Consider the following 109,262-nt stretch of genomic DNA (forward strand, 5'->3'; position numbering starts at 1 on the left):
TCACAGCATCCTTTGGGACATCCCACCCTCATGTGCTCTGGGTGATGCCACCCCATCCTGGCTGCCCTGCCCTGTCCGGCCACGACTTCCTCCTCAAACCACGCTCTTGATGGGAAACCTCTCTGCTCCTCTTCCCTCCCCAGATGGATCTGTCCCACCGCTTCTCCAAGGAAGAGGTACGAGTGTGGCCTCACCGTGGTCTCCCTTGGTGGCACTGGAGGGGATGGCACTGCTGCTCCTGGAGCTGCTCCCCAGGGACAGCCGGCGGTGGGCGGGCAGGGCTGGAGGCAGGGGGTGGCAGCGCCTGGCAGGGAGCCCGGGGAGCGGTGGGGAGGAAATCCTGCTGGTCCTGGGGGATGGACGGAGCACGTCCCTGCCGGCTGTGCCCGGTGAGGTGTCAGCACTGTCCCCCACAGCTGGCCCTGCTCTACGAGGAGGTTCTCTACACCATCCGGCACCGCCTGGGCAAGCCCGAGCAGCAGCACGTCGGGGATTCCCAGGAGCTCTACTCCTACGTGCAGAAGGTGCGTCCCCTCCTGACAGGGTCCCCAAAACCCGTCCCCTGGCACGTCCATCCCCCAGCTACACGGGATTGTAGGGGTCTGTTATGCCTCAAGCTCGCTCTGGGAGTTTTTAAAGGGGCTTTGATTTACTCTGGTGGTTCACAGGAGACCGCAAAATCCTCAGGAGGCTGAATAACAAACTTTTACTTGCAAACTTGAGAATATCAGTGTTGAATAAAGTTGGGCTTTCTGTGTGCCAGGGGCTTAGCCTGGACCAGAGGCTCCAGGGGTCAGGATGTGGAAGTGCCCCATCCCTCCCCTGCAGAACTTGCTCCCAGCGCACACAATTTCTCTCTGGCTGTTTGGAGCCAGTTGTCATTCCTCTGCCCCCGCACAGGAACACTCAGAGGGAGATTTTAACAAGCACCATGAAAGATGTAGCAGCAGCACCCAGCTAGAGGGCTGGGAGCATCCTGTGGCTGGGAAATATTAACCCTGGGGAGAAGTGGTTATTTTAGACTGGGGATGGTGGGAGGAAGGCTCTCCCTGAAGACCTTCCAGCTGGTCCCCAGCCTTCCTGCTGGGCTCTGCCACCCTCCTTTCCCTATGGGCTGCAGCTGGCTCCCAGGGAGCAGAGGGAAGCCCCTGGCTGCTCTCCAGCCCCTGTTAACAGGGCAGCATCTAGCACCAGCCCCAATATCCACACAGGCTTTTGGCATGGACGCGGAGGAGCACAGAGTCATCATGCAGCAGGTCATGCAGCTGGAGGTACGGTGTCCCCAGTATGCAGCTGGGGTGCTGTGGGGGGGCTGCAGGGCCTCTGAGCCCCTGTGACTGGGATTTGGGGTGCCCCGGGGTTGTCACTGCTTGGGTGGGAGCTGATGGCAGGGTCTGGGTCCAGCCCCATCGTTCCTTGCGGGGTTGATCCTTCCTCACGGGGTTGGTGACCCCTCACATAAGCAGCTGTTTTTTCATTTTTCCAGAGCCCCATTTATTGCCTGAAAGCCACTGTGAAGGAAGCCAAGGGAATTTTGGGTAAAGATGTCAGCGGTAAGTGAAGATGGGTGAGTGTTCCGTGGGAGGAGGGGCAGCTGCTGCTCCCGAGCGGAATTCCACATCTCCACCCTCGCAGGGCTCAGTGACCCGTACTGCCTGCTGGGCATCGATGCCAGGAGCCAGGAACCAGCCCACCCCGACCACAAGAAGAGGATGAAGGCTGTGGTCAAAGACCTCATCCCCGAAGACCAAATCCATCGCACCCAAGTCCTAAACCAGACCCTGAGCCCAGTGTGGAACGAGACGTTCATCCTGTAATCCACCCCCGCCCTCGGCTCTGCTCCCTGGGGGATGCGGGGTGCGCCCGGGGCTCTCGCTGCGGGTGGGTGCTCACCGCTCCTGTGTCACTCCAGTAACAACATCCCCTGGTGCCTTGCAGGGAGTTTAAGGACGTGGAGACGGCCAGCTTCCACCTGGACATGTGGTGAGTGGCAGCGCCCCAGAGACCCAGCACCCTGCCCGCAGGGGGTTCTGCCTCCTGCGATTCATCACGAAACTTTACAAAGGCCCAGACGCCAGCTGGGAACCCCTTTCCCCGTCACTTTCTGTGGAGCACTGACATGACCCGTGCCAGCAGAGAATGCCCAGGCTGGCTGTGCCCAGGCAGGGCTGGTCCTAAGCCCTGGTTGTATTTATGGACAGAAGCCGCGTGCTCGCAGATTTGGGCTGGGGTTGGGGGGGGCCTCAGTCCTGACACTTCCCCTGCTCCCGTACTTTCCCTTCTCCACCGCCGTTGCAACCCCCTGCTCTGGTTTTCCATCACCGGGATTTCCCCCTTTCCCCCCGTGGGTTTTGCCTCCCGCCCTCGCAGGGACTCGGACGTGGTGGAGTCGATGCGGCACAAGCTGGGGGAGCTGACGGATCTCCACGGCCTCAAAAGGTTGGTGCTGGTGAAGTCCCAAAGCTGCTGAGGAAAGAGGGGGTGGAAAACGCTTGTTTGTGTGGTGGATTTTAAAAATCGCCCTTGGACGGAGGGAGAGAGGGGGCAGGTCTGTGTCACCCTTCTCCGCCCCGAACACGGCCGGGTCACAGCTGCAGGTCACCTTCCCACCCCTCCGTCCTTCGTGCCTTTCAGGATCTTCAAAGACGCTCGCAAAGACAAAGGGCAGGACGATTTCCTGGGGAACGTGGTCGTTCGCCTGAAGGTGAGTCCCCTCCTCCAAGGGATTCCCCCGGTGCCAGTTAAACCTCCCGGGATCCGGGCAAGATCCCAGCCCTGGGGCAGCACCCGGCACACCCAGGATCCCGTCTCAGAGGCACAAACTGACGTCGGGTCCCTCGCTGTGCCACAGTCATTCCAACTCGGTCACTGCACATCCTGTGTTTTTGATGCAATACAAACCTTCCTGCCCCGTGAACGCAGGGGGATGAAGATCCCTGGTCTCTGAATGAGATCCTTCTCCCGGGAAGGCTGCCCAGGGTTTCCCCCTTGTCCCCCTGTGCCTGCAGGACCTGCACTGCTGGGATGACCAGTGGTACCAGCTGGAGCCACGGACAGAGACGTACCCGGAGCGGGGACACTGTCACCTGCAGTTCCTACTGACTCACAAGAAGGTGGGACGGGAGGTGGGATTGGGGTCCTTTCCCATTGCCTTGGCAGGATGGGACAGCTGCCTGTCCCTTGGGGCTCGTCTGGGGGTCCCAGGGGCAGAGGTGCCAGCAATCCAGGGTCTGCAGGTGCTGGACCCTCCCCTGAGCTCTGTGCCAGCGCCAGGACCCTGCTCGTGGTGCACCTGTACCCCTTGGCTCTTCAGCCCCGCTTTTTGTGTCCTGTGTCCCCACTGTGACAGCGTCCTGCGTGTCCAGGCGGGTGATGGTTCTCTCTGCCTCGTCTCTTTCCAGAGAGCCACCACGAGCAGCCGGACACAGCCGAGCTACACCGTCCACCGCCACCTCCTGCAGCAGCTGGTGTCCCATGAGATCCTCCAGCACCAGGTGCCATCAGGGCTGCCACCAGCACCAGGAGCAGCCCTCCAGCAGCTGGGCTGGGGGAAGGCTTCCTGTGCAGCCCACACCCCAGCACATTGTGAGATGGGAATGAGGGTCAGGATGATGCCTGGCATCGTCCCAGGGCTCCCACTCCTGCAAATACAGCCCCCCTGTGGTGCCTGTCCCCCTCCTCGCTCATCCTGTCTTGCTCCAGGACTCATTCCCCCCCTTTCCCTCCCGGCAGGCCGGCAGCACCTCCTGGGACGGGGAGCTGAGCAGCCACGCCAGCACCGTGCTGTACCTGCACGCCACGCAGAAGGACCTCTCTGACTTCCACCAGGACATGGCGTGAGTGCCCCACACCCAGGGCGCCCCAGAGCAGCCCTTGGGGGCCTTCCTGGGACCCTCTGACCACAGCTGGTGTGTCCCATGAGCTCAGGGGTTGCCCCCAGGACACCTGGGGGGCACCCCTGTGACCCCCGCTGTGGCTGTGGCTGGCTCCTGGGTGCCCCGCAGCCCCCGGGGGCTCAGCCCGGCCCTCCCTCCTCCCCAGGCAGTGGCTGGCCTACAGCAAGCTCTACCAGAGCCTGGAGTTCAACAGCAGCTGCCTCCTCCACCAGATCACCAGCATCGAGTACCGCTGGGTGCAGGAGCGCCTGAGGCCGGAGCAGGTGAGGGGGCTCCAGCGCCGTGCGTGGGGCAGGGATCGGGGAGAGGCACCCAGCCTGAGCCTTCCTCCCTGGAGGCCCTGGGGCTGTTTCACCCCCTCCGTGTTCCAGGAACTGCAGGAGATTGTGGGGTAGAGGGTGCCAGGGTGCCTGGAGGGCATTTCCCAGCGGTTTGTTCTCCCTCTCTGCGCAGACCCCCTTACCCTCTGCACTGACATCCCCCATCCCTGCCATCAGGTCAATCACAACCCCCTGCAAAACTTAAACGTGACCCAATTTCTGCTTCTCCCAGCCTGTTTTCCCAGAGCATCCCTGCACCCTGCTGAGATTTTCCATGCATAGCAATGAGGTTTAAGCAAAAAGCTCAGTTCAGTCCCTCCAGGGAGAAGTTACCAGAGACATCAGAGGGTTTTTTCCCATCCCTGGAGCAGGCTGGAAAGGAATGGGAGCACCAGCTCCCTCCGCTGTGGTGCTGTGGTCCTGCCAGCACCTGCCTGGCACTGAGGACAGTGCATGTTTCCTTTTTCTCCCCAGAAAGCAGAGCTGGCCGAGTCCTTCCAGTCCTTGCTGACCTACGGGCTCTCCCTCATCCGTAGGTTCCGCATCATTTTCCCCCTCTCTGTCCCGAGGTCCACGGAGAGGCTCCAGTCCCTGCTGCGGTGAGTTGCTCACCGGTGCCAGCTGCGTCTGGGCTCCTGTGCCTTGGCCAAAATGTCACTGTGAGCCCTTCCTCCCCGGTCTAGGCTGCTGTGACACTTGTCCTGTCTCATCCCTCATCCTGGGCTCCCTGTGGGGAATCTTCCTGGGAGGGGAAGGTTGTTTGGGCAGGGTCTCTGAGGGGAGGGATGTTTGTTTCTGATAGAAGGTGCTGGCTTTCACTCGAGGTCCTCACTTTGCAGGGTCCTCGTCCAGATGTGCAAAACCAAAGCTTTCCATGAGCTGTGCACGCCCAACCCTGACCTCCCCCAGATGGTCTCCACAGCTCTGAAGGTACTGGGGCTCTCACCCACCACCAGCCCCTGCAGAGTGGGACCCTGTGGGTCTCCCTTTCCTTCCATCCCCTGCCCAATGCCCACACCTCAGCAAATCCACACGGACCACCATGGCATGGGAAATACCCACCCCTCTTCAACCTGCTGGTACCAGCCCGTGTTTCCCACCACCCATCCCCTCACCCAGGGGACAGGGAGAGTGAAGGGGTGACAGAGCTGGCTTGGCTCCTCCTGCTTCCCTGCCATCCCACCAGGACTCCTCTCTTGCAGTCAGGCACAACGGAGTGGTTTCACATGCAGAAGCAGCACCTCAAGCCCATGGTGAAGGTCAGTTCCCATCTCTGTCCCTCCAGCATGATAAAGTCACCTCAAAATGTCTGAGCACCCAAAATAAACTGTTCTTTCCTTGGCAGAGCATAGAAGAGAATAGCAAAGCTTTGTCCAAGCTCCTCCTGGAGGTGATAGAAGATCTCAAGCAGTGCCAAAAGATCTGGAATAAATTGTTCAGCACGTAGGTTTCAGTGCTTGATCTCATCCCCGTCCACCTTCCCTGGGACCAAGAGTGACAGGGCACTTGGGCTCCACAGGTGGGATCTTTGGTCCCATCTGTGCCCTTCAGAGCAGCGCTGTCATCACCCAGGACATGGCCTGGCAGGGTTTGGCTTTGCTGGGCTGGAGTTGGCAGGTTCCTGATTCCATGTTTCTCTCTTGCAGCAACCTGAAGCTGAATATCTTCTCCATTGCCTACCTGGAGCTGGAGAGCCTGGTGAGCAAGCCTGGGCTGCTCTGCCCTCGGGGAACTAAGGTCTAAAGCCAGGCTGAGGATTTTGGCCACCCTGAGGTGCCAACGGCTTGCTGCAGGCCTGGGAGGGGAGCAAGAGAAACTCCCCCTTTCTCCCTGTGTGACTGTGGGGACTATTTGACCCAGCAAATCTCCTGAAATGCCACCCAAAAGGAAGAGGAGCCCCCTGAGCTGACCCTCCCTCCAGAAGGAGCCCTCCTGGCCGGACCTCACTGTGTCCCCCCTGCCCTTGCTGCCATCCAGGTCGCAGAGCATGTCCAGGAGCAGCTGCACAAGGTTGACAGCAGCATGTCCAAACCCACGGCCGAGAGCCTCTTTGATCTCTACAGGAAACTGCAGGAGCTCTATCAGATGAAGGAGTCCCTCCCAAGCAGGTATCCAGCCCTGAGAGGTGCCAAAGGGAGGGATTGAGCAGTTAACTGAGAGGATCTCTGCATCCTTCCCACTCGCCTACATCACTAACTGCACTCCAGGCAGAGCAGGCTGCGGGCGTCTGGTGTCAATGGGAGCATCCCCAGGAGGGTTTTGGGCTCATCTCTGGGTGGGTTTGGTGTGAGAGCAGGGGGTCATGGTCCCGTGCTGCTGCTGTGCTGTTGGAGAAGCTGCTGCCTTCATCCATAGGGATGGACCTCTGGCTCTGAGCAATTTCCACCAGTGGTTCGAGGAAGCGTTGCCCCTGTGGCTGCAGAAGGCCTACACCACCACGCTGGAGAGGGCTCAGAGAGCCGTCCAGATGGACCAGGTAACGTGGGGAGGAGAAAGCTCCCTCCTCCCCGTGGGGACACTCCAGCTGTCCTCCATGCCTTGCTGCTGTGCCTGGCTCACAGCACTGAGACCACCACACGGGTGCCTCTGGCAGTCCAGGAGCAGCCTGGTTCCTCTCCCAAACGAAGTACTTGGTCCCCTGGGCCGGTTGATCCCACCCACCCTGGCTTCACACAATGTCCCTGTGTCCCTTCCCTCACCTCCCTGGCAGCCCACGTGATCTGAGGACGCAGCATTTGGGCCGTGCTGTGAGAATCCCCTTTGCTTCCAGCCTCTCTGAAGAGGGGAGGGCAGGCAGCCATGGGGCCACAGGCTGCTCTTCAGTGGGGTCCAGCAACACTGGATGGGTGCATGGAGTGAAACAGGGAGCTCGTGCTGCTCCATCCACCCTCATCTCCTCCACTCCCCGAATGTGCGATGACATTGGGATATAGGCAGTCGATGGTGGGCCAGAGAGCCCCAAAGTGAAGGAGCAGCTCTGCTCTCGGGAATGGCATCTCTCTGTACAAGCTCTGTTTGCCTTCTCTGCCCCTCAGCTGAAGCCTTGCGGGTATCACAAGCACAGCACATCCAGTGTTGACCTGTCCACCTGCTACGCCCAGATCGTGACGACCTGGCAGCAGCTCAACTGGCCAGACCCTGAGAAAGCCTTCATGATCATGGTCAATCTCCTGGAGGTTTGTACACCTGGGCATCAGCACCTGGAGTTTCCTCCTCCTGCTTTTGGGGATGTGTCTCCATGAAGGAGCCAGTACCCCCAGGGATGTGGCTCCCTGAGCCCACGGTGGTCCGCGTGTTGCCTGGTTCAGTCCCGTTGGTTTCATCTCTGTCCTGCAGGACATGTGCAAGATCTCCCTGATGTACTGCAAGCTTATCAAGGACAGGGCTGAGGCTCTGTCCCTGAGCGAGCAGAACGAGGGCGAGGCGGCCAACAAGGTTGGTATTGGAAGCTGTCCTGCTTGCTCCAGGAAAGGCAGGATTTGGCCCTGGTTTATGGACAAAGAGGGAGCTGAGCTGCTGAGAACCCAGCTGACATCCCCAGCTTGGGTTCCACAGGGAGCAATTGGCCATCACAAGCCATAATCCTGGAATATCAGCAGGAAAATGATGTGAGCAGGGGGAACAGGATGGGGATGGGGACACAGGTGAGGATGAAAATGAGAATTGAGATGGGTATGGAGATGGGATTGGGAATAATGATGGAGATTGCATTGGGGAGGGGAATATGGGGTGCTCCAGGGTGTATGGACTCTGAAGCAGACCCACCTCCCCCAGCTCTGCGTCGTGGTGAACAACATCAAGCAGCTCCGGCTGCTGATGCTGAAGCTGCCGTCCCAGCTGGACTGGGCCCAGCTGGAGCAGCGCATGAGGGGCATCATTGACCCACAGCAGATCCAGAACGCGCTGCACAACCAGCTCGACAGCACCGTGGCCTGCCTGGACCACGAGGTCCGAGATGTGGTGAAAGCCCTGGCTACCAAGGTGACCACCTGCCACTGATGCCCCCTTGGCCCTCACCTGGCCCAGAGCAGCTTCACACGAGGTGTCCTGAAGCCCATAATGCTCCTGGGATGGAGACAAGGTGGAGCTGGGCATGGGGAGGCTGGTGCAGAGGGCGGAGTCCAAGTCTCTTCCTGCGTTTCTCCCTGGCAGCTGGAAAAGGGCATTGCCAGACACATCCAGGAGCTGTCATCTTCCAGTGACACCCAGAAGCCTGAGGATGTAAGTATCTGATCCAGCCCCTTCTGGACCATCTTCTTTGGGCAGCCACGGATAGCCTTTGCTTGCTTGGTGGGTGCCTCTGTCACCCTCCATCACTGCTCCCTGCCCACGCCTGGGGCACAGGACACATCAGTGATGGGGCCCAGACATCCACAGGCTTCACTTGATGCCCATGTCAGCAGCAGGACCACAGCAGGCACAGCGTGCCTGTGTTCTGTGGGAAGGAGCCCCCCTGGGATCCTCCCCATCCTGCTCTGCCCTGCTGGATACGCCCCCCTGCCCTCCCCACTGCCCCCCTCCTCTCTCTGCAGTCCATCATCCCGCTCATGAAGTTCCTGGAGTCGGAGCTGCAGTACCTCAACGAGCATCTGGTCCAGGAGAACTTCAAAAGGTGACCAGGGCACTTGGGATGCGCTGTGGCAGAGGCCACCAGCGTCACCATCCCTTGGGCAGGAGCAACCCCTCGGCTCCATGGGGCTTTGGGGCCATCACACTTCAGGGCTGGCAGGATGAGGCACTTCCTTCTGGGGCTTTGCAAAGCCCTTCAGCTGAAGACCATCCCCGGCCCAGCCCCTGGATCCTGCTCACAGCCTCCCTTTCCCCTGCAGCCTCCTGTCTCTCCTGTGGCACCACACCCTGTCCGTGCTCGCAGCAGCACGGGGGCCGCAGGTGCCCTCGGTCCAGCACTGCCAGAGGCTGTTCTGTGCCCTGAAGGTACCAAGGGGAAGCAGGGGGTCCCTGGCAAGGACAGGGGTTTGGCTGGTGGCTGACAGCATCCTTGTCCCCAGAGCCTGGAGCTGTGCTTCCACGCCGAGGGCTGCGGGCTGCCTCTGGACACCCTGCACTGTGCAGCCTTCCAGGTATGGAGATGGGGAGTCCCCGTGGGTTCCTTTGGGAGGAAGGGATGCCAGGGAGGACATCCCTGGGCTGTAGACCTGTCCATGTGCTTGACCATCACCTCTTACCCTCCCCACAGACGCTGGAGTCTCACCTGGCTCTCTGCTCCGCCACCAGCCGCAAACTCATCCAGAAGTACTTCAGCAACAGGATCCAGCAGCAGGTAGGAGTCCCGATGGTGCCCCCAGCCCCTTCCCACATCCCACCCTTGCTCACAGGCCCTGCCTGTGGGAATGTGGAATTTCCCCACCACCCTCCCAGTCCTGGGGCCGATGGGGCAGGTTTTGCCACAGCGTTGAGCAGGAAGGGGCTCAATGCGTCGCAGACGATTCCAGCACACCCTGGTACCCCAAAATTCCTGCTGAGCCTCTGCCGCAGCCTGTGCATCCCCTCCATGATGGGGATGAAGGACAGCATCCTTATCCTTGTACCCCACTGCTCAGCTGGACACCAGCTCAGAGAAGTACGGGGCCGTGACCATCAAAGCTCTGTACCGGCCCTCGGAGCAGAAACTCCGCGTGGAAGTGCTCAACGCCACCAACCTCATCCCGCTGGACTCCAACGGTGGGTATGGGTGGGCAGGGCAGCCACACCGCCCCAGGGTGCCCTGTCCTTGGTCCCGGCGTGCCCCGGTCAGGAGAGATGCTGGCAATGCTCGGACTCGCTCTTGATTTGCGTTTTTATCCAAGGAGGTGGATTTGGGGGAAAAGGGGGGTTACCGCTCTGGTTCTGGGGGTTTCCATGGGATGTGGCAGGCAGGACCGCGCGGGACACAGTGCCCACATCCCGCTGTTTGTGGCACAAGCCGGTGGGCAGGGCGGGTGGCTTTTCTCCATCATGCAAAGCAGTCGCAGATAAAAAAATACGCCGGGGTGAGCAGTGACCTCCTCCCGTTCCGGCTGTCGTTTGGGGAGCTCTCCAGGAGAGGTCACTCCTCCTTGCAGCCACCCCCGGCCGATCGCTGTGCGGGCAGGGTTTGGGGTGTTCCCGCACCCTCCAGGAGCCCGGCCTGGGCTGGGGGTTGTGGTGAGGCCGCCCTGACCCATCCCTGCAGCCGCCCCAGCGTGTCCAAGCCCCTCGGTTGGGTTCATTGCGGGGCAGAGGGGCCGGGGGAGGGGGCTGATGTCTGCACCCCACCAGGCTCCAGCGACCCCTTCGTGCAGCTCACCCTGGAGCCCCGGCACGAGTTCCCCGAGGTGGTGGCCCGGACCACCCAGTGCAAGAGGAACGAGCTGCACCCCCTCTTCGACGAAGCCTTCGACTTGTACGTAGGGGCTGACACCCACCGGGCCCCCCCCAGTCCCCGCAGCCCCTCGGGCTTCAACAGAGCCTCTGCCAGGGGGCTGCTGCTCCGGGAACTGGCTGTGTGCAGGGGTTTCGCCCCCTGCACCCCAGTGGGGTCCCCCAAACACCCGGGAGGGTGCTGGGCTGTGTTGGGGCCTGAGCTTTGAGGGGTTTGGGTCAGCGTGGGGCTGAGGCTTCCCGTGGAGCAGGGACCGAGGGGTGGGTGCGATGATCCCCTGCCTCCCGTGCCCCTGCAGCTTGATCCCCTCGGAGAAGTGCCGGCAGGAGGGGGCCTGTCTGCTGCTCACCGTGTTTGACTACGACGTGCTGGGGGCCAACGACTTGGAGGGCGAAGCTTTCTTCCCCCTGTGCCACCTGCCCGGCCTCGACACCGAGGAGGACGAGGCTGACATGGGACGGGTGCCCCAGACCCGGCTCCCCCTCACCCACCCCAAGCCCACGGGTACGTGGTGCCAGCTGAGCCCCTGCAGAGCGGGGAGGGGGCTGTGGGGAGCATCTCCCACCATCACTCCCCTCTTCTCTGGCAGACGACATCCTGCAGCTGCTGGAGTCCAGGAAAAGGGACAAAGAAGCTCAGGCCTTCGTTAAGCTCCGCAAGCAACGAGCCAAGCAGTCCAAGGAGACAGAGTGAGGGAGGGGCAGGAAGATGGCCCTGAAAGGAGGGGTCCGGCCAGCAGGAGCCCAGGACTTTCGCGGTGTTGGAGCCAGAACCATCTGCAGGGAGTGTGGGGACAGAGGGGTCCCTGTGCCTGCCCCACCACAGCACCCAGCTCACCCCCACCTTCGGGCAGCGGCGCTCCCATGGGGCAGGGAGGGTGGGCAGGTGGATTTGAGGGGATTTCTTTGCCTGCCTGGACTAGTAACACTACACGAGAGATGTGAAAGTGTGGCTGTCCCTGTCCATCCCTCTGGAGCTTGATCACTGCCAGTGCTGCATCTCCTGGCCGTGTCCCCAACCCTCCTGTCTGCAACATGATCCAGGCTGGGGACAGCCACGGCCCAAACCTGCCTTCATTTTATTTTTCTTTTTAATTTTTAAATTTCTTTTCCCCCTGATTTTCTTGTGATAAGCCTCTTATTTTAAATGAAAAGCCACAAAGCTGATGCGTGGGCTGTGTGCTTTGGGGCAGTGGCCCTGAGCTGGGAGCAGCAGCACAGTGGGGTGGGACAAGGCATTTGAGGTCTGGTGGGAGCTGCTGAATTTCTCTTTTTAAAATGTGCATAGCTCCTGTGTCTGGTGGGGTGTTTTTGTTTGTTTGTTTTAAATTTAACCACCAATTCTACCGACCTCCTGGAAGCCTGGGATCTTCCTGGAGCCTGGGCAGCAATCAGGAGCTGCCAAACCAGGAGGAATTTTGGCATGGAGTGCCAGTCCCTGGCATCACCCCCAGCCTGTGCCAGGGACCTGGGTCCCTCTGGGAGTGGTGGGAAGCTCTGCAGGGTGCATCCACATGGGGTAACCCAGTATGACAGCAAAAATGCCTGACAAGGCAGGTGGTTGTAACAATTTGTTGGGTTTTTTTGAGCTTGTTTTTGCTGCAATTAGCGCTAATTATACACCTGGAGCTCCCTCTACCCCCACCCTGCACGGGGGTGGCCGTGTTTGAGCTGCAGCAGGTCCCCTGGGAGCTGCCATGGACCAGGGAATTAAAAGCATCTCCCTCCCTGCTGCCTGAGCACCAGCTGCTCCCTCGGTGGGCAGAGCAGCCGCTGGGTCAGCTCAGGTCAAATCCTGGATGCGGGGGTGGGAAAAGAAAAAAGCTCCTTTGGTATCTGTGTGACAGAGCCCACAGCAGGAGGGATTAAAGCACTGCGGGCTCTCAAGGAAGCCATTTGCTGGCTCAGGTTTCAGTGCAGGGAAATAATATTCCAGAGCTGGGTGTGGGATTGTGGGGATGCTGTCCCGGGGTGTCACTTCAGGCAGCTCCAGCACCTTGTGCCTGCACCCTGCAGCTCAGCTGGAGCTGGCACCTGCTGGCAGCCGCCTCACACTTTTATTACAAAGTTCACTACACAAAGCTGGAGGTTTGAATATGGTCTCAGCTCATTTTTAGATTTTTTTTTGGTTTTTAATTACTGCGTCCCACTTTGCCCTGGGCTGCCACCAGCCAGGAGTGTCCCAGGGAGCAGGTGGCACAGGCTGACTTCTCTTTTGAGGTTGTTTGCACTCTATTATTCAAGGAGTTTTAGCTTAATTTTTGCTCAGCTCCAGGCAGTTGTGTGGGTCTTCTCCCACCCTAAAAGAAATCCCACCTTTTACAGAGAAAGACTAATAAACCTTAATCAATGAGAGCACAACTCACCCCATGGAGCAGGAGAACGACACAAGCATTAAAAAACAAGGCTTGAAGCACACAAAAGCAGCTCCTAGCAAATGCAAGAGTGATGAGGAGGAAGAAATCTCCATCATCACCCTCCTAATCCTGGGGAAGAACCCAACACTTAGATCCACTGATTTTATTATGTCACCAACAGTCTGCAATACAAATGGGCCCATTCAGATTATTGTTGTGATTGGGCTAATGCGAAGTGGTTGATGCATCTTTGAAGCATTAATTAGACCAAAAGTAACACTAATTCTTGGATCCACAGGCCAGATGTGTTCTTTTGGGTGCCAACACACAAAACACTCTTCGTATCCACTGTGGGCACTGCTCACCTCTGCCCAGCCTAGCTCTTCCAGGACATGAATCCACGTCCAGACCAAGAATCTGAGTGAGAATTTTTTGAATTTGCCGCTTCCAAAGGGGTTTCTGCCCCACCTTAACCACATTGCATTGATGTTCCCCCTCTTTCACCACGCCCCCATCAGGAAAGTGAATTGCAACACCCTGAAAAGGGAGGGGAGCTCAGAGAGAAATTATTCTTGGTTGTGTGAAAATTGGCCGCAGATCTGTTGTTTTGAGGGCTCCAAAGCCCAGATTTCTCCACCCTCCCAAGGCCCACAGCAGGGCCTGGGGCTGCACATCCACCCGGGCACGCACACACACACGCACACACCACTTCAGTTTGTATTTTTTTTTCTTAGCAAAAAAATAAAAATTTATTGTCCTCTAAAAAAAAAAAAAAAAAATCCATCCTGCCCTTGGAAACTGTGACACAGATTGAGTTCTTTCCAGCCCCACATGCAAATTCACTCTGCCAAGAAAAGAGTCTAAACCAGGTTTCCGACAGCCAAAACACATATTTACAGAGTACGAGAGAACGACAGCTGAAATCACAGTTCTATACATGGAATCAACAACACGTTTTACACCACTGATCACCATTCTGCCAACTTCTACACGGACTAGGGGCGCCTCTGCCCAGTGCCCTTCCTCCTGGGGAAAGCAGGGAAGGGACTGGGCAAGAATTGCCACCAGAAATACTGCAGTGTGTATTATTATTATTTTTTTAAAACGTATACTGTATTTATTTTGTTTTAACATTGGAAGCTACGGAGTGGGGAAGCCCCAGAAATCTCTCCAATGCAGTCACTACTTTGCAGGAATACTTCACCTTTAAAATACTAGGTTTTACATCAGTAACATCTATTTTGCTGTTGGCCATCACTCCAAGGATTATAATAACCCTGGAGGAAAACACTGGTAATATTCTTCCTTCTCAGACAGGGGAAAAGGAGGAAGAGAGGAGGTTCAGAGGCTGGTGGAACAGCAAGGGATGACTGAGTCCATTCAGTGTTAAGGGCTTCCTCCCAGGATAAGGAGTTCTCTTCATTGTCTCAGCTGCACAAGCCTTGCCAGTGGCTCAGGTTCAGCTTCAGAGATGTACAAAAGTGTAAAACCCTTCGGCAGGGGATCGGCTGCAGGGACCCCCAGGGGTGGGGTCTGCTTTAAGAAATGTGCTCCAGCTCCGAGACCTTTCCTGGGTCCCTCCCGTGCCACAGCAGGCACGTGGCTACAGCACCTAGGGCTGGAGAGGAGCTCAAAGTGGTCCTGTTAGCCCAAAATGCTAAAATCCTTCAGCTCCAGGCTCTCACCTACAGCTCTGACCCTGCTTGCTGCCCTGGCTCTACCCAGGCTGGTGTTGTCCCAAGCCACCTGCTTCTAGGTTGGTTTTCTGTAATAATGTAAAAGTTTATTGACCTTTAGGACGCCGTGGTTTCACAACACAACCACAACTCCCTTCCCCCAGCTCTCAGCTCAGAAGTGTCTGACCTGCCCAATTTGTCACCAAGGTCAGCTCTTCTGAAGCTCCCAAAAACTTTGGGGAGGAAAATGTCATTCTCCACGAAGGAGTCTGCGTGAGGAGGCAGGACCCAGACGCGGTCGGGGCTGTTCAGCTGGGCTGCGCCCCAGGGAACCCTGCGGATCCCACTTTTGTTTTGAAGCCCCCTCAGCTCTGCTGTGTTACTGTGTGTCCTCTAAAGGGAGTTCCTGCTTCGGAAGGAAGCCTGACAGTACGTGACAGGGGCTGCACTTATTAGCACCAGGTTTATTTCAGCTCTTTTTACACCATACAAAAGCTGATCACAGACTCTTAAGCCTCAACTGCAGTGCTGTGATTATGGTTTGTCCTTCCTGCACGGAGCAAGCAGCAACAACTGCTGGAGTGGGTCAGGAATGCTGCTCCTTCCCCCTGCTCCCACCTCATTTGGTTCAGAAATTGTCTTTAAATAGCCCACCAGAACATTCACAAAATATGCAAAGATGAAGTTCTCTTTTCCATCTGACGCTTAAGAAAAGAAATTCACATTTCACTAGTCCTCTCCTTTTTTTTTTTTTTTTTTTTTTTAAAGCAGCAAACAAACTGATAGAAACCTAAATTTAGGAAGTGTTTCTTCAAGAACCAGAGGAAAAGTGAGAAAGTCTGTGCTTGTGCAAAGAGAGTGCTGAGAGAGGTTGGGGTGGGGGCAAGGGAAGGGTCTAGTGCTTATTCCTTCAGGCTGCTCTGCCATAAGTGCAGTGTGGCAATGGAAAGTTAAAATTTAAGGGCCACAAACAGGTGAAATTCTGAATTCTTTGGTCCTTCAGTATAAGTTTTAAAACAGAGAAACTGTTTTACTCAAAAGGGAAAAACACATTTTCTCTGGCCTGGAATTTTTCCTTGCACCCCAGAGAAACTGGGGGCAAACAGCTCTTTCCCCTTAACCCCCCCCCAAGTCCTGCATCACCCCGTGACTGAAATTCCCCTGGAGACAGCCCAGGCTGCCCTCAGGGAACAAGTTCCACGTGGAGGGATTCCCTGTTGGAATCACAGAGCTGGTGCTGGACAGATGCGGAAAAAGAGGGTTGGCAAAAGGCAGCATCACCCCTGAGCAGCCCCTGGGAAGGCAGAGGAGCAGAGAAACCCCCACGCTCATAAAAAGTGTTACAAACCATAGCCAAAAACGGGCTGATCAGCTCTGCTGCTTATAAATATTAAAGACCCGATTCAAGAGTTTATTTCCTATGATTTAAGTTAGTTACAAAAAAAAAAAAAAATTTTTAGTAAATTTTTTTTTCTTAATTGGGCTTTTTCCTCCTCCTCCCCACCCACTTTTAAATTTTTTTTTTTATTATTTTTTATTTTTCCTAAAAAAAAGAGAAATGTTCACGTATTTTAATAAAAGGTCTTTCCTTAAGATCAGACCAAGGCAGATGTGCTGCCCCATGGCACAGACATTCAAAGGCTATAACCAAACAACATAGCCACAATAGTCACTCAACAGTGTCTCTCCATTAAAAAAAAATTAAAAAACCTGATGCTAGTTACAATAAAATACACATGGAAAAAAAGCATTTTTACCAAAAAACCCAAAAACAAGTTAATGGGAAAACATAAAAAAGAACTACACAGAGCTGCACTTAAGAGATCATCTGGGAATGCATATTAACCCCTTCCATGGAGAGGAAAGGTGGAATTATGAAAGCAAACCTAATTATGTGTTTGTATTAAATATGAAGCTTTCTGAGAGGCTCTGGTAAAAATTCAGTTTTCCTACAATAGTGGGCAGCTGGAGGTTCCAGTGCTTTTCCAGGTCATGGAGGGGCAGCACAGGAGAGGCCCTGTGCAAAATAAAAATGTTTAGTCAACTGAGTGGGCTTTTGGTTGAGATCCCAGCAGGTTACTGCAATCCACCTGATGTAAAAATCCAATGGACACGCTGGTAAGGAAAGTCACAGGAAAGCTCAGCTGCTGGGCAGGTCTGAGCTGGTGGCATTTCTCTGTCCTGCTGGACAATTTCTGTCACCACACATCTCCAGCACAAGGGTTTCTGGAGCCAGCAATCCACAAACCACCCTTGAGCTGCTGACACAGGCAACAAAAATGTCCTCAGCCTACCTGGAATTGGTTCACTTCAGCAGTGACTACGAATCAGGTCCCCGTGGCTAAAACAAAACTCATCTGGTCTGAAACAGTAAAAAGTCTCTAGACAGCTACCAGACAAAGGGGTGCCTGGAGAGAACTAACCTCTGCATCCAAATTTCCTTCATAAAGGGCTCTGGCTCACCCAAGGGCAATACTTCTAAGGCTGTTCAGACCTGGAACATGTTGGCTGCATCAGCAGTGAACATTGGTCACTGAATTTTGGGGCTTGGCTTGCTCTAGGTCCAATATAAAGTTTGGTTTTTTTTTTCCCCTCTTTTCTTCTTTTCATACAAATATACAAAGAGCGTAAAAAAATTTAAAAAGTGAACTTTGCTGATTAAATGACAGACAAAGCTCCTGCACATTCAGAGATGGGCAGTGTGAGGCCCTCCAGGCAGGAGCCTGGCAGAGCTCCCATCAGGGAGGACGGCTTTAACCAAGCTGGGTCAGTGAAAGAGCAGGGGGACCGAAGGCATGAGCGAGTCATTTCAATCCACCTCGATCCTCCCCGTGATCTCAACTCTTCCTCTGGAAAGCACGTGGAAGCCCCTCTTGCCCACTCTAAGTCCTTCTGGAAATAGTCAAAAATTTGTTATCACCTAAATAGAAAAGAGGAGAAACACAGACTCTTTGCAAATGGCCCTTTGATCTGTATTAAAAACAGCTCTCAAAGTTCATCAAGAGTTAGAATTAGTGGGGCACGGGTGAGGGGCAGTTTAGATACGGGATGTAAAATATTAAAAAGTGCTCTGCAACTAATTTTCTGTTTTCATGTGTGCATGTCGCGTGCGTGTGCGCGTCCCTACGCGTGCACAGCCACGCCCATCCACACACATATATACATATATATATATACACATACATATATATGTACGCATGTATAAAGTTAAAAAGTTCTATAGGATATGACGGGAACGAGCGTCCTCGGAAGGTCACGACTGCAGAGAGTGGGGCCGGTTGGGGTGGCAGATGGGGCACTCGCCCTCCTCAGCGCACGTCTCGCACAGCACCGTGTGTTGGCACGGTAACACCACCCGGTTCTCCTTGTGACAATTAAGGCATTTCACTGACTGCATCTGAAATACCGCCTGCAAGAGAGGGGGACAGGGCACAGCGTCAGCGTCGAGCGCGCAGCACGGTGCCTTGGGGGAGGGCAGGGAGGACTTGGCAGCTGTCTACCCTGGTCATCTCCTGAAGCAAAAGTAAAGCGGCACAGTGTGATGCCTTTCAAGGATCTTTAGGATCAACAGAGAAGCTGTGATTGATTTAAACTCTGTACTTTAGGCACAAAGAAGATGGAGTTATCTTCCTGTGAGCCAGCTAGAGCTCACTTTGGTTACATCTGCCTAGAAATGCTCTGATAGGCTTCTGATTTCTGGGTCTATTAAAGAAAAGGGAAAAAGCTGTGACCTGTAGGAGCAGAGAGTGCAGAACTCTGCCCCGCCAGGCCCTGGCACTCACCTTGTCCACTTTCTCCAGGTTTGCCCGCAGCTGTTTCTGCAGGGCGTAGAGCGACGAGAGCGAGAGCGTCTCCAGGTCAGAGAAGGAGCGCAGGAACTGCGGGTCCTGGCCGGTGTGGATCCTCTCCAGCTCCTCCTGCAGTTTCTTCACTTGCAGCTCCAAGGCTTCCCTCTGCTCCCGGGCCAGTTCACATTCCATGTTAGCTGTGTTGGCGCGATCATTTGCCTCCTCTGCCTCCTTTTTCCAAGCATCACAAGCCTGCAAGTTCCAACAAAGAGGGTAAAAGAAGCGGTCTGAAAACTTGGTCTGTCTCCAAAGAGAAACCCAGGCAAAACTATCAATTTCCATACACTCCTCACACCAGTTCTGACCAATCTGCCCTGTTCCCAAATTCTGAAACACGTCTGGAGCCTTACTTCAAGGCACTGCTCATTCCACATATCCCATCTGCTTGGGCTGTGGTTCTACTCATCTGGCTCGCAGCGTTCAGGGGATGAATGAACTTTCCACACTGACAAATTATCACGGATCAAAGCTCTGAGAGACTGTCAAACACTTCAGGGCATCTGCTGTGACATCTGGCCTTGCACTTCTAGCACCTGAACACACCAGGCCCGGTGATTTGGTGATTTCCAAGGGAAAGAATGCTGAGAACCTGTAACATCTACAGCTCTGTCCATCACCTCCATGTCCAGGAAGAGCCTGCTGAAAGGCTGACACCCCCTACTCCTTCACACTCCCTAATCCCAGGGTTTGCCCAAGTACCTGCTTGGCTTGTTTCCAAGACTCTTCCCACTGCTTTATTGTGCCGTTGGCTTCATCCAGTTCTTGTCGTAGCCGTGCCATCTCCGCAGCACCTGGACCTGACAGAAATGCAGGTGAGGTACTGGGCGAAAAACTCCCCGAAGCAAAGTGTTCCCATATGCTGCTGTTCATCCCATTTAAACCTGTTTCACAGGGAAATAGAGAGGGTTATGTCACAGGTGCTGGCAATTTCCCCATTTCCTCCCTAACCCTGTGAAATCCAGGATTCAAAAATGTGTAAATAGGATAAAAAGTTCATCTTAAGAATGAGTTTCATCTCCGTGCCCCTGGAGTCCAACATAGAGGGACTTTATAGGGAAATTTCACACCATTAGGCCTCATCTTTAGTGATGCAGGGAGAAACAATGACACTGAGTGGAGGAAACTCTTGAATCAGGCTGTTTTTAGAAGCATCACTTTTACAGCAGAGCTGACTGTCAGCTTGAATGCTCCTTCTCTCAGGAGAACCCCTAACCTGCTTCTACCTCCCCACTTTTCAGTGCAGCACAGCCACCAGAGTTGGTTCACAGAGCCCAGCTGGTGCTTCCCCTTACCCTACACCCTGAGAAACTTCTGCTCAATGTAGGGCTTAGAAAAAGAGCCTCACTTCCAAACAGTGGCACAAAAATGCTCCAAGTTATTACTGTTTCCATACACAAGGAACAGAACTGGAAAATCCTGTTTTTAAACAAGTAGAGGCAATAGTATCTGTATCTGCTTCATCCTCTTCAGAGTTCTAGCACTGAGCTAGTGAGCAGCATCAGAGGAAACTAATTAGCCATTTCCCTATTTTATCTTATTCAAATAAACTCTCTTTTCAGGAAGAAATTCAAGGCCTAGGAGACAAAGGAGTAGAATATCAGCAGTAGGCAAAACTGGCAATTTTTCCAGAGTCCAATGTTCGTACTCTTTCAGTAGCTTTCACTTAAAATAGGTACCCACACTTTGCATTCAGGGGAAGACTAGTAGGAAAAGGTAATATTGAGACAGAGCGTGGACTCTTACCCAAACAGTTTGTTACAGTTTGATGTGGGAGTCATTTTCATGCAGTGGTACTCACCACTGGCTAGGAACATTCCTAAATCAAGCTGCAATTGATAATTCTGATCTCACAGCAGCTAAACTGTGCCTTCAAGTGAACTCTGGAGTCAACAGCCTCTCACTGAGGTCTATCCCAGCACCACTGACTTCCCAGCCAAGACACAAATAGTTAGAAAATATACAGCTGAAAAATAGCAACTTGTCTTCACCAAGGGCTTAGGCACATGAACTCATTCAGCAGAGCAGCAAGGGATCTTTGCTGGCTCAGGCCACTTACCACCGATCCATTTCAGCTGCTCTGAGGGGTGCTCAGTTGAAAGCAACAAGTTTTAATGGAATCCCAACTCACTTTTTGTTTTTTAAACCTCAGTTTTCTTGAATGGGAATCCAGCATTAAGCAGGATGCTGGCAAGCCGCAAATTCTGCCACAGTGCTGACCAAGCTGATCCTGTAATTTAACTCCCTCTTTCCACCTGCTGCTCTCATTTCACATTGGAAGTATCAAGGCCTCTTGGGCAGAAAAGCCTTCTCTGCACATTTTGCACCTAGTACAGTGGAAACCAGCCCAGAACTAGGTATTTTTAACTCAATTTCAATACAAATAAGTGATTAACTACACACTTGACACATTATGTACATTCACTAAGTTAATTGGACAGATGATTGACAACTGCTAAGAAACTATTTAAATACCTTCTCAAAACCCAGAAAAGGATTTGCTGTTTATGGAAAAGTATCTTTTATAAATAAATTATTTAAATGCATTTGTGAATTTCCTGCAATTTTTGGCTTTTTATTTGTACAAATACACAGTCAAGATAAACATAACTCATTTCTTCTGAAACAGCAGTTTTTCCTTTCCTTACAAAAACTGGGACAAACAGCCAGCCTCAACCTAATTAAGAGCAGAGATGGCCTCTGATGTCTTTTATTACAGTAATTGTAAAAGCTGTTAAAGCAAAACAAGCAGCAGTGGCAAGCATGGAAGCATGGGCTTGGGCTGTGCAAACAAGGGATGCAGTTACACAGATAAGTGCATGCAGAAATAGCTTACACGAGCATGTAATCATTTTATTAGGTTAAACTGAATATTAAAGATTAAAGTGTATCTCAGATTTTAAGAAGCATTTATGTCTAGCATCAATAGGGAGAATTAATATTTACTGTTACAAACAGAAATGAGCAGAACTGGTGTCCCTGTAGCCTGGAGGCCAAACCGTTTTATTTCTCAAGGTAATCCTGTGCCTTGATAATGAAATAGATTTGTCTGCTAAATTTCCTGTTCTTCCTGATACAGCTGAAGCTCCAAAGTAATTTCTCTTCCTTCAGTCCCTCATGCAGGAGAAAGACCCTGGAGGAGGGGAAGGAGCAAAGGGGACAAAACTGGAACACTGACTTTTTGGCAAGTCCACACCGCAGAACTGGTGCAGAGCCTCAAACAGGAGAAAAAGTTCCAGCGGCCCAGGCCTGCTCTAGAGCTCCCAGGAGCCAATCTGACCCACAAGCAGTCCCAAGGGCAAACTGCACTCCCTACCTAACCTAAGCCAAGATGAGGACCCAGCTCTGAGTTTTATAAGAAGTCTCAGCAAAGCACCGCTGATTGGAAAAGGCAGAGCTCTTTTCCCTGAAAGGCAACATCAGAGCAAGGCAATTAACCTATCTGCCCCTTTTTCCCAGCCTAAAAACAAAGGAAGTAGAAGGAATTTCTCCCTTGTTCATCAGGTATTAAGTGACTTTTGGTAAAACAGCTTCTAGTCCCATTGCTGTTCTCACGGGAAGAAGAGATACACGGCAGCAGTGAAATAACACATTGAAATTAAAGCCAACAGAAAAGAAAATACTTACATGGCACAGACAGGCATGTACATGGGACACACACACTGTGCATTTACCTAATGATCCATGAGAAGCTGATGTCCCCAGGAACGTGTTTTCTGACTGGCTTAAGTGTCCCTGGGGCTGATGGAGGAAATGCGATGAGAGGCTGACCGGTGGAGAAGGAGAGGCGGAGTGAAAGGAGGCAGAGCTTCCAAGGGACCCGGGGATATTTACAGGAGCAGAACTTTGCAGCAAACTCCCACCTGGACAAAGAACACACAGAGAGGATGGCTATGTATGACCATGAGGTGTGGGCACAGGCAGGAGTTCAGAGCAGGAGGTGTCAGGTTCCCTTTCTCCTCCCTGAGCCCCTCGGGATTCCCTCCACTTCTCCTGAGGTTTCATTCCCCTCTCAGCCTTTAAGAGGAGCACTGAAGCTGCCATCCCATGACCCACACAGGTTCAAACCCTCCACAATTCCATGGATTACTCTTTCAGTGGCCAAAGGAACAAAAGGTTTTCTGAGCAGAGCTCAGTCCCTGTCAGTCTAGAGAAGATGAATTTGGTATCTGGTGAAATAGTTTGTCATGAAAAATTCACTTCTAAGACACGTGCCTCTGCCTTTAATACTTCTAAGCAACTTGTAGTGAGAAGACCACCATGTGGGGGTGAGCTCATGATCTCAACCACTAAAAACCAGTGACTAGCTGTAGTCACACATAACTGAGTGCCTGAATCTATCAGTAATAAAAAAACCCCAAATATACAAAAGCCTAACCACAAAAGACATCAACTTCCCTTACACCAGAAGCTGTTCTGCCCGCCACTCGCAGATTTAGGGAGATCTCAGCCCTGCTCTCTCCTCATCTATGTCCCCCATTAGGATCTATGTCCCCAGGTAACACCCAGGTCTGGTGTGAAGAGAGGCAGAAGCGGAGGATCCCTAAGGCACTGCAGGTGGGGAGCAGCAGCAGACAGGGACTGTAAACCTCCAGTTTTGGAAGGGAAGTGGAAGTGATATTCTTCCCACAGGTCCTTTCCTACCTCAATACAGCTCCAGGCAATGCAGTTCCCTTGGAAACCCTCAGACAACCAGAGTCAGCTCCTGTTCAAACACCTGCTTTACACAGCAAGGGTAGCCAAAAACTACAACCACTTCCAAAAAAGTTACGAGACGTTTCTTTTTTCCCTGGACACCCATCAGAGACAGGCAGAAGAGGCCTTAGCCTACCTCCATGTATCAAAATGAGACAGACATTACAGGAACCAAATCAGCAGACCATGATGACACTCTGACAGATGGATGGCATTATCAGGTCAGTGAGTTTCCTGTTACAGCTAGGGAGAGTTTTCTGCTTAAGATGCAAATTGTTATGCTTTGAAATTGCCTGATTTGAAATGCATCAGATGCCTTCTAGAGTCCACTTACACACTCAATAAAGAAAAAAAAAAAAAAGAAAAGAAAAAAAACAAGGAAGGGAAAAAAAAGAGAAAAAAAGAAAAAAGAAAAAAAAAAAAAAAAAGGAAAAGAAAACAAAAAAAATCAGGCAAGTCCCATTCAGTCTCAAGAAACATCCCCAAGACACCTGGGCCCAATGGCAACAACTCAGCTCTGCTAGTCAGTAAGGGCAAGCTCTCACTTCAAAGATGCTCAGGGGTTGCCAGAGTTTGTTGTGATTGCTGTTTTAACCAATATAATTTTGGGACTGGTTTTGGAGCTTGGTTGGGCTGGCTCCACTGAGGTGACTGGGCAACACTGCTTGGCAGAAGATAAAGAAAGCTCTGTTGCTTTCATGTACCTATCATGATGCCACTCGTGTGGGGCACTGTGCTGCTGTCAAATGTCTTCTCCAGGGCAGCCACTCCGAATTCATTCAGGTCCAGGTCATCCAAGGCAGACTCTGCCAGACACAGAGGTACCAATTATGTTATAAAGGACCAACAATTTCAAGAGATAGGATGGCCCAAAGAGCCTACATGCAGAGGAGCCTGTGCTCGCTACCTCTCAGGGCCCTACTCTCCATCCTCTTCTCAGGTGGTTTGGCAGAAGTGTCATGGGCAGCTTTTCAGTTCAGGTTCTTTAACCTGACCTGTTCCTTTTTGTCTTAAAGTATTCCCAAATGGTATATGAAAACAAAAATCTGATGAATTAACAGCAGATCCCATAAGTCTTCCCCAAACTGCTCTTTTAAGTCTGTCCCTTATATACAGGAACACTGGCTTATGGCATGTCTGGGTCTGGTTTGTGCTTTGTCCCTGCTTTCCTGAAAAGCCACTTGGAAAAGAAATGCCAGGAGAAGGGAACACTTGAAAAACATCTCTGAGGTTCACATATTGGGTAAAATAAAGCTTATTAATGCCTGAAATTGTTATATCTATTCGAACATGCCTCATCACTAATGATGATCAATATAATTCCATCCCACACATGCCCACTCATTTCTATTATTACTTTTAACAAATTAGTGAGATCACCTCAGAAACGTTACATTTAATTAAAAAAAGGAAAAAAAGAAAAAAAAAAAAGAAGAAAAACAGGTGACCAAAAAGCTTGTGCCTATTTAAGAGTGACTCCACTCTCTGGACTCTCCTGTTTTCCTTTCTCTTACAGCCTCTGTCCTACACTCTACAAAGGGCAAAGTCCTTACAATCTACCTGGTGGTAGCTCTGGCTATAAAATTGTCATTTAGAACCGAGGGGTTGTAACTGTGGAAAATGCCCCTGCGATTTCCTGCCTAGTCCAAGACCTCTTTGTCACTTTGACAAAGCTAAAACTAAGGCCCTTTTACACCATGTGACATTCTGAGTGAGTGGCTCAGAGGCCTTCAGTTGGTCCCATGGGTGAATTTCATCCAAAATGACCTGCAGGAAACATCAGATGTGTCACAGTCACGGAACAAGCTTCAGGAATCTGCCAGCACTGACAGACACGGAAAACTGGAGGCCACTGGAACACCCACGTTATTGCAAGTCTCATACCTGGCGATCCATGGCTGAGGAAGCCCTACTTTCACAAGTGAAAAAGGCAAAGTTACCTATGACAGACTCAACGGTGTCACTGGTTGGATAGAAGGGAAGGGCATTGGCATTCATGCCTGGAATGCTGCTGGTGCCGGCGGGGCTCGGGGGCGTTGCAGCCAGACTGGAGGTGATACTAGAGGAGATGCTGGATGTCAGTGGGCTCCCCACTGGGAGAATGCCCAGGATGTCCTGAAACAAGAGTGTGAAAAGTGAAAGAGGTAGGAAATAAAACATCTATATAGAACAACCCCTTCAGAAACGTGCAGGAACGAGCCAAGTGCCAGCAGCAAACCTGTCTCCTGCCTGCTTCCAACCTGACAGATGGCTACTGCTGCCACTGGGCTGGGGGTGGGGAGAGATTAACAGCTTTTCCTTAATTTCTGTCGACTGCTCTCCATTCCATGCCCACCCCCCCCGAGCCCCCCAGTATTCTAAACATCTTTCAGGCTGCCCCAGAATTAACTCCTGTGACCCACAGGTTGCATGCAATCACAGCCATGGGCCACACAATCACTCACTCAGCCTTAGTTCAGCACACGACTTAGAACCTGATATTAAATTCCCTTTGCCAAATCCTTGAACTTAGATGACTCCAGAGATCCATTCCAGCTCAATTTTCTGTAATTTGAAGACTTTCTCCTGCACAGTCCAGCCCTATGAATCTACCCTGAATTCACTCAGGTCTAACTACTCACAAATAACACCTCCAGCAAATCATCCCATCTTCATAAAGTAATCCCTCCAGCTGAGCAGCCCTAATGGTGTCTGGACTGTTATTTACTCCCTGCAGAGCTGTCTGGATCCACAGATTTCACTATGGTGCTGGAAGCCCTGAGCTGGGTTCAGAGCCCTGCCAGCAGTTCTGTACCTGTTTGGGCTGTAACAAAGGTTGCTCCTGGCTCCGGTGTTCCAGGGAGTGGGACTTCATTTTTGCTTGCTGCAGTAAAGAAACACAACAAACGATAAGCAGAGGGATTGTTTAGCAGAATTAAAAATGGCTGGCTGCTGGCTTTGGAGAGGCCATGGGAAACACAGTCCACTCCTCTCTTGGAATGCTCAAGGTACTGGAGAATTTGGAGAGAGGATGAGCACAGCAAACTGAAAACATTCCAGTACTTTGCTTTCTGTATACCAAGACATCACCCCTAGAGTTGTCACTTGTGACACAGAGACTTGTCACAGTGACATTTGCCTTTAATGCTGCTGTAAGACTCTTGCTAGTACAAAGCACATCCTAAGAAGGAAGATCAAAACTGAATTATTTTGCCTTGCTATAACTAACTCATCAGCCCTACTAGCATCTGAAACTCAGAAAGGGCCAGAAATGAGGGGAGGCACACTGCATTGTTAAATTATGCAAGTATTTTTCAGTTAGGGGAAAATAAAACCATGTAGATTACGTTTTCCTTCAAACTTTTCCAACCCCCAGCTAGGATTGTAAAATAAAACACAATGATAACTAACCAATTTTCAAAGCAACATCATCAAGCTTCATCAAAAAATCCTCCCCTCATCCATTAAGATAAAAGCTCAAAGGCAGAAAACAAAAGTGAGGCCAAGGCTGTCTGGAACTGCAAAACTGTATGAATGCAGATACACGTTTAGAATCCCACTATCCAGGCTAAAAAATCAGCTTAAGGTTCTTCCACCATTACACCTTTAATGGATATCAAGTCTCTTGCCTTGCAACATCAGTCAGTTCTGCTGGAATTCAGTTGGGAAATGGCCTCAGGAGCCTGTCAGTGTGTAACAGTCTGTCTGCAGGCATTGCTCCCTTCCTCCCGTGCTGTGACATGGCACAGGGAGATCAATCTCACCCTCTGGGCAAAGAGAGGCAGCAAAAAAGTGCTGGGAGTCAGCCCTCCTGGTTTACTCAGTCTCCAACCTCACCAGTGTGAAACACAGACCTATTCCAGTCATAAAGCAAGCTTGATTTCTATCCCAAATCCAGGCAGGCACCATCTCTGCGGGAAACTGAAGCACGATGTGCAACAGCAGCACAAGAGGCACTACCCTGAGCTGAAGTGATACCCCTTGACTTCCTGGCCTGAACGGTCTCGTGACAAAGATAAATGAATGCTGGAGAAGGGTGACGTAACCAGACAGGCAAAAGAGCAGCAGAAGAATTCCTCCCATGGTTTTACTTCATGAAACCATTCTCTCTGCTCAGCTCTAAGCCCATGGGCAGATGGAGAAGTCAAAGCCTGGCAGACAGGCAGCTGGGAGATGGACACAAACATCCTTCTGCGGTGGGGACCTTTCTCTCACACTTCCCTGAAATATGTTCACAACACAGGAGCCCACAGGTCTCCTTTGTGTGTGAGAGCTGTGCTCTGTGAGTGCCTCTGTGTGTGTCTGATAAGGCTCCTGCTGCATTATCCAGCACAGCCCTGCCCCGTCTGACACTCATCTGAACACAAAATGTGCTATCTCACACGTCAGCAGCTGAGGGGAGGGCACACACGCAGCCGTGCCCCCGCTGAGAGGCTTCCTGCCAACGTGGGGAGCTGGCTCTGCTGCAGTTAAGTCTTTACTGGAAGCGCTTTTTTTACTTTAAGGAGGAGAAAAGTCAACATATTTCCAAGTTAGCCTCAATTCCCACTGCCTGGACGCAACACAAAGGAAAAATAGAGCACACAAAATGTTACCGCTAAGCCAGTCTCCTTTAGCTCTGAATAACATTAGAAAGGGCACACATCGAGACAGACATTCAAAGGACAGGCTGAAATTCTCCAGCTCTCTCTGCTGCAGACAGGGAAGAGAACAAGGGACATAAATTATGAGTGAAACTAAATGTTTTCTGACCAGCATGGAACAAACCTACTGTGCTGTGTGTGAAGACTCGGGAACACCTCCTGGTCATGGCATTCAAGTCCTTCCAGGGCAGCCAGCATTTTTCCAGCTTGCTAAATCTTTTGGGACTTGGGAAAAGTATTTTTAGCTTTAACTGCTGGCTCAGCCTTAACCATAAGTTATGTGGAATCTATTAAGACAGAAGGTGCATTTTTCATTCTAATAAGTTAGAAACTATTTGTAGCAATTCTACAGGGGAAAAATGACAAGCCCATTGCAGAAGTGAGCCAGCGTCTCCTCTGATGTTTTCATACAGGAGCTGACAAAGTTAAATGCCTCATTATTGGTCTAATTTACAGGGTATTTGAGAATCTCTGGTGCCCACTGCAGCCAAAGGGAATTACAGTAGAATTTTAAAAGTAACTAATTACAGATTAAAGTAAAATTAAATCAGGACACTTGCGAGACACCTAATTTTTTCTGTAGAAGCCTATCATAAGGCAACTGTGATTACTTCTGTCTATACCTTAATAGCTATTTATTCCTATTTAACACAGGTTTTGCTTAATTAAAGCCACATAATTAAGCAGTTACGTGAATGCAGTATCTTTGTAGCACAGATGTGACTCCAGATACAAATGCTCATCATCTGGCCCTCCTTTTAGAAGTCCTATTCATGCTCCATCCCCTTTCTCCTTGGCTTAGGCTCGCTGCCCGTTTTCTCCAAGCAGGGCCTCCTTGGCACCCTGCCTCTGCTGGCAGCAGACAGGGGTTCTCTCAGTCCTTCAGCTCTGGGTTCTCTCCTCCTTTGCAGCAGAGGCCACAGAGAACGAGGACATGTTTTGCCTTTTGTTTCTAAACAACTGTTACAAGCTGCTGTGCCTGCCAGAAGTGCCAGGATCACAGCATGCTCTGCTCTTTACCCCCAAAGACGTGTTGCATCAATTTGCAGTTTCCTAAGGCACATCCCCCTTGAGCCAGACAAAGGGAGCATTGATAAGAGAGCACACATGCATATAGCTTAATCTGGATTTGTCACTGCATCAATTTAATGAGACTAAGCAGTGCTCAAGACTGGCCCTACTGCAAAGCTTGGCCATATTTTCCCAAAGCCATAAAAATAAATAAAACCCATGGAGTCTGCTTCTAAATTCAACTACTTTATGCAAGACCTTGTCTGGACAGGATATTTCCACAGTTTTCTCAGAGCAGTACAGGCTCATTAAGACTGGCTTCTTTAATGTCACAGACCAAAGTTAAAACATGGTCAGGCTGAAAGCAGCACTTCTTGTCCTCTCTGCTCTCAGGCAACACAGACCTGGTATTCTTGTTCCTTTTTATATTCTTGTCCAAAAAAACTTGTAGGAGATACTTTTGCAGGTGCCTCCTCATACAAGCAGCTATTCCCTTCCCCTTAAATCAAGATAAAATTACAAACCCAATAAGAAATAAAAACTGAAATAAAACCCCATGCTCTAGGTTGGGCTCAGGTTGGAAGGCGTGGTGCAGAGTAGCATCAAGAAAGGAAATTCACAGCAAGAAGCTGACTGTGGAAAAGCTCATGTGCAGCAAAAAGAACTGGAAGAGACTGTTCCAGGCTTAGGGAGCAGCATGAATAAGGCATGACACCAGGAAGAAGACTGAGAAAGCAGGAAGGCAAGACTGGGATATCCAAAAGGGATAAGAGGGAATGTCATTAAGAGATGTGGGTTGGGTAATATTCAGAGGGTTCTTCAAAGAAGAATGAGGAAGCCAAAGGAGAGAGTCAAGGATCAGAATGATACAGCCACAGAAGCAAGAGACAACTAAGATGACATCTTTAATACACCAGAGGAATGGTGAACAGAGGACAAACCAAGTCACGGAGATCAAGGTAAGAGTTTGGAGTGAGAAGACAGAAGTAAGGATGAGTTTCCATGAGACAATACAGCAAAAGAAAGCAACTCTTGGCAAGGACCTAAACATGGAAAAAGAAAGAACAAGAAGTGATGTGGGAAGCTACCCAGGGTCAACACAAGACAGAAGTTGAGAGGGGTTAGGAAAACAAGCAGCAGCTCGACCTCTACAAACTGGGTATGCGATGGCAGCAAGGGAGACAAGACCAGATGTGAGATGAAAGAGGCTGGAAGGGAGGTGAAAGTAAGAGCAGAGATCCAGAAACTGCTCCTATGAGAATAGTGCTTTCCCACTTTTGTTCCATCAGAAACAAAACCCCATTCAAGGCAGACTGGGCAATTTCTCATTCTTTCTCATCCCCCCAACTCTTCCAGCCAACATTCCCACTAACCTGGCATTTGAAACTCTTCAAATACTCGGCCCCCACCTGATCTTCTCGCTCAAACCCCGGTGCTTTCTTGTAGCTGCCGGCTGCTGTGACTGAGTCTGGAGGAAAACCAATGGTCTCCAAGCTGTGGGGCTTCCCAATGGCACCGGGAGGAGACCCACATATATTAGATGGGCTTCCAAGACTGCTGTTCCTACAAAGAATCTAAGAGAGGGAACAAGTGTCAGGAAAGTACAGCCAGACAGCAGGAACTGCTCAAAGAGAGGCATCCATGGAAGTGCTCAATCACGTCACTGTAGATCGATTACACTGACAGCCAACACAACCATACAAGCTTCCAATAAACGCTCATTAAAAAAAACAGGAGAAAGCTCCACTGAATTTACAGAGTCCCACAGTGATGGTTTTATTGTTGTTACTCTGGAGTGCAGTCTGGTAAAATCTAACCTACAGCTCTAGTGACATTCATTCTTTCTCGGAGGTGACTGATCAGGTTCCCAACACGACCATAACACTCAACTCTTTCCTTACACTACAGTGGGTCCTGTCTGACTCTGGGTAGTGGTGTGGAACCTGGAAAGGTGCTGTGGCAGTCACAACAATCAGGCATATATGAGCTGCATGTAATACTGTATTTTTTTGCTTTCCAGTTGGAAAGTTTTAATGCAGACAGAAATCAGGTGTCAGCAGCTGCATTAAAAAAAAACCAAAAAAACAATGATTTCTAACACTTCCACTCTTTGGACTAATACCAGGGATCACAATCACATGCAACAAGGCTAGTTTTGCACTGTAGATGAAGCCACAGACAGCAGCAAAGGAAGTTGAGTTTTAGAGAATGTGTCCACCTGGATGAACACAAATATTCCATTTCTCTGGGACAAGAAATTATTTGCCTCCAATGACAAGCACGACTGTGCTTCAGACATCACAGGTTCAAATGTGGCACAGTCTGGGCTGGCATTAGGGGAAAAAAAAAAAAAAAAAAGGAGCAGCCTACAATGTTTTTATTTTATTTTCATACAGACATTCTGCTGTCCACGCTTCCCTACAGTCGCAAAGATAACTACTCACTGTGGTGGAGGTGGGGCTAGTTGGCAGAGTTCCTGATTTATTCCACACCTACAGTACAAATACAAAACAGAACAGGCCACGTGAGGCTGGCTGCTACAGGGACCTTTTTCTCTGATTAATTCATCATGTAAAATGATCACCAGCAAAGCCATATTTGTTTGCAAGCTACATGCAGATGCCCTGTGATGAAGTCATAGACAGACATGTGTTGCCATTTGGCACATATCCAAGGATTAGGAAAGACTGTTTAAAAGACTAAGAGCTTGAGACAGACAAGGCCTCAACAGCCTAAAAGTAGGAGATATCTTCAACTGCCCTGCAGTTTTCAGAGAATTTAAACAATACTCTCCTAAGATGGAGGGGGTTTGGGTTTTATTGCTTTCCAGTGTTATTTATTAAGAGATAATATTATGTCCAGACTTTTCAAGATCTGATTAGAATTCTACCTGCAATCCAATTTCAGGACAACTATGAACTGCTAGGTCGGCTCAAACACAGCTTCTCCTTTCAAAGAGAGGGAATAAAATTACGCAGAGGTCCTAGATGTGTTCACCTCAGTCTGCTCAGTTTCAAGTGAGTTAAATTCATGTCATTGTACCTTCTCAAAATCTCAGCCAACCATTTGAAAAGGTTACACACCTTATCAAGTGCAGTACAAACAGGAAAGACTTATAAAAAAAAAAAAAAAGCTAAGTAAAAATGTAGTCTAGCATTCCATGGGTTTCTAGCCTGACTCTGAATATCTGTTCAGCACTTAGACATCTCCTTTCTTGTAACTAACTACCAACAATTCAAGGCATTACTGAAACATATCCCAGAGTTTAGCTATGTCCAGAAGTACAAGAGGGAGGGAACTAAGGATATCCTATAACGCAACACACAATATGCACAGGCTAAGGCTCTGAGATTACATATGTAAACAAACTCAATTGTAGTTATGTACTTTAGAGGCTGTTGCCTCACAGCCTTTAATTATAGGTCTTGGAAGCTAAGCCCAATATGTACCTCCAGACAGGAAGGAGTTGGACTTCATGTGCGGATGTATTCCACCTTCCTGAAAGTACATCAACAAACCCTGCACAGAAAGGAAGGCCTAGAATTTTTATAGGTGAGAGGACAATAGTAAAGCTACTGAATGTATGTTCCAAAAAAAACCCCAATCCCTCTAAAAAGCGTGGAGCTGACAGCTAGCAGAAAAATCTCATCCTCCGGGCTTTTGGACACTTTTCTTGGGAGAAAGAACAGTGACTCAGAGAAACAGAGATTTGCACAATATGGACAAGGCTTCTTCACAGGGCTACATACATTGCTAAGGTCTGGGGCATGTGGACTGGAAGGACTGACTGGAACAGAGTCCCCAGCTGCTGAGGGCATATACATCACGGGCGCTGTCTGGGTGGGGCTGGACACGGCCGAGGATTGCTGTAAATCTTCACTGAGCGCGGGCTCTGCGGGAGACAAAGCACAGGGAACACCACTCAAAGCTGGGCAATCGCCACAGAGCACGAGACATTTAGGAACAAGAATACCCAGAAGTTCCTGAGAGAAAAAATACTCCACAAGCACCTACTTAGAGAAATATGGAAGGAATGAGAAACCTTCTTTGGCTTATTTGCTTATCTAATATTCTTCACGTTTTTACTGTCATCACATACACACTGTGCTGCTCTTTAGCTCATTAATGCTGCTCCAAAATTACCTTCCCTGGATGAATTGTGTGTTATTCGTTCAGCTCTCTTGAACTAAGCAGAGTTTCCCTCTTTGCTCGGCACAAAGTTGATGGGCGCATTATAATTAGCTGAGGGAGTTAAAGTTTCCATCTGTGCTCAGTACAAATCATTACCAAAAAAAAGTGGCTCTGATTTGGAAGGTAGAGATGCTGTAGGTTTGTAGGAACTATATCTAACACTCAGCATCTTCACAAAAACTACAGAAGTGACACTATGTCTATATTTCAATATCCTCAAAATGCTGCTTTCTTGCTATTAATCAGTAAAACTCAGGCTAAGAGCAGATATAATAAATGGACTCCTGGTCTTTTAATTGCATTAAGCCTGTCCTTGTTGACCGTGTAGGAAGGACTAAAAGATACAAATCCGTAAGACCTCACAAGAAATAACCAAGTTGGAATGACCAAAGTGCCAGAATGTTACTTTAAGTAATATAATATCAAGTGTAACAATCTCATTAGGAATAAGGCATCCATAAACAAAAATACCATGTTATACCCAAGGAAGTTTGCTAAACACTGTTTCTTTATAAAGATTTCATTTCCTAAAGCTTGCTGGATCCCACTGTGTAGCGGCACTGCTGTGTTTTGGGCCATTACAGCCCACAGCTCCAGCTATAATTACTGCTTGTCAACAAGGCTTCCTATAAAAGGAATTGCATAACCTGTAGGGAATTTACTCTCCCCATTCCTTGTCAAAGGCAGCAATTACTAATTCCCTCATTTACAAAGGATAATCAAATAACAAAGAGATTTTCTCGAGGCCATGTAGGGAGTCCATATCAGAACAAATCTAGTGAGTAACTTGCTCTAATTGTTGCAAGTTCAGCAGTGAGATTGCAGAGCAGCAACTGAGGAAGAGCCCTAGGACATGAACCATTATTTATGAATGTTAGGACCACCTGCATGTAGAACTTCCACAACCAAAACTGCATCACTAGTTTATAGTTGATTAAAGTGAGGATTGAAATAATGCCCTATAAGTCAGGGAGCTATTGAGAAAAGAGGATTTGAGATAAAGTAGTAAAAAACCCCAGCTGCATATTTTTCTTCTCCAACCTGACTTAGACTTAAATTCTAAGTAAAACTTCATAAAGAGTAAAATAGCATTCTTTTTTTACTGGATTAATAAATTATCTACAATCAGCAATTTTATCTTCAGCTTTTCAAGACAGGACACTTGGCAACTTAGCCAGGTACAGTTCATTCTTGTACAGAAGAGAAGCAGCTTTCTCCACTTCCATCCTCCTGAACTGGCACCAGAGAACTCAGCAGGTGAGAGGGAACAGAGGGAAATCCTTCAACAGACAGTGCAGTGAGAGCTAAAGGCTGAGCCCTACAGGCCACCTACTGCCTCCAGCTCTGCCAACACTTCCTACACCAGCACAGTTTTAAAGAAATCAAAGTTTAACCCTTCACAGAAGCTCTGGTTTTGCAGCTCTACATTTAAACTCTCTTGGTAAGAAGCTTTCAACAGCTCAAACATCCAGGAAAGATGAGAGAAGTAATGCACGTACGTTCTACGTGTGCAAAGGCACAGAAGGGTCCTCGGGGACAGCTGCCAGACTGCTGCATATCGTTGCATTTGGTGGATTTGTAGATCTAAGGATGGGAAAAATAAAAACAAAACAAAAACACCAAACAGAAATGAACAGAAAATAACAGTGGCCACCAGGTACAGAAGTACTATGAAGAGATTCGGCAGCAAGGTATGGACACAGATAAGAGGTGCAAAGGCCAGCAGAGCTCAGGGTGACCATTTCAGTGCTTTGCTTCAAAGAAAAGAAAACCCACCATAGTTCTGGAAACACCAAAATATGCCCATGACAGCTAGAGCTCACCCAGAGACCAACCCACCACACACCAGCTCACCCAAAGGTCACCATCTGCCATGAAGTCCCTCAGACTCACTGGAAGCTCCATGGACATTACAAATGGCAAAAAAAGTAGGAAACAGCTGACAGATGACAGCACAGAAAGTTGCAGCCACGTGTTTGCAAGGAAAATAACAAACCATTGACAAGGACTGTAGCAAATGGATTATTCCCTTTCCCCCCAGTTTGACAGGCGGTGACAATGGTTACTGTGCAGATACGGGCCCCACAAAGCTTTTCAACGCTGTAACATGAAGCAGACTACGAAAAGGTCTTAATTACACTTTCTGTAAGGATATTGGAATGCTCTGGGCATGCTCACAGCTAAGAGCTTGGTGGTGCTTAGTGCTACCAACACGAACCACAAACTCTTAGCCAGGGAAACAGATGCTGTTCGCTCACATGCAGACCCACATTGTGCTTTCCTAAGGACACCCATACCTGAGACTGCTCCTATACTTGAGTTTTCCCCCGCTTTTCTTACCTCCTCCCGTACAGTCTATTCTGTCCAGCAGCTGAATAGCAGATTACTCCCAACATGCAGCTTCTCTGTATCCCAGGACCACACTACAAGCAGCCCACACCCTCTCCCACCAGGCACAGCAATTTACTTTGTAAGACTGGAATGGTTTTGCTTTTCCAGCAGAGCAGAGTGAGGAGGTTACTGTACCTCTGGATGAAATTGCTGCTCTGTGCGAGTGTGGCAGTACTGGCAGGAGTCTCCATTTTCACACTTACTGGGATCTCCCCACTCGTCCCCGTGTTTCACACTGGGACATGGCGAAGATCTGTGGAAATTAAATAGCAGAAGGCATCAGACTCACAGACGTGCTCTGAGCTTTGATTACTTTGGGCAGGTGGAGGGAGGTGATTCTCTCCCTCTGATCCACTCCTGGAGGACTGCATCCAGCTCTGGGTCCCTCAACATCAGAAGGACGTGGACCTGCTGGAGCAAGTCCAGAGAGAGCCAAAAAGGTGCTCTGAGGGTCCCTCTGCTCAGGAGCCAGGCTGGGAGCGCTGGGGGTGCTCAGCTTGGAAAAGGCTTCAGGGAGATTTCAGAGCCCCTTCCAGTGCCTAAAGGGGCTCCAGGAGAGCTGCAGAGGGACTTTGGACTGGAGTGTCAGGACGAGAGGGAATGTCTTTAAATGGAAAGTGAACAGGTTTAGATTAAATACAAGGGAGAAATTCTTCCCTGTGAGGGTGATAAGGCCCTGACAGGTAGCCCAGAGAAGCCCATGGCTGCCCCATGATCCCTGGAACTGTTCAAAGCCAGGCTGGACAGGGTTTGGAGCCATCTGGGATAGTGGAAGGTGTCCCTGCCCATGGCAGGGGGTGGAACAAGGTGAGCTTTAAGGTCCCTTCCAACCCAGACCATTCCATGATGTTACAGTTCCCCAGCTGGGGGCAGGTTTGCCTGCCCACCCTCAGCTGCACAATCTGCTTGGCTGCTGCTTCCCCAGCCCCCACCCAGCTGCTACTGCATCTTCTCCCCTTCCTCCAATTTCCTAATAAAAAAACATGGCTTAATTCTCCATTTGAAATGAAATACAAATTGAACCAGCATAACAATATTAGCAGCTGATGTGATTAGTGTCAGAGATGCTGGGTCTGGTTTCTGTTTTGGAACTGCACCTTCATAGAAAGCTAAGAAGTTAATTGGCTAATCCTAAAACACATAATACCCTTACAGCAGTATGTTTCCAGGTTTATAGTGTGGCCATGTGGAAAAGAGACTGAGTCAGGTCACTGGGGAAAAGGCAAGACCGTGTTCTTTCTCCCAGACAGGAACAGTTCCTCTTCCCAGATCTGAATTTTTGCTGTGACCTACTTCCCCTGCTCTTTATGCTCTTAACCATTCCCTCAAACAACAGCAGAGGGAAGCAGATAGCAGCACCAGCACAGCCACATCAGCTGGGGTGGGGAAAACACAGGAGAGAGTAGAAAGCAGCAGAGAAGCTTTCACCTCTTCCCTTCCCAAAGGGCCCAGAGAGGGGCAAAAAGCACATAGCTGCTGCCTGAAGACTGCCCTAGTGATTCTGTTTCTCCTTAAAGCACTGAGATTAACATTCCTTTGATTGCTGTCTGTTTAATTTTTTTTTAAATATGGCATTTCAGTGCCAATTGAAAAATTTCTGTGAATGCTGGGGGTGGGAAGGAGAAGCGAGAACATCCTCGGTATTTTCTCTGCTGGCTTTCTAGTCTGCTCCTATGTTTTTCAAAAAGGAACTAAGGAAAAGCCCCACTGAGACCACAACAAAAGCTCTGTTGTGTTGGAGGAAATGAGGGCCTATAATTTGGATGAAATGCGTTCAGGGAGATACAGCACACTGAAAAATCTACCGACAGCAGGGTGACACAACACCCGGGTGCCTCAAAAGCAGACTTCAGCAGCTGGTTAAGAATGCATGTCCTGCTACAGCCCCTCCTCATGATCCCCATCACCAGGCATACACAACAAGCAGCCTGATGATTCTGAATCCTTTACCATGAACACATTGCTGTGTGTTTGTTTCTAGATGGGGGATTAAAACTTTCTTTTGTTTTCTCTTCCCCGCGCTGCTTTCTAAAGCAGAGGTTTATGTGGCAAGGGAAGGCCACACATAGGTTTTCTTTGCTATACAATCAGAGTTGTAACATGATTTAACAATTCATTTATTAGAGTACTAGTTACTATATGCAGGAAAATTTCTTGTTTAGTTTGTTATCCTTCTGCTACGAAGAAGTAACAGACCACACCTCTCAGTACATGGCTTGGAGATACACTAAAAACAACTATCTAGTGGTCAAAATCCTGCCTCCTGCACCACAGATTTCCAATATACTGCACCACTCAGCTGGGAAGTACAATACCCAGGACCACAGTACCTGTATTTATGTTTTCTTGGACTTCGTCTTCTGTCTTTGCTATTGTGGTAGTAGGGACAGGCATAGCCCTGGCGACAGAGCCGGGGGGGTTTCTTACACTGCTCTGTCTTGTAATTTCCCAACACATACGTTGTATCTGCAAAAAAACCCCCATGAGTCAAGAGAGATGAGCACAAGGCATATTTACTACAGAAAAGTTTTGGACAGGAGCAGGCACTCCCCAGCCCCACAAACCCTCAGTGACACTCACCTTGCCATCTTGGCTCCTCACTGAGTATTTTCTCTATCATGGCATGGCTGGCAGCAACTGCAGACTGACCCTCGATGCCTCCTTCAGATGTTGTCTGACCATTCTGTAAAGCTTCCATCGCCTGAAGCTCTCTTCAGGGACAGAGTTAAATGAACAAACAGACCGAGCAGAGGAAGAGTCAGATAAATGTGTATAAAAACTGACATACTGGAGCATTTGCTAAGTGGGAGCATTTCAGCCATGCACGTTTTGTCAAAACATTTTTAGCTGAACAGCAACTGCAATAAAAATAAGTCTTCATTCCCTGGGAATTCCAGATGCACTGTTTTGACCCCCTCCATCAGATTCCAAAGTGTGATCCCTTCCCCCATTTTTTTGATCCTCCCTGGAGGTTTTTTACATTTGCCTTATTCGGAAGGGATATCTCGCCACCACTTTCAGGCTGAAGCAGTACTGTCCTTCAATCATCTCACTTTTCACTTGGGTACAGAAATTACCTTTTCCACCATCTCTTTTTTCATTTGGGTTCAGAAATTACCCTTCTCCCAGGAGCCCCGAGCCCTACTGACCTGATGTCATACACGGGCGAGCGCAGGTCATGGGGCCCATGAGCAAAGGCGCAGTGGACTCCGTTCTTGGTGCAGTTTCCCTTGGAGTCTGTCTCATGGATGCAGATTCCAGTTTTGTAGTAGCGCAAGTGATACCTCCTCTCTGTGTCTCCAGTAGTTCTGTGCAAGAAGGGACACCTGAGGAAGGAAGGAGGGGAGCAACAGACAAGGTTTAGTCACACAGGTGAAGGATTCAACCATCAGAAGACACTTTGCTGAGAGAAGATGCTGCAGTTGACACCACCTTTGCTAACTCTGCCTCATCTTTTATGCTGTGCCTTCCAACATTTCAGAGAACCCCCAAACCTATCATTACAAAGAATGTAAGAGTTTCCCTCCCTAAAAGAAAACTTGATTATTAATCCAGCAGCATCTTATTATTCTGGATGAGTGGCTGCCAGGGATCAAAAGAGCAAGGATGCAGGACAAGGAAGGACAATTACAAAAATACCATTTTAACTTGCTTTGTTTCCCCTTTTAGGCAGAAAAACAATCTACATTGAGAAATAAAACAGAAGACAAGATGAGATGGGCAAAGTACAAATGAGCAAAAGTTCCTAGATAACAACAGCTTTCACTGAGTTTGGGCCATGTATCAACCAGTGATCTAGAAGCCAAAGCCCACAAACATCCCATTTCCAGTTCTTTCCAGATCTCCTCTAGCAAGGAAGAAAGTATTGAAACTGAAGCCTCCATTCTGTTGTAGTCACAAAAATGTTACTTAATCAAGATGAAAAATAATTTAAAAAAAAAACGTTTTGCCAATAAACAGCATTTTTGTATGTTTATATTGGCACCCCAAAAGGGAACTGAAATTCCATCTTTTTACATCATCTCTCTATAAAACACTCTCCATGTTTGACCACAGTTTGGCTACACTATTTATCCCATTTCTGTCACATGGCTAAAGTTCTATTACTGGGTTAACCCCTTAATTGCTGGATCTGCCGCACACACAGAAGAAAGATTTGTGGTTTTGTCCCAGTCAAACTTACTGCAGTCATGGGGAGGAAGAACATCCAAAAAACCCAAACTCTTCCTCATGTTGCCTTATTCTGGGTACCTCTCGGTTCTCTACTGGCTTCTTAAAAGTTCAGAAAGACAAAATAAACTGATATGAGTTTAAAAGCTGGGACAGACAACTCAGGGGGCAGACTGAAGGACAAGGTTCCTCCTCTTTCTTCAGTCTGTGAAAAACTAAGTTGCCCTGCTAGTGAGCAAGAGCTGAGAGTCGGGGACTTAGAGAACAGAGTTGTTTCTGAACTCATTTGTCACACTGAGCTGGTTTTCCCACCTCAGCTTTGCTGAAGATGCTGAAGCTCGTGAGACAATGAGTTCCCAAGAGCTGAATTCCCTCTAAGTCACCCTCGGTATTGTCTCTGCAGCAGGCCTGGAGCACACAGGCTGCTATTCCAGATTTTACATCTGGTCTCACGTTACGTACGTGACAAAGCTGCTTTACTGCTGACTTGCCTCATCTCTGCAAGAACTGGCTGGAATCATCACCTGGCCTGATCCCAAAAGCCTAATGCCTGAAAAGCAGGGTGCAGCCTCTACTCACTCATCTCCTTCCGGGCAGATTCCCGTGGTCTCGTCATACTTGGTGCAGTAAATGTCAGGGCTGTAGTTGAAGGTCCCGTCGCGGCGGCGGATGGACCTGCGCCGGCGCTGGTTGACAAAGTGCCAGTGGAAGCAGGTGTAGGGCCGGTGCTGAGTGCACTTGTGCTGCACGAAGAGCGGGCACTGCTCCGTGCGGAACTCCTTCAGGTACCTGCGGGAAGCGGGACGTCAGCCGCGGGATGCTGGGCACCCGCAGAGCCCCGAGCCGTGCCCGTGCCAGAGATGGCTGCTGTCCTTCCCACACCCTCCCTGCTTCTCCTCCCGGGATGGAGGCTGGGAGCTGCCGGTGTTTGTAATGGCAAGATATCCATTACACACAGGAACGTAACGAGAGCTGAAATCACTTTCTGTCGGGATCGTTTTGAAGAGGCTTTTCATGAGCTTAGGAAACAGCTTGTGAGAAAATAGAACTCATAAGTACCTTTCTAAATCTGTGACCTATCTGGGCAAAAAGGGTTCAGTTAAAAAAAAAACAAAAACAAAAACAAACAAACAACCCCCAAACAGAATACACTTCTTTGAGCCACATTTAAAGCTTCAAGTTACTGAGAAAGAGAGATTTTTGAAAGACTCTGTCATGCCTTGTCCTCCTGGTTTAGCTCTGCTTTGTCAGTACATGGTCAATTATGAAATAAAAATTAACCAATTTCTCTCTTGCCATCATATGAATTCAGGGCTCAGTCTCAAAAAGTGGGATAACTATCCTCAAACTCCCCCATGTTTATGTTGTTTTAATTTTACTATGTAATTCCCTGAAAGTACATGGCTTCTTTTATCCCGAGAACTAAAGAAGTCACAAGCTTTTATTTGTGACACTAATAACAGTCTCTAAAACCAGATTGTAGAGGATTACAAAATGGTTTAGATCAACATAATGATCTGACTGCGATCTGTGTGTAGGTGCTTACAAAATCCGCGCTGCTGAAACCCACGGGCTGCCCTGTATTTACAGGGAACATCCAAACACCTCCAGGAGCTGAGACCCGAAACCCAGCAGGTTCGGTCTCAGAGACACATCCAGGAACAAGGCAGAAAACCCAGAGCATTCTCATCTCTTATGTTTAGAGGTCAGTGTAAACAGCAAGGACCAAGATTTGTAGGTCAAAAAAGAAAAAAAGAGTATTCTGCTCTAAGCAACAGGGTGACATAACAGTAGATTTGGACTCATTTTGAACTGCATATGTACTCTGAGGCAAAAAAAAAAAGGAGTGGAGGAATTCATTCCCATGTCAGACAGTCTTTATCTCCTGCTTGTAAATAAATGGAAAGATGTCTGATGCCCAAAGACATATTTACAGGTAATATCACAGTGCTAGGCTCATTCTGAAAGCAACATCTGTAAATAAAGCCTCCTTTCCTCTTTACCCTTTTCCTGAGGCTGAGAAGAAAGCCTCAGGAAAATGCACAGATTCAACCGAAATGGTTTTATTTGTTTGCTATGAAGAGACAGTATCAATGGCAAGAGCTTTCCTACATTGGATTTTGTAAGCATGAAAGGATAAAAGCTCTCCCTCTTCTTCAACCTCTAAATAAGTGAGATTTGCAGGTTGCACTGCCTGGGATCTGTGAATGCCCGGGGCTGGAAGCCTCTGCAGCCGGCTGTAAGCCCTTCTCTACCCAAGCCCATCTGTTCCCTGCAATCCAGAGTGGCTGGGATTGTATTTGCACTGGGGCCCAAGGCTTAACAGCAGAAAAACCAGAGCCAGCTGCAGAACCAGGTCTGCTTGGTGTAGGTGAGGGCTAAACATCGCTTTGCTCCTTTTCCTGTTTAAAAATCCGTCTCGGTTCAAACGGAGATCCCTACTGCAGCCACACCAGCAGTTCATCTGGAAACTGGAAGCTGGGGCAAATTCATCCATTCATGAAAAGCTTTCTGAGTTGACCAAGTAGTTGTAGAAGGTGGAATTCCACAGATTTTATTTTATCAGCACTATAGGAAGACTTGGAAGGAAAGTGACTGTAACAACATTTTGGTTAGCAAGTGAATTAAGTAACATTAAGCAGGACAATGCTGTCCACAAACAATACAGTCACCAACCAGTCGTTTCCACTTACACATCTCCACAAACACCTCAGAGACACGAGATTTGTGTTAGTCCCATTTGACACATGGACAAATGGCAACACTGGCTGTGAGCTCCATCCGGCATCGCACAGCAATCTGAATCCCAGACAGAAACCAAGAGCATTTTAACTTCTCCATCCTCATCCAGTGCTGGGCTTAAGTGGAAGAACTGAAGAACTGAACCGCCTCAGTTCTCTGGGAACTAAGGGGAGAAAGCAGGTTTACACAACCTGGGCATCGAGCCCAGCACTCTACACTTGTGATAGGCCCAAATGAAACACTTAAAAATCTGAGAGTTTAACAACACCCCAATCAGCTGAGCTGAAGCTGCTTCCCTTCAGCAGGGAAGTTTAAAAACGTACACACTGATTAGGGATTTTGGTCTCTAGTGTCTCAATTGTTGCTGAAGAGTATTTGAAAATTAATTGCATTTCATGATTGGCTAAACTCCCTGGAGAAACTTTATTGTAATGTTAACAAGAGATAATTACCTAAGTAAATGGCTCACCTGAAAAGTGTTTAACACCTAACTTGCTTCATCAGAAAGTCGTTCTTTTATGGTCTCTATTAAATAAATGATGTCTCACTCTTAATTTCAAAGCAAGTCCTGCAAACTGGTACTGCTGAGCTCCACAGACATTAACCATGCACAGTCACCTCTGCAACAGACCCAACTGAGGGAAGGAGAGTCGCCACATTAACTCAATCATTTCAAGCCTTTCAATCACTGCTCTGGGTTTTCCTTTTTTCCAAGCCACTACAACGTTTTAAATCACCCTCCTCCACAACAGCCTGAATGGTAAATTGCCTTACAGCCCTTTATTTCCTTGATCCATAAAGTGAGTTTTGGCTCCTCTGGGAGAACGCAGACCACTCAACCACCCACTTTGTATTAAAATATATAAAAGGCCTCTAAAACACGTGTGTTTTGGGAACACAGAGAGGATACAGAGCCTGCACCACCGCAATGTGATGTCTCACAAAGCAGAAAGCCATTAATATTTCAGGAGCCTCTTTGCAAAGGCTCTAAACAAAACACAGAGAACACTGTCATGACAGATCCTTCTGGTGTCAATGGTCTCTGGAATTTTTTGTTCCAGAACAGCTGAAAAAAAGGAATTTCGGAACGACCCTCGAAGCTGAAAACACGTTGATGATTGGTACACATTTCACAGCATGTCAGCCAAATGCTGTGTCTGTACAGGAAGAGGAAATCCAGCAACGATAACTTGCATTTCTCAACTCCTCTCAGGAAACTCTACAGCCCTCACTTGAGGGGCAGAAGAATTATTACCCCTATTTTGTACTGGAGCTACTTCCATATTTCTTTTGTTTAAAAAAAAAAATTATATATATATGTATGTTGTATCTTCATATCCATGTAATTTTTAAAAAGTGAAAAGCACATAGCACTGTCTTCTGATACAACATTAACATCAACAGCAACACCCAGATTCCTGGAGGAAATGTTATCATTTATGAGCCCTAGTAAACAAAGATTAATGCAATTCTAAACAAACAGGACAAAACTGGCCAGAACAATGCAGATCAAAGTCCCCAGGCTGAGCTGAACTTGCTGTCAAACAGGATGGACACTGCTGGAAATGAAAGGATTTTTTTTTTTCCCTAGGAAGACAAGAGGAGAGGTTCTTGGAGTAGTTTTAGGAACTCCCAGAGTCCAACAGGAGCAGCAAAGCATTAGAAAAACCTCAATGCTACTTTGCTGAAATTCCTCTTCCTCTGGGATGAGGGATGGGGCAGTAATTATTCTGCAATTATTTACACTAGTGGGGAGCTGCCCACTGTCTTTAATTGCCAGTAGCAGCTCAAGTCTCCAGGGCAGGGTAGCAAGTGTTTACCTCTGCAGCTTGGAATTGCAGGAGTTTCCCCTCTGCCCTGGAGGAATGGAGCAGGAACCTGCTCTGGGAGCTGCAGGGAAAAAGATGAGTGCAGCGGGGGAAGCAAAAAAAAAATTCAAACCTAGAAAGAAGGAGGAAAAAAACCAAAGCGAGAATCCAAGAAGAATTTTTAACCCAGAAGTTTCTTTTTTATCCTCCACAATCGCAGCCGGGTCCTGGTCCCCTCCTCGCCTCCTAGTGCAGAGATCTCTTGTTTTTCTGCAGCTTTTCTGGTTCACACTGGTGTGCTCAAGCAGCTTGGTACGAGAGGATTCCTGTATCCATCCTGCTTCCAGGGCTGCAGCTTCCTGTCAACCCTGACCCAAGTCACACATGCAGTGGAGTGAGCTCAATCCAGGAAAATGTGCTAGTAATGCACAGCTGAGCTCCAAATTCCTCATAAAAGCATTAACCCAAAGCTCCCAGAAATCACAGGAAGATGCACACTGATGCCAAGACAGTCTATGCTTTGTAACAGAGGGATCAGAAAGATGGGGAGAGAAACAATACCAAAGAGCAAGGAAATGAAAAGATTAAAACCAGCTCCTCAAAACTCTTGTGGCTTCTGTGATGCAAAGCCAGGCTCCGCTTTGCTTCCAACAGCAAAGATCTCACTGTTTGAGATCTTCATGCAGGTCCCAAGATGAGTTCCTTTTCCCTTGCAGCCTTTCTTGCTCTTCCAGGCCAACCCCTTTTCTGCCAAAATTCCTCTTGGGCCCAAAGAGAGGCTCACAAACAGGACCTGAACCTTTGGCAGCAGAATGACACCAGAGAGAAAACCATTAAATAATATAACCATTATAGTCTGGCTAATCCAGACTAGGACACGGTCTGCAAACGTATGGCAGTAGTGAGATCTAACACCACCACCATCTACGTTCCACACACGGGTGGGGGTGGGTTTACACCCCTGTGCTGAGAGGTTGTAGCAGCACTGCTTGTCTGGTGTCACAACAGTGTAAACTACAAGCAGCTTTTACACCAGGTCCTCACTCAGGGCATGGCCACTGTCACTGGGGCTCCTTCCCCCAGCTGCTCCTGGGTCACAGCAAACCAACCCAGAGAAGCAGCCCAGGCCTGGGTTGTTTCTGTAAAGTCCAGCCTGGTGTGGGCATTTCGCTTTGTTATTACCATTAATATTAGAAATTACTAGTTCAAAAGAGCCCCCAGAGGTAAATCTAACAAGAAGTTAACTTTTAGGTTGTGTGTTTTGTCTTGGGTTTTGATTTAGAGGGGTTTTTTTCTGTTTTGTTCTGGTTTTTTCTTCAAACCAAGTCTCACGTTCCTGATAAGATTTCAGATATCAGGAAAAAATGCTCTTCTGCCATTACCATTTATTTCAGTCATGTGTGCCTTCTCTCAAAGCATTACACTGGCAAAAATGCCATTTCCCTGGCACAAAAGTACATGGGAATGCTGGGGACATTGGTGGGCATTTTTATATCAGTCATGTCCTGCTGTTTCAGACAGGACTGCGTGAGGCCATGGACCTCTCTGTAAAGTCTCAGGTGGTCCCAGTTCACATCCTCCCTGAAAAATGCAGTCTGACTGAGAGGTCACCGCTCTCAGCTGCTCATTAGCTTTCCTCCTCTGGAACTCTGAGTGGCACTGATCTGTCCAGACAGCAGGATGGAGAAAGTTTTCCTAATTCAGATTAGGAGATGTTAAAAAAAAAAAAACCAAACAGGTATATACATATGTGTGTGCCTATATATATATATATATATATATATAAAAATATACACACACACATATATAACTCACCAGCTTCACTTAAAAATTTAAATTAGAGGTTTGAGCTAACAGATAAAATTATCTGAAGCAAACTAGGGTGTGCTTATCCAACAGATTGTCTGCTCAGTAGACAGCATTGCAAAACCCAGAAGAAAATATCTCACTATAGATATTGGTATTTCTAATTCAATAATGCTTATCTTTTGGGAATATTTTCAAAACTGCTATTTTCTTCTTAAGCTCAGAGAGCCACCCTAACACAGGAGGAAAAGAGCTGTCCATATTAAATCAGCTCTCGAAATTCATTTCACCCTCATAAAATTTTATTGCAAAAGATGATATCAGACACACTTCAAGTAAGAAACCCATGACTCAATTATTTTCTTTTACTGAACTGTGGTATTCCAATTGAAATGAGTCAGTGGTGCATGACAGAATCTACTTATTCCAACAGGACACTCAATAAAAATCCTACTAATGCACCTTTCATTTAACATACTACTGACAGAGAAAACCCATGACATGCACCTCTGACATTGCTCAGGAGTTTTTGCTCTTGGGGCAAGGGACACATTTCAGAATAAGTGAGATAAAAACAGAGAGTTAAAGAACAGGATTTTTCCAAAATAATTTGGAGAGTTTGATACCAGTACCCACACAATGTCTTGGGAAATGCTGGCATTCCAATGCAAAGCTTCCTGGCATGGAAGAGAACATTCAACTCCCAAGATTTCTTGGAATTCGGGAGGAAAGATGTGAAACAATCTGACTTCATGGGAATTGTAGTTCCTTGTTCCTAGAGGTGGCACAAGTCGAGCAAATCCCTGAACCAGCAGCTGCAGACCACCAGCAGCCTGGTTTACAACTCTGCAATGTTTAGTGTTCTTCTAGTAAGAGCAGAAGACAAGTATTTTTCAATAAATATTTTTTACTGACTGGCAGATTTAATATTTAATATTGTCATTTAATATTGAAACAGAGCCTTACATGAATCACTGTTGAATATGAAACGATAACAAACACTTCTAGTAGCAATCTTCAAAGTTCTAATCAAAATATTGGGAAAAAATTCTCATCAAGTTCTACCAGAAATCTGTGTCAAGGCATGGTTTGAGTTGAAAGGGACCTTAAAGATCATCTGTTTCCAACCTCTTACCATGGGCAGGCATGCTTACCCACTAGGTGAGGTCTGTCAGCTACTGTGGCTCACCAATATTGGATATTTCCCCTTTTACCACATTTAACTGTATTTAGAAAAATAACAAATGTCATAGACCTGGCCAAGCTCTCACACTTCACACACCAAGATTTCTGCATACACCATGCACCACCCAGCACAAAAGGCAAACATCTCTCTCAGGACATCTTCACAACCATCAGTCCATCTGCCTTTTCATACCCTCAGCAGCCAGGTGCTGTCCTGTAAACCTTGAAAAGATTAGAAAGCATTTAAATCTCAAAGAAAAATATATGGATCACTTTATAAAAGCAAAAGGCTGACTGTGAATGTGGGGAAGGAGAAAAGGATGAGGAAAAAGTTTCAGTAAGCTCAGATCTGTCAAGAAGATAGACTTCACATGCCTCAGTGTTTTCTTTATCACCTAAATAAATTGAACCATCAACTGGAAAAAGGTCACACAGCAGACAGCATCGTGTGATTTTAAAGCTGTTAGATTTCCCCTCCTCCATTAGAGCTTGACAACAATGTCAGTCTAAGGGCAAATAAAGAAAGTGAGAGTTGGAGAGACTTATTACAGATGCATGGAGTTGGGTTGGGTTGGGTTGGTTGTGGAGGTTTTTTGTTTTAAGACTTCATGTAACTCATTGTGTACCTCGGTGGTCAAAATGACAACTCTCACATCCATAACCCATTGCTCCCCCAGTTTTTGTTGTAGAAATAGGTAGGCAGCACTCAACTCTTCCATTTTGTAGGCATCTGAACAACTTAAACAGCAAAGTCGAGCCGGATGCTTCCAAATAAATGGAAATGCAGATCACACTGCAGAAGGTGAAATGCAAACTGCAAGATTACAGGAAACTGAGGATAACACACCAAAATGCACATAGGCATATTCAACAGTAATCTGATCCCTACTGGAGCTCCACTGCAGAATTTCAAAGGAGATCACGGTCTGGACAAGAACACAGGGAATTCATTTCAGCCGTGACGAATGAATTCTGTACTAGCAATACTTCATAGATAATTGAGTGACTGCAAAAGTTTAGGCTAAAAATAACACGCTGGCAACTATCAGAAACCATCAGGACGTTTTTCAATTAGAAGGAAAAAGTCAGACAAACAGTTGTGCCTTGTCTACACTGAAAAACTAAGGGAAAACAGAGCAGCACTACTGTGTGGTGCTGGCCCATCATGGGAAGACAGATTTGCACCAGCTTCAGGCAAAACGTTGTTCGATTTCCACAGTTATAGCAAAAATGGCTTTGTCTGGAGAGGAATGCCGTGCTGCAGCTAAGAAGCTCACCAACACTGTCCTGATGAAGAACAAAAATCAAGGCTTTCAACCCGAAGTTCGCTTGATAAAATGCACATTTATCACATTTGTGAGGAGCCAAGACATGAGCTCCACAAGTCACAACTGTCTTCCTGTCTGTTGGTGCCAGGGAAGAAGTGCTTGCTCAGGCTTCCTGGGAGCTGTGCATCCCTTTGCTTGGCACCCCTTGAGTTGTGTCACTCAAAACTCAACAAATAAAGCAATTTCAGTCATTTTTTGGCGGCGTGCTGTCTTTAAAAAGCAAGCACTTGTTGCGTCAGCAGACCGTGAAATGTATATCGCCAAGTCACACCAATAAAATCCATTTCAAATACAAGTGTTTGTTTACACAGAGCTTTCACCTTTTTAATTAAAACAACCCAAGCACTGGCAAAGGCAAACACTTAATGGCACTACATTTCAGAGGCATTTCCTTAAAAGCCATTCACCAAGATCCAGAATTCTGCATAAAGCCTTGAACTTACATTTACATTTCCTGGAGTTAGTTATCCTTTTTTTTCTCAAATCACTTGGCAATGAATATGTATTACACATGACCTCAAAATTAACTCAATATTTAGGCAGTTCATGCAATGTTTTAAACACACAGCCCATTTTTCCAAGTTTAAATGACATATTTGCAATTTGACACTGTTAGTTTATGTAAACTGTGCCTAAAGCACATTTTCCTGTTTTCAAACATGGGTCACCCCAATTGAAACAACCCTCATCCTTCTCTGGGCTGGTTTTTGCTCCACAAACCATTTAGTTGTCATTAATCCTTCCCTACGGCACCTGTGTAAGTGCTGAGTCTATGAAAACAGGATCATATGGAAACAATTATTTTTCAGTAACGTGGGTTGAGCCTGTTGCAGGGAAAACACAGGAGCTCACTGCACCCAGACAGCTGCACACTGCTGAAGGTCTGTACCTGCTTCAGTTGTCAGCACAATAAATCAACAGATGCTTAAATATGAGCAGTTAAATATTTTACTACTAATTACTTCACAGAAACATCCATCCCCAGACTTATCTATTATGGTCATTTATTCAGGTAAATTTTCTCTCTTATATAAACTTATTAATTAACTTATCCCATCTCTTATGGATGGGATAGATAATGCCTCTTTATCCCAGTGTTAGTGTTTGTAGCCTCAGAAAGGGAGAGCCCAAGTGGGGTTAACACCCACCAGGTTTGGCAGAACAAATTAAAGTCAGAATAACACCCTGATGTCCTGTGCTGTAAAAACTAAAGTTGCAGTTTCCAGCAAAAGTGTTTTTTCCACACTGTACTTATCTCGCCACTGATTCAAGCACTAACAAAGCCTACCCAGGGCTTACAACTGTAGAAACACCAGGGAAGGCTGGGAACAGGGCTGGGCTGTTTGAAAACTTGTGTTACTCACTCTGCTAGTTCCCTAAAACAAAACATCCCACATGCAAGAATTCATAATGGCCAATTCAGAAAAATATTATTTCCATACAAGCCATTCCACAGCTCAGGCTTTCAGCTGCAGATTGTTAGGAGCATTTTTAGCCAGCTAAGCCTCAACATCTTGTCTCACAAGAGGTGCTTTGGGAACAGAGCACAGTAGCCTTTCCTCTCTTGGCCACACCAAGACCCTCGTGATTTAACAGAGAGCTCATGGATCAGCTGCAGCCCCACACTCACAAGAGTTTTAAGATAGAACATGAGCTCTTTGAAGGGCTGTATTTACACAGGACCAAAACCAGACAACCAAAGCTCCACATGACATGACAGCTCTACAGCGCTCTCACCCACCCCAATTTACATTGGAAATGAAATGGTATCTGCTTCTTCTCAGGTTAAACACCGAGATTTGCAGCAGCCTCTTTAGAAAGGCTCTCATTTGCGAACAGACATTTTCTGCTGTGAGTTTGAAACAAAACACGGTGATTATCTAACAAGCATAAACCTGCATCCATAACACATGTGCCAGCACAAAGATAAAAGCCAACCCTTGCTGGCTGATTTTGAAGAATCAATGTCAACCATTCAATCGATTTTCTTTTCCGCTCAGCACTCAAATCAGACTTCATCTGTGCCTGCTGTGGCCCAGTGGACTCTTTAAACACTCCACACGGCAGGCACACCTCTAAATAAAAGTCCTGCATGCTCTGGTGTCCAAAGAAGCTCCACTGCATGTTGACACCAGCTCTATTCCAAGGGGAAAGCATGCAAACCCCAGGCTATGCCACAGCTTCTCATTTCCCACTTTGACCAATCAATCACTGATAAATCTGGTGGCACTCTCATGATATTTTAAATGTGCAAACAATTTTTTGTTGTTGTTGCTGTAAAGCTGCACAGTTGTCCTCAGGCATCTGCTCTTTGTATTTCTGCTATGACAGTAACAGTCAAGTGCCATCAATGGAAACTCAGTCTATTGAAAACTTTAGAGAAGAAAAAAAAAATCACCTCTGAGCACACTGGGTGTGGACTGACAGCTTCTTTTTGAGCTGTGGTGACATGCTGAAGACAAAGGATAACAATTAATACTGACTTTAATTCATTTTTTTGCAGATATTCGTAGAGTCATGATTTCCTGATTTGGAAGAGACCTTAGAGATTGAGTTCCATCCCTCAAGTTCTGGTTCCAAGTTCACGCAGAAGAGTTTCAAAAAACTAATTCCCTCTTCATATGGCCATGACTGCATATTAATCAAAACAAATTTCTGGCATACAATGATAAAAAACCATCCCACCTTAATTTCTTAGCTGCACTTTACAGTGCCATCAGTCTTAAGAAGGCAGCATATGCTCTGCTGAAATGGATTTACCATTTTGACCAACAGATAGTAAGAGATGGTATGAGATTTTTCTCGTTTGACCACAAATTCAGTGCAAGTTTCTTCTCTACTACTGTTCTGACAACTTCATTCAATTAAATGTCTCAGTGATGTGGCTCTTTTATTGCCATCACTGCACTTTGGTGCTTAAAATCACTTAATTTATTTCTTTCAAGTAAAACCTAGAACTCTCCTAGTTGCAACAATCACCTCTGAAACCTGAATGAACACTACAGCAGGGTATTGGTCTGTGAGTCACAGGGCAGCCTGCACCAGAGCTAAGAAGAGAAGGAATTGTTGGTTTTCATTTCAAGGGAACATTCATTCCAACTGATATTTCAAATGTCAAGCTGGTATTAACTGCATCAAGCACTGATCAAAATACACAAGACAAGAGATTGCTGAGAAAATCATCACAAGCATCTAAATTGGCTGTCATCACTAGGAGGAGTTTGGGAAGGAACAAGCCTTTAGCATCTCTCTATGCACCCTTCTGCAGAGGCCCTGTATTTTTGATGCCCTGATATAAAAGATAAACTCTCTCTCAATAAATTAGAGGAGAAAAAGGTAGCTAAGAAATAGCACTTGCTCCATAGCCTGCTGGCACGTGACCACCCATCAATTTAGGACACTGAGGGGGAATTGCTGGCTCTGCGCACACACAGCTTTCAGCAACAGCTCTGTACCTGATTTGCAAGTGATGTGCTGAATGTTACAGGAAGTTTATAGAGTATATAAATTCTTTATAACATAGAAACTGCTGTAATTTACTCCCTCTTACAATTCACAATTTCACCAAAACCCAGCTTAAAGTGGAAACTGATACAATATTAAAAGTCAATGACAATTACACCTAAAGTGATGGAGGTGACTCTTGGGCAAAGGGACCAGGTAACTTCTCACCATCTCTTTCAGCCTATTTCTGGTGCTTTCAAAAAGATTTATGAAGTTTTTAAAAGCAGAAAGTTAATGGAAGGAAAACCTCTCCTCACCACCCTCTGAAAGTGAACATGGCTCATCATGTCCTGACAAGCAGGTTCTCACGAGCTTCAACTCAGCAATTAAATTTATTATTGCCTCTTTATTTTGCTCACCTCTCGGAAATGACAGCTCCTTAACAGGGACCACAGAAGGGCTGTGTCCCTGCCCAAGCTCAGCCAGGAGCATTAACACAGTCCCCAGTGACAGCTCATGCTAATATGCCACACAATAAGTGTGATTAACTGATGCCCTGACACATTCCCTCCTGCCACGCTGTCACAGGGGCAGGGACACGCAGCAAGCAGCCAGGCAGGGATGCTGGAACGCACTGCAGGAGGATTTTCCCGAGGACACTGGTCAGACCCCTTGGAACAAGAAGGACGAGTGTTTCAGCTGCTCCTAGAAGATAGTAAAACCTTTTTCTGGAAGAACAGATCTAAAGACAATGAAAAGTTGGAATTCCATCAGAATTTTCCTTAAAATAAAGCCAGATGATGTAAAAAAATACTAGACAATACATAAACTGACAAAATGAGAAAAACTGGTATAACGGGAAACTCTAAGCTCTGAGGTTCTTAGGATCATAGAACAAATGGAATTGGGAGAGACCCACAGATTCACCAAATCCTAGACTTTCTAGAACAATTATTAATTTTAACTTTGCCTCCCATGCCACAAAAAACTACCCTACGTGGCAATGTAAGCAACATATAACCATCAACATAATACTTTTTATTCAATTAAAAATTAAAGAACCATCTTCCACACAGAAACAATTCTGCACCACTGAACCCCTCTCCTCTTTCAGTTTTGGATTTTTGAAACACCAAACCTTGCCACACCAAAACTAATTCTGAAAACGTCACAGCAGTACGCAAAGATTTTTGCTCCGCAAAATATTGATATGACACCTTAGAGCAGTTATCCGTATGTGAATTCTCTGTCAGACTGATATCCAGAAGTACTCAAGAAGTGGGAATGCAGCAAGCAAACCACAGATCCAGCCCCATTTCAACACAAGGGAAAAGCCCCTTTTTGCCCCGACACAGATTGGGCCCAAATGCCCCTCACCAGGCCCTTTCTCATGCTGGAGCCTTTCAACACTCGACCTTTGAAGAACCATAAAATCTAAAATGTTCTTTTCAGCACATGTGTTCGGTGGTGAGAGCATACTGTGAAGGCAGCTCTTCCTGTTCACACTCCAGCACTTTATATTTCCAACTTCCTGTAACTATTCACGCTTCCTAATAACAGCTGGCAGTGAACGTGCATTCAGTGAAGTTCACACAGACTCAAAAAATACCAATAAAAATAACCAGCTTATACTTTCCTGAGAAGATGACATTTACAGGTAATGATGTAGTAGACCACTGGTAAGTCCCAGATTTAGAAGTATTGACTCACTCTGTGCTTTCCTAAGGGTATTAACTTGCACTGTATATAATACAATGAAAACATAAGCTATTATACATCTTCTGTGCTTTTTCCAAAGGTATTACCAAATCTCAAACCTAAAAACACCTGGGTCTCCTTTTGTTGTTTTTGTTTTCTGGGTTATTTGGGCTTTTTTCTTTGTTTTGTGTTTTGTTTTGATAAGGTGGCTTTTTTTTGGTTTGTTTAAACGACACGGCTACTTTCTACTTGTATTAGTCCATATCAGCTTATTGATCTAAGGGTTATCACCAGTAAAACCAAAGCAGAATTAGGGCAGCAGTTTGTTATTTTAAGAGTCCTGATGGTTTAAAAGAATACAAAAGGTTTCTAAAAACAATTTCCAAAGCCTCAATTCATGCAGTAGGGTGTGAAGACCACCCAACTCAAGCACATCAAATGTATAATCTAACAGACCATGCAGGCAAATGTTATGGGCCCTGGAAGAGCAAACAGCAACTCTGAAAAGTTGTTAGCTACACATCTGCTTATTGGTTTTCTTTCCACAGACACTCAGTCTGCACCTCTGAGATCAGACATGTCCTGTTTGCTCTGCCAGTGGTAAGACACCGTCCACTGATAAGGAGATAAGGATTACTCTCTGCTACTACGGATGCTCTGAGGTGCGTTTTTGAGTAAGAAGTCACATGTACAATTTTGAAATAAATAAAACTTTAAATAAGCACACCTATGGTGTTGGTATTTTTACTTCTTCACCCATATTTTCATTGCTGTCCTAATCTGAGTTGCTATTTAAGGCCGAGAAACCACCAGACAAGGCACAATGCAGACACAAGGATGTCTTCAATTTCAGTTATAGCCGAAGTATTCCAGCTCCATTTTCATCCCCATTTACAGTGTCCTTCATTCAAATCCTGTGGTCCTTCCATGCCTAAATGGCACCAGAATAGTACCAACAGGACAAAGCTTGGGTGAGCAAAAGCCTGCAGCCACTACACGACAGCCCAACCAACCATGTGGATGCAGCTCCAGCACAACTTACAGGGTACTAATCCTTCAGGAATCTCCCACAATTCCTCTCCTTGTGCTAAAGGAAAGACAAGCTTTTTGCCTTTTTTGCTGCAAAGGCATAATCACAAAGCTTATCTCGATGCACTGCAAAAGAGGACAGGATGTGCTCCCAGGCATCTCACCCAGAACGCAAGGGAGGGTACAGCCTGTCAGGACACAGAATCCTGAAGGTCACTTCCAAGGGTGCTGCTCATATTTAAGATGGGCACACTCAAGAGAAATGTCTTGAGTAGCAACGGCTTGGGTTATGCACAACAAATCTGCTTCCCAAGGAGTTTATCACCTAAATCAGAGCATTTGCAATGCCGCTTGTGAGCGTGTGTACTCTCAATGCACCCGACTAAAGGGACTCTCTGTTTTTTATTAAATGGGTTAATTTATCTTCACCTGAACGTTTGCTTTCCTACAGAGTTATTAAACTGTCTGACTTTCAGGTGAATGCACAGTGAACAAAGGGCTGCTCCACTTTCACTTATCTAAATTCTGCCAGATCAATAAACACCCAAGCAGTGGAAACAATCTTTACAATTCACAATTAAGGCATCAAGTCTGACTGAAACCAGCCATGCTGCCAGGAGCTGAACGGAGAAACCGTACCAGAACAAAACTACCTCACAGCACTCCGTACCTACAGCTCCAGAAACCGAGCACTTGCTTTCAGTTTCTTCCAACTCAAGCTCTACCCACATGTGTAGATACACATTAAAGACAGAGGTACCTGCAGAAAAAATGTGCTAGACAGAGCGGAGAAACGCTGCAAAACCAACCCTCAGCTGAGGTTTGACAGAGCCTACTCAAACCAAATCCACTTCCCATCCAGCCTCTGCACAGCACATCGCCTCAAGCTGATCCCAGCCTCCAGGAACCCCAGGAACGAGGCTGTCTCACCCCTTCTCTCCTGGGAATACTCTGGTCTCATCCTGCTACAGGAGCTGCACGATCACAGAAAGCAGCCACACGCAGGAATATCTAATCCAGCACCCTAGGGAGACCACAATGGAGTATTTCGTTACTCACTCGGGTTCTACAAATGGAATACCAGATCCCCAGACAAGAAGCATGCCATCCATAATTAAACAGCAAACTTTGGCATCTACCAGCGACTTGTCTCCAGGAATATCCAGCTGCACACCACAACTGCTACCAAAGGACACCAATCAGGGAAGTTCGGCCTCTTCTGCTAATAAACAGTGACAAAGGTGTGAGAGAGCATCACCAGGTCTATTTTTCCCACATTTTCTTTTGCTGCACACCTAAATTAAACAAAGAGGCTTCCTGACAGTAAAACAGAGGTCTGAAGTATCTAAAAAATCTCATGCAAGTAACACCAAGAGTTTAGAAATTCACACTAATACAGAAATTGGAACATTTCCTTACAAATACAACCAAAATTTTCTTAGAGATCCCCAACACCAGATTGCCTGTCCCCAGGGAACAGCAAAGTATACAGATAATTAAGCTTACTTGAGTTTACAACTTGTAACCTTTGTGTCATTTTATGGAAACAAACTGAATTTAAGGGGGAAAAAAAAGGAAGAAAATATTTACATTTTGACAACATACAACTTGTTCACATGAGCGACCACCAAATAAGTTCCCATATGTTATCAGGAGGAGGTTTACAGTCTGATGTGACCCAGTGTACACATCCTAGACTTCCAAAGCATGGCTCACATCCCGCTGTCAGCACTCACCAGCCCCCAAACCCGTCTTTCACTTATGGTTATTCAGCTCCCCTGCAACTGTTTTCACTGAAGTATTTTTAGCATCCATCTTCAAAACACAAGTTTTGCCCTCTGGAAAGAAGCTAATTGCACCACCACACTGTCCTATTTCCATCCTCTTTCCCAATCTCCTCCCATTTCTTGAAGTTTTTCTTCCTCTATTTTTCCTAATACTTGACATCCTTATTTCCACAGTCATGCTTAGGCAAGTTATCACCTTCACCTTCCTCTATCCAGTGTCCTCACTGTCTCAACCTCATCTCCTTGTTTTCCTTCTTGCTTTTGACCGATTCTTTCTCCATCACTGGTGTCACTCCACCACTACAGGCAGCTCCTGTTCCCTCTTTTTCCCCTACAGCAACATTCCCAGCAGACTCTTCCACGCCCATTTACCCCATAAAACTGTCAAACTTGTAGACCATACCAGAAACTACGCAACCTATGAGACTGTGGCTTGCCAGCTCCCTAAAGATCATGAGAGGACCTTCACGATGACAATAAAACCTGGAAGCCCTCACTCTGCCATAGTATTCCAATCAGCCTGAAGGAAAGGGGTGGCAGGTAGCCTGTGATCCCAGCAGCAGACACACAGGTTGCATGGAGCTATGCCTGTGAATTCCTCAAACTTCCTTTCATTCCAGGTATGACAGTGTGGATGCAGGGAAGTCCACCACCAACCTTATGAAAATGGAAATTAAAAGCACACAAAGCACACATCTCACTTTGGGTGGGGGCATCAACACAAGCCAGAGATATGAGTATTTGTAGGGTATTTGTAGGACAACACCCTAAAACGATAAGGGCAAACGGCTCAGCACATGTATTTTGTTCACAAGGAACAGTTTCAAACTTTTCTCTATTAAGGACAGGGCACACATGACCTATTTCTAGCCATACCCATCCATCACCAGCCCACCACACAAAAATAATGCTCACTCCCAATCCGTTATCCCTATTGCACGAGAGGATGGGAATATCATCACTGCAACCTCCAACTCCAATAACTGATCACAGGCCAACTTCACACAGCTCCAACAGGTTTCCTTGGGACAACACAGTGAAGCGGTATTTTTTGGTTAGGAAAGACACATTCCAGCAACAAGTGTTCCCTAGGGAAGTATCTCCAGTGATGGAGGTGACATACACCAGTGGTGTGTCCCGCACAGCCGGATCGCACCTGCAGAGTGCCAGGAAAAGCAGGAACAGGGCAAACGCTCATCCAGATTTCAGGGTAAGCCTTGCAAGGGGGATATTTCACACACCTGAGTCATTCCCAAAGACACCTGCCCTTGGAGGGACCCGCTCGAACCCTCCATCACCAACCACCGAGGCTGTGACCCTGCGGATCTCCTGTCACCTCACACCTCCCTCCACAGGTCCAAGCAGCCCCCAGGACCCCTCAGCGGATGGAGGACAGGAGTGACAGCCCCGGGTGCGAGCTCACCAAAACCTCAACCCCCCAAAGCACCACTGACACACGAGGTGACAGCTGAGGGAGCAGACCCCAACCCCGGGTGGAGGTCAGAGCTGGGGATCCAGGGGTCCCCTCAAACCCCGTGGGACAGACGCCCAGCCACGGGCGGGGGTGTCACCAGAGGGCCCGGCGCTCCACCAACACCACGGGGGAGGGACCAGCGGTGTCACTAGCGGGTCCCCTCATTCGCCGCGGAACCGATCGGGGGTGTCGCCGGCGGGTGCCCTCACATCCCGGGGGATGGACCCCCACCCCAGGCGGGGGTGTCACCCGAGAGAGAGCGATCGGGGCTGAGGGGCCGGGGGTGTCACTCGAGGCTCCGGGGGTCCCCTCACCCGGGGGAGGCGCGGCGGCCCCGGTGCATCACGGGGGCTGGGGGGGGGGGGGGGTCGCTCACCCCCCGCCCCTCCCTCTCCCCCCGCCGCCCCCGGCCCGCGCCGGCTGAGGCCGGTTCCAGCCGGTGCCCGCGCGTCCCCCCGCGCGCCCCCGCGCGCGCCGCACGCTGACGTCAGGCGCGTGTTGGCGCGCGGGCGGGCGGGCGGCGGCGGGGAAGCTCCCGGCTCTACGTACGTGTAGTGCTGCGGCTTCTCGGGCTGCGCCTGCAGCGCGCTTGCGGCGCTCGCCGGCCCGGCCGCGGCGGGGCCGCCCGCCACCGGGCCCTTGGACATGCCTCCCGCCTTCCGCCGCCGCCGCCGCCGAGGAGACCTTTATTATTCACTCTGCGCGGTCCGCACGGAGGGCGCCGCGCGCAGGCGCCGCCGCCGCCATTGCCGCCCCGGTGGCGCGCGGGGCGGGGTGGGACTTGTAGTCTCGCCGGGCGCGCGCCGCCCGCCAGCCCGGGACGCGGCGGGCGGCGGCTTCCGGCCGGCAGGACTACAACTCCCAGAGGCGGTCTGCGGTGGTGCGGCCCCCGCGCTTCCTGTCGCGCGGGGAGCTACGGGAATTGTAGTGCGCTGGGCGGTCGGGGCAGCGCGCCAGGGCGCCCCCGGTGGTGGGGCGGGATGGGGACCGGGGAGCCCCGAGCCCAGGGACGGCACCGACCCCCGGGGAGAATCGAGCCCCTGGGGGGACACGGAGACCCTGGGGGACACCGAGCCCCTGAGGGTGAGGAGCGAGCCACAGGATAGCACCGAGCTCTTGGGGGAACACCGACCCCTGACGGGGCGGCGCAGCACGCTAGGCCCTGCCCCTCTAGGCCGTTGGGAGCGGGGGGAGGCCGGTCCGGGGGTGAGGGGCCGGGAGTTATTTGTGTCAGGCGACCTCACTTCCTTCCTCCCCTCTCTTCCTCTGCATCAGGGGCTGAGCGTGGACGCGGGACGGCGGCCAGAGGGTTATTTTAGTGCTGGCATCGCTCATCGCACCAGGGCCCTCCCCACCCACGGGACAACGCCGTGCAGGAAGTGCCCGGGAATAGCACTGCGGCCCGAGGAGGAGGAGGAGGGGTGGGGAAGGAGGGGGAGGAAGGCCCAGCGAGCGCATGGAGAACCTACCTCGGAGCCGGTGACACCAATGGCACCTGTCTGCTGGGACACCGGAGCGCCGGCTGCCCGCCCTCCCCTGGGAGAAACCCCCCCACCCCGAAGCAGCGGTGTCCAAGGAATCGGCCGAATTCCCATGTGGAGCGCTCCCTCTGCCAATTAACTTCTCTCCTAGGGGAGGAAATGATACAAGTTTCTTTTAATAGGACTTTGATCTCTTGGGCTCCGCACAGAACCACTCCTGGCGCGGGGATCTCCAGCGGTGTGGGAAAGGGCACACAGCATTTGTCGGGCAAACACCTTTTTGCCTCTGCCAGCCCACACGGGGCTAGCAACGTTAATAATAAACTTTTGGCCTAGTCTCTGCAGCTGGTTTGGAGAGGCAAATCCCTTTTAAAATTCCTATTCATGCTGATTTAGTATCTACTGCAGGCAGGCTTGTCCTGAGGTGATTTAGTAGCTTATTCCCAGTCATTTGCAGGAATAGTATATCAATACGTTATTTATCTAACTTCCATGGGAAGTTGGAGCACTGGAATTATGCGGCTCCTGGTGAAGCAGGGCTTTTCCTCAGTTAATGCATGTGCAGGTGTTTCAGTGAGTATCACCACACACACCTGTACACCCAGCCCAGAGCTGCTGTCAGCCATGAAACCTGTGGGAAAACACATTCAATTATTGAGGAATCACGCTGAAAACACCACCGACCTGGCCTTGTCCAAAGGGATTTGGATGCCCCAGGCTCCAATCCCTCGTAGCTGCTGTTTACTCTACAATCTGGTGCCGACAGTTTCCTCTTCTAGTTGTTTCCCACCTCAACACACCCTGCCAAGCGATGGGAAACACTGAGGACACTCCAGGTGATGTGCCCAGGGTGCATTTATTCCTACCTTTGCTAACGTGTGCTGGTTTGCCCTCCTCAGCTTCTGTGTGCACCTGTCCCTCACCCTGCTCCACCCCAGGGGACGTCTGGCTTTTCTCCAGGGTTTTGGAGAGCAAAAAATCTAAAGTATCTCCAAAATGAGAAGTCCAAGTAGCAATTGCCATGAAAACTGGAGAAGGAAGTCATTAAGGAGACTCTGAACTCCTGGTAACAAAGTTTCCTGGCATTAGTGACAGCGCTGGGAGCTCTCAAAAGCAACGAATTAAATGTATTAAACGCTGTTACCACCAGAACCGGTTCCTAATTTTATTTTCCCGAAGCGCAAACAGCTCAGACGAAAGGGGAATTCTTCCCTTTCCACCTTCCAAAACAACGCTGTGAGTGTTTACCTACACCTCCCAAGCCACTGCTTGGATACACAGCTTTTTGCCTCTGATAAATAATTAACATTTTCCTTTAGAAGAGAGAAAATGAACCTGAAAATGACGACCAGAGGCAGGGAAGACAACATCCCTCGGGCAGCAACGGCCTGGGCACACGTGACAGTCCTGTCACACCACGGTGCCACGTTTGTTTGAGCGGACGGAGGAGCAGGACATGCTCCCAACACATTCCCGACGTGCCGAGCTCCATCCTGGCTCTTCCCACCAGGCCAGCACTGACCCCAGAGGCCGAGGATGCAGAGGCTCACTCAGGGAGTGGGTGATTCCAGCTGTGCTCCACTTCGGGAAGCTCACGGTTGCCTTTAGGAACGTCTGTTTGTGTTCCCTGCGTATACTGTGTGCTACAACTCCGGGGCATTTGGGACCTGTTCTTCTTGATTCTGGGAGCCTTCCCGTGGGGGCAGGGACCTGCCTCCACAGTCAATGCAAATACAGTAAAATAGCAATATAAATCAAGGTAAAATTGCAATATAAATCAAGGTAAAATTGCAATATAAATCAAGGGATAACTAAAGGCAGCAGTTTCCCCCAAAAGACTTTTTTTTTAATTGAATTGTTGTTTATCTGAAGAGGATAAGTGCTAAAATGGTACCAACAGGGAGCATGAATTCTGGCTTTCTACTTGTAATGAAACTTTGTGATTCACTTTGGGCATGAATGTGACCCACAGAGTCAGTGTGGTTTGGGGAATGGCAGCGTAGAGGAGCTGAGCCCCAGCTCCTGAATGCTCCCTTCCCAGGGCCAAAGGTCAGGCTCTGACTTGGGGCACTCACATCCCAGCCCTGCTGCCCACCGCGAGTCCAAGTCCTGTGACAACGCTTCCTTTGCAGCCGGAATGACAAACCGGGGCAAGGAGTGCCGGAGGCGCTGCCAGACCCGCTTCCCTTGCGAGGGCCTCCGCTCGCCCCCACGGACACCCCCGAGCGCGGGTGCCGAGCGGCCGCTCACCGGCGGCTCCCGGGGGAGAGGGGGCGGAGGCGGGGGGGACCCCGCGGCCCGGCCCTCGCCGCTCGCAGCCCCCGCCGGGCGCCTCCGCTCCGCAGGCCGGGGCCGGCGCTCTGCGGCGGGGGCGGCCGGGGCCGGCCGGGGGTGCCCGGGGGATCCCGCGGCGCCGCCGCCGCTCGCCCCGCTCCTATTGACTTCCCATTGTGGAGCTTCGCAACAAAGGGTAGGATCCAAACCCTGCCCCGTTTCGTCCAATCAGCGCGCAGAGCGCCCGCCCGTCGCCGATTGGATCCTTCTCCTCCCTCAACACCCAATCGGACGCCTACTTTAACAACCAATCAGCGCCCGGCCCCGCGCCCAATCAGCGCCAGGGAAGTGGAGCACGGCCTTTGTGTGTGGTGACGCCACGGCGCCGGCGGAGGTTCCGACCAATGGTGCGGCGCGTTGCTTACAGGCATTGTGACGCCACCGCGCCGCGCGCGCGCCCCCACTATAAAATGCGTATCCCCGCGGCGGGGAGGGCGCAGTGAGCGGCGCGGCGGCTGAGAAGCGGCTCGGGGTAGCATCGCAGCGTAGAGGGTTCGGCGCCCAGCGCTACCGGCACCGGCATTTCCTTCTCTTCCTACCGGTAAGTACCGGACAGCGGACGCGTTCCGAAGGGGGTGGTGGTGTTGTGCGGCTGTTCGCGGCCTTGGGTCCTCTCGGAGCGCGGCGGACAGGCCGGGCCTTGCCTACGTGCCTTGAGTCACGGCCGGTTCCCATCCCCCCCCCCCCCCCCCCCCCCCCCCCCCCCATTGCACCTCCCCCCACCATCCTGGAGCGGCCCGGGAGGAAGGAGGAGGCGGCGTGACTCAGTCCGTTTTCCCCGGGGAGGGGAGCGGCTGGGCCGCGAGGCGGGGGCGGTGGGGCAACGGTGACTCCTCCCCGTCCCGGGGGAGGCCGCTGGCCGCGCGCCCGCGGCGGGGGAGGGGGCAGTTAGGGCTTGGGAGCATTGGCCGCTGTGTCGTCGGGCCTGGGGGTGACGGGGAGAGCCGAGCCCCCGTGTCACACGTGCCTGTCTCTGTAGGTAAGTGAGGAAAAATGGCCCGTACAAAGCAGACCGCCCGCAAGTCCACTGGGGGGAAGGCGCCGCGCAAGCAGCTGGCCACGAAGGCGGCCCGGAAAAGCGCCCCCTCTACCGGCGGCGTCAAGAAGCCTCACCGCTACAGGTAAGGCCCTCGGCTCGGCCCCGGCTGCCGCAGCCCCTGCCCCGCCTCACCGCCCCCTCCTCGCTCTTCCATCTAGGCCGGGAACCGTCGCGCTCCGTGAGATCCGTCGTTATCAGAAATCCACCGAGCTGCTGATCCGCAAGCTGCCCTTCCAGCGGCTGGTCAGGGAAATCGCCCAAGATTTCAAAACAGACTTGCGGTTCCAGAGTGCGGCCATCGGTGCGCTGCAGGTACTGCTGAGGGCCGGCTGGGCCGCGGCATTGGGGCAGCTGCGCTGAGGGTTTCTAACGACGTTTCTTCTTGTGCTCTTGAAACAGGAGGCCAGCGAGGCATATCTGGTGGGTCTGTTTGAAGACACAAACCTGTGTGCTATCCATGCCAAGAGAGTCACCATCATGCCCAAAGATATCCAGTTGGCTCGCAGGATACGGGGAGAGAGGGCTTAAGTGAAGGCTGTTTTTATGGTGTTTTGTAGTTAATTCTGTAAAATACTTTGGTTTTAATTTGTGACTTTTTTTGTAAGAAATTGTTTATAATATGTTGCATTTGTACTTAAGTCATTCCATCTTTCACTCAGGATGAATGCTAAAAGTGACTGTTCACATAAACCTCAGTGATGTTGAGCCTCGGGCTCGGGAGTGACAAGTTGCTAATATGCAGAAGGGATGGGTGTTCTTTCTTGCTTCTCATGCATGTTTCTGTATGTTAATGACTTGTTGGGTAGATAAACTTGTAAGGTACTAGAATTGATATAAATGTGTACAGGGTCCTTTTGCAATAAAACTGGTTATGACTTGATCCAAGTGTTTAACAATTGGGGCTGTTAGTCTGACCATGCATCACTGTGATCAAATGTGGACTTCCTTCAGAGGGTGAAACTACAAGTCTTAACCACAGTGTAACTTACAGTTTCCTAAAAACGTAAACCTGGCAGCTATAGAATACACTATGTGCATTTATAATAGCTATTTTATATATTGTAGTGTCAACATTTTTAAATTAAATGTTTTACATTCACACGTGAGGAGTCTTTGTCATTTGGTTTGAATGGGCTTGAAGAAGCTTCTTCCTCCTAATACAGATTCCTGTAATCCTGGGCTGGCAACAGAATGGAGAACTTTTGGAGATTTTGTGCAGCTTGAGTCCTTGCTGTTGCCAGTAAGAGCGGAGCCCTGCAGCTTTGTAGGGTTCAGGAGAACTGGCTGAGGCTGCAGTGGCTTTTTGGGGGCTCTTTAATCGGGGCACAAACTCAGCTCTTAAGTTTTTTCCTCCTTTCCAGTGGATGAAGGGAAAGCTTATTTTGGAATTGTGACTGGTCCGGAGTAGTATAGAGGGAGCACTCCCCTAGGATTGGGCTGTGCCAGTCTGGGATCTGTGCAAGGGGAACAGCTGATTGTTACACCCTGGGGAGCAGATGGGTTGCTGAGCATATGGGTGGGTGCTCCATGGGATTCTCATTTCCCATCCAGACTTGTGCATGGAGGGGGATTATACTCAAACCTTTGCTTTGGGTTTGGCTCAGGCAGGTCTGGGTTCCTGTGCTGCCAGGCGCTGCTGTGCTGTGGTGGAGCAAAGTGCTCAGGCTGCACCTGAACCATGGGTAATTAACACTGAACGTGGAGGGCAAGGCTGCTCAGCCCTGCCAGAACAGGCTGCGCAAGTAAAGCTGGAGTGTCGCAGGAAGCACACAGGGAAGTGGTGGAGCCAGCCTGGCTTGATTTATTCCAATACAAGCGCTGTGGTGTTCTGGGGGAAGAGTAGCAGCAGTCCAGACCAGGCTCGGGTAAATTGGACATGGCTGGCTGTGATCTCACAGCACGATGGTGAGGGGGAGCACGGAAACCATCCCACCTCACTGTGGGAGTCAGGGCCTGCATCCCTCAGCTGCTGCTGGGACTGTGGTGCCTCACTGTGTGCTTCTCCCTCAGACAAACCACTCCGTGTGCTTAAATCCTGCAGCTGGAGGAACAGGCACTCCTCACCCATCTTACACAACCTCCTCACCTCCCTGTCCTACACTGCTCGGAGCAAACCCAGCCCCAGGCTCACAGCAGTGTCCTGCTGGAACCCTGTTCTGAAATGAGAAGGTTTAAACGTTTTCCTATTCTCCTCGCTAAAGCTCTAGGGGAAAAGATTCCTTTGATACAAAGTAATTAAGCTCACAATTTACATTCAAAGTTATGCACCAGCTCAAACTTCAGGTGAGGCTCGGTGATCTCAGGTCAATCACCTGGGCAGTCCTTTCCAGGGGCCCTGCCTGCCAGGAACGTCTCCATGGGAAATCAGAATTCTCAGTAGCCCATGTACTTCAGGAGGAACCACACAGCTTGCATTTAGGCCAATTGAAAATGAAAAATTCCAAGTCATGGGATTTGTTTGTGAATGTTTGGTTTGGTGCTGAGCTGCAGCAGCAGCCTCAGCTCCTGCAACAAAATTATGTTTAAAATTACATCGCTTGAAAACAGTATTTCCTCCAAGTCCTTACTGGAAACATCAAAGCATCTGGGTATGCAGAGAAGCTGTTTCTTAAAACATTGGCTAGTGGTCCTTAAAAATAAACCCCACACCAGAGAAATATCAAAATATCCCTTCATCTTAGTAACCTCAACAAAAGGAATTAAGTCGCATCCTGCATGTGGTGGACCAGAAGAGAATTCCTGCTATTCCACGGTGTGACTGATGGTAGCTGAAGCCACAAACCCTTCCCTTACCAATTCTCCCGATGATTTCCTCGCATTCTTGCTCAGAACTGGATGCAAACACCAGGCAGTTGAACGTGCTCCCATCAGGGCTCTCGGGGGAAGAGCTAAAAATGGAAACACGTCCATTATCCAGCAGAGCTCCGAGCCCAGCCCTGCCTTCAGCCGCACCAGCGACCCTGCGGCTGCTCTGGACCTCCCTTGCTTATTTTCCCAGACCCACATCCCTCTGTCTCCCCTGCAGGGCCCACAGGCAGCACTCACACCACACAGAAGGCAAAGATCCTGGGGCTCCACGTGCAGCGTCCCACGCAGGAGATGGAGGGGTAGGGATGGCGGCAGAGGAGCTGTGCAGGGGACAGCAATGGGCTGGTGTTTGGGGCTGTGGTCAGTCCCTGTTGGCCTCATTCCCAGTTTATACCAACCCCAGGATGTCTCCAGCTGAGCTCCCCATGCTACCAGATTCCCAGACTTTGCATGTCGCTCACTCACCTTGGAAGGAGCCTTCTCCTGCACAAGGACTTCTGCCTCCTTCACATCAAATAAAACCTCCTGCAGGGGGGGATCAGGGGGAAGAAGCCCCGTTCAGCACAGCCATGAGCTCTGTTTTCAATCAGACACTCACCACAGATTATCCAAATGCAGAGGTGATGAAGCACAGTCAACCCCAGCTTTCTCAAGTTTCCTCCGTGCTGCCGTTTTTCCCCCACCACCCAGTGCTTCCACACTTCAATCTTTTCACAAACAACCCCCAGAGGCTCGAACAACTGTGGCCTGAGCCCTAAAGCATCCCCAGAATCAGGCTTAGCCTTCCCAGAGTTTTCCAAGTGCTTTCCTGCATGTGGTCGCATTTTTTTTCCTTAATGCCCTTTCCTATCCTGGCTGCCGAGATGCTTCTGACCTGAAAAAACCCCACAGGGGTGATGGGGTGGCAAATATTTAGCCAAGCCAAGTGAACCTGGAGCTGGCAGGAAAAAAATACCCATGGCAGAGACCCTGTTTCCCTGCATTCTCTCACAGAGCCCTTCCCAGGATGTCCCCAGCCCCGTTGCTCACCCGTGCTGCCAAGCCCCTCTCCAGCACGGCAGGGATGGCCCCCTCCAGCACCTCTTTGCCACCATACTGAAATGGAATGGGAAGGAGGGAACAACCCTTGGACATATGATAAGAACTCCAGAAGAGATGATTCACCCCATGGCAGGTCTCTGCCTCACGGCCTCACCGTCCCAACGCTGGTCTGGCCCAGGTACCGCAGGTTGTACAGCAGCCTGGGGAGAAAAGGGCTTGGGGGCATCAGAGGAAGGACCCCACACATCCTCCCGCTGCTCTTTACGGGGGAAGATGCTCCCAGCCCCCTCCTCACCTCCAGGCCACGGGGCCAGCCTTGGCCCCACAGCCTTGAGCAGAGATCAGGGACAGTGTGGGCACAGGGTTACCCCAGCACCAGGACCCTCAGCCCAGCCTGGGGGCTGCCCAGGGCACAGACCCACCTGCCCCCCTGCAGCTGCCGGGGCTCCCCCTCGCCCCTGTGCCGGGGGCTGCGCTGCAGCTGGAAGTGGGGCTCCTTCTCCTTCAGGGCCTTCAGGTAGGGCAGCAGTGGCTCAAAGAGCGTCCCGTCGTGCCACCGCCACCGCAGCAGGCGGACGGTGAGCGGCTGTCCCTTCAGTCTCTGCAGCACGGCCCCAGCCTGGAGGGAGGAGGGAGCAGAGGGGAGCAGGGGGCAGGAGAGGAGGGGACACCCCAGCCCCCTGTCCCCACCCACCTGCCCGGGGAAGGCGTGTCTCAGTGAGCAGCCATTGATCTCATCGAGGATGTCACCGGCCAGCACCACCTCGTCCACCTCTGCCTGGCTCTCAGGGAGCACCTTGGTGACAAAGACTCGGCCGTCCACGTACCTGGGGGTGCAGCCAAGCCTCAGCTCAGCACCAGGGACCCTGCCTGGCTCCCCTTTTGTACCATCGACGACATTTCATCCATACACGGAATGCAGATACTGGCAAGGCTGAGCTGAGGGGGAGAAAAGCATCCGAGACAGCCCCAATGCTCTCAGCAGGATATTTATTCCCCTTTTTGGGGCATTTTCAGTGCTGTGATGACCAGATCCCTCTGGAGAGTGGAGAGAAGGACGAAGAGTTCCTACCTGAGCACCATCCCCAGTGCTCGGCACGGGACTGTCTCGTAAGTACTGCACACCTGAAAGAGAGTGGATGGTGACAGTGGCCTTGACAATGTGCGTGGGACATCCAAAGGATGCCATGCCCTGGATAATTTCTGGCACTGATGCCAACCCAGGGCTTTGGGAGCCCAGGGAGAGGCAAGTCCCAGTGCCCCAGGCTGAGCTGGGACCATCAGTAGCTGCTTGTCTTTGTCGTCTCTCAGGATTCGGCTGTACCCAGACCCTGAAGGGACAAAGCTGCTCTACGGATGGGATGGCAAAGCAACATCAAACCCTTTATTCAATGAAGAGCCCTCCTGCCTCACCCCACATGTCCCCATGCAGCCAGGGGACGCAGCTGCCCCTCCCCAAAGCCGCTGCTGTTTGCAGCAGCACTTACTGTCACATCTCATTAGCCAGGGACCCGGGACACGGGCAGCTCGGCCGGGGGCACTGCCTGTCAGAAATGCCCCAAAGCCAGTGGGATCCCAGGCTCTGCGGAGGCACCACAGCTCAGTGCACGCCTTGACCAGTCCCAAAGCTGCCTTGAGCTTTTTGGGGATTCTTTTGCATTTAAAAGGCAGTGGAGGGATGCTCTTCATTGTTAAAAGACATGAAGGCGTCCCTGCTGTTCTCAATAACACACTGATGTTTCACTGAGCAAACCAAGAGAGAAACCAACTGATGCGTAATCTGTGTCAGCCCAGGGAAATGGGGATTTTTTTTGGCAAGAAATCAGGGAAGGGGGCACAGGGAAACTCCACTTATATCAGCAATTTAGGCCTGGGTAGTTCTCTTGCTTGGTTTTACTCCCAGGAATGCTGGGATCTGCTCCAGATGATGGCCCAGGTACCTGGCAGGATCCAGCCTCTACAGCAGAGGCAGCTCTGCTCATCCTGCCAAACCTGAGCCAATTCACCCCGGGGTGCGTGGCAATCCCTCCCCACCAAACCATTCCTTATCTCCCTCGTTTGGCTTTTCAGGGAGGGCCAGGTGGCAGAAGGACGGCTCCCAGGAGCCGTGGGCTCTTACCGGCAGCAGCCAGCTCTCGTCCAAGAAGCTGCAATTCTGCAAACAAAGGAGTGTCAGTGCCATCCATCCCGGCAAGGAAGGGGCCAGGGCCCCACATTGGCAGCCCTGTGCTGGTCACCACCCCACTGATTCACCACTGCACCTGCAGGTCCAGGGAGAAATCTATCTCTGTCAGCACCAGCAGCAGCGAGAGGAAAGGCTCTGCAGAGGGATGGGGATGGAGAGGCAGTGTCACCGCCAGGCTCCTGGCAGCCACAGCCTCACAGGGACATGGCAGAGGACAGAATAAAGCCATCTGCAGTGCAACTCATGAGTCCCGGGAGCGAGGCCTTGAGAGCATCCCAGCACTACATACCCAGGCTGCTGCTGGAGGCTCATCCCAGGCTCCCAATGCTGGCACAGGTGCAGCTTGGTACCTTTTTTCCCCAAATTCAGATCAAAGCTTGCAGCAAATGATACTATTTCTTCCCCTTAGAAGTACAGCTGAGCTGCCCAGGCTTTCCTGCACCAGCCTTGCAATCACACTGCTGGGCCTGCAATCTGCTCACGCACCAGCAGCACGGGTGATTTATAAACCATTGACGTACAGGTTCAACATGAGGTTATTTATCATAATCCAAAGATTAAAGGCTTCCACCCTGGCCTGGCCCCCCAAGCAGCAGGGCTGTGGATGGATGGAGTGCTGCAGCCTGTCAAGGCAATGCCACCATTCAAACCCCGGTGCCACCTCTCAGCCCAGGCCCATCCAACACAGCCTCCCCTCAAAGCCAGACAGGAACCGCTTAAGGCAAAGGAAGCTTGATGCAAAGGAATAACATGGAAGACACTTCAGAAGCAATTTCCCTATCCCATGCCACTAAAGCCAACCTTAGATGCATTCAAACCCTGTTCAAATATTTACACTTTTTTCCCCCCCATCCCTGTAGCAACATATTTAGATTTCAGAGCTAAGTTTGGATTAGAAAAATCACAGTGGACTCTTCCCTCTCCCCTGCAGCAGTGCAGTGCCATAACACAGGCTGCATCCTGTCTCTGGTGAGCCACCATCTTACCCCGCAGATCTTCACTGCCGAGGATGGAGCTCCCTGGATCATAAAACTGAAACCCAGCGAAATAGCACCGATTACTCCTCTGTTTCACACCCCATCGCCCGTGGGTAGCAGCTCCCCCCACGTGCCGCACCTCCAGGAGTCGGGGGGTCTGTGCCAGCTGCCTCACGGCCACCGCCAGCACCTTCCCTTGCAGAGCCGAGCGCAGAAAGCATCGCCCCCGGCCCTGCGCCGTCCGCGTCCGCTCACAGCCCCCGGCTCTCCGGATGCTGACGGACAGAGGGGTCGGCCTGTTTGGGGACAGGAGAAGCGGCTTTGGCAGCACACGGGAGCGCCCTCCCTGCACCGGGGTCTTTGGGATGAGCATATCGCGACAGACACCACCACAGGTCGGATTTTCACCCCAGCCCAGCTCGGGGATGCTCACCGGCCGCCGGTCCCCGCGGGAAGCTGCTCTAGCCAGTGCCAGTAATCCCGTCTCCGGAAGCCCCAAGCCGGTTCTGCGGGAGAAAGGGAGTGCGAGACCCCTCGCCGCGGGCCCGGGGACGCTGCCACCGCCCGCCCGGGCACGAAGGGTCACTCACGTCGGAGGCCCTTGCGCAGGATGCTCTCCAGCAGCTGGCAGAGGGACGCGAGGTGCGGCGAGGTGTCCGTGCAAGGGCCGCCGCCTTCCCGCAGCCGCAGCACTCCTCCTGCGGGGAGCAGAGAGAGCGGCGGCACCCGTGGGTGCCCAGCCGGGGAAAGGAGAGGGGTACCCCGGGGACAGCCCTGCACGGCCCCCGGGAGGGCCCGACACCCCGGCACGGCCCGACCCGACCCGGCTGCCGCCGCTGCGCTGGGCAGGAACTCGGGTAAACTTCCTCGAGGCCAAGGTCGGGCGGCGGGGCCGGCCCGGAGAGCCCCAGCGCGGCCCCACCGCCGCTCCGGTCAGACCGGTACCGTGCGCGGCCAAGCGCTGCTGGAAGGAGCTCGCACAGGGGCCGGGGGGGCCCCACGCTCACCTTTAAGGGCGCTCAGCAGCGGCTCCTTCCTGGCCATGGGCTCGTCGGACCCCAGGGCCAGGTGGTCCCGCGACGGCGGCTGGACGGGAACGGGGGAACGGGAACCGGGAACGGGGAAACGGGAACCGGGAACGGGCCCCGCCCCGGGAGCCCGCCCCACACATCCACACACAGGTGTACGTGTACTTAAACTGAAAGCACAGACACTGATTGTCCACAGGTGTAACACAGTGACACGTATACCTATTGGCCTGTGCAGACATATAATTTCCATACATTGTATCGGCAGAACCCGCACGTATGAGACGCGTGTGCGAAACAGACGCGCGTTTATCTCTGCGTGTATTAGGACAGGCTTTGGGACATGGATATATGTGTTACAAGGCTTCGGTGCCGGCCGCGCCGCAGGTACACACGGGGGGTGTGCGGCGGAGGGCTTGCCCTGTCCGTGGGGATGCCCACGCACGAACAGCGGGTCCGAGGACCGTGAGAAGGAGCGGTGCGGAGTGCTCGGGGCGGTGCGGAGTGCTCGGGGCCGTGTGGAACCCATCGGGGGCGGTGCGGGGTGTTCGGGGCGGTGCGGGACCCATCGGGGGCGGTGCGGGACCCATCGGGGGCGGTGCGGGGTGTTCGGGGGCGGTGCAGGGTGTTCGGGGCGGTGCGGGACCCACCGGGGGCGGTGCAGGGTGTTCGGGGCGGTGCAGGGTGCTCGGGGCGGTGCGGGACCCACCGGGGGCGGTGCGGGGTGCTCGGGGCGGTGCGGGACCCACCGGGGGCGGTGCGGGACCCACCGGGGGCGGTGCAGGGTGCTCGGGGCGGTGCGGGACCCACCGGGGGCGGTGCAGCTCGGCGTGCAGCTCGGCCATGGCGGAGCCGGTGGATCCCGTTTCGTCCCCGCTGCTGGCCGCCGCTTGCCGGGCGCACGAAGCGGCTTTCGGGGCTGCGGCGGTGCTGGCGGCCTGGGCCCCCGGCCGGGTCAACCTCATCGGCGAGCACACCGACTACAACGGCGGCTTCGTGCTGCCCATGGTAAGCGCCGTGCTCCGCCGCCCCGGCCCCGGGCTCTCGCCGTGTCGCTCTTCCGGATCCTCCTGGCAGCCGCCGGGAATCCTCGGCCACGGCCTTCCCACCCCGGTCCCAGGATGTTCCCTCCAGGATACCCCACCCAGGACCCTCAGGGGTCCTCCGGGATCCCCTGCCCAGGGGGCTCGGAGCCCCCTGCAGCCCAGCCTGCAGCCCAGCTCCTCGCTCGCTTCACGGGGGATGTGATTCTCTTCCCAACCACCTCTCCGTGAGGCTGAAGCCTTTTTTCTGCAAACCCCTCGAACAACTTCCCGTTCCCAGAGAGCGATGTTTTGGTGGCAGGGATGGTTCAGAGCAGTAGGAGCTTCCTGCTCCCTCCGAGCCCCTTTGGCTCAGCGGGGGTGCCCCCACTCAGTCCGAAATCAAACCTACAGCTAATTACTGTGAGGCTGAGGAGCGTGGGAGCAGGTCAGCTGAATTCCCTGGCAGGCAAGAAAACTTCCCGAAGCCTCTCCCATTCTTGACGTGGTTACCACTCCCCCGGAGCCCAACAACAGCACCCGGCACCAAGCTGGGAGTCAGGCATTCATTGGGAAGATTGACCCTGTGTGTCAATAAACAGGCGGAAGTTTAATTCTGTACCAAGCTGGAGTCTGCAGTGGGGTCTCTGGGCTGTTAAAGAGAACACTTGGATGCTCCAGCTGTGGGCTGAAGCAGCCACAGCTGTCCCCTGCCACCCACGGGGATGCTCTGAGGGGTGCTGCAGGGTCTGAGCCCACCTTCCCCATCCCCAGGCCCTGCAGCTGGGGACGGTGCTGGTGGGATCCCCCACACAGGACGGGACCATCTCCATCGTCACCACCTCGGCAGAGGCGGACGAGCCCCACAGGGTGCAGTTCCCGGCTCCCCGTCCCGGCAGCTCCCTGAGCCCGGGGCTGCCTCGCTGGGCCAACTACGTCAAGGGCGTCATCCAGCACTACCGGGGTAAGGCCCGGGCTGAGGGGTGGGTCAGAGCCCCCTTGCAGGGGACTGGTGTTCACATCCAGTTCTGGGAGCACTCCAGGGGCTCTTCGAGTTGCTGTGTAATCCTGCAGCTCTGCCAGGACCGGGCTCCAGCAAACTCAGTCTGAGCTCCAAAGCCCCTCTGTGCCTGGGGGGCTGCCGGGTCGCACTCTGCTGTGGGTCACCCCGTGCTCTGAAATGTTGCACAGGGGCTCCTTGTGTCATTCCCTGTGAGCTGTGGGGCACACGCAGCCCTGCAGGGGTTCATGGCCCCCCTCCTCCCTTCTCTTCCTGCAGGTGGTCCTGTGCCAGGCTTCAGCGCTGTCATGGCCAGTGACATCCCCCTGGGCGGGGGCCTCTCCAGCTCGGCTGCTCTGGAGGTGGCTACGTACACCTTCCTCCAGCAGCTCTGCCCTGGTAAGGCAGCAGCCCGTCCTGGGCCCCTGCAGCTGTTTCCAGGTGGGAGCTGGGGTGAGGGGGGTGCCCTTAGCCAGATCCCACAGCCCTTGGGAGAATGCTGCTGTGAGTGGGTCACATCTCCCCAGCTGGCACTGCCCTGCCTTTGTGGCTCCTCTGGCTCATCCAGCCTGACCTGCCCAGACCTCTAAAATCCGTGGGGACCAATTCTGGGGCTGGCCAGGGGGATCAGAGGAAGTTCCCTTGGGAGCATCCTCTCCCCACCCTAATGTCCCCCAAAAATCAAGATACCCGAAACACCAGTGTCAAGTATCACATCCAGCTGGATCTGGGGGCCCGCGCTGGAATAGAAGCCATGCAGGGGTGCAGGAGCAAGCACCTGCAGCTGCAAAACCCCATTCCGTGGGAAAACCACCCTTTACCTCCATGTTTGCTTCCCCTGCTCCCAGGCAAGGGACAAAGTTGCGGCAGGTGCTAACCTGTGTGTCTCTGCTGCGGCACAGATGACGGGGATTTGGTAGCCAAGGCGCTGGCATGCCAGAAAGCCGAGCACGTGTTTGCTGGGATGCCCTGTGGGATCATGGACCAGTTCATATCCGTGATGGGCAAGGAAGGCCACGCGCTGCTCATCGACTGCAGGTCAGGGTGGAGCGCTGGGCTCACGGTGCTGTGCTCACCCTGAGCAGCTGGGGATCAGCTGGCCCTGCGGCCGTGAGCTAAGCACAGGAGTGCAGGGAGAGGTTAAACCTTGAACCCAGCCTAAAACCTCGTCATGGGGGCGGGGCAGCCTGCGCTTAAATTCCCCCTTGTCTTGATTCCTTCTGCAACCTTTCTGCTACTTGCTTGGGCTGTCTTTCCTGCTTTCTTTAGGGTCCCTTATGGAAATATTAATTGGGAGGCAGCGAAACGCTTGGGTGAAATCCTAAACCACCTGGACTTTGCCTGTGTAGTTCAGGATCTGCCTGCCACGTGGCCTCACTCGGGTGTCTGAGAGCCGGGTTGGGCCCATGGCTGAGCTCTCGCTGCAGGTCCCTGGAGACCGTCCTTGTGCCGCTGTCCGACGCCAGCCTGGCCGTGCTCGTCACCAACTCCAACGTGCGGCACACGCTGACGGGCAGCGAGTACCCCAGCCGCCGGCGGCAGTGCGAGGAGGCAGCAGCGGCTCTCGGCAAGGCCAGCCTGAGGGATGCCACCCTGGGCGAGCTGGAAGGTGGGGACAGTCCCCCCCTCATCTCTGGCCACTCCTTGGAGCATCAAGAGCTTGGTGCCCCGTGGGCTGAGACCTGGGGCAGGCGGGTGGGCGCACACCCTGTGATGGGAGTGTGCTGCAGGTGGAGAAGCTTTGGCACGGGACGGCTGCGGGATGCATCCCTGCAGGCCGTGAGGCTTTGCTGCAGGGACACCAATGTCTCTGCAGAGGCCAGGAGCCGGCTGGGGGATGAGGTGTTCCGGCGGGCCAGGCACGTCATCGGCGAGATAGCACGGACGGCGCAGGCAGCACAGGCACTGCAGCGCAGGGACTACAGAACCTTCGGGAGGCTGATGGTGGAGAGCCACGACTCCCTCAGGTGAGGATGACCAAGGATGCTGCCAGCCCTTCTGGGCAGAGCTGGGCTAGGATCTGCGGCAGTTGGCATCGCTGCCACGGCGGTGGCTGCAGCAGGACGCGAGCCGGAGCTGTCGGTGGCACAGCGGTTGTGCCCAGGGTGCAGGACAGCGCAGAGCACGGGTCTCCTCTCTCCAGGGATGATTATGAAGTGAGCTGCCCGGAGCTGGACGAGCTGGTGGCAGCAGCCCTGGAAGTCGATGGTGTTTATGGCAGCAGGATGACCGGGGGAGGCTTTGGAGGGTGCACGATGACGCTGCTGGAAGCTGGGGCTGCAGAGAGAGCCCAGCAGCACATCCAGGTATGTGGCAGAAAAGCCCAGGAGACTGACTGAGAGATCCCAAGGGAACACTCAGGGACACAGCACAGGAATGCTGTTGAATCGTCACTCCTGAGTCTGTGGATGCCACTAAGCTCTTGCAGGCAGTTCAGCACTGTGCCAGTCACAGAGCCCTGCCCCAGGACCTCGTTGCATCAAGAAAGGGACTGAAGAGATGCTGGGGGAGCTTCAGGAAGGCCAAATCCAGCTACAGAGAAGAGATCTGAGCCGAGCTTGGGCACTGCTGAGCACTAGCTATTACAGCCTGAGAAAGATCTCAGTGCCATCACCAGTGTTCCCTAACTCAGCACCTTGGCGTGCACAGGGGGCTGGAAATGCCAGCAGAATGGGGGTGTCAGGACATGGGGCCTGTGAACAAGGCAGAGCATCATTTTGCTGCTCTGAGATCATGGTGCACCCTGTAAATAACTGGGGGAGGGGGAAAGAAGGGGCAGAGGAGGGTCTGAAATGAGGAGAGACTGAAAGGGCTTTGGCCTCTGCCAAAGGTGGGAGAGAGGAAACGGGACCAGGAGTTACAGCACAGTGAAGAGTGGATGTGGAGTGAGAGTGGAACTGACCAGCAGGGCCTTTCCCCCCAGCTCTGGCATCCCCCAGCCCCAGAACCCCAGCCTTGACTGCTCCTCTTGTTTTTCAGGAGAAATACAGTGGCACAGCCACCTTCTACCTCACCAAGCCCTCGGGAGGGGCGAAGGCTCTGCCCCTCTAGAGGAGTGACCACCTCACCTGGGACCCTTGGGCTGGTGTCGCCTCCCTCCCGAAGGCTTTCCCAAGGGAATCAGTTTGTCCATCTGCATTATTTGCCTAATAAAAGCAAAACATTTGCACAGTTGTTCTGTGCCCATGTGAGCCAAAATCACTTAGGCCTGTTCCTCAGAGGATGCTGGTTTAACTGCAGGCTGCACTGGTGTAAGGAGCCATTGCTAGGGCTGTGGAGTCCAGCAGAGCTGAAGCCACAGGAGGGGATGGCAGGGCAGGAGCAGCAGGCACTGACACGTGGCAGAAGTTCCTGCTTGGGACTCTGCCTCTGGCCCCTGCCCTCCATCTGCTGCAGATGGAGGATGGGGGGGGGATTTTTTTAGTTTACATTAAAAAAACCCCAACCAACCAACCAACAACAACAACAACAAACAAACAAACCACAACAACAATAAAGAGGCAGAATATAGAGATATCGAGAAAATATTTATTGAGTGCAAGAGGAAGCCATCTGATCAAAGACCTGCTCTGGATCCAGCTTGGAAAGGCTGAAACAGCACCAGCTCCAAGAACCAGATGAAATTAAAAAAGACAGGCCTGGGTTAGTGCATGTGCGTGGGGAAGGCCTGATTCCCTTGGAGAATGGGATCATCTTTGGTTAAAATGCTTGGAAAAGTCCTTGTTTAGGCAGTTCTCAGTTTGACCCTGGACCACAAAGCCCAGGGAATGGGTCACAGAGTCCTTGTGCAGGAGGAGAGAAAATCCCAACCCCAGGCAAGAAGGGAGCAGGGAGGAGGCAGCCTCGTGCCATTGGCACTTGCTCAGGAGAAATAAGTGTTTCTTGAAGGCACAGTAAAACCTCAGGGTTGGTGAAGGATCCCTTGAGCCAAGTTCAAAATTCACCCAGCTCCAGCCGCAGTCATGGAGACTCCTGTGGACTTGATTCACCCACATCCCTCTTTGGCTGAAAGAGTACATCCCTTCCCCCAGTGAAATAAAAAGCCTGAAGAGGAGACGGAACTGTTGGTGGTGAGCTCTTCTTCAGAGTCCAAAAGAAAATTAAAAAAAAAAAAAAAAAGGGCCAAAGTTCCTTGTGAGATCAAAGGAGGCTGGTGATGCTGATGCTGCCAGGGGCCCGGGCAGCTGCTGCTTTGGTAGGAAGCTGTAACCCAGAGCAGTGGCAGCTGCTCCTCCAGGCAGGCTCCTCACCTGCTCCCATGCAGCTGGAACACACCAGGGAAACCTTGCACTACTCTGCAAGACAGGGAGTCTGCATGGCAGAGGGCAGGGAGCTTCCAGGGATCCTGCCCAGCACTGGGACATGAAGGCCAGCAGGATCTCAGCTCAGCCCAGCCCTGTGTGAGAGGAGCTGAAGCCGGGGCTCAAGGAGTCTCACACTTGTGCTTGTTGTTCCCAGGCTTGCTCTTCCTTTGTGTTTACTGACGGATCACAGGTCCCTTTATGGATGTTGCTGCTGGGCAAAACATCTTTTAGAAGATACCCAACATCCTCTGCCCCAAAATCTCACTCTCTCCACGTCAGCTGTGTGAGCAATCCCAGCGCAGTTCCCATCTCAGCTGCTGGGGCCGTCCCCCTCCCTCCTCTGGGAAGCTCCCAGCCCTTCTGTGTCCAAGTGCTCCAGCTGGGGGACGCTCTGCAGTGAGTGGATCTGGCCCCTTGCAGCCTCCTCTGGCCTCTGGTGCTGAAGCATACATGGTCCAAAGCAGAGCCCACCAGCCTCAGCACAGGGTTCAGGTGGCCTTTGGATCAAGCCCTTAACTCAGTTCTTCCAGTCACTCGTGTTTCCCAGCACCACAATCCCAGTGTAGTCTCCACATTCAGCATAGATCTCATCCACCTCAATTTTTTTTTTATAAAATAATAAAATACATTTATATATATTTTTTATATATATACTATGAAAACTGTACAATATTGTATGCCAAAAAAAAAAAAAAAAAATCAGAGGCCATCAAGTAACGCAACACAAATGAAAAGTTATTCTTTGCTCTCATGGTACCAAATGTCAGCAGCAAAGGACAGACACAAAGAGGTGCAGTAAGAAAGCAGAGGTTACCCCAAAACCCTACCTTGCAGCTCTCAAAAAAACCCCCATACTGAACAAAACAACCATCTCCAGTGGATAGGCGAGTTGCCAGAGAGCCTGGAGCAAAGATGGAAATGGTGAGCCTCTATAAATCATGATTTTGACATCTGAGATCCTCTCAAAACCGAGGACCTGACAATAAAATCATTCCGTTCCATTTACTTGGGAAGGCTGAAGCCATGGAGACACGCCAGTTTCTGCCCTGAAGGATGGGGTTACACACCCAGCTGTGCCAGAGCTCCGAGTGCGCTGGGCTCCAAAGGAGAATTCCAGAGCCTGGAGTGCCACAGGGGGTCTGTGCCTGCAGGAGGAGCTGCCCAGGCACCGCCTGGATGAAGCACCTTGAGTCGTTCCATAAAATCCTGGCACCTGATCCCAAAAGTCCTGCTGGTGCTCGCCCCGCCCCAGCTCAGGCCTGGTAGAACTGCCTCTCCACCTGCTGCGTGAGGGTCCCGCTGGCCAGCACGGTGTGGCTCACAAACTCCTGGGTGAGGGTGCTGCTGGAGTTCTCCACGTGCTGGGTGGTCACCACCATCCCATCTGCGAGGGGAAGGCACCAAGCATGGGGTCACAGGGAACGCGGTCTGCCCTGCGACTCCAGGCACTTTGTTTTCCCTCTCAGAAAGTGGGATTCAAGGAACTCTGCGCACCAAGTGATTCTGTGCTTTGCTATGTCAGTCAAGAGGATGGATCTCCTAACAGCTCCCAAACTCCCCCTGTTGCACCTTGAACCCACGAGCTCAAGTGGGACAACACGGGACAACTACATTGATGTGAATAAAGATGTTTGTCCCGCTGCTCTGTTTTTTCTGCTCTGAAGAGATGGAACCCTGCAGGAAGAGCTATGATTTGGTCCCTAGGGATAGTGCTGGAGGACTCTTGAATCCAGCATTCCCTCCAGGACTGGGCAGCACGTGTGGAAATGACTGCAGCTCTCCCTGGGGCAGGGCAGGGACACAGTGCAGGGAAAGGGCTGACCCTCTTCAATCCCACCTGATGGACCCTCCTCCCCTGCCTTTGGCACTTGAGGTAAAAGCAGCCTCAGATCTTTGGACAAGCAGAATTACCCTTTGTTTTCTGAGGGCTGTAAAGCAACAATGAGGCCCTACCTGTGAAGTGGGGATCCAGAGAGGAATGGCTGATGCTGGTTTTGGTGGTATATTCAGTGGGGAATTTATAAACTTCTCTCACGTACTGCTGTCCTCCAAACTGGGAGAAAGCACCTGCAGAGAAGGAAGTAGGACAAGTCAGTCAAGAAATAACAAAGAACTTCCAACTCCTCAACCCTGCACAGTGAGCATCAGCAAGCTTAAGAATTTTCCCTTGCTGATATCAGAGCCAGGTTTCAGGAGCAACTGGGAGGACAGGGAAGGTCTCACAGCTGGGCAGTAAGAAGCTGCCTCCAGGTATTTGTATAAAGAGGCAGAATTTTCACCCTAAGTTAAACACTGGCAGGTGTTCCCTCATTTAGTGCACCAGGACTGGGGCAGTGTTCACCAGGCACAGCACTACCTTCGTGGAAAACTGTCTCAATGGCTTTCATGACGCATGGAGCCACCACCAGAGCTGGAAAGTGACTGCAGGAGCTGTTCCCTGCTTCTGAGAGGTTTCTCTTTGCACCTCCACAAAGACACAGTACTGTACCTCTGTCCTGAGATTCAATGGTGATGAGGCCTTCTCTCTCTGGCCCAAAGCCTTGGGTGGTGTTGGCTTGCACTTTGAACTTGTACGGGACATTCTCACTCAGGTGGGGCACAGTCAGCGTGGTTTCCAGGTTGTCTCCTTCGACATAGATTGTTCTGGGTTCCCCTAATCCACAGAGACACAGAGTGGTGAAGACAGACCAGAGTGATGGACCCTCCAAACACCCCCCTCCAGATCTGCTGCCTTGGCTTTCCCTGAGCTTTGTACGACCCACGGGCTGTAGGATTACACCCCCTTCTACTAAGGGTTAAAACAATCCCATTTCACTGCAGTGGAGAACCTCAACAACCAACCTCCACAGGGTTTTGGCTGCAATAATCAACAGGTCCTTCCTTTTGCCACCACGTTTGTTAGACCAGACCATGCAACGGCACAAAGTGTCAGGGGCCACCAGCTCCCAGGCCTGGAATCAGCCTCATGTCCCCATTTTGTCTGCTGATGTAAGCAAACAACTCTTTTACTGGTCCCAGCCAAAATGCAGCAGATTGCTGCCTCAGCTGGAGGTATCTCATGCTCCACACAAGGGACCTGTGCTGCCTTTGCCTGATACTGTACCTCCTCCATGCAGCATCTCACAGGTGATCCTGTAGCCCAGGATGGGCCCGTTGGGCTCACGGGGTCTCTCCCAGCTGAGGTGCAGAGAATCCGGGCTGAGGGCAGTGAAAACCAGTGGTCCAGGGGCACAGGGGGTGCTCAGGGTGAAGGGGGTACCTGCAAGGGCACAGGGGACGCATCAGAATCACAGCAAAGGGAGCCTGGGAGGGATCTGCACAGAGCATTTACGGAATGAGCTGGAAGAGCTCAGCACTCTGGACAACAAGTGTGAAGTGAATGTGAGCGGGAGGAAGGTCCTGTTCCAAAATGAGAGGGAGGAAAGGAGGGCTGAGGATGTGGCAAAGGGAGAGAAAACAGCCACCAGCACTGCAGACAGCAGCAGAGGCACGGGTGGCACCCCGCTGTCCCCAGCCACCTCACCTGGCACGGGACTGAGCGGGCTCTGCGGGTCCACCTGGGACTCGATGGTGATGACTCCCTCCCTCTCGGGGCCCCAGCCCTCCTCGCTCTGCGCCTTCACCTTGAAGATGTAGGAGTGGTTGGGCAGCAGGTCCTCCACCACCACTGAGTTCTGGCTGGGGTTGGGGATGCTGATCCTGTGCACCTCTCCTGGGACACACAGGGAAGAGGACATCACATTGCAGGCACAAAGACGGAGCCACGACTTTCACCCAAACTCTGTCTCAAACAAACTGCCTGCAAAAGCCATCCAGGCTCCCTCCCCAACCATCATCACAGCTTGCCACCAGCAATGGGTAGCGCAGGATGAGAGGTCTTTCCAAAGAAGGCTTGGGACAAACAACAGCCTCTTGAAAACTCAAGGAATTTCAGACAAAAGAATTATGTTTTCACTAATACTGCCCTGAGATTCATGTAAAAATAAGATATTTTCATTTTAATCCTTCATCCGAGTCCCATGCATTGAAAAAAATTCATGCAAGATGTTTGGGCTGAGGGAGAGAATCAGGCAAAGGAGACTTTTTTGGAGAAGAGATGATTCTACAACCAACTCCAGGAATCGCTCTCCCACTAAGAGAAACAGGGAATGAAAGCTGTGGGGTAGCTGCAACATTTCCTGCACAAGAAGAAGGCTACACAAGAAGCAGATTTAGGACCCTGAATCCCAGGATGTTTGAGGTACCTCTGGAGATCATCTGGTCCAATCCCCCTTGCTCAGAGCAGGGTCATCCAGAGCCAGAAGACCCAGAGCAGACTCTTCACCACCTGAAAATCCCACGACCCCCCTAGAGCCTGTTCACTGACCTCCGTTGAGGAGCTGGTACTGCACACTGTAGCCCTGCACCTCCTTCTCGCAGCGTGGCTCCTGCCAGCTCACCTTCAGGGACGTGGGGCCCAGGGCAGAGAACACCAGGCGGCTGGGGGTGTCGGGGATGCCCAGCGGCTTCCTGGAGTCTGAAGCAGAAAGGGAACATCAGGCTGGAGATTTTGGGGATGGGGGCTAAAGGGGCTGGGGGAGAGGAGGTGGTGGCACACGCAAACATGGGATGGTCCTGATGGTTTGGGGAACACGTGGTGAGATGTCAGTTCTGCAAGCTGTCCTGTCATGAGGGGGACTGGCTCTGCACAGCTACGGGGATGTCCCACAGCCTCAGGGTGTCAAGCTTGGGTGGGACAAGTTAATGTAAGCTTCATGTGCCAGTGGCAGAGAGCCCAGAGAAGGGGCCTGGTGCTGGCTGTGACCTTCCTCACCCCTAAGCACCTTGTCCAGTCTGCCAGAAGCTTCACAGACTTCATCAGGTGTAGGCCAATTAAGACTGGCTGTAATCTATGGCTAAATCAGCCCTACAGGCCCTGTTCATGTGGCCTGGGGCCACATCTGGGTGATCCTCAGCTCATCCCACTGGGACACAAGGCTCACAGAGAGCACAGCAGCCTCCCAGGGGACACTCAGGGACTGAAGCCCCTCACTGACAAGGAGCTTGCAGAGGGACATCTCATAATGAGCACACGTTCTCCCCAAGAGGTCTCCAAAGGCCTGTGGAGTAAGACTGAGAACAAGAAGCTCGTTAGGAATGAAGAGAATGGGAACAATGGGTTGATCAGGGCACGGTGGCAGCAGTGGTGGTGAATCAATCCAGGTGGGTTGAAACCTGCAATTCACCTGCAAAGGGAAAGGTGATGTGATGGAGGCGCAGGCTGGGTCAGAAGGATGATCAGCACAGCAGACAGCAAGCCATGGAGAGGAGGTTTGGGGTGAGCAGCGGATGGCAGCAGCTCATGGATGGACGGTGGCTGGGCTGTTATGGGATGTGTGGCTGGGAGGAAACACTGGACAAGCTGTACCTATGTACTTGCCCATCCCTGTGGACACATCAGTCATGATTACAGAGTCCCGACAGCCAATGCTGGGGTAGTAACCCTTCACCTTTGCCCTGCTCCTGAAACCCACGTCCCGGGGCTGGAGGAGTGTCCTCCCAGCATCTTCATGGATGGGAGGGAGGAGTGTCCCTGGGTAATCTACAGAAGCAGTGCAAGAAAAAGAGAAAAACACCATTGGAGATTTCAGAGTAGGTTGAGCCCAGGCTCCTGCACAGGTGACTTTTTAAGACTCAGATCTGAAGAATCTTTAAACCACCTGTCAGCACCAGCTGATTGACACACATTGAGCTGAAAGGCAACCACACCGCTGGATAGAGTGAGGAGAAGAGACGTGCTCTCCCTGGAGAGCTTTGTGGTGTGAGGATAAGGATGGAGCTCGCTTCCCTGATCACCCTGCCTGTGAGGGCTGGGAACCCTTTTTCCAAACTTGTCTGGAAGAAGAGAGGCCTTAGCAAAGCACCAAGGCATCAGCAGTGGGGACACAGACCTGCGGTTCATAGGCCCCCTTGGCTCTGAGCACAGTCCTCACCCCACGAGGACTTGAGGGTGCAGGTCCAAAGACGGTCATGGGGAAGGAAGGGAAGGGCAGGTCCCACCCCGGTGGTACTCACCGTGCCCCATCAGCATCGTGGAGTAGTCTCTTGTCAGCGAGGAGCTGCCCATCACCCTGTGCTCCTGGTGCATGTGGGAGCTCAGCTGGTGGTAGCTGATGTTGGATGTCCCGGTCAGGGTGCCACTGCCACTGCTGGGGAAGGAGAAGTCCACCCGGCCATTCAGCAAGTGCTCTGTGGAAGAGGGCACACCGTGAGGAATGTGGCTGTGGACAAAGCTACTGCTCCGCTTTCCATGGGGAGGAAGCAGGATGGTGACCCCTTGCTTTGGCTGAATCCCAGGTTCAGCCACTCTGGAGGGTGATTCTGGAATGCTACATCTAGAATGAGGCCCAAGCCCCAACATGAGACACAGAAAGAGGTAAACAGAGACTTCTCCCTGCACCAGACACACCCATGGTGCCCAAGGTAACTCCAGACCTCGGCCTTGCTGGGGCACTGCCTTGTGGTTCTCACCACATTCTCCCACATCTCCCCTTAGACGCAAGCACTGGCATATAATTTTGGATTTTAAAAGAAGGCAGAAGAAGGAAAATGGCCCTTTAAGGAGGAGGTTTCTCCAGATCTCACTCTGGATCCCATCTCAGCTGGATCTGAAAAGTAAATTCCACTCCGTTGTTCTGGTCCTTGACAAACAAATCCCCATCCCCTCCCAGCAGGCCAGGAGAGATCAGCCACCTACGAGGTAGTGACTTCTGTTTAACAGTCCAGCAGATCTGACCCTGAAGTTCAGAGCACTTAATTATGACGAAGAGCTGCCCTTGGAGGTGGCACTTAGCAGGTATCATCTGAGTTTGCTCCTGCCTCGAAGGTCCAGCCTTTGGTAGAAGCAACTTGCTAGCAGGCTCCCAAGTCCGTGCCGAGATGGGGGTTACCTTGACACTCGTGTGAGCAGACACACCAGGACAAGGTTTTGAGGCAGATCACACCAACGCGAGGGCGGGCACACAAGGGGAGGCAGGGGACACAGAGCCCATCCGCCGGCCCCTCGGCACAAAGCAGGACGAGACAGGACACCCAGTGCCGTAACGGAGCTGTCCTTCACCTGCTTGGGGCTGGGGCGTCGCGCTCCTCCTCGCGCTGCCAGGAGCCACAGCGCTGTCCTCCTCGTGGAGGAGCCCCTCGGTGTCCGAGGAGAGGCGGCTGCTGCCAGAGAGGCGCGGAATGGTTTCGGGTGGGAGCCTCCAGGTGATGCGGCGAAGGTCCAGGTCTTCTCCCAGCAACGGTACAAATTTCCACCTGGAGCCTTTTGGGACAACGCAAGCACTGGTGTTGGCACGGTCTGCAGGGGTCGGGGTGGGCCACCCACCACCTCCGTGCTGCTTGCAGGGGAGAGGAAGGGACAAGCACCATGGGGACGATGCCTGTTCACAGCCTGTGTTCCAAGAGTGAGCTGAGGAGTTCAGGTGGTGCAACCATCTGGTAGGTGGAGAATGGTGGGAGTGTGACACGCAGGGCGTTTCTCGGCCCCTGGACTGTTTTCCAGCCCTGTGTCCATCATGACAAAAGGTGAGAGTCAAAGTCCCACCACACGCCTGTCCCTGCATCAAGTCTGCAACAATTGTCCTCTGCTCAGGAGAGGTTTCATCACTCCTTGATGTGCACTCAGGGTGGTCGGACTCCTGATGTTCCCATCTCCATGCTCTCTGAAAAGACCAGGGACTCGCCTTTGGGTCCCAGGCTCTGGAGAACCCTCCAGAGAAGATCTTACAGACACACCTCATCGTTTCACTTACGGCTCATGCCCCAGAACAAGACCAGGGCTTCAGCTTCATTCAGAAAGTGAAGGGATGGAAGAAGAGAGGCCAGTGCCTTCTCAGCACTTTGCTGAGTTCCCTCCTGTTGGCTTGGCCTAGACCATGAGCATCCAAGGGACTCGGAGGTCTGTGCCTTTGCCAGTTCTTGTTTGCTGATGTTAACTCTCACGCTCCAGCCAAATGGCAACACAGAGGGAAGACAGGCAGGGAGGGCTGTGAAAAGTTCCTCTCCCACCCAACACTGGGATTTCTCTTTGCCTCATGGCTACAACAAGGAGGCACTGGCCTCGCTTACACTGTCACCAGCCAAGTGTCACAGCCATGGATGCAGGTACTGAGCTTTGGAAAGGCTGATCTCCACAACTTGGATCTCCCCATCCCTGAGAGATGGAAAGGAGCAGTGAAGCTCGTTTCTGAAAGCTGCTGTTAAGGAAAATGAATGTTAGAGATTACCTCTTCAAACTCAGAGACACGAACCTGAATCATCAGAGACACTGGGCCTCTTGCTGCCGGCTGGAGAGCGGAGCACGTCTGTGCTGTACATCAGGTAGCTCTCGTAGTCCTCACCTCCCTCTGCGTCGATGATAGGGACATCAGGGATGATGGGGACTGCAGGAGAGGTGGAAAGTGCCATTAGACAACCAGCAAAAACCCCACACAAGCAGCAAAAAACCGCACAATGCTCAGACCAGCCCTCAGCATTCCCAGGATGGCTGGAGCAGCAGAACAATCAGGAGGTGGGGAAGCAGCGGGGGTGATGGGGAGCCCTCCCCAGCACTGCTCCTGTCCCTCTGCCCCCTGCCCATGCTGGCACTCACTGGACATGGGGCGCTTGGGCTGCGTGGCGAGGTTGATGGTGGCTTCTCTCTGGGGCCCCCAGCCCGCGCCGTTCCTGGCCTTCACCGTGTAGCGATAGGGCTGTGACTCCCGCAGGTTCTCGATCAGCACCATGCGCTTCTTGGGCTCTTCAACCAGCACCTTCTTCACGGGCCCAATGGGTACTGCAAGGCACGGGCACGCCTGTCACCCGCCAGGCACAGAGGACCCCACAACACCCCGCGCTTTGGTGTCAGGACACAGCCTGGCTCCGGGAAAAAGCGCAGCAGCTCTTTGGGCTGCTCACAACAAGCAGCATCATCTCAGGGTAATTCCCAAAGCCAATGCTGAAGTCAACCTCCAGGAGAAGTCTTCTGTTGCTGGTGTGTCACAAATAACACCTTCCTGGCACCCCACCCCTTTATCCAGACCTATGAACTAAGTTTTCGAGATGAAAAGTGACATAAAACACTATGGAACTGAATGGGAACAGAGTTTTCTGGCATTTGCAGGGTTAAATCCTAACTGGTGATTTTTCTGTACTCTTTCCATCAAGAAGTGACTCGTCCAAATCCCAGTTCTCAAAAAGAAACATGCCTAGAGCTGTTCCGGCTCTGCTGCTGGGGTTTGGGACTGGCCCAGCCTGCAGAAAATTGCCTCCAGCCTGGCTGGACCGTCCCATCCGAAAACGAGCTCTTACCGTTGTCCTCGTTGACAAGCCCATAACTGACTTCGTAGGCCGTGATCACCCCGTTGGTTTCTGCAGGCTCAGCCCAGCTCAGCTGGGTCACGGTGGAAGACACGACGTTGAAAGCCAAGCGCCCGGGCTCGCTGGGCACTGGGGAAGCAAAAGCAAAGGGTTCCCATCACTGCAGGTCAGGAGCCAGTGGATGCCCAGAGCTCCCGAGATCACAGCTGGGCTGCAGTGGCAGACACTCGGTGCTTGTCCCCAAGGCCACCAGAAGCTCAGGGCTGGAGCCCTGACCCCGGTGCTGCGTGCAGAGGTACAAACCTGCTCCCACGTGGAGGGAAGGAAGGTGTGGGGTCACTCACCCTCCTCCAGCGTGCGGCAGTGGGTGATGTCCGAGTAAGTCCCTTCTCCCATGGAGTTGTAGGCACACACTTGCATCTCGTAGTCACAGAAGGGGTAAAGATTTGTCAGCTCTGCTGATGGGGTTTTGACATCGATGAGATGGGCTTCTGACTCAGGGTCTCCCTGGATCCAGTATTTCACCTGGCAAAGCAAGTGCAAGCCGTGATTCCTTCACATCCTCATATAATAGGTGAGAAATTCCTTGTCTCTTACTAAATTGGCTCTGGGAATGGTGTTGTGCCATTCCTCTGAAATGTGAGGCCAGGACAGTCTGGGCACTTAATCATAAGTGATTAATCCAGGGGTGAATCCAACAGGAATCTTTCTTACACATCCCTCATCCACCCAGCAATGGTCCCTCAAGGATGGAGGGGAGCAGAAGGGGTGAACTTGCTCCCTCTTTTGGGTGTGTACTTGGACCCCTTCGGTCCAAATGTCTGCGTGAAACACCTGCAGGAGGGAACCCACACTCTTCCCTGGGATCCACTCACCCCTTACCTTGTACCCCAGGGGTTTTCCCGGTGGAGGAAACCAGTTGAAGCTGATTTCCCTGGAGCTGAGGGCACGGGCATCAGGATTAAGCGGTGCACTCAGGCGGCCTTTGGGGGACTGGGGGACCTGGGCCAGGCCAGTCATCGAGGGGACACCATCCACCAGCTCTGCAGACAAGAAAGTTTACATCAGTGCCAGTCCTCCCCCTTGGATAAAAAAAGAAGGAAGTGTGCCTCTCTCAGCACTGTTCTGCCTGCCGTGATAAATACATTATTTGTGTTATTGACACGCTCGATGACAGCTTTACTTGTCCGGCCACAGGAACCACCACGCACCATTCATGGCAACTCCTACCTCTCCCTTATTTTTATGGCTTTTCATTCAAATTCCCAAGGAAAAGGAATTAAGGATCCATTCTATTTCCTTTACCGAGGGAGACGATCCATCCTCTCCCCACCCACTGACTATTCCCACTCGTGCCTCTAGAGGGGGACCCAAATCCACCAGTCGGAGCTGGAGGAACCTCGCTGCGGCTTTTGGGCGAGGATGGAACTCTTGAGCACTGCATCGGGGTGGGCTGGTCTGGGGAGGAGGTCCCACAGCCACTGTCACCGCCCGGCTGCCAGCCCCTACCTGGGTCAGCAATGGTCACCGTGGTCTGGGGGTAGCGGCCGATCTTGGCGCCGTACTTGGGGTGGAGGAGGTCGACAGCAAATTGCTTGAGTTGGCAGTTGTTGAGGAGGGTGTCTATCTCTGTCAGCTCCAGCAAGGGCACCTGCACCTCCTTTCGGGTCTCCCCGGGCTGGAAGACCAGTTCACCCTCCGTGAGGATGTAGTCCTGGAGGAGAAGGAAGAGGTGCGTTCAGGGTGAGGCTGGATGGGGCTCTAAGCATCCTGGTCTTGTGGAAGGTGTCCCCCTGCCCATGGCAGGGGGGTGGAATGAGATGATCTGTAAGGTCCCTTCCAACCCAAACCGTTCTATGATTACAGCCTGCATTATCCATGAGGAGACTCCCAAGGAGCTTCCCCTCATCCCCCAGTCAATCCTCATTTGCCTTCCAGTGCCCACAGCTCCAGGGGCAGCTGGTACCCTCTGCCTCAGGCACATCCTCTCAAGTCCTCCCTCCCTGAGGGAGCAAGGGATGGCAAAGAATGTTTACCCTTGTGCTAACCTCAAGCCCTGGGTCCCCTCTGTCCCAGCCACATCCTGACAACCCCTCTTTTGCTACATTCCCACTCCTGCCTGCCTAGGCCAGGAGCACCACCCTTACCCTGCCGTTCTTGGCGGTGAGATCCCGGGTCCTGTAGGTGACTTGGGATTTCCCGTTGTCTATGATCTCCCGAATGACAGGGATCTTGGCCAGCTTATCAAAGCGGCTGTGGGAATAGGCTGGCTGCAGGAAGGTGATGAGGCTGCTGGCTGGAAGGGGCAGGAAAAAAGGAAGGTGTAGAGCAAATACACAAAGAATCGCATCCCAAACACTCAGGTGTCCTCCCTGAACAGAGTTCCAGTCACCCACGAGTGTGAACTGTGCATGAAGTATCACTGCATGGGCTGGAGACTTCCCCACTTCCCATTTGTGCTCCCTGCTCATAACAGCCAGGTGGGAAGCAGAGGGAAAGCGCTGGGGACATTAGCACAATAACATCAAAGAGGTTTTGCTTCACACCAGCACTCAATGAACTAGAGCAGCAGAGGAATGTGGTCAGCCCATAATCTGTCAAGGAATTGGCAGCATCTAAACTTGTGATGGTCAAATGTTTCTGTCAGCAGGGAAAATGACCCTCCTTTGGATGCATTAAAGGATGCTCCAGTTTAGACTCAGGTGACTTCAGAAAGGAGTCACCAAGCAAGGGTCTGCTCTGCGACCCAGGGGGGCTCAGATATGCAGGTATGCCTTACAAACCACATCAGTCTGCACACAGGACACTCAAACACAAACTCCTTCACACAGTCACAGCCCTTCACCTTGCTCTTTGATGATGGTGATGTTGACAACCCTGCGCCCAATCTTTGCGATGCCATTGGGGACCTCAATGGCCTCCACCTGCAGCTGCTTCTCATCATCATCATCGTCCCTGATAAAGAGCGGGACACGGACGTCCACCAGCTCCACAGCCTCTTGGAACTCCACCATTCCCTGAGCATCTGAGGGAAAAGACAAGGGTGAGAGGTGGGAAATAACCCCCTCTACCCAGCCAGGAGCCAGCGCTGGGCTCTGCTCCCTACCTTGGTCTGAGGTCACAGTGTAATAACCCGGTGCAACCTTCAGGTCATTAAAAGCCTCATGGGAAACGTGTTTCTCCACCACTTTGATGATGTCTGGCTTGGCTGAGTAAGGGGCAGTGAGCACTGTGTCCACAATGGTGTGATCCTGCCTGGGAGGAGGGGAGGGAAAAGCAGGTGAGAGCTGAGATCAGGGTAACTCATCTCACACAGCAGAGGGAGGGACAGTGACTGTGCTGGGCACTCAGTCACCCCACATGTGTGTGGACAAAGATCTGCAAATTCCTCTTACCTTTTCCCAGAATTGGGCTGTAACCTGGGGGAATAAAAAACCAACAAAACCTAAATCAGAGTGACTAAAACCTTCAGAGAGACAAAGTGCTGTGTGAATCACAGCCCTGCGCAGGTCTGAGCTGCAGCACTGCCCTGCGGGTGCCAACCCAGCCCACAGAACCCCAGCACAAGTTCCCTCCTGCCCAGCTGCTCCCTCCCACCCTGGGTTTCCCAATGCAGCAAGGAATGTGCCCACAGGGGAGATCACATCTGGATCAGGCTGTGGGGAGGAGATACCACTCCCTGCTCAGCACTGGTATCCCCAAATTCCTCCCGGCCTGCACCAGGCACTCCTAAGCTTGCATCAGGCTGAAGCTTCTGAAGTCAGTGGGAATTCTTCCACTGAGCACCATGCAATCAGGAGTTGTTCCTACTGCTCCAAAGCCAGACTCAGCTGAGATCTCCTCCACAGCTGGGTGGGCTCTGCAGCCCTGGGTGGGTGAAGAACCACGCCAGGCTTGTGTCACAGACCACGCTCCCTCCCAGCATTGCAGATTTTACACCCCAGCCCTCTGGTCCGTCCCATCATCAGCAGTGTCCTGGGGAAACCCTGCCCTGCAGGAGTCTCTCCCCTACTGACTCACCTGAACTTGGTCTGCTGGACCTTGTGGCAGCCAGGAATGTGCTTGAAAACCTCATTCAGCTGCAAGGAGCAAGAGGGACTTTCACAGTGTATCCCTGAACAGGGACGTGCTCAGCAAGCAGATGCTGCCACCACAAAACACAGGAGCCCTCTGACCATCCCATGCCCTCCTCCTTCACCCTCCCACACCAGGTTTCTTCCAGGATATGGCAAGTGGCTGCAAACTGAAACCACACAGGAGCTTCAGATCACATGCCCCCAAAGCAAACCCGAAATCTCAACGAGATGCTTTGTTAATTCTTACAATTTCGACCTTAAAAATTGCGCTTTCTCACAAAAAAAAAAACAAACCCACTCCTTCCTTTCAATAGCTGTGGGTTCCCAGGGAAGGGCACTGCCCAGCCCCCTGTGTGGCTGTCCTCAAGACCACCCCGAGCCCCCCTTGTGCCCAGGCTCCTACGTTCTCCTCCACTTCCTTGCGAAGCTGCTCGCACTCCCGCGTGTCCGGTTTCACCAGGTTCTGCGTGAAAAGCCGCGCCAGCCTCAGAGACAGCCCGTAGGGAACTGGAAAGGGAAATTCCCAAATTAAACTCCATCCTCCTTGGCCAGAGAAATAACCCACGCAGCAGGTGGAAGCACGGGGACACTCACTGAGGTCCTTGGGGTTGGTGGCAGCGGCGGAGGTGATGCCCTGCTTGTGGACGTTGTTGTGGATCTTCCAGCGCACCGTGTCCCGGCCCTTGAGGGAGCCGCTGCGCACCAGGGGCGTGTCCAGGTGGTCGGAGGACATGAGGCTGTGGCGGAGCATGTAGTGGTCCTCCTTGAAGCCAACGGTGCGACCTGCAGAGCCAGGGGCGGGGTCAGAGCCTGGGACAACGCCAGCCGTCAGCTTCCCAACATCAGAGATTCTGTTCTAGGGGATGTTTAGGGTTTGCACCGTGCTAAGGGTGTTGGGATGTCAGGAGGGGAGTGGGGAGAACACATCTCACCAGCTAAGCATTACAAGGTCAGGGAGAGCCAGCAGGGCATCGCAGGATGTGGGGCAGGGAAGAAAAAAGTGGACCAGCAGCTCCAGGATTCCTTGGCTCAGGCTCTCTGCTAGGAGCTTTCTCCCTATCCACCTCTCAGCTCAGAGAGGAGGGATGCCCAACCCAGCACACCCCCAAACCCAGGAAGGCAGTGGACCCCACAGAGCCCTTCCCCCAGGACCAAGGGCTGGTACCTCGTGCGCAGCAGGGAAGCAGGGCCAGGCAAGCCTAGAAAACAAATGGTGAGAGGCACAATCACTTTGTGACCAAGGACAAAACCCCTCCAAGCCTCCATCAGGGAGGATCCACATCAGCAGGGATGCGTGGGCCGTGGGTGGATGGGTCTCTCAAACTGATTTTAGCCAGATGGGGGAAATCTGGCTAAAATTTCACCAATGGCTCATGTCCACAACAGCAGGGGGTTGGATACCACAGGGATATCCCCTGCCAATCTGGCCATGTTGGAGGCTGGGTGGATTCTGGAAATTTGTCTTGTTTTTGGCTATAGCTGGTTCTCTCCCTGGGCTGGGGAAGCCAGCTGAGACACTCACCTTGCAGCAGGCACAGAACTTCCAGCAGAGCAAGAGCAGCAGCCCCAGGAGCAGGATGAGGAAGATGAGCAGTGGGATGAGCCAGAGGAAGCTCCCAGGCGGGCACTCTGCAAGTGACAGACATGTCATTCCCAGGCATCAGCCCCTGGTGGGGTGTGCAGGGAGGCAGGGACAGAGCTGGACCACAGCGCTGAGTGATGGAGCACCCCAGTTAACCTTGGCAATGCCTCACAATGAGAAATGCTGCTCAGAGAAAGCTATCACACCTCTGCTCACACCCAGCCATACCAAAGGGCTGTGCAGCACCTTGCAGCAACCCCTGCCCATGGCAGCAGGGGAAAGGCTCTGATCTCTAAAGGTCTCTCGGAGGGTGCCACACTCCACCCCTTGCAGTTCATGTGACAGACAGTGTCATCCACCCGTGTCACACAGCAAGGTGGGCAGCGAGGTGCTGCCTGCAGCTGACCCCGCCTGGGGCACAGCAAAGGGACAAAGCAGGGATTGGAGGCACCATGGAGATGATCACTCTGATCCAGATCCCAGGCTGGACATCCCCTGCTCCTCCCACCTCCCTGCTCACCTTTATTCTTCTGCACACGGACAGTGGTGTTGGGGATGGCACTGGGGTCTCCCTCCAGGGTGTAGTGGTAGGTGCAGTCATCATCCTCATCCTGGAAGGAGCAGTACTTGCCAGCCTCCTCTGTGGGGAGAGGGAACATGGTTGTGAAGTCACCAGGGCCAGGAAAAGCTTGGGGTGCAGCCCTACATGCACACACACACAGAGCAGGGCACACAGGAGACACCACACATGTCGCCACCCAGCTCTGCTTCTCCTGTTACCTTTCTTCACCTCCTCCACCATCTGGATCTGGAGCTGGCACGAGCTGCAGTTCCTTTTCAGGTTGCCCGTCCCCCAGGTCTGGCAGCGGACACAGTCCCGGATGCTCTCACACACAGCCTGGAAGCCCTGGGCAGAGGCAGGGTGGGATGGTCAGAAACACCCCCAGGAGGGAGGGAGGACACAGCCTCTGAAAGGCAGAGCTGGAGAGGCATCTCCTCATCCCAGAGTCAGGGCAAGGTCCACGTCAAAAAGAGAAATCACTGAGAACAAGCAGCTAATGAAGGATTTATAAGCCCAGTTGTCTCCAAAATCCCTTATACCAACAGCCGGAATTGAGGCAGCAATTAGATCTTCTCCAAGGGCTTTAGTGGCCTTTCCAAAACATGATCAAGCCAGCCTTCTCTATCCTCACTGTGGGATTAGCCCATGTTTGTCAGTGAGGAAATCAAATACGTTCAGGGCAGGTTGGGTGGGCCTCTGATCTAGTGGAAGGTGTCCCTGTCGTGGCAGGGGAGTTGGAATGGGATAAGTTTTAAGGTCCCCTTCAATCCAAACCAGTCTGTGACTCTGTAAAATGAGTCTTTCCTGTCTTGAGGCAAATCAGAACAAGCCACTAGCTGAGCCTTAAACCTCTGCCCATTACCAGGCTGCAGATAAACACAGACAGACGCTCAATAGTTGCTGCTGGTGAACAGCTGGTGAACAGCCTGTGGCTACAAAGCAACTCCCAGACCAGTCCCTTCCTAGCCACAGGACAGGTGAGACAAACTCTTGCTCAGGATTTTATTCCTGACTGAAATGTGCCTTCATCTCTGCTCTGCCTTTCTTCCCTGGAGGCTCTGCATGGGAATAAGTGATAAACCCAGAGGGACTCACCAGGGAGTAGCTGATTTCACAGGTGGAGCTGGTGTACAGCGAAGCCCTGTCACAGATGCACCTGCCACATTCACACCTCCCGTGGTTATTGCAAATGCCCTGGGAGAGAAGAGGTGACAGCCTGAGGGCAGCCCTGGGAGCCAGCAGGGCACCTCAGTGACCCAGAGACTCCAGCACCGGGTGACTCGGCACAGCCCTGCCGGGAGCAGCGGGCCCTGGGCAGGGCGGGGCAGGACCTACCCCTCGGCTGTCGATGCAGGTGTCGTTGCTCGTGGGACATTCACAGCCCGGGCCCTCCCAGCCGCTCTCGCACACGCAGGCGCCCCTGGAGCAGCGGCCACGATCTGGGATGAGAGCAGGGATTACCCGGGCTCCAGCGCTGTGCCATTCCCCCAGCCCTGTCTGTGGCTCCCCCACGTTCTTTGGGGGCGCGCAGGGGCTGCAAACAGACCCCACAGCATCCTCCCTGCACGTCTGCGGAGTCCCTGCAGCCCATCACTGGTCACTCAACCCCCTGTGCCAGCGCCACCAGTGCAGGACACCCTGTCCGTGCCGCCGTGCCCAGCACATCCCCCGGGGCTGGGGGGCTCTGGGGGTGCTCTCACCGTTGCAGAGGAAGCCGGAGGTGCGCGGGCACTGCAGGACGTCGAACTCGCAGAAGGAGCCGTCGAAGCGCGGGGTCTGGTCCTCGGAGTAGCACTGGCACTTCCCGCACAGGCACTCGCCCCGCCCCGAGCACGGCTCCACGTCCCCGGGCCGGACGCAGGCTTCGTTGTTGGGGGATGACGCCGGGGAGCAGTCGCAGGTGTCCCCTCGCCTGGGGACAGAGATGGTGTGAGAGAGGCAGGAGCAGAGCGCAGCACAGCAGGGTCGTGGGCGGGATGCCCAGGGCGTGAAGGTGTGTCACTGTGGGTCCCCGGGCACGGCAGGGTCCCCGGCAGAGGTGTGGATCTGGACACAGTCCTTACCAGCCCGGGTGGCAGATGCACTGTCCGCAGACAAAGTTCCCATGGAAACTACACTTGGGCGAGTCCAACTCTTGTTGCTGCAAGCGAAGGGAGAAGAGGCATTGCCGAATGGGCCCTGCTGCCCCCGAGACCATTTCAGGAATCAGAAGGGCAGATCCAAGTTTTGCCCTGAAGACCAAGCTCTGCCACAGGACATCACACGCAGCTTGGAACAGGCAGTGATGGAGATCTTGGCCAGGGTGAGCATCACTGAGGGGTCGAGCAGGACCCACATGCATCAGACAAAACTTTCCCACCCCAGGCTGGCCAGGAGAAGGACACCTCTCTGCATCAGCCCACCTGTTCACAGGGACACACGTCGCAGACGACAGCAGCTGTCACTGTGAGGCTGTCACTCAGGGACGTGGGTTTCACGTGGATGACTCCAAGCCGGTCCTTCTCGGGGAGGCTGCACACGTGCTGCCCACCAACGTACTCGAGGGCCTTCACGTGCATGTGGAACTTGCTCTAAAGGAAGGGACACACTGCAGGGATGAGCCAGCTCTGCTGGACCACATCCCAGCGGGACACAGAGAGCTCATCCCCTCACACATGCCTTCCCTCTGCTGCCATACGAGGACTTACCACTTTTCCACGGGTGATGTGGAAGGAGCCGGATTCTGTCTTTTCAAATAAAGCGGAGGTGAAGTCTGTCTTCAGGGCTTTGGGAGTGAAGTCAGCCCGAATGTCCATCTTGGAGCGGATGCGCTGGGTGGCAGAAGTTAAACACAATGTTGGTTTTCAGCAGTAGCCTCTGACCACTCCATGGCCTGCTCCAGAGGGGCCACATCCTGCCTTCTGCCTGCTCTCCTGCCCAGGAGGTGCCCACCCTTTGCCCTCCCTGGAAGCCAGAGTGAAGCTCCAGAGAGCACCGTTACCTCAAAGGCTGTGCGGAGCAATTCCACAATGTTGGAAGAGTCTTGCTGGAGCACCCCGATCTCGGAGATGGGGAAATACTTGTGCAGTTTCTGCAGAGAGACAGGAGCTGCCTGAGCCAAGGCCTTGAGAACCCTCCTCTATCACAGGACTGGGCTCTGCTTTGGGCAGGACTTGGACCAGAGACATCCAAATGTCCCTTCCAACCTAAATTACTCTCCAGCTCTGTGCCTCCACTGCTTTACAAGAAGGAGAAACCAACAGAGGGAGACCTCTAAGAGCTCAGATTCCTTCACCCGTAATATGCCCTGAGACCTCCTACAACCTAGAGCAGCCTCCCAACACAGTGTGGCACCCTCCCACTGGTTGGTTTAGCACTTGGGGACAAGCCATGGGAGAACATTTTCTCCTCCCAGCTGAGCTGAGGTTCTGGAGGAAAGGTAATCCCACGTGGCATCACTGCCGTGGTCTCCTCACCTCATAGTAGCTGTAGGAGTGGTTGGTGACAGCAAAGATGGGGATGATGTTGTGCTGGCCCAAGAGGCGCACGAGGGTGGGCACGGAAGGATAGTCCTGCTTGGTGTCGTACACGTAGGTGCCGTGGCTGTCCAGGTGACACTGCTCGTCGTTCCTTGCCAGTATCCCTGCCAGGACGTTGGTCCCATCAGCTTCATAGTGAAAGGCAGACTCGGTGGAGAACACGAGCAGGTGAGTGCTGTCCTTTCTCCAGCCGATCTTATCCTGCAGCCGGGGAGGGGGAGAAGGAGCCTTTATCTCTGTGCCTCCCAAACCCCTGCACAGCACTTGCAGCCCTTGGCAAGCCAGCACTGACAGGAACAAGGCACCACCTGCACCTGGCAGCAAACGCAACCGGCCACGTGTCCCCAGGAATCCCAGCACCCATCCGCACCCCCAAAGCACGGGGTGTCTCCCACCCAGCAGCTCGGTGCCAGGCACATGTGTGTACAGGAGGCAAGCCCACGCTTCCCTGGACGTGTCTGGAGCTGTGCTTATCCCTCAGCCAAGCCCGAGTGGGCTCTTTTCCAGGGAGCAGAGTTTCATCACCGCAGGCACAGAGCAGGACAGAGCAAAGAGCACACGCAGGGTGCCCAGCAAGCAGCTCCTGTGCCGGGCATCGAACCCCAGGGCACATATTCCAAGGCTTAGGGAAAATTGTGAATGCAAAACAGCTTGGCACTGGGAGTGTATGGCTGGGAGGGCAAGAACCAGCTGTAGCTGAACTGAGGCTCCCCGGCTGCCCTGTCAGCTGCACAGTGTGCGGCTCTTCTGCTCATCAGTGGGCACCAGGATGATCCACTCATTAAAAACACAGCCCTGGCCACCCTCACCTTGCAAACAGCTGTCTGCAGGATGGCATCGAAGCCACCCTCGGGGGCATCCAGGTTGGCGGAGATGCGCTCCTTGCTGAGCTCCTGGCTGAAGTGGTTGATGTTGCTGGTCAGGCGGATGACGTTCTTGAAGGAGAACGGGGAGTCGGTGTCGGGCCAGGGCTCACGCAGCCTAGGAGAGATGGAACCAGGGCTCTTGTGTGGGGCAGGAGCCAAGGGATGCCGGGGTGCAAGGAGAGGAAATGTGGGGAGAGTCCCTCAAGGGAAGTCGTGGAGATGAGCAGCTCAGCGACCAGCACTGAGAGGGAGAAGGGATGAGGGCAGAGATGGAGGAGAAGACAAGATGTGTGATCTGTTGTGGCAGAGCAAGGAAGGTCTGAAAGCAGAGTATGACAGTGCTGGCATTGTCACATAGCAAGCTCTAAGTGATGGGGAGACCCAGGAAGACACTGGCAGTGAAGGAAGAAAGATAGATGGAGGCTCTTGCACTGCCAACACTGAAAGCCACGGGGAAACAGAAGGCATTTTCCACTCCCTCTACTCCCTCCTCAGGGACCCGTGGGCCTCACTCACTTTTCGGGTCTCATGTCTGTCTGAGGGGATGAGACTTTGTCCACAAACTTGCCGAATCCAATGGTGTAATTAGAAGTCAGGGCTTGCAGGAAGTCCGCTGGGAGGAGAGGAAAGGAAGAGACAGACAATTAATAAAGAGATGCCTGTGAGTTCCCTGCTCCAGGAAAAGAAGTCTTTTTGTGGGCATCTTCCCTGCTGGTCAGTTCTTAGGTATGATTCCCAAACTGTCATCTTTTAAGATCTTTGGGCTTTATAGGGCAGAAACCTACACCCCCTTTGGCAGCCCCAAAACTAGAGCTCCTGCAGTAGCACCCAGCAGGTTCAAGATGCCAAAGGCCCTGCACAGACCAGCTCTGAGGGGCACCAGCATGTGAGGATCCCTGCAGGACCAGAGAGTCATCCCCACACAGGGCTGCACAGTGAGGATGTGAAGCTGTAATTAAAACAGACATCTCTCAGCCCATTGCCAGCTGCATCCCCCTCTCTGGTGCTGGCAGGGGACTCGCAGCCACAGGCAGGGGTGAGCTGCCTGCTTTCATCAGCACAGGAGCAGGCTCCCCTCTTCTCCCAGCTCTGCCCTCACCTAGGTTATGCCCCATCCTTTTGAGGTTGTCCAGATCATCAGACATGGAGTGGGAGAAGTCCATGAGGATGTAGAGATCCACAGGGCTCTCCTTGGGCTGGAAGACATCCATGTCGAAGCTCATCTCCTCCCCAGCCCGCAGCCGCATGTACATGGCCTGGGGGGACACCTGGGTCCTCTGCAGGAATGTGTTGATACTGGAATTCTGTGAAGGAGAGTGACGTGAAAGGGATGGACTCCATCTCCAGCGTGGGTGCATCGAGGAGGAGGCAAGCGGCAGGGAGGTGTGTGGGAAGTACGAAGGCAGGGATGAGTGCGCTCCCCTCCCTCAGGTACTGCCCAAGAGCCTCCCCACATCCACTCGTGTCCAGCCAGGCACCTCCTCCACAGGGGTGTGAGCGTTTTGCTTACATCTGCTCTGCCTGCAGAGTCACCCCAGCCTGGATCAGGACCAGTGGCCCACAGGTCCACCAGCTAGCAAAGGCATTGCTTTTGAGTAGACCCTACATAAACAGCGATCTGGGCTTTGTGTTTTTCCCACTGAGGAGCCTCGAGAAGGATGAAGGACTTGAAACCCCCTCAGGAGAGGCTGAGCATGGGCTGTGTCCCCAGCACGCACCTTCAGTGTCCTCATCTCCCCCTGCGTGTCCACGATGCTGGCCTCGCCGCAGCCGGAGCGCAGCAGGTTCTCCCGCAGGTCACAGCGCGGCTCCTCAAAGCTCTGCCAGGGAGCAAGAACAGCATAAGAGCCACAGAAAGCACCAGATCCGCTGGGAAAGGGGGAAATACACGGGGCAGGAAGCAGGGTCCTGTGCCCAGAGCATTTTGAGCCTTTAGGAGCAGGATTGGGGCAGAGAGATGGGGATGAGTCCTGCACAGAATCACCAGCTGAAATGTGACCTCCAGTGAGTTACTGGGTTGTGTGGGGTAGAACTTTCCCTCCATCCCTTGCACACAGTGTTTCTGGTGCACTAACATTTCCTGATAAATGCCTGTATTGCTGCAGTTCTGCCCTGGACTCCCCTCCCTCCTCATTTTCCACACCAAAAGGAAACCCACATTGCAGCCTTTCCTATCCAGAAGAGAAGCTGGATCCAGAAGCTGCCCCTGCTCTTGTGTCCCTCTGCCACGGAGGGCGGTGGGATCCCTCCATCAGCAGGGTGGGAAGTGGAGCCCCAGGCTGCCCTGCAGGGTCTCACCTTGTCGGTGCAGAAGGAACAGTCCTTATCCACCCGGATGCACTCAGTGCAGCTCTTTGCCCGGGACAGCACACAGCGGTTGTCTGCCAGGAAAGATCAGGGCATCAGGGATGGGGAAAACAAAGTGAGCTGTGGGAGGGCGTGAGAACAGCTGATCCCGTGGAGAGATGGAGGTTTTGCCTGCTTAGTGGAAACTGGCTGCAAAACAGCAGTGGGGTAGCAAGGGAGGGTCCCCAAAAGCTGGGGAGATGGAAAACAGCAGGAAAAGCACACAGCAGGTGTTCTCCACGTGAGTGCTGGTGTTTCTGGAGCCCAGGGCAGGTACACACAGTGCCCAAGGGGAGGTGGCAGACAGAGCTACCACAGCTCCACTCACTTTTGCTCCATTGGCAGAGGCCGGTGGTGCAGAGCAGGGACACCAGGAGCAGCCTGGCACAGGCCCGTGGCAGCACATCCATCCTCTTCCTCCTGAAACGAAGGGTTTGCTACATTACAGAGAGCCAAGAGATGGAAATGGACCTGGATGTGACCAGGGCAGCTCCCACAGAGCCCCTTCCTGGCCCTGCTGGGGTGGGACAGCCCTCACATCCTGGGGAAGCCGAGGCTGGAAGTAATTGCTGACCTCTGCAAGGCAGGGCATAAAAGCAAAGCCAAGGATGATTTGTCCTCCGCTCAGGCACCTGCAAAAAGGCTCAAAATTCCCAGCACCTGTGCCTGGAGTTGGGGTGCCCAGCTTGACATGAGGGGTTGGTGCAGGCAGCTGGAGCACTGGAGGCTCCCAGACAGAGCCCAGCACCATCCACACGTGTGAGCTCTGGCCAGGCCAAGACATGGCTTTTTCTGGCAGGTTAGGGAAAAAAAAAATGGAGGAAAACAAAGTGACTGTCCACATCTCTCCCCAAAAACAACACTGACCCCTCCCTTCAGCTATTTCCTATCACACTAAGAGTTTCCAGGATGGTCAAGCCAATGATAAAGAGAGGGTGAGGCCTTGGGAAATGCCAGGCTTGGAGTTTTGGAGTTGTTGAATGAATCCATGGTTTTGAGAGCCTTGGCAGTCTCCTTTGTCCTGTCCAGGGCAGCAGGACCCCTTGATGGACACAGAAGCCAAATCCTAAACAGAGTGAACCATTCTCCCCCCACCACACGTGACTGAGAAAACTGAGTGCCATCCAGAAGTCAGCATTTGGATGTGGCAAACAACAGGCACAAAGCTGGATCTTGACTTTCTGCAGCTGCCGTACCAGAGGTCCATCCTTGCACCCAAGAGGGCAAGTGCGAGTAATTCAGGAAAAAACCCCAACAGTGTAAAGATATCATTAAAGCATCTCCTTCCTGGAAGATGGAATTGTGAAATATAAAATGTGAATGAATTGTCTTATATCTTCTTGCTGTGTCAGCTCTGACTCTAAAATGAAAAGAATGTGAAAACCACTTAAAACATGGAAAGGAAACAGGATTAGTTGTTGTGTGCAGTAACAATATCCAAGTTCCCTGAGGGACATCCAGCACAGGAGCAGTGACCTGAAGACTCAGCTACTCACAGCCTGGTCTGGGCTGCAGGGAAACCCCTGGAAAAACCCAGCCTGGTCTCAGCAGCACCAGATCATGCTCGGCCTCTGCAGCCAGTGGAATACATTGAATGCAGCAATTTGTTGTGACACAGTGCTCAACCAACCCAGCAACGGCACCACAGGACACCTCCCTTGGTGGCTGCACTTGGCTCCATGTGAGAGCCACTGGGTACACAGGCAGCAACTGACAGGACACTGGCATCTCATTCATCCTGTCAGCTGTGCCCAGAGGGATTTATCACAGTCATTAATGCCCAGTGGCTCAAACGTGGGAAACACGGGAGCCTCGGGGCAGCATCTGTGCAGGGAAAGCCCGGGGCAGCTTTGCTGTTCCTCAGGACCAGTGTGCTGTTTTGCCAATGAGCTGCTTTTCTTATGGATAAAAGGTACCAGCTGACCAAGGGAACTCCTCTGCTTCCCTCCCTCCCCCATTGTCCCCAGCCAGGCCCTTTGCAGGTTTGGCTGTGGGTGCTCCCTGTCCCCCCAAGTCCAGTTGCAGCACTGGCTCCAAGGCCAACATTGCACATCCTGGACACGTCTGTGACCTCCCTCAGTGACAGTCCTCACACCTCGCTGGCAAATGTTGTGTCCCTTGCAACTGACACAGGTAGATTTTGAAGCCAGGAAAATCCCTTTTTCCCTTGCTTTGCCCCAGCCCAGGACAGTGCTGTGGAGAGGTGCCAATCAGAGGTGGGATGAAAGGGTAGGGAAGAAATCTTTAGAGCCTGCGGAAGGAAAACACAGTTGAAAATATCACCGGAGCACTCAGCTAATCCCATCTCCCACCATGACCTGGGCCACAAGGAGAGGATTGAGTATGGGACCAGTCTGCTCAGCTCACAAGGACCTAATTCCTCTTCCTTTAATCACCAATTCGGAAAAAGTCCCCAGGGAAGGGATGGACACACCCTGGGCCTTGGGCACATAAATTGCCATCATGTCTTTTAAAGTGCTGAGATAAAAGGCCATAAAATCCTGCTCAATATTAACGTTCTGCTGCCCTGTGAGCCACCAACCTTCAAGAATTTTGCTGGGCAGATGCCAGCAGGCCGGGTGCTGGTGGCAGAGAGCATGGCCACTGCAGGAATGCAGCCTGCAATATTTGTGCAAAAATATGGGAGTGGCCACCCCTTACTTTCAGAAGTGTCCTCTGGAAGGGAAAAAGCCACTTTCACTTCAGGAAAGCTGCAGGATTTGGTTGGGTTTTCATGACAACAACAACAACTCTGTTCAGTTGTGCAAAAACAAGGAGAAAGGCAGAGCAGCTCCTGGTTGCACATAAACTTCCTACCACTTCCCAGACCTGCTCCAGCGTTTCCTCCGGGTCTCCTCTTGCTCCCCCAGTCTTTGCCCTGCTCCTCAGCACAGCCAACAAACCTGCTCCAGGAATATGCCAAGAACCTCTGAATCTGGAGAAGATGGGGCTGGCTACCTCATCCCCAAAAATCCAGGCAATGCTCCAAACAAACCGTTGGTGCAATGGGACAGAGGTCAGGGTCAGAATGGCAGATAGGGGAGAAGGAGCAAGGAGCAGGTTGTGATGAGTCAGAAAGCAACAGCAGGAGCCCGGTCCCAGCTGCCGCATTGGGGTCACCTGGCAGATTGGGACACGGGAGCAGGAAAGAGGGAGGTGCTCAAGCAATGAATTCCCAAGCACAGCTTTTCCTCTCTTGGATGGGAATTGCTCTTCTCATGGTTGCAGCCGTGGGGGGCTGTGTGGAGCCCGTGCAAGGCCTCAAGGACCATCCACATGTCCGCGTGTGCTGGGGACGGGCAGTGCAGCCACAGCCCAGGGGATCAGGGACACAGCTCATGTTCTCTCCCATGCCCATGTGGTGGCACAGAGCTGCTGGGACCATGCTCCAAAACTTTGAAATTATCAAGCCAGGCTCCACAAAACAACCAAAAACTCGACCCACTCAAATCATCGCTTACACGCAAAATCGTACTGGTCTTATTTTGTTTGCCTTCCCCATCCATTTCCCCTCCTTCCCCAGGTGTGCTACTGCAGCTGGGAGACTCCATGTGAGTGTCTCCCTTTTTTTCAGCTTCCAGGATGAGTTTCAAACTCCAGACATAGTTCCCAGCACCCTCCAGCCAGGGACAAAACACAGCAGGACCCAGCCCGGGCACCCACATGGAGCTGCTTCGTGGCCCAACACGCCCCGGGCTGTGGTACGATCTCCTCCTGCTGCCCCCCGGGCTCGGGCAAGGGGAAACCCCAAGGAGCAGAGGCAGGAGTGACAGGACCCTGCCTGTGGGCTGCCCAAATGCCAGCATAGCTCCGGACCCCTCCCGTTCCCTCCATGTGCTCTTCCTGCCGCTTTCACTGATCCTTGGCCCCACCGGACACTTTTTCCTCCCCTCCCCTCTGTGGATGCTCCTCATCCCTCTTTTCCCCCACCTAACCCATGCACATCAGCGCCCTCACACCAATGCTTCTGTCCCGTTCCCTGTCCACGTCAGATCCACCAATTTACAAATACCCCAACACCTGCAGTTCAGCAAAGCTCACCCTGAACCCCCCACTCTCTCCTAACATTTTCTTCCTGGAACCCCCCTTCCCTTGCTCTCCCTTTGCAGGGGCAGCCACCAGTTCTGGAAAACAACCCCGGTGGGCCCCGCGGGTCGGAGACACCCACAGCCCGGCTGACCTTGCACACTTTCACCCGTGAAAACTTCCCTTGGGTGCCAGCTGCGAGGCGCAACAGCCTTTGGAACAGGGCTGAGGGGCAGGGCAACCCCTGAAACCTCCAACAACTGTCCCAAAGAGCTCTGCTCTGCCGTCCCACCCCGAGCAACCCCCCGCCGCTCCCTGACCCCCACCCAGATACCTGCGGACACAAAGCCGGACCCGTGCAACCCCCAAAGCCCTGCCCGGTCACCAGCGTTGCCTTCCCCAGGCAGCCCAGAGGCACCGGACGGGGTCCGGCAGCCAAAAACCAGGGAAGAACAGAGGGAACGGGCGGGCAGGGGCTGAGCCCCGAGCTCCGTGTCCTGCCCACCTGCCCGCGCATTAATTCACTGCCCGGTTCACCAACGCGGCGAAGTTCAAGCGAGCTGGACACTGCAGGGCACAGATGAATTAATCCCACAAACCTCATTAGCGCTGGGTCTGACTCAGAGTCCAAATCCTCTGCCGCAGCCCGAATAACAGGCACCCACACACCAAGCCAAGAAATTCTTCCGAAGGCAGAGTGGGAACGAGCTGCTTCGCTGCTGCAACTTGATTTCCAGCTTTCGGCTTTTTTTTCCTTTTTTTTTTTTTTTGTCCTTTCTCCCTCCTCTCTTTTTTTGTGTCCCTTTTCTCTTTCCGGTTAAACGTCAGGTCCCGGTCCGGCGGGGAATGCAGCCAGCCCGCGATCCCACATAACTCCCTGCAGCTCCCTGTCCCCTCCAAATATCCACTTTGTCCTCGCTCCCCGCGCTGCCGCCTCGCCCTCCCGAGGGGCTGGCAAGGGAGGAAAGGTGGGAGCTGCGATAAATGAGGTTGGATGCCAGGTGAGGAGTTTTATCCCAGCTGGGAGGGAGGAGGGGGTGCCCGTGACGCAGGGCTGGCATTCACTGCTCCCTCGCACACCTGGCCGGGCAGGCACAGCCCTCTGGACCCTCCCTCCGCGCAAGCACCAGCCCACAGGAAAAGGGCTGAGGGAAGGTGCTGCCGCGGGCAGGGAGCCTGGAGAGGCTGCTCGGCTTCACCTGCCCGCTCAGGGCACGGCTGGGGGAGCTCCATCCCACAGGAAAAGGGCTGAGGGAAGGTGCTGCGGCGGGCAGGGAGCCTGGAGGGGCTGCTCGGCTTCACCTGCCCGCTCCGGGCACGGCTGGGGGAGCTCCATCCCGCAGGAAAAGGGCTGAGGGAAGGTGCTGCCTCGGGCAGGGAGCCTGGAGGGGCTGCTCGGCTTCACCTGCCCGCTCAGGGCACGGCTGGGGGAGCTCCATCCCACAGGAAAAGGGCTGAGGGAAGGTGCTGCCTCGGGCAGAGAGCCTGGAGAGGCTGCTCGGCTTCACCTGCCTGCTCCGGGCACGGCTGGGGGAGCTCCATCCCACAGGAAAAGGGCTGAGGGAAGGTGCTGCGGCGGGCAGGGAGCCTGGAGAGGCTGCTCGGCTTCACCTGCCCGCTCCGGGCACGGCTCGGGGAGCTCCCCGACCTCCCGCGGCCGGGGTTTCTCCTCCCTGGCACGGCTGGGAGGTGTCACCCTCAGAGCCCAGGTAACTCCTCGCTGAAACATCAGGGAAATTCCTGCCCCGACAACCCGCAGATGCCGAGCCCTGCCTCGGTGCTTTGCACGCAGAGAGGATGGATCTGCATCCTGCTTTATCCAGGGCATGGGCACGGCAGACCACTCCTCAGCTGCGGTAAATCAATGCAAGCCCTTGTAGCGCCATGAATGAGACCCAGCCGTACCTGCACCCCACCATGGGCCAAAGCTGCAACAGGCAGAAATCCCACAGCTGATTCCAGTCCTTCTGCTGAGCTGAATCCAAAACCCCTTCCCCCAGTCCAAGGAACAGCAGAGGAGGGTTTGGAGTCCAGGTGAGGTTGTTTTTCTGTCCACAGCAGCGTTTTGCTTTAGAGTCCAGGGTTTGTCACAGCTCAGAACCACTCACACTTTCCACAGTGGAGCACACACATCCTGGAGCAGAAGCAATGGCAAAGGCTGCATTCAGCTCCCTGATAGATCCTCATAAGGAAAACTGCATCCCCTGAGTTTCAACACAAACAATAGCAACAGCCAGATGAAAAAGTGGCACATTTCCTGCCTGACTTGGAGCTGAAAATTACGAGCAGGGCAGTTTTGGCCTCCTTGCTATCAATGTGGCATTACAGAGGCTGCTGCTTACCAGAACTGATCGAAAGGTGAGGAGCAGGACTCCTTTCACTGCAAGAAATTAGGAAGCTCAAGTTAATATATGCAAACTGCCTTAGCCCCAGGATAAAGGAGGATGTGCTTGTAACCATTAAAAACTACAGCAAATGGGAAATAGGCAGGGATGCAGTGGAAGATGGCCCAGGCAGTTTAAGTCTGGCATTTCCGAGTTTCCCAACACATGACTAGGCAACCCCAGCCCATTTGGAGATGTGATTTCCTAGATTTAAACAAAAGTTCTGAAAATCAAGGAGGTTGGCTGTGTTTTGTTTTTTTTAAACACGTCAAGACAACAACGGCAACGTGAGAGCTGGGACACGAGACAAAATATAGGCAGAGCAGGACCAGGCTGTGAGTGCCAGGGGCTGATGCTTGAGCTGCTGGTGAAGAGCCAAGATCATTGCCATGGAGGGGCTGAAGGCAGAGGGTGCTGCTCAGCCTCAGGAGCCACAGCTGCAGCAGATGTTGGACATTGCAGATGAATTAAAACTGGGCTTCAGTTCACAAGGAGGGAGGGGAGCTCATGCTGGTGCTCACAGACGTGTCTGGTCACCTCACCTGGCCCTGTCCACCAGCAGCACCCAGCTCCTGCCAGCCCCACCCCACCTCCCACTGCTGCAATTTTCCTCTTTGAGGTAAGCAATGCTGCCACTGCAGTTGAAAAAGCCAATTTAGGCTGCAAGCAAGAAGCAGAGTAGTAAAAAAAAAAAACAAAAAACAAACAGTTATTTTAGTGATGGATCCCTAACAGGAATCTTGAAGCTAACCAGAAAAGCTCATGAGCACCCACCTTTACCACAATATTTGGTGTCCTGATTTTCTGGATGTTCTCCTTTCTCCACCTGAGATGGAGAACGTTTATGTTGTCTCCTGGTCGCACCTGCAGACCCTGATAGCCCCAGGGCATCCTGACACCTTCTGCCTCCCCTTCATCCCCGCAGCCTGGAGCAGCAAGGAGGGACCAGCTCCCTTCAGTGTTTCCAGCTGTGAGGAAAAGCCCAGTTGCACCCTCCTCTGGTGCTGCCAAAAGAGCTCAAGATACCAATGTTGCACCTTTCTTTGAAACCCTTTCTTTGCCCCCCCAGCACCTAAGAGATGCCAAGCCCACGGAACAGGAGTTTTTCCAGAGCTGTAATTGGGCTGCTTTTACACTTACTGATAAAGGCACTTTTCCAATATAAAGGCAACTTCACCACCAAATTTTTAGGGCAAAAAAGGAGAGAGGAATCAGAATTTTTCTGTAAATACTCATGAGAATATAAAAGGTTTTAACTTCATCTTGTCTTAAAAAAAAAAAAAAAAAAAAAAAAAGTTGTTTTATGGGTTGTTTTTCAGGCAACTTCTCGAAATTATTTCCACAAAGGAAGAACACCTGGTGAACTCAAGTTCTTGCCTTGGTTCCATACCTTGCTCTCCCTGCCTGCTGGATCAGGCTTTTGCCACACCAATTTGCTGTTTTTAAGAACAGAGGGCAGGAACTTCAGAGGCAGGGTCAGCAGATTTCAGTGCAGATGGCTCCACCACACTGCACAGCCACATTTGTGGTGAATCTCACATTTGTAAATCAGTGATTTTCTGCTGTGGCAACGCGGCCTAGAAATTTTTGCCCTGGGAGGGAAAACAAAGTAATTTTATAGCTCACATGAAATTATTGCTCTCTCTGCTGAGACTACCAGTCTGAGTGCCAATTACTGATAATTACAAGTGATTTCAGGGTTAATTATTTTCTTCTTTTTTTTTTAATGCCACGCCAGCTTGCAACAGAGCCTTTCTTCTTTCTGTCCTGCCACCACAGCATGCCTGGAGACAGCTTTGAGGTTTTTTCCAGGTCTTTATTGAGCAGTTACAGCCAAAATCCTGCTGCTGGAGCATATTTACCCCCTTTTAAAATTCTGTAACAACACACATTACTAAAAGAAAAATAAATACTTAATCCCAACACTGCACTGTACACTGTAGTGACAATATCCTGCTATTTGGCTTAAATAAAAGGAATGTGTAATCATGTATTATTAATGTACATTAACATGCACATAATTTATTACACTAAATGATGCTTAATATAATTCCCTGTTCAATTAAAGTGCCAGATTAAATCCTGCCACATTCTCTCCCTCAGCCTTTCCCCCAAGGCAGCATTAACTACACGTGCCCCCTGTTTTCCAGTGGATGTTCCTTGTCATGAACATGTTCCTAAAGGAAAATCTCTCTGATGAACATCCCTGATGAACATTCGCCTCTGGGACAGACCAGCAGCAAGAGGGAAGTAAAACACAGAAACAACACCAGAGGAAAACATCAGTAAAGGATCCAGGATACAACTTGAGCCTGGGACAATCCTCTCACCCATCTGGGGACAGCAGGGCCTTCCAGGGACTCATCAGCATCTCACCCAACTGCCAGAGGCTGAGCACACACCGATGTCTCCTATGCAAAAAGACAAAACCTCTCCCTGTGAAATCCCAGAGCTCTGCTGTTTACTAGCAACACAGAGCACGAGCCCGGCCCCAGCGAAAGACCAGCTTCAAATAAACAAAGACCAACTATTGGAAGTCATTGGTGTCCATGGTTCTCGCTTAGAACAAAAGGAAGGAAGTGGAATATAAACAGTCAGAGGAACAGCAGCACAGGGAAGGCTCAGAGGTGGAAAACTGCTCTGTAAAAGCCATGCAGGAATGTGCTGAGGAAAACGTTACCCCAAAAGGCAAGAGACTTTGGTGGAACTTTGTTACCCTTTCAGGGAGTCTTGAGCACCCACAGCAATTTATTTATCTAAACATTTAACATTAGACAGTCTTGGGGAGCCCTGCTGAGAAGATCCGTGTTTCTCACTCCCTCTCTGGAGATATTCCAGAACTGTCTGGACACAACCCTGTGCCAAGTGCTCCAGGAAAACCCTGCTTTGAGCAGGGAGGTTGGGCCACTGCAGTCCTTTCCAGCCTCACCCATCCTGTGATTCCCTGCAGGTACAAACTCTGGGCTCTCCTGGGCTCACACCATTCCCCAGGAATGAGCAGCTCATACCCTGTTTGAGGGGCTTCACAGGAGCTAACTTCTCCCCTGCAATGGAGAAGAGCTGGAAAGGAGCGTGTGCAGCTGTTGGCTGCAGCCATCACCTCCCTCCCTCACTGTCATCAGCAAAGCCCTGGCACGGCCCAAAGCCTTGGCAAGGAAGACTCTTTCATTTTTTGTTCATCTCAGTGCCTAACTCCCCTAAACCAGACAGTGCAGCAGCAATCCAACTAAAACATAGCTTCAGGTGCTCTGCCATTCCACGGTTTGAGGTGGGGCTGGCAAGGGCTGCCCTCCCCACCTGCTCCCTCGGCCCGGCAGCGCCCAGTGAGACAGAAAATAAAAGCGAGTCCTGAACACACAAAATCCCTTCCCACACCAGCATCAAAGGAGGGCAGATCTCTAACGAACAACAAGCAAATAGGAGAGAAAATCAACACCTCGGGGCATGGAGGTGGAAGAGAAGACTTCAGAAGGGAGAGGGAGAGCAGAACCAACTCTGCCAAGGATGACTTC

At 51.9% G+C, this 109,262-nt stretch overlaps 6 protein-coding genes across 16 annotated transcripts in view; 3 read left to right on the forward strand and 3 right to left on the reverse strand.

The window, feature by feature from the left end:
• The window catches only part of UNC13D (unc-13 homolog D), a 13,899-nt gene extending 2,495 nt beyond the window's left edge, over nucleotides 1–11,404 (forward strand). The window contains exons 2-32 of the mRNA XM_040081729.1: nucleotides 144–176; nucleotides 417–524; nucleotides 1,212–1,271; nucleotides 1,487–1,553; nucleotides 1,636–1,813; nucleotides 1,939–1,983; nucleotides 2,371–2,439; nucleotides 2,635–2,704; nucleotides 3,009–3,113; nucleotides 3,402–3,494; nucleotides 3,733–3,836; nucleotides 4,042–4,159; nucleotides 4,691–4,815; nucleotides 5,056–5,146; nucleotides 5,419–5,475; nucleotides 5,562–5,659; nucleotides 5,863–5,914; nucleotides 6,194–6,324; nucleotides 6,572–6,692; nucleotides 7,252–7,392; nucleotides 7,553–7,651; nucleotides 7,991–8,197; nucleotides 8,369–8,437; nucleotides 8,749–8,828; nucleotides 9,046–9,151; nucleotides 9,226–9,297; nucleotides 9,414–9,497; nucleotides 9,778–9,898; nucleotides 10,475–10,598; nucleotides 10,876–11,081; nucleotides 11,167–11,404. Of these exons, the coding sequence (XP_039937663.1) occupies nucleotides 144–176; nucleotides 417–524; nucleotides 1,212–1,271; nucleotides 1,487–1,553; nucleotides 1,636–1,813; nucleotides 1,939–1,983; nucleotides 2,371–2,439; nucleotides 2,635–2,704; nucleotides 3,009–3,113; nucleotides 3,402–3,494; nucleotides 3,733–3,836; nucleotides 4,042–4,159; nucleotides 4,691–4,815; nucleotides 5,056–5,146; nucleotides 5,419–5,475; nucleotides 5,562–5,659; nucleotides 5,863–5,914; nucleotides 6,194–6,324; nucleotides 6,572–6,692; nucleotides 7,252–7,392; nucleotides 7,553–7,651; nucleotides 7,991–8,197; nucleotides 8,369–8,437; nucleotides 8,749–8,828; nucleotides 9,046–9,151; nucleotides 9,226–9,297; nucleotides 9,414–9,497; nucleotides 9,778–9,898; nucleotides 10,475–10,598; nucleotides 10,876–11,081; nucleotides 11,167–11,270 (3,138 nt within the window). The 3' untranslated portion in view covers nucleotides 11,271–11,404. The remainder of the gene's footprint in view (nucleotides 1–143; nucleotides 177–416; nucleotides 525–1,211; nucleotides 1,272–1,486; nucleotides 1,554–1,635; nucleotides 1,814–1,938; nucleotides 1,984–2,370; nucleotides 2,440–2,634; nucleotides 2,705–3,008; nucleotides 3,114–3,401; nucleotides 3,495–3,732; nucleotides 3,837–4,041; nucleotides 4,160–4,690; nucleotides 4,816–5,055; nucleotides 5,147–5,418; nucleotides 5,476–5,561; nucleotides 5,660–5,862; nucleotides 5,915–6,193; nucleotides 6,325–6,571; nucleotides 6,693–7,251; nucleotides 7,393–7,552; nucleotides 7,652–7,990; nucleotides 8,198–8,368; nucleotides 8,438–8,748; nucleotides 8,829–9,045; nucleotides 9,152–9,225; nucleotides 9,298–9,413; nucleotides 9,498–9,777; nucleotides 9,899–10,474; nucleotides 10,599–10,875; nucleotides 11,082–11,166) is intronic.
• A 2,292-nt stretch (nucleotides 11,405–13,696) lies between these two features.
• On the reverse strand, nucleotides 13,697–58,497 carry UNK (unk zinc finger). 7 transcript variants are annotated; one of them, XM_040081792.2, is made up of 17 exons: nucleotides 58,385–58,482; nucleotides 40,114–40,323; nucleotides 38,514–38,690; nucleotides 37,945–38,075; nucleotides 37,695–37,830; nucleotides 35,500–35,617; nucleotides 34,473–34,557; nucleotides 32,532–32,674; nucleotides 31,227–31,274; nucleotides 30,192–30,356; nucleotides 25,944–26,012; nucleotides 25,090–25,264; nucleotides 23,854–23,955; nucleotides 22,129–22,317; nucleotides 19,157–19,338; nucleotides 18,392–18,649; nucleotides 13,697–18,018 (listed from the first exon to the last, which is right to left on the reverse strand). In XM_040081792.2, the coding sequence occupies exons 1-17, from the start codon at nucleotides 58,480–58,482 to the stop codon at nucleotides 17,863–17,865; spliced, it is 2,442 nt and encodes an 813-aa protein (XP_039937726.1). In that variant the 3' UTR covers nucleotides 13,697–17,862. The 7 variants fall into 7 exon arrangements, with proteins under 7 accessions (XP_039937726.1, XP_039937727.1, XP_039937725.1 ...); XM_040081793.2 differs by having other exon boundaries at nucleotides 19,157–19,254; nucleotides 30,156–30,356; XM_040081791.2 differs by having other exon boundaries at nucleotides 30,156–30,356.
• Nucleotides 58,498–62,061: 3,564 nt separating this feature from the next.
• On the forward strand, nucleotides 62,062–63,790 carry LOC120760871 (histone H3.3A). The gene is made up of 4 exons (XM_040081587.1): nucleotides 62,062–62,191; nucleotides 62,630–62,771; nucleotides 62,848–63,001; nucleotides 63,089–63,790. The coding sequence occupies exons 2-4, from the start codon at nucleotides 62,644–62,646 to the stop codon at nucleotides 63,215–63,217; spliced, it is 411 nt and encodes a 136-aa protein (XP_039937521.1). The 5' UTR covers nucleotides 62,062–62,191; nucleotides 62,630–62,643; the 3' UTR covers nucleotides 63,218–63,790.
• A 665-nt stretch (nucleotides 63,791–64,455) lies between these two features.
• LOC120761122 (uncharacterized) lies at nucleotides 64,456–71,573 on the reverse strand. The gene is made up of 16 exons (XM_040082025.1): nucleotides 71,539–71,573; nucleotides 70,708–70,898; nucleotides 70,291–70,398; nucleotides 70,134–70,206; nucleotides 69,710–69,996; nucleotides 68,800–68,858; nucleotides 68,658–68,693; nucleotides 67,611–67,663; nucleotides 67,233–67,365; nucleotides 66,961–67,157; nucleotides 66,693–66,738; nucleotides 66,527–66,592; nucleotides 65,963–66,022; nucleotides 65,735–65,817; nucleotides 65,483–65,577; nucleotides 64,456–64,730 (listed from the first exon to the last, which is right to left on the reverse strand). Exons 1-16 carry the CDS (start codon nucleotides 71,571–71,573, stop codon nucleotides 64,696–64,698), a joined length of 1,557 nt encoding a protein of 518 aa, XP_039937959.1. The 3' UTR covers nucleotides 64,456–64,695.
• On the forward strand, nucleotides 71,572–75,924 carry GALK1 (galactokinase 1). Its single transcript, XM_040081710.1, has 8 exons — nucleotides 71,572–71,736; nucleotides 72,525–72,714; nucleotides 73,030–73,149; nucleotides 73,653–73,788; nucleotides 74,178–74,359; nucleotides 74,567–74,717; nucleotides 74,894–75,056; nucleotides 75,730–75,924. Exons 1-8 carry the CDS (start codon nucleotides 71,572–71,574, stop codon nucleotides 75,799–75,801), a joined length of 1,179 nt encoding a protein of 392 aa, XP_039937644.1. The 3' UTR covers nucleotides 75,802–75,924.
• A 334-nt stretch (nucleotides 75,925–76,258) lies between these two features.
• ITGB4 (integrin subunit beta 4) lies at nucleotides 76,259–104,538 on the reverse strand. Of its 5 annotated transcripts, XM_040081705.2 has the most exons (41): nucleotides 103,966–104,533; nucleotides 99,669–99,760; nucleotides 99,293–99,375; nucleotides 98,713–98,814; nucleotides 98,094–98,298; nucleotides 97,511–97,607; nucleotides 96,938–97,109; nucleotides 96,066–96,329; nucleotides 95,591–95,680; nucleotides 95,298–95,420; nucleotides 95,013–95,180; nucleotides 94,674–94,750; nucleotides 94,311–94,522; nucleotides 93,946–94,049; nucleotides 93,706–93,804; nucleotides 92,829–92,955; nucleotides 92,569–92,688; nucleotides 91,989–92,095; nucleotides 91,632–91,665; nucleotides 91,061–91,249; nucleotides 90,870–90,973; nucleotides 90,411–90,469; nucleotides 89,786–89,809; nucleotides 89,497–89,645; nucleotides 89,236–89,415; nucleotides 88,538–88,686; nucleotides 87,900–88,104; nucleotides 87,273–87,433; nucleotides 86,735–86,915; nucleotides 86,382–86,519; nucleotides 85,684–85,866; nucleotides 85,343–85,474; nucleotides 84,154–84,354; nucleotides 83,109–83,282; nucleotides 82,462–82,635; nucleotides 81,421–81,570; nucleotides 80,578–80,766; nucleotides 80,158–80,313; nucleotides 79,543–79,707; nucleotides 79,008–79,121; nucleotides 76,259–78,438 (listed from the first exon to the last, which is right to left on the reverse strand). In XM_040081705.2, exons 1-41 carry the CDS (start codon nucleotides 103,968–103,970, stop codon nucleotides 78,308–78,310), a joined length of 5,589 nt encoding a protein of 1,862 aa, XP_039937639.1. In that variant the 5' UTR covers nucleotides 103,971–104,533; the 3' UTR covers nucleotides 76,259–78,307. The 5 variants fall into 5 exon arrangements, 4 of the variants coding, with proteins under 4 accessions (XP_039937639.1, XP_039937641.1, XP_039937640.1 ...); XM_040081707.2 differs by lacking the exon at nucleotides 84,154–84,354 and having other exon boundaries at nucleotides 103,966–104,532; XM_040081706.2 differs by lacking the exon at nucleotides 82,462–82,635 and having other exon boundaries at nucleotides 103,966–104,532.
• Between the last annotated feature and the right edge of the window lie 4,724 nt (nucleotides 104,539–109,262).

Source organism: Hirundo rustica, chromosome 18 (genome assembly GCF_015227805.2).
Source record: "Hirundo rustica isolate bHirRus1 chromosome 18, bHirRus1.pri.v3, whole genome shotgun sequence".
Taxonomy (NCBI): domain Eukaryota; kingdom Metazoa; phylum Chordata; class Aves; order Passeriformes; family Hirundinidae; genus Hirundo; species Hirundo rustica.

Coding starts and splice junctions, on each gene's coding strand:
- LOC120760871 (XM_040081587.1), top strand. CDS start 62,644: ATGGCCCGTACAAAGCAGACCGCCCGCAAGTCCACTGGGGGGAAGGCG. Junction 62,772..62,847: donor AAGAAGCCTCACCGCTACAG/GTAAGGCCCTCG, acceptor TCTTCCATCTAG/GCCGGGAACCGTCGCGCTCC. Junction 63,002..63,088: donor CGGCCATCGGTGCGCTGCAG/GTACTGCTGAGG, acceptor CTCTTGAAACAG/GAGGCCAGCGAGGCATATCT.
- ITGB4 (XM_040081705.2), bottom strand. Junction 94,523..94,673: donor TGCATCTGCCACCCGGGCTG/GTAAGGACTGTG, acceptor CTCTGTCCCCAG/GCGAGGGGACACCTGCGACT. Junction 89,416..89,496: donor CACTGTGACCTCAGACCAAG/GTAGGGAGCAGA, acceptor CTTTTCCCTCAG/ATGCTCAGGGAATGGTGGAG.
- UNK (XM_040081791.2), bottom strand. CDS start 58,482: ATGTCCAAGGGCCCGGTGGCGGGCGGCCCCGCCGCGGCCGGGCCGGCG. Junction 34,558..35,499: donor AGCAGCAATTTCATCCAGAG/GTACAGTAACCT, acceptor TCCCATCCTTAG/ATCTACAAATCCACCAAATG. Junction 25,265..25,943: donor CTTTGTTACAGCCCAAACAG/GTACAGAACTGC, acceptor CTCTTGTTTCAG/GACATCCTGGGCATTCTCCC.
- LOC120761122 (XM_040082025.1), bottom strand. CDS start 71,573: ATGGCCGAGCTGCACGCCGAGCTGCACCGCCCCCG. Junction 70,899..71,538: donor GCCGAGCTGCACCGCCCCCG/GTGGGTCCCGCA, acceptor CTGTGCTTTCAG/TTTAAGTACACGTACACCTG. Junction 65,578..65,734: donor ATCTTTGCCTTCTGTGTGGT/GTGAGTGCTGCC, acceptor TTCCATTTTTAG/CTCTTCCCCCGAGAGCCCTG.
- GALK1 (XM_040081710.1), top strand. CDS start 71,572: ATGGCGGAGCCGGTGGATCCCGTTTCGTCCCCGCTGCTGGCCGCCGCT. Junction 74,718..74,893: donor GAGAGCCACGACTCCCTCAG/GTGAGGATGACC, acceptor TCCTCTCTCCAG/GGATGATTATGAAGTGAGCT. Junction 75,057..75,729: donor GAGCCCAGCAGCACATCCAG/GTATGTGGCAGA, acceptor CTTGTTTTTCAG/GAGAAATACAGTGGCACAGC.